The sequence below is a fragment of the Mytilus galloprovincialis genome, chromosome 14, assembly GCF_965363235.1.
Source record: "Mytilus galloprovincialis chromosome 14, xbMytGall1.hap1.1, whole genome shotgun sequence".
In the NCBI taxonomy this organism is placed as follows: domain Eukaryota; kingdom Metazoa; phylum Mollusca; class Bivalvia; order Mytilida; family Mytilidae; genus Mytilus; species Mytilus galloprovincialis.
Genome location: NC_134851.1, coordinates 31,284,836 through 31,429,014, shown reverse-complemented (window position 1 = coordinate 31,429,014; position 144,179 = coordinate 31,284,836). Strand labels below are relative to the sequence as shown.

Here is a 144,179-nt window from a genome sequence, read left to right as displayed (position 1 = left end):
TCCTGACTTAGGACAGATACAAAATAAAGCAGCGGGGTTAAATGTTTAAATATGCACCAACCTTCATCCTTACCTGAAACACTAGTGTAACATCACAACATCGAACAAAAGACTATAAAATATCAATTGTAATGGCTTAACTCAATCAAGATTTATTTTACAAAAACAAGTGCACATATACTGAGCGAGCCTATTATCTTGAAAACTGTAATACATACACGAAATCTTCATATAGCAAAATTAGCCAGAACGATAAGGTCTACAAAAGGTCAAATCATTAAAATCGTCAGTTGGATCTTATTTTTCTGCGTAATTGTCTAATATTTCACTAGCAAAAGGGACAAAAAAAGATCAATGAAATTGTTGGCCCTTGTAGACGTTTTTCAACTGACTTTTATAGTGCGTTCTTATGTTGTACTGCTACACCATGTCCCAGGTTAGGGGGTACCCCGCTTACATGTTTAACCCCGCCACATCCTATATGAATCGGTGAATGTCCCAATTCCGGAGCCTGTATTTCATTGGTTTTCCGGTTTGTTGATGTGTTACATATTTGTTTTTCGTTCATTTTTTGTACATAAATTAGACCGTTATTTTTCTCATTTGAATAGTTTTACATTTGTTATTTTACTCATTGTTGAACGCCGTATGCTGACATATAGTTGTCAATTTCTGTGTCATTTTTGGGTCTTGTGGAGTGGTCTCAGGGGTAGTAAAATCACACTTTCTTAATTCTTTTATCTTTCTGATGAACTATTATGTGGATCAAGAAAACCGCATAGGACACACCGATATTATAAAATTCTATCTCATTTACAATAGATCAGTTATATTACTGATTTGCATTATATTTTGCAAACAACTACGGTATTGTTAAGCTTGAACTTAAAGAGGAAAAATGCATTTTACGGAATATATAATTTTATCATTTCTTTTTTCAAAATGGAAGAACATATTGTTATGAAAATAACGTCACAAACGTATTTAGAATTGTCTTCATATTACCAAAGCTCCAATAGAAAGATTTTTCTGGCGAAATATGTGCTGCTACTTCATAAAGTTCCGTTTGATTAAGGTGGTACCCAACACATTCACTAAAATTAGTTTGGCTCGTTTAATTTTTATAAAATTTTGACAAAGTATGAACTCTGACCCTTTGACAAAAATATAAAAATTCCAAAAGGTTTGAACCGACCAATTTATCAGAAAAATTACATTGGTTATATAGCAGTTTGACAAACACTAATTTTGATCATTGAGAAACATAATATTCCCTTTACAACACAACGTAATTAAAACGTTTAGCTGATTTTAAAGAGTTATCTCCCTGTAGTGTTAAGTACCACCTTAAGATACTATAATCACTTCCTCATCGATTGCGTGCTTGATGTAAAACCCAACTTGTCATCGTGTTGGTATCGAAACCCGTCAAGAAATTAAGTTTTATGGTTTAACAAAGCGACTATGTTACATGTATTTTACCAAGAACATCAATTTGACTGATGTATATCCATAAAACAAAGTCGTTGATCTTACTTCAATAAAACGAAAATTTATCTGGCAATAAGATACCATTAAAAAATGATGGATTGAGAGCTCTCTTTTTTTTGAAAGAGTATAATATCTATAAATATCATTTTTTTAATATTTGAAATGCATTTTATACAAATGCTAAATTTTTCAAGCGGTCTCATTTTAGAATATCTTTGCAAGTATGAAGGACACATGATTTACTAAACGAATTGTTAGTTGTCTCAAATGAATAATTTTGTTTGAAATTTTTCATGTCGGGACATGTATAGTCAACCACACTAAGTTTTGTTTCTCATTGTTGAATGTCGTACCGTTGTCTATAATTGCTAATATCCACTTCATTTGAACCCATTGACAATTATACATCATCTCCTTATTTTTATTTTGATGGAATTTTATCTGAAATTTGAAATTGACGGTTTATTAATTTTGAAATTATAAAGAAACTAACTTAAAGGTTTTAACTCCTTCAGGCAAAGTTGGTCTATGAATGGATTTAGCTGAATTTTTAGGTCCAAAATCAAAGCTTCTCAACAGTATCAAATCCTTCCTTGGCTTTCAAATATTTGGCTCTGAGCGTTCCTGATGAGCGCTTTGAACGCATGCAATTTATAACACGTTGTTTTAATTTTTTTTGACTGTTGACTTACAGTGATATTATGAATACTTTAACTTTCAAGCCGTTTGCATTGCCAATACCATACATTTTGTACATTTGACATGAACTTTATAAAAAAAAAAGCAATCTAATAAAAATATAGATCTCTGAATTTGATATGCGCGACGTGAGTTAGGATTGATCTTAATTTTAACCAGATTGATTCATAAAGATAATTATTTGAACTTGACCTGTAGACCTGTAAGAAAACAAGTTTAAAATTTATGAACAGAAATAAATAAAGTTGTAATGAATTCCTTTCTCATAATGTGAAATGAACTTATAGTCGGATGTCAAAAGGAAATTGATAAATACATGATAAAAATTACTTAAGATTTCAATGTTGATACTAACACAAAAGTTGTTATTAAATAATTATACTGGTAGTCGGTGGGCGGGGTACATGTATAAGAACCGTCAATGAAATTTCCATTTGTTTATTATATTTGTTTGCAGTTTGGTATACAATTTAATAAACAATATATGAAATTGTCGGCAAAGATGAAATTTCTCTGGAAGAGTTTTAGAAACTGACAAAAAGCGAGGTTTGCCAAGCGTTTCTCCTCTTTTGTAGAGAGTACAAATATAGTTTATATTACCGACAATATACATACATGTACCAACTTCCAGGCAAGGACCGAAGCTCATAAACTCGGAACGTAGGACTTCGAGAATGTCCGGAGAGCCGCGACAGCATTGCTTCGGAAGTTGTATACAAACATGTTTATTGTTGCTATCTGTCAATCTGCATCCGGCAATAAAAGCTTCAGTTTATGAAATTGAAATACTATTAGCTGTTTGAAGAAATCGACATAACCTAAACTCGGACAGCGAAGACAACCCCCAGATGAATAATTGTCACACAAAAAATAGATATATTCACATTACATCTTGGTCAACACTGAAACAGGGGAACTGGAGACTTCATTAGTAGAAGTACTAAAAAAAAATTAACATGATTTGTTTACCTGTTATTTGTATAATAATTGGCCGATTGCAGGATAATGTAAATAAAACAACTTAAAATAAAAAGAAAATATATGTATGTAAAGAAATCGATCACTAAGAGGGCCGCAAAATGAACTGTCATGCACTCAAAATAATATTCACATTACATCTTGTTCAACAACGAAACGGGATAAGATGGAGGCTATATTTCTACAAGTAAAAATAACGAAAAATATATTTGTGTACATGTTATTTTGTAAATCAGTTTGCTGTTTGCAGGTTAAAGTTGATAAAGTAATTCCAAAATGGAAAATATATTCATGTAAAAGAACCTTTAGCATGTAATATGGATAACAGTCTTGTTGAAGATGTTGTAGACAAATATTTTTTTTTGGTCATATGGATATTCATCGTTGAATTGTATTTAGTCACTAGTGAAAAATAGGCAAAGGTAACATTTTGTACCAAGGAGCATTCAAACCCGATGAGTTGAAAAAAAACTGAAAAACTGAAATAAACATGGCAAAAACAAAAATTTCTACTAGTTCAATGTAAATGGCCGTCACACTAAACTCAAAAACATATAAATAAACTAAATGGTAAGGTTAGTCACCACAAGTTTACTGTTAAATGGATGCCAATTGGTATAGACTAACAAAACTTAGAAAGGCCAGAGTCTCCTTACTAAGCTTGGGATAAGCGCAAATATACGGCGCGGATCTCAACCCTCCCCTAAATCTCTAGCCAAAGTAGAATAAACAAATACACAGCAATACGTACAATAAAACTCAGTTAAAAAGAGGTCCAAGCTCGATGTCAGAAGAGGTAACAAAAGAAACTAAGCAAAATTAAATGGATACATACATAAACAAAGGACTACTAGCAGTTACTGACATGCCAGCTCTAGACCTTGATTTAAGTGAGTGATAAACTGTAATATACCAAAACGTTTGATATATCTATACATCTAAAAATGAGAAACTAGTCGATTGTCACTTGTATAATAGGACCTGTTTCCTTTCCGTAGATTTATTGTACTATTTCGTAACCGTAGCAATATCCAATACGAGTAGCTTATTAATAATAAATAACATTTTGGTCTGCAAATATGAAACAAAACTATGGAAATTAAAATTTTCGCCAGTTTGATTTGACGGTCATAGCTCTACGTGAGTTTTGTGGAATTTTTCATCCTTCATCCTTTGTCGCAACACAAACCCCACCAAAAAATAGGGCATAAAACTTTGCTCAGTGTTCGGAGCACAAAAATCATGCTCAAAACATGAAATCCAGCAATTTCATTGGTTGATTTTCGAGTACGAGTACAAAAAACTGACTCGAAAGTTTTATGACCGCAAGGCCTGGTGCTCCGGAATGGTAAGCAAATCATGCTCCAAATGTGCCACCCGTCGTGTTGCTCATGCTATTACAAAAACCCGGTAAATAGTCTAATTCGGTAGGTCACCTTCGTGAAAAGGGAAAGGGATTGTAGATACGACATAAGGAACATATTCGATATCATCTGTGAAACGGTTATTCCATAACGGTCAATCAACTCGTGATGGCGTCTGTAAAATTTACGAAGGGGTGATTTCAACTTCACAATTTGGTACTCTTGGTTTTATAGCTTCCTAGTGAGCAGCAATCCTCTATCAAGGAAATCATGATTTTACACGTTTAAAGCTGGTATAGCTCCAATGTAAATGAAAGGTCTTTGAATTCACAAATACTTCAATCGTCCAATATTAATGTAGCATTGTAAATAGGCAAAGTTTATCATGAAACGTTTGCAATTCATACAATCAAAACACTCTAGTATCTTTCGTGAATACGATTAGGACTCGTTTGTTATAGGCGGCATTCCAGATGCGTCAAATATAGTTCCAACGCTTCGTGAAAATGTTACAATCAAATCGGACTTTTGAATATTAGTGTGCGATTGAAAATATATTTTCATTACGTTATATTCATCTCCAATATTTAAAAAAGTCTCTTTACTACTACTTGTCCTTCAAAAAAGATGAAAAGTATAAAATACGAAACCACAATTATTTTATGACGCAATAATTTCAAGTAAGCGGTTAAAAATATTTTTCTAGTCGGAAGTGACATCGCTTTTATATACAATGTACAATGTAAAATATGATTCAAATTACCGAGAATTAGGTATTTATTAAGTCTTACTTTTATTTTTCCAAGTAACCATAAAGAAAGCTATGTCAATATGGTAAGTACTTTTATTACTCTAACTATGAATACAGTCTAACACTTTCTGTTAAACCTATAAATTGAACTGAAGCTTAGTTGTATTATTTGCAGTAAAAATAATTCTATTTTTTCCCCCCATTTTTTATAGGTATATACTTTTCATCGATCATCTAACGATCTTTTCAGATGTTAAGACGTACCTATATACTTTCATTGGATCATTGGGGAAAAAAAGAAAAAAAAAATGAAATTATCTCTTTAAAATCTATTTTCCTTTGATTTTATCATGTAATTAGGTTTAGGCATATTTATTCAGATAATTTTGTAGCATAAAACAAACTAACTTTGTTACATGTTTTTCAATTTAACTTCAATTTAAGTGTTTTCATTAAATGTATTTTCTTCAATTATGATCATTTGAAAACATGCAAACCTAATTTCTTCTTAATTTTTCTGCTTGTAGATACGAAATACATACTGCTGGATTACTGTATTGGTTTGCTGTTTAATTGTTGCAAGCAGAAAAGTTCCAATTCGAGACTGTGCATCTTGTAACGCTAGGTATAACAGACGGTGTACTGAACAGCCTAGTCCATCTACTAATATTATAATTAAGTCGGCATGGGCACATCGCTGTGCTGAGATCTGGGATGAATGTGAAATTCACTGTGCTTTAACGACTCACGGGCGTGACTGATGATGAAAAACCCGCCAAAATTCGGAGGTGATCTCAGAAAGATTCCCAGACATTTTTATTTGAAAGTACCACTAACACTTTAAAGAATCTACACATCCTAACACGTTTAAAGTCTGTTATAGATCCAATGTACATGAAAGACACAACTATTTCAATCGTTCAATGTATCATTTGAAATAGGCAAAGATTATAATCATGAAACGTTTGCTATTCGTAAAATCAAAACACTTTAGTTTTTTACATAAAACTTGAACTTGTTGGTGAGGCAGAATTTATATCTCTTCTGCAGTGCGTCAAATAAAGTTCCAATTCTTCGTGAAAGTATATATGAACAAATTGGATTGATAAGTATTAGTAAAAAGTAAAATCACAAAAATGCTGAACTCCGAGGAAAACTCGAAACGGAAAGTCCATATTCAAATGGCAAAATCAAAAGCTCGAACTACGAATATCATAATTAAGTCGGCATGGGCCCATCGTTGTGCTGAGATCTGGGATGAGTGTGAAATTCACTGTGCTTTAATGACTCACGCATGATGTAAAATAAATTCTTGGAAATTATAAATATGCAGGAAAGACATTTATAAATTAATGCTTAAATGTTGTCGTATAAGAAAACATTATTGGAAGGAATTTGTACAAGCAGGAAAGAGTTTAAAAAAATTAGTATCGTTGATGTATAACAAAAAACTCTTGGAGTATGAGCATACACAGGAAAATGAATAAAAGAAGATCTTGGAACATTTTAACATACATTTGAAATCAGGACAGATATTAAAAATTCAACAATTCAACTTCGACGAATAATAATTCACTCTTGGAATTTGTACATAAGCAGGACAGATAATAAAACAAGTGGAGGTATAATTACATACTAGGAATATATAAATATAATATACGAAGTAGGACAGAGATTAATTGGTACCGATTAATTTGATCTACTATTGAAAAATATTTAGTGTCAACACAATATCATACTATTTTGATAATATACTGAATATATTAGCACCTGAGATCAACCCCAGTCTTTAGTGTTCTATTTTGCGTCTTACGTTTTATTATTTTTCTGTTTGTCTTTTTCTTGTTAAGCTATGGCGTTGTCAGTTTATTGTCGATCTATGAGTTTGAATATCCCGCTGGTATCTGTTGTCCCTCTTTTCAATCAATTCAAAAACTTACGTGTCAGCGCTGGCGTAATTATATCTATAATCGGACGTTAGAATTAAAATTGGTTTGATTTGACTTTAAAGAAACTACTAAGCTATAAAGCCTTGGCATAAAAGATACTATATGATCATTATACATAAAGAGACACAATACATATAGATTTTTATGATTTAAGGCATCTTGGATTTTAAAATATATTATATAATTCATGTATGTACATATTTTCTCTGTGCTAACTGTTTTTGCCTTTTTTGTGTGTGTACTTTATTCCTGTGCCATAAGGTTGTCATTTTAGTGGTATTTTATGATCCCAATATAAGCTGGAGGATTGGCTAGCCTGAAAACAAGGTTGAACGCTGCATTTTATCTTAACAAGTCCTGTACCAAGTCAGGATTATGGCAGTTGTATTCTTGTAGTTCGTTTCTATATATGTTGGCGTTTGTTTTTTATTGCAGTTCCGTTGTTGTTTTCTTATAATTGATGTGTTTCCAACAGTTCAAGTTTGTATTCTGGATTCGTGTTTGCTTACTAGTAATCTTTGTATGACTATTGAACAGTGATACATTACTGTTGCCTTTATTTAACATTACCACACATTACCCTTACAACATAATTGTTCATTTGTATAGTATAATTCATGATTATTTAATGCATAACTGTTATTTCTACTTCTTTTTATCATTGTTTTTATCATTTGTTTTTAAATGATTATTGTTTCATTGCATCATTTGTTGCTTCGATTGGTAGATATTTATATAAATAGTTGTAAATAGTTGTTTTGATTCGAGTCTGGTATCATGGATGAGTTTTGACTTTGAAAAGTTGTGTCAACGTTGAGCATTTGCTATTGTGCTTATAATATTCTAGGTTGCAAAATGTGATAATTCAGTTTCTCTAATTCTATGGAAATGTATCCCTTTTCGGACCCATTGTATAAAAAAAATTAATCAACGTGTAGTTGACGGTGATCTCAAAAGATCATTGGATGATTTTAAGGGTCGTGACCTTTTTAGCTAACTAGATGAACCGCCGAGGCTCGGACTTCAAATTTTATAATTTAACTATCTCGATTGGATAAATCTGATAATCCACTCGTACCAATGTAAGAATCTATATGTATCAATATATTTTTACAACATATTAGGTCAAATATATCTGAATGAAACTAGAATCTACCACAATTTTTTCAGTCGCTAACTATTAAAACTAGCGGTTTAAGACAAGTTCTAGACGGATGTGACATCGAACCTGACAAATACTGTGGTTGAAATTATACAACATTTGATGTAAAAATCAGTCATCAATTTATTTTTGAACTGAACTGAAGATTGATAGGTATGCTAAAATGGTAAGTACAATTGTACTATATATTTCAGATCCAAATTATTTAGCACACGTCTTACACTAGTTAGGAGTCTTGCAATTGGTATTCATTGGTTTGATGTGTTTGAGTTTTTGATTTTACCATTTGATTAGGGACTTTCCGTTTTGAATTGTGCTCGGAGTCTGTATTTTTGAGACATAACTTCTTATAGATTAACTTTTTTATATGCGCAGACAGTTTTGCGGCAAATTTTTATCCAGAAAAAAAAACAAGCATTCGTTGTTTAATGGTCCGTTTTAAAAATGCTTTAATTATTCCTAAATTTAGTAATAATCAAAACAAAAACAATACTTTTACTAACAATAATAAATATTTGAGTATATGCTTATGTAATCCTTAATTGATTTTTATTATTCAATCTTAAAGGAGGTTTGCAATTAAAGTGCATTTTATCTTCAGTTTGGATTTAGGTGCTTTTTGGGGCAGAATTTGTCATATAAAAAAGTTAATCTATAAGAAATTAAATAACAAGAATTGCATAACGTGTTTTTCAATAAACAATTGACATTGTCATCGGAACCAAGTGTGCTCCTCTGCTTGTCAACTTGTTCCTTTATTCATATGGGGCTTACTTCATGCAGCATAAGGAGGAATGAAAAGAGGCTTTCATTTTTCTTTATCTGAACTTTGCACTGTATAGAAGATGTCCTTTCACTAAATAATTCAACGTAATGTGATTTTGTTGTACACATCTGTCCAATGAAATGTATACATGTTTAAAGGATACATTAGATACAAATTAAGCGGCCTCATGTCTTAACTTTCATCCAGAAATTGACAATGTGGGTCGTTTAAGAACCAAACTTTACGACACGACATGATTTCTGTTTCCGAAATACGTTGACCGGTTGTGGAATATCTACTTCACAGATGAATATATTCCAATCGTTGTAACCACAATCTTGCATTTTGGTGGGGGTCGTATTGAACCGTCTGTAGTTTTCTACGTTGTTTTTTTGTATACTGTTGGTTGTCATTTCGTCTTTCCCTTTAATTCCAGTAGAGTTCTCAGCTTTTTTAAAAATTTTAAGTTTGAATGTCCGTTTTGACTCCCTGAGATAGCTTTTGTAATTTTGTTGGTTCCATTACAGCTAATCGGTCTAATTATCTATTTTTTTTTAATTTTAGAAGACTATTACCATGTTAGTTGCTGTTATTAGCCTCTCTATGATGGTTTCAGGAAGAACAATCTCAATTCGACATCGTAGGGAATGTGACTCGTGCAATATGCGCTTTAATAGAAACTGTATCAATAGACCATGTCCATACGCATCTTTCAATGACCGGTCTTCCATCTTCAGAGCGATTTGTGTCACAGACTGCGCAAGTCGATGGAGCCAGTGTGATGTACATTGTAAACGTTGGACAAAATAATATCTTGTTTTCTAATTATTGTGAGCATCATTGAATGCACCACACTTTCAGACTACTGTAATGTGCATTATAAAAGGCGAAAAAAAATTGCATTTTATCTCCAAATTTTTGTGTCGAACAACTGATCACAAGAATTATCAAACACTGTGATGTGCCTGGTAAATATTTGACAACACACATTTTAGTTTCATATTGTTTCTCTATATGTGTTATTACTACTTGTGTATACCCGTATATGAAAACAAATTCAGAGGTTTGAGGAGATGTGTGAAATCATTCAGTTTTCATTTCTGTCAACAGGGACTGTCAACACCTAGAACAACGTTACTTTTACGACATGAGAACATTCTTCATATCTATTATTTCATATTTGCCACTATACCCAACGTTTATCTTTTCTATTGGTTGAATGTACGTGAAAATGCGTTTCATATCGATTTTGGCAAAAACAGTTAACAAAAAATGCAAAAATGCTGATAACAGTTAACAATACCTTGGAAAAGGCCAAAACAGGTTAACATAAAAAGGTATGCCCCCCCCTCATTTAATGTCAGACGTGACAGGTGATGTTATCTGTGTGATGTAACATGGTTTATCATAAGTTGAAACCAAATAAACACGCCTTATTTTAATCGACGCATGTGAAGCATTGAAAAGTCAGATAAGTCACCCGAGGAATCACTAATTACCAGTGACCGTACCTCGTTTCATACTTGAAAAACAAAAGCATTTTATTCAAGACTACAAAGCACAAAATATGAATCGCAAAATTATTAAGACCAACAAATCAGATAAACATATTCAAAACTTTTCAAAATCACATATTCTTCGTGGTATGCATTTGAAAGGTCGATTACATATGTATGCAATAATGAATTGCACTGCATGGGACCTTATGACCATGAATATGAATCATTTTCGGTCTATCTACAATTCAAATAAGTTGCTGAAGATGTCGAAAAAGTAAAATGTATTTCTCGTTTCCAAAGTTTCCCGACGACGGAATTTGACATAGGCTTGATAAAAACGATTGCAAGATTTGTGTATTTTGCAACTTTAAACTGTACAAAAGGCTAATGACTTTTGATTTCCATAGGTCCTTGTTCTAAATAAGCCAAAAACCGATCGCCGTAAAATTCAAAACGGAAAAGCCAATAGCAAAACCATCAGCCTAATTCATCTGGTTTTAAAGCTAGCTAAACCTCACACTTGTATGACAGTCGCATAAAATTCCATTATGTTGACATTGAGCTGTGAACAAAACAACAGGACACAACAGGTAGAAATGTCCAAAAAATTGGGATACACCAGTCAACATGGTGTTATAAACATAATCTCTATAAAAGCAAACATTTATGTAACATTAAAACATTAGGAGTCATAAAGACAAACACAGCAAAAAAGAAAGATAAGAAAACAAAAAATACCATTACACAACGAAGGGATATATAAGTACAGGACCACACTATATGTAACAAAGAAACACAACAAAAAAGGATATAGACAAAGCACATTAGCAAAAAATGAAGAACGACCATAAGGATTTTCGCTCACTTTTTGTCAGATATTTGGATTCCTCTAGTTTTATGTAATGTAGTGCCAATACTAATCTTACTCATTATTACTTTTCTTGATATGTTTAAAAACTCTTTTTAATCTTGCTTTTTATCGTAGTTTTTGAGGGGGAAATGTACCAATGATAATTGTATGAAGAAATCAAGAGAAATTATTTAATTTTCCCGCCAAATTTACAGTGCCTTATATTTCAAAAAGGGGACACAGACCTTTCATTTTACCAGGTTTTTCAGTACTGTTATATATTTATTTACTATCAATTACACATTAAAAGGCTATTTTTAACCAGAGTAGCGAACATACTTAAGTAAGGTGTTACATGCACTTTCATATGTTATATAATTAATGCTTATCACGTAGTATGATCGTGGAAAATGCAGTTACCCTATTGTTAGTTTCCGTGCAGCTTTACTAGTATGTAAGGCTACAATAATACCACTTAAATCGTAAACAGAATTGCGTGGGCGAGGGTCTGGATAGGTGGACAATCACTGTTTGTTTTTTTTTACTATTTTGTTTTCTTTTGCCCGTTACTCTCTATACTTCATAATTTAGAATACCATTATTCTCTGTTCTTTTTGTTTTTGTTGCTTAGTTTTCTTTGATTTTTGAAATTTGTGCCATTTATTCTGCACCTTTTGTCTTTTATCCTCTATATTGTACAAAAAAATACACCTTTTAGACTCTCATGGGTGTAACAACTTTTTGGATAAAACTAAAAAATGTTTTTCAAGTCAAGTCGATAAGCAAAACATAGATATTACCTGGTATAACTCTGCAAATTGCACCATTTAATAAAGGATGTGATCATCATTAACAAAATGGTACAAACGTTAAGATAAATAAGGGGGACAAAAAAGAACCCTGAAGAGATAAATAGTTGTTTGAATGATACATAAACGGCATGTACTTATTTAATATAGAACTCGAAATAGAGAATGATGAAGTCCTCATGCGGTGATAAGTAATAAAAGAGAGGCGAAAGACACCAAAGGGACAGCCAAAGTCGAAAACAAACTGACAACGCAGACGATCTTACAATATTATATACATCCCTAATAGCAAAACGAGTGCCAAAGACCTATACAAGACAACTTTTATAATAAAAACGAAAATTAAATTCTACTAGAACAACAAATAATTGAAAGATAACTATGACACAAATAACAAAAGTTTGTGTATTAGCCTGACAAAATTTTTTTTGTGTATAGGATTAGGCATCGTTGATTTTGAAACTAATTATTTAGCAATTAAATAAAACAAAAAATCTTTATATTCTCACACGAGGAACAAAAAAAACCGCTTGACAAATAAAAGATAATCTTAACGGACAATAGCTGTGAAAAGAAAGAGCAAAGCCAACGGTTTCGAGTGCAAGATGCAAAGCTTGACAGACACATGCTTTCAAAGAAAGAACAGCCTTAACGGAAAAGGAATATGAAAACAAAGAACAAATCCCAACGAAAAAATATTGACGAATTTAGGATAGGAATAACGATTGATATTTTGTTCTGCAAAATGATAGCAGTACCAACACCCAGCTAATATTGTCAAAAATATAATAGTTGAAATAATCGATATTGAATTTTCTACCCAGAAATGATGGACAGAATAAATGCAGTGTATTGAATATAAAAAAGTAAAAGATATTTTTTATATAATATTTCATACGTCTTATGCTCTTTTTCTTAAACTGAACATCTGAAAGCTACAAAAGAGAGCAACCATTTATCTTCAAGGGGTGGGATTATGTTTTTTGTCAGTTTATCTCGCGTAAGTTTTCAAAATTTAACACTATAACGTATGGGAAAATTTCGATCACAAAAATATTGTCTTTATAATGGGAATCAGAATGTATTTTCAGAAAAAAAAAAGTAGCCCCCTTTTGTGAAGTTATATGGTCGTTCCCTAACATATAAATACACATATATGTTAGAAACTGAACTATAGCTGCATTTTTTTTCTGCCGAAGATCAAGTCTTACTTTACCCATCAAATAATGAAACGTAGTATCAAGATATAGGTTAATATGTTAAAAGAACTAAAGACAACGACACACCTCTTAACTACTTAGTATGTGATCTACGATATATAATAATAGAATGTAAACACGGAAATGACTGATCCGGTGGCCACTTAGAAGATAAACAGATATACCTATCTTCTTCCGGACATTTCCTGTAGTATATCATTATAGTAAACAATAAGTGACCTCCATAAACTCTCTGGTATGTAGTTCAGTGTCAGCCGTAATGAAATAAAAGTGATCGAAGTCACTCATGGGAAGATTGGAAGAGTAGTTTAAATAATTTCGTATTAAGGTACGGTGAGGACAAAACAGAACTTAACCGCATGTCTTTAGAAGGACATAAAGACCTTTTCGAGTCCATACAATGAGCTAAATGTGAATCAAATTAAATGAAAGGGGGTCGATCAATCATGTTAATTTGCACAACAATTTCACTTAAGTTGAAGTTATATCTTAACCAAATGATGTTCCCTATTACATGTTTCACCTTTAACATTTTATTTTTTCTGGAATATAGTTCAATGTCATCCGTAATAAGATAGATAAAAAAAAAAACAAGAATGTGTCCATTATACACGGTTCTCACGCATAAATATGTCTGGGTAATGAAAACCCTCAACATTACGAAATAATACTGTAAGCAATATATATATATATATATTGGATTATTCATTTTTAAAGGACACGGAGTCATGCGACTTTTATCGTACCTCCCGTATAGAAAACTATATGCAGCCTTTTTGGTATTTTAAACAATAAGTGGCCTTCATAAACTCTCTAAAATGTATATCAGTGTCAGCCGTAATAAAGTTTAAGAAGACAATGTCCATGGTACATGGATGCCTCAATCACACAATCATTTGTATGTCCAGTGAGCGTGAAATTTGCGTTTTAAACTCTAGTTTGACATTAGAATTAGAAAGATCATATCAAAGGAAAAATGTGTACACATAGTTTCATGTTGATTGGACTTCAGCTTCATCAAAACTTACCTTGACCAAAAACTGTAACCAAAAACTTTAAACTGACGCGGGCCTGACGGACGGACGAACGGACGGATGAAAGAAAGGACGCACAGACAAAAATAAACATAATCCCCCTAGGTGGGTCATAAGAATTGAAAACAACACCTTAGAAATTGCAAGCGTCGTTCAATGAAACTGTTTTTGTTTAGATTTACATACACCAGGAAGCTGAATATTTGAAAGCAAATGATATTTTAGAATTGAATCACTTAGCCAAATGAAGACTTAACATAATAGTAAACCCTATAAAAGGTAAACTTTTCCCAAGTTTCTTCCTAAATGATAAATTTATTAACGGACAAATTAAATGCTTTGTGATAATTTTTTTCTATTGGGGAGAGTGTACTTAAAGGCAAATGATCAGTATGAAAAAACTCATCAAACATATAGAACAGGCTTATAATGTCACTCAGTCAGACGAGCAACATGGAAAACAAACCAAATATGAAGTTGAAAGTTATCATGCATAATGGTAATTTGGCCCGGGGAATGAAAAACATGAACGTTAAGAATGACACAGAGTAATGTGACTTTTATCCTACCTTACCTATAGAACACCATATGCAGCCTTTTGCTATCCAAAGGTCATTCATTGATTGAAGTTATACAAGCGAAACGTTTAGCTAGCTATGAAACCAGGTTTAATTCGCCTATTCTACACAAGATAATACCTGTACCAGGTCAGGAATATGACAGTTGTTATTCGTTCGTTTAATGTGTTTAGTATTTGATTTTGCCATTTGAATAGGGACTTTCCGTTTTGACTTTTACATTTAGTATTTTTGTTATATACTTTTTACCATCTGGATAAACCTTTATCCAAAAGATGTATATATTTTTTACATTTTAATATACATTTTATTCTGATAACTTAACAAAATCAAGAAGCGTGAATAGTAATATACCAGACAAGCAAATGATAGTTAAAAGTAAAACATCAAAAATACCGTGTACTCAAAGGAAAATTAAAAGTTCCATATCAAAAAGTAAAATCAAAAGCTCAAAAAAATCAAACGAATGGAAAACAACTGTCATATGCATATGACTTTGTCACTAAACGTTGAGCAGCCATCATTATATATATTAAGATTATAACAGTGTTTTGAATGGTATACATTTGTACCTACTATGTCTGTTTGTTTTGCTCACACATTATTGTTGATATAAAGGAATTGTATGCGACAGTCATACAATGAGAGGTTTAGCTAGCTTTGAAACCAGGGTAGTACACTATTTTCTACATAATGAAATGCCTTTTCTATAGTTAGCTCAAACACATCAAACAGAAAACAACTGTCATGTTTTTGACTCAGTACAGGCATCTACATACATATTTATTTGCTTTTGAAATTTCACTATCGACCAATAGAAAAAGGTGTAGAATATGAAAATTCTAAATATCAGTATTTTTATTATAATGATAAAATATAACTATTGACTACGCAGAGTCTTCAATATTCTATCCTCATCATTGAGTCGCTATGTTTGTTAAATTCTCTAAATACTACCAACGATCAGTAAACACTGACGACTAGAACGTATCAAAAAATTGCAAATTTTGAATAGGATTTTTTACTCGGTCACTTTGGATGTTATTAGGATTCACGCACACACTTTCGTCTCGGGTTATATCCAAAAATAAAAACTGCGGGAAACAAAACAAATGGACATCTCATAATTCGTCGTGTTCAGGTTGTATAAACTCTTCAAATGTTATAAAATCGTCTTCATTCTTGTCATAATTCGGAAATATTTGTTTGGCAATTTCCAGATTAGCAGATCCTGGTTTAGTTGCTTGTTTTACGAGGTGAGTCACTAGCTGAAAAAAAGGATTAAATATTAAAATAAGACTATTCATAGTTTTGCTTGGAGTGGGATGCCGTCTATGAGATGGTGTTGAAGCTTGGTTACTAGCTTTTGTATCTGTAGTCGACTGTTATTGTACCACAATATACGTAAATATACGAACTTTTAAGATCAGGTTAGATCTTTCGATACCAATATATATTGGATTTTAGTAAATGGATTGGACTCTTCTTAATCACGGTTCATTAAAGTACAAGTCGCCAGTCCAATTTAATAAACATAAAGAAATTGGTAAAGTCTTAATGATGTGTTACACTATTCACAATTTGAGGCGCATTTGCGTTATTGACCCATTTGAATACCAGCTCACAGGGATTCAGACCTCTTATTAGAGATTTATGTAAAGTCTCGGATCCGACTGTTGACTCCGATTCTGACAGCTAAAATTACAGGGGTCGTCTAAAAATAAATTTACAAAAAAAATAAACATATCCTGTTCAAATCTTTTGCGCAGGAGTTTAAAAGGTCGGATGCACTAGTGAAAAGGCACACGCACGGGTTTCAATATCGTGCGCATCAGATTGAACCTCCGGCAAACGAACACATTTTATATTTACATTGCATTAATAGGGCTCCGCACTTTCGTGACCTTATATGCAGATATACTTGATGAAACTATACGACAGTGCAAAGATATCCACAAATCAAGAATATTATTTGATGGTAAACTTATCTTTGATATACAATCCATTCTGTCATTTCAAGCTTTTCTTTAAAAAGCTTTAGACGAATGTCAATTTTTTCAAACAATGTTTAGATAAAATAATTGTGGCAAAGATATTTAATATGTTTTCTTTATTCAAATTACAAAAAAAAAAATCTTACCAGAAACACGGTCTTCTCAGTTTACAATTTATGTCGGTAAAACGTGGAACTAAAGTTAACTTCGTTGAACGAAAAAAAATTGCACTCGATTGTCATTCCCGATTTCTTAAAGTCATAAAAAAGAAGCTCGCATATATACAATATATTTATTTTCAAATATAGATTTACCTAAAAAAAAAATAAATGTTAAAATGACAAATTTGCATATATGCTTGCATATTCGAAGGTTAATTTCTATAAATCTGTTGTAGATAACAATGGATCCTGCTAGAAAACAAATGTTTCTTGAGATTTATCCAGTTTTTAATCTTAACCCTCCTGATTCCGAGTTTGTACAACAATTTAATAACTTTAGATTATTCTTACAATTATTCGACCTACCCTGGACCCTTTAATGAATCTCCGTCGTTGTAAATGAAGTATTTACTCAATTTTCTGAGCACAGATATTATTTTTATCTTGCAACCGGTGAAACCCCTGAAACAATGCTAAATGTTCTGCAGCTTGTCAAGGACTCATTTACACAATATACTTGTAGACCCCACAAACTATCACAGAAGAATCGGGTCATGTTGTACATTATGTGGCTTCGGTCATATTCATCATACCATGTTCTCGCGTTGATTTTTAATGTAAGTGTAGCCACAGGTCAAGCAGAAATTAAAGCTTCCTAGCCAATATTTCAAAGAGCATTGGAGTCGTTGGTGCAGTGGCCGGCTTTGAACAAATGGAGAGGAAAACGAGGTATTTGGTCTAAACTCCCTGCTGCCGTAGGTACAATCGACGGCACTTCTGTAGAGATATACAGGCCACAAATTGAGCCGCAAGAACTATATTATTCCGGTCATCGTCACTACCACGCCATACATACTCAAGTGATAGATGACAACGAGGGAAGCATTTGCTATGTTGAAAGAGGATTTTTAGGCAACCAAAATGATGCGCAGCAGTATAGGATGATAAGACAAATCAGTGGCGTAGCTGGGTCATTTTTATGTGTACGCCCGAACCTTGGCGAGGGATATGAGGGATGCCACCCGCTCAATGTTAAAGCACCTGCTGGTAGTGGGTTCAAAAGGGACTAAGCCCCCGAAAGCTATCGAGAATGAGATACCATAATGATTCCTGTCAGTAAAAAATCATTGATAGCAACATACTTTTGAATCTGAATGGTTAATTTGTTTTGGTTAAATTTTGTAATATGTTAACTTATTCATCGTGTTAAACTGGAAGCTAGCCTTATGGCCATTGGTTTTAGAGAAAACGTCCAAACCAATATTACTTTTAAATAAGTTTAAAGGGTGCCGTGAGTGAGCATTCAATCGACAAAAGCACCTTTTAATGAACACTAAAAAAAATATTCTAAGAGGTGCAATATAAAAAAGTTCTGGAACACCTAGGATTTCTTCCCACAAAAAGTGAATCAATTTATCATTCCTTTAAAGGGATTTAAAAAAAATCCAAAATTTTCTTTTTATATTTTTTTCTTGATCTGGAATATTTCACGACAATCTATGAAGGTTTATAAATTGAGCATGTAAAACAATTAATTGCGTAAAGAAGAGTCCGGCTATCTGTCTATCAGAAAAGAACAGAAAAATGAACGAAAACAAATGATTTCAGAATTTTAGCTTTAGACATTAGTCATAGAAAAAGCTTCTTCGGCATTTTCATAAAATTCGATGAAGGTTCGACAAGTAGTTAATGTAATTGAGAAATAACAAAATGTAAGCCCAAACTGCGACTACTTATTAATTACAGAAAGTAACACATTTTGTCCTTAAAATGCTGGAAAATTAAAGGTATACTTGCATTATTATTATTGCTCTGAATACTCTTTTGATCATAAACAGTTTCTGTCCAACTCTCGTAAAATTTCACGGAGAGTCATTCAAAAGACTTTATCACGGAAGCGTATTAGCGCCACACATTTTTTTTTTCTTCCTATGTTTGCGTTACAACGCAAACTTTTGCGTTATAACGCAAACCTTTGCGAAATAACGCAAACCTTTTGCGTTGTAACGCAAACCTTTGCGTTACAACGCAAACCTTTGCGTTATAACGCAAATATCTTGATTTCAATTATTCATTAAGTTTTGTATATATTATGTCCGTCTGTCATTCATTTCGGATGTGATTTACTAGTAGATAAAAAAGAAACATACATACAAGGCCAAATCATTATAATAAATATGCATAGGAATAATGGAATAATTGAAGTGCAATTATACATAAATTAAGACTGATTTGTGCATCAGAAAAGTATATAATTTAACAAGAAAATAGATATAGTTTAGTATATAGTCATATTAAAATTGAAAGATCAAAAATAATGTCATACAATTGTGAAACCTCCAAGTCAAATAGACATAATGATCTTTCTGCTTTAAAATGAATTATTAATAAGGAAACATTTTTTTTTAAATCTCAGAATATGATCAAGATTCTTTGATAGAAGTCATTGAATTTTCATTTCAATATAATGAAGTATTTTTAAGATGCTTGGGTAGCAATTTAAATAGAGAGAACATAATTTTGTTAATAAAACATCTTCATTCTATACATTTATTGCCAAAGGGTAGCTTGTTTGAATCTAACCTACTTTACACAGTTCTCAAACGAGAGCTTATTTTGGAAGTATATTTATATTCGGTTATAGCTATATTAGCAGGGTTGATTTTTTTCTTAGGTATAACCTCAATTTACTCAATTTTCTTTGTAATATATATACTAGTAGTTACTGTAACTTGGATATCGTTTTTGGGGACCTTTATAGTTTGTTGTTCAGTGTGAGCCAATGCTCCGTGTTGAAGACCGTAATTCGGCATATGATGGTTTACTTTTACGAATAGTGACTTAGATGGAGAGTTTTCTTATTGGCACTCATACCACATCTTCTTATATTATTCTGCTCATTATTAGTCATTGATAATTATTCAAGCAGTTTACTTTGCAATTACTACAAAGGTGATAAATTTTATTATATACAGCCTCCTCCATTAATAACTACTGTTTCCTTTGAATCTTAAATAAGAAATAAGATAAAACAAATGTTTGCTGTATAACGCAAAGGTTGCGTTATAACGCAAACATAGGAAGAAAAATAAAAAAAAAAATAATAATGTGTTGCGCTAATACGCTTCCGTACTTTATCCACATTCGGAACCTAAATATTGACGCCGCTTTGTCTCGCTTTTGGGACATAAATCACAAGCTCGACAAAAATACAAACAGCATATCGAATCTGAGCAGATAGTGAATTGCTTTAACTATAAGAAAAGTACGTAGAATTCATAGTAGATTCAGACTTTTACAAAAGATTCGAACAAATATATTAAATGCTCTATTTGAGTAAATTTAGTTCCTTTTTATTCAAAATTACAATCCATTGAAAAAAGAAGCACAAGGCTGATGTGCTTTTGACCAGTTTTTCTTATTCTATGTCGATTATTTGTTTTATTTTCAAAATTCAAGTGTACGCCCGGGCGTTTTGACGTAAACGTAGCTACGCGCATGCAAATTGAAACCAATGCACCGCTAAATTTTCCAGAAGAATTAATGTGCATGTGCTGTTGGGAGATAAAATCTATCTTAATCGGCATCCCGTAATTACGCCATTTACGCAACAACAAATTACTAGAAAACCAGATCACCAGAAACGGAAGAGTAGAACATTTAACAGAGATATTGCAGACTATAGAATTCTTGTTGAACATGCCATGGGTGACCTTACAAATTATAAAGTGATGGGTACTTTGTGGAGTCAAAGACAAAAACTCAGACTGATTGTGGAGACTTGTGCATGATTTGTTAACAGAAGACAAACCTTATTTGAATAATTAAATCTTTGTGTAAAATCTTGTTAAATTGTTACTTGCAAATTTTTCTTGAAAAACTAATTATTTAGGTTTTTTTTCTATTTTGAGATGACCCCCCTCATTTTACCTATCAGAGTCGGTGTCCACAGTCGGATCCTAGACTTTCAGTAAATCTCTAGTACTAGGATTGGATAAATATTATCACACACGAAAACAGTAATGAAGACAACATTTAGAATGGAAACAGCACTTACAATAAAAAAATATCTTAAAACTAAAACCCGTACTATGAATTCAAACAGTACAAGAAATTGAAACAGTACTTGAATTTAAAACAGTACTAAGAATTAAAGAATTAAAACAGTACTAAGAATTGAAACAGTACTAAAATTAAAACAGTACTAAGGATTAAAACATAACTAGGAACTGAATCCGTGATAGGTATTAAAGCAAATTGAACACTAAGAATTAAAGCAGTACTAAAATGCATTTAAATCAGTACTTGGTATTAAAGCAGTACTTTGTATTAAAGCAGTAATTGGTATTAAAGCAGAACTTTGCATTCAAGCACTATCTGATATTAAAGTAGTACTTGGAATTAAAGCAGTACTTGGTATTCAAGCAGTACTTGGAATTAAAGCAGTATTAAGAATTAAAGGAGTACTTGGTTTTAAAGCATTACTCGGTATTAAAGCAGAACTTGAAATTAAAACAGTAATTGGTATTAAAGCAATACTAAGAATTAAAGCAGTATTTGGAATTAAAACAGTACTTGGTATTAAAGCAATACTAAGAATTAAAGCAGAAGTTTGAATAAAAAAATTTAAACAGCACTAAACATTAAAACATAACGAGGAATAAAAGCAGTACTAGAAACTAAAGCAATACTAAGAATTAAAACAGTACTTGAAATTAAAGCAGTCCTTAGAATTAAAAGCAGTTGTACTAGAATTGGAATTGAAGCAGTACTTGGAATTAAAACAGTACTAGGAATTAAAGAAGTACTATGAATTAAAACAGTACTAAATATTAGAGCAGTACTTAATATTAAAACTTGGAATAAAAACAACGCGTATAATGAAGAAAACACTTAGAACTTAAACCTGTACTTAGAATGAAAACAGAATAAGAATAGCACTTATATTGAAGACAACATTTAGAATGAAAACAGCACTTAGAATGGAAACAGTATGCATAGAATTAAAACGGTATCCGTACTCATGATTGAATTACATGTATTACTTAAAACTATAGCAGTACTAATAATTAAAGCAGTACTTAGATTGAAGCAGTACTTGGAATGAAACAGTGCTTGGAATAAAAACAACGCTTAGAATGAAGACAACACTTAGATAAAAAAAAAAAACAGCACTTAAAACTAAAACCAGTACTTAGAAGGACAACATAACTAGGAACTTCGTATCAAAGCAGTACTTGGATTTAAAGCAATACTGAGAATTGAAGCTGTAGTGTACTTATGATTGAAGCAGTACTGGGATTTAAAGCAATACTAAGGATTGAAGCAGTACTTAAATAAAAGCAGCGTGCCAATAACTGAAACAGCACTTCAAATAAATTTAAAAAGAAAATGCAACATATGACTTAATGAATTTACTTTATTTTCTACCATACGATTGTCTGTTGGTTCTTTATCGTTCAGTGGCAAATATTTCATGATATTTAGGAAGATCGGCCATTGGAATAATGGATGATAGATGCCAATCAAATTTTCAGTTCAATGACTGTCAAAATTTATTACAATTTTAACCCAAAATTTTAATACGATAAATTAAATTTAATGACATTATTCAGCCTTGCTTGTTTGAGGGTATGTGTACATGTACAGAATAAAGGCTTGATCTTTATACAAATATTTTTTCTTGAAAACCTACCTCATCAAAGCTGACCATTTCGTCCCCATCAGCATCCATCTTCTTAAAGATATCACCAAGTTCCTTCTTATTGGGATAACCGTCTTCAGGACTGACACATATAATACAACCTAGCGCTAACACCAAGACCAAATATGGTGTCATTACAAATAAAAATAGTGTGATTGGTTATTGATAGAATATTCCAATATTTGAAATTTTTAATTGTAACGAAATATTGCATACCTACGAGATAAAACAAATGCACTTGTCTGGTACGCCTACATTTGAAATTGTCTAAAGATAAGATATATCGTTCCAGAAATGGACATTAGTTTGTAGTATGTACGTGATAAACTTAGATAGCATGGATAAATCTATATTCCAAATCCGTTCCAAAACAAGCTAACGAATCTACTCATTTCTGACTATCTTTTACAACTGTAATATCACTGTTTAATGTTATGGGATAGTTAATAGCTCACAATAAAGTTGAGAATGGAAATGGGGAATGTGTCAGAGAGACAACCCGACCATAGTAAAAACAACAGCAGAAGGTCACCAACAGGTATAACCTCGTCTTGGATAGTGTTAGGTACAAAACTCCCTCGTATTGACACGAGACAAAGTTATGAGCAGTATACTCATTATATATATTCATCATGCAAGCGGGATTAGATTTCATATCCTAAAATAGACTACTTAAAATGTCTTAAATAAAACTACAAGATCCTGGGATTCATTCTTTTTTTTCGTGATAGCTATGTGAACAGTGTAACAGTTACTATCACATACAAAGTGCAATATTACATGTAAGCAACAACAGAAATAATATTTTGACAGATAGTCATGATAGTTGATAATTAACGTTAAGATTTTTTTCTGATACATGTATCTCAAATTTGTTATGCATTATATATTAACTATTTATACATATACTGTACAGAATTGTACCAGGTGTATTATATATTACAAATTGTCTAGAATTCACTTGTCACCTTTTACAGAATGGTGCATATAAACAAATGTTTTAACTATTCAAATCTTTATAGTCCAGATTACTAAACATTTGACACTTTTGAAATTACAATTCATCATGGGGTAGAAATTCTTGTAGTGTTACAAATCCATCTTTATTCTTATCATAATAGTCAAATATAGACTGCGCCATTCCTTCGTGGTCAGCTTCCGGTAACTCTTTCTTGGTTTCAATATGTTTCACAATCTGAAATATAGACCATTGGCATCAAAAATATTATATAATGATCAGTCCATCAAGTTTAAACATAAAGCACATCATAATGATCCCTAATGTATACGGTGATGTTCTTTACCTAGCTCGTACATTAAGATACAATCCGGGTAAACTTACTGTCCTTTAAATAAATGTATGCTTAAAGGTTACCAATTCAACACTGTTATAAGATCTTTGAATATCATTTTTATCGGTATCAATATAATTTGGTTAACTACAAGTTAGGAACAAACTAAATAAAGTTTGGAATTGTACAAGGTCATCTTTAAAATTTACTTTCGTCATTTATGTGCCTCTTATACATATAACTTGTTATGCGTTATAGGTTTAAATCATTGTTGAAGGCCGTACAGTGACTTATTGTTGTTAACCTCTGTGGCATTAGGTCTCTGGTAAAGTATTGTCTCATTCACAATGTATACACTGTAAATGAACTTGATTATACTGATGAGACGTTTTGCAGATTTGTCATTTTTACGTTTGGATTACATCAATATTTCTTTAATTAATTTTGGGTTTTGACGTAACAAAAAATAGCAAGAGTAATGAATATAGGGCATGATAAATAGAATTATTTTATTCAAAAACGTTATGTCCACCTATAATTACTATAGCAGTGGCGGATCCAGAACTTTTTGTAAGGGGGAACCGCTCTAGTCACGTTTCAGTGAATTTTTCCAACGAAAGGGGGGTGGGACGCCCCCCCCCCTCGGATCTACCTATGTATAGGAAATAGTTATTGGTATTAGAAGTTTCTTGCAAGGATCAGGAGAAATAAGCACTTCTAAAAAACCAAATTCAACTACAATGTCCCATATATGCACTATGTTCACAGTGGGTAGAAAAAGAAACAAAATCAAATATATATATAACTTCCAATACAAGCTCGGGCGCATTTATTTCTAAGATTTAAATAAAGCGATGCAAAAGCTTTTTACTTACTTCTTCTAAAGTCGCCTTTCCGTCACCATCGGCATCAATTTCCATAAAACCATTTCTAATTTCTGATATTTTGACCTTTTCCTCACCGGTCACCACAGTGCATAATATTGTCAAAACTAAGACAGTGAATATCAATGCCATTTAAAATACTAGTAAAATCAAGTCAACAAATCAAAGAATTATAAAAAAAATACTTTGACAAAATTAATTGTCTTAAAAAAAAATCCTCAATGCAAATCGGAACCAATCTATATACACGTGGAAGAATTACTGTAACACTTCAAATATTCTTATCATATTCGAGGTCGATAATGTAATACGTCTATTATTCTTCAAAAGGTCAAAACTTATCAATGAAATTTATTAATCAGATATGCAGATGGAACAATTTCCCTTTTACTACTTCTGATTAAATTGTACTAAAAATTATGAGACTCCGAAACAAAATTAGACCTATTGCCGTCTGTGATATGTAAGCCGTTGTTTTGAGGTTTGATATCATCCACTTCCAGCCCTCGTTTTAATAAATGTTATAGGTACTCAAAAACTTTTAAAATTTCTGATATCGATAAAGAAATTGGTTACATATGTCAACGAAACGGCAAGTCTTGAACTGTATTGAATAAATTTATATGCGACGATCACATACATGCAACCATGCAGGACCAAAATCACAATAAAGGTATTGCTATGATAAAAAAAAAAAACGTTGACGAGCCTGATTTTGGACCGCACATGCACATGTACATATGTATGGGGGGTTCAATTAGATTTTGAGCAGTCAACCTTCTCCCTTTCTATTTTCGATCAGATAAATAAACTAGATACTCAGAAAGCTCCTATTCTCTAAAATGCTGCTGGTGTAATCAACAACTAAGAGTTATAATACGAATAAGATCTTATTTGAACGCAAGTTGATATAATTTAATTATGAATACACAAAAAACAAGATGAAAAGAACATTGCTTTAAGGCCAAGCTGTCAGTGGCGGATATATAATCTGTAAAGAGCGCATGTCTTTCGAGTTCTTTTTTGAATACACGCACTCATTCTTTAAATGCTTTTCCAGCTTTACGATGTGTCCACATTACAATTCATCATGTGGTAAAAATTCTGACAAAACTATGTGACCATCTTTGTTTTTGTCGTAAAAGGTAAAAATAGATTCTGCCATGTTTTTGTGATCCGACTCTGGTATTTGTTTCTTCTTCTCCATGTAAGATATAGTCTGAAATTAAAGATAGGTCTGCTGTATTTAATAGTCGGAAATTAAAGACAGTCTGTTGTATATACAGACCGTGAAATTGATTTTAAAAGACAGTTCTGCTGTATTTAATAGTCTGAAATTAAAGAGAGTCTGCTGTGTTATAACAGTCTGAAATTAAAGACATTTTCGCTTCTTAAATTAAAGACAGTTCTGCTTTATTTCATACAAATAAAGACAAACAACAGTTCCAAAACATTACAGAGATGTTTAAATAATAAGCAACATAATGTTTGAGAGTTTACTTTCCGAATTATAAGTCATAAATGAACGAACCTGACGGAGCATATTCAATAAAGGCGCTTAAAAAGTGAACATTATAAAAAAAAGAAGATGCGGTATGGTTGCACATGAGACAACTACATGTAATAAAAAGACCAATTGACAACAACTGACATGACAACAGGTCAACGTACAGCCTCCAATAATGATGCATCATTCATTAATTACTTTCCTACCAACGCCGGCTATCGTTACTGCAAATACTTTAGGTAAACAGATCAAAATCTGCCATGTATGCGTGCAAAATCTAATGTGTTGCAATCTCTATGGTAATCTGAAGGGCAGAAAAAACCCGGATGTATACGAGTCAAACATTGTTTTGAATAGGAATCGGCATCGGCCACACTGATCCTATTGTATTGCCGTAGTGATAGCCCGTAAAAGAAAGCCGAAAGATACCCAAGTAATATTCAAACCCGTAGGCCGAAAAAAAAATGAAATGAAAAAACGACCAAAAGACAAAAAATCGTATTATATAAAACACATGGAAAATTAAGTACTGTTGATCCTTCCAGCTGGCGCTCGAAAAATTCATTACATACATGACATAGACATACTTTTAGATTATGGTTGGTCATCTCAACAAAATTAATTTCCTCGCTTGAAAAATCAGTCAGTAAGATCAAAGGAAAATTTCGTAAAATAACGATAAATTAAAGTATAACACTTACTTCTTGTAGAACCACCTTCCCATCGCCATTAGAATCCATTTCTTTAAACGCACTTGTGATTTCTTTCATTGGAACTTTTTCTGAACAATATACTATAGAACATAATGTTACCAAAACCACAACTGCCTCCTTTATCATTTTTGTTACAATCAACGCCAAAATAATTCAAAAAATTTAAATAATAACGATGATAATCAAACAAAATCTTGTAAATGGTATTATAACTATAGGTAGACAAATTCTACGACAGGAAGTTCCCAACTGATAACATGGATAATGTGTGGGAATATACATATGGGTCAAGTTAAACGAGAAGGTATTCTTATCTGAATGTCCGTAAGACAAATGAATGTAAGAAGTTGTTGTAAATACAATTCATTTAAAATTAAATGTGTACATGATGTAGGCTCACTAAGGCTCGGACCACATTCATCTTTGGAAAAAGGGGACAAAATTAACAAATTGATTTATCCTAAATTTCTTGAAAACATTAATTTGATTCAGAAGTAAAGTGGAGATAAAATGTTTTTTTTCATTGCTTAACATTGCGTTTCGATTCAAAATATCGTGTTGCCTTACGTTCTTGGAAAGAAAACAATGTTCGAAAAATGCTTTCCCAGAGTAAAGAAAGGGGGGAGGTCAAACTAAATGCTCCCATTCAAATGCATTGATCGTCCAAAAAAAGGGGGGTTCCAACCCCCGGACCCCCCATCCCTGGATCTGCCAATGCAAGGCATTTAGAAGGAGGAGCTATACTGGTCTTTTACGAGAAAGGAACGTGAATTGTCTTCCTGTTGACTTTTACTTTGTGAACTAGCACGCTAAAAATTTACTTGCATTCATATAAGAAAAAATAGCATTTTTAGTTTCCTAAAACAAGTCAATAAATAGTATGGTGCAGAATGCAATCGAATAATTAATTAAATGGCCATTCAACTGTCTTTGATATTTGGACACCTCAAAATTATAGATTGTCCAAATAGGTGTTATTTAATGGAAATGCGTATATACTATATAAATATGACATACTTGGGATAACTGAAATATCAAAAAAATAAATGACAATGTGTATGTACATAATTTTGTCCTGTTCAGTACGTCTATGGTTTAAAAAAAATAAGCAAGTTCTCTCCGATGAATGTTGTTGTATTCCATGAAATGTCAACATTCGTCACAATGAATCTCGTTTTCAAAAGAGAATACCGCTACTCCACATAAGAAACGGAATTCTCGATTCGCACTTCCCATAGACTGGCATCGAAGAAATGCATACATGTAATAATTGCTACTGGCTGCTAAACAGAAATCCATGATTTTCACCTCTTACGTAAATTTATATGTATTCATTGTTTTAAACTTTTAAAAATAATTTTGTTTTGAATATGTCTACGGACGACGACGAACACATTTTTAAAAAGCTGTAGGACTAAAAATAATTTAAGACCGTGTCCAACTTTTAGATTTCAACATCCCATTATTAGTAACAGTTTATGGACAAACAACGTACATGTACGAACAAATGATAAATATACCTCTTCCTTTTGACACATCTTAGCCAGTGGTGGATCTAGAAATTTTGATAAGTGGGGGCCCACTGACTGTCTAAGAGGGGACCCGCTTCAGTGATTCCCTATATGATCAACCAAATTTTTCCCAGAAAAGGGGGGGGGGGCGGGGCGCCTGCCCCCTCCTAAATCCGCCTCTGTTAGCCGATTTTTGGTGTTAATTTTCTGGGGTTATACTGTTCATTTTCAGCAGTTCTGACTAAATGAATATTAAACATTCCATCCCAGTTTATCTAAGATATTTTTTAATTCTTAATTAATTGCATCTTCTGTCTACAAACGCTAAAACTGCTGAAGTTGTTTAAATGTTTCAACAAAGGGGCCAATGAAATTTCCAGATAAAGAGGGAATTTCTTTGAAACTTTATATATTTTAAATATCAAAATTATAATAAAGACAACTCTATGAGATACAAGTAGACAGTTAACATGATAAAACAAAAATATACATTTTATGAAAAATGAAGTCTTTAGCAAAAAGATAGTTAATTTGAGGAAAAGATACTTTTCTGTTGTCGTAATGATGCAGATCTGTGTGCAAAATTGCTATCATAATTGTTAAAAGCTGTACGTTGACCATTAGTTGTTAATATCCGTGTCATTTTGTCTCTTGTGAAGAGTTGTCTAATTGGCAATCATACAGCATCTTTTTTGTAATCATAAATCAGTCATTTTTTACTTGTTTTACATGTACTGCTAGACTAGCTAGGTACTAGTATATGGGGTTGTTTTTTTAACGTTTTTTTTTAAGTCCAGCTTAATTCATCGTTCTCATCAAGTAAGGATTTATCTCTGTTCAAACTTACTACGTGTATAAATTTGGTTGATAAAATTAGACAGCAACTCATTTGTCTATTCAAAGAAGGCCAAGGGAAATAACTCCAAACAAAATTATGTCATATTGAAACCAATCCAATTAATAGAGGTATTCCTGTAACAGGGTGGACAACCACAATACTTATGTTGGTAATTGTTTTGAATCATAAATGAATTTATGCTCACTCAGCCTTCGGTTTTGTGAGTCTTTGTTTACTCCTTGTTTTTTACCTGTTATTGTCTTTAAGAGGCCTTCCAGTGGGGATTTAAAAAGAATAAAAGAGTAAAGTTCATTCATGTGCATGAGAAGAAAAAGAATAAGTATTTAACATTAAAATCAACACACAAGGTTTAGTCCTCTGCTAGTTATTCGTATTAGTTTGTATGTGTATAGAACCTTGGCAACCCCACAGTGTAAATGTGAGCCAAAATTTGTTCCTGTGAAAAAAGTTCCAGTGGAACTAATATCACAGGAAATATGTTCTGGGAGAACTTTTTTCATAGATAATTTCAATATAATTTGTTCCGTCTCTATGAAATAAGTTCCATACTTTACCTGGTGAAATAAGTACCGGGTTGGTGAAATTTGTTCCTTACCTAGTGAAATAGGTTCCAGGTTTACGAGATTTGTTCCTTACCTGGTGAAATAAGTTCTGGGTTTATGAAATTTGTTCCTCACCTGGTAAAATAAGTTCCTAGTCTGTGAAATATGTTCCACTGGTTAAACAGGTTATCATATATACTGAACATTTGTCATCAATGAGTTTAAAGTTATCATTCAAGTGCATTAATATACATGTATTGATAACATAACAAATGAAAAATGTAAATCATCTAATAAGAATCTTTTGGACTATAGCAAATGTTTAATTATAAACGTAAACCAGATGCTCCGCAGGGCGTAGCTTTATACGACCGCAGAGGTTGAACCCTGAACGGTTGGGGCAAGTATGGACACAACATTCAAGCTGGATTCAGCTCTAAATTTGGATTGTGATTAAATAGTTGACACAGCATAGGTTTCTGACACAGAATGAATGTGTTCTAATGAACTTAAAATTTTTGTTTTCTCTTAGAGCAATTCACTATGCTGTTGAATATTAATCCTCTCAAAAAAATGTTTGAAGAAATTTTCTTTTTTATTTATGAAATTTCAAATGAGAAAAATTGAACCCAATTTTTTTAATCACATCCCCCTTTCCCTTATTCTAAAACTAATCTCAATTAAAATTTCTAATGGAGTTTGCAACAATAACTACTCATTTAAATACATCATAAAATATTAAGATGTAAAAAAACTGCTTGTTATCACTGAATGGTAAAGATTGTTATAATTTATCAGTTGGTAGTAAAAGTGAATATACATTGTATATTGTATAAAACAATGATTTAAGTTGATTCTGGACAAAGAAAGATAACTCCAATTAAAAAAAAATCTTGCTATTGCACAATATTTTGCAATTAGATATTTCTTGCTTACTATTCTGGACAAAGAAAGATAACTCTAATTAAAAAAAAAATTTGCTATTTCACAATATTGTGCAATTAGATATTTCTTGCCATTGCGCAATACTGTGCAATTGAAAAGACTTGCTATTGCACAATACTTAATATAATAATTTTAGATCCTGATTTGGACCAACTTGAAAACTGGGCCCATAATAAAAAATCTAAGTACATTTTTGGATTCAGCATATCAAAGAACCCCAAGATTTCAATTTTTGTTAAAATCAGACTAAGTTTAATTTTGGACCCTTTGGACTTTAGTGTAGACCAATTTGAAAACAGGACCAAAAATGAAGAATCTACATACACAGTTAGATTTGGTATATCAAAGAACCCCATTTAGTCAATTTTTGATGAAATCAAACAAAGTTAAATTTTAGACCCCGATTTGGACCAACTTGAAAACTGGGCCAATAATCAAGAATCTAAGTACATTTTTAGATTCAGCATATCAAAGAACCTAACTGATTCATTTTTTGTCAAAATCAAACTAAGTTTAATTTTGGACCCTTTGGACCTTAATGTAGACCAATTTGAAAACGGGACCAAAAGTTAAGAATCTACATACACAGTCATGACAGTTAGATTCGGCATATCAAAGAACCCCAATTATTCAATTTTGATGAAATCAAACAAAGTTTAATTTTGGACCCTTTGGGCCCCTTATTCTGTTGGGACCAACACTCCCAAAATCAATACCAACCTTCCTTTTATGGTCATAAACCTTGTGTTTAAATTTCATAGATTTCTATTTACTTAAACTAAAGTTATTGTGCGAAAACCAAGAATAATGCTTATTTGGGCCCTTTTTTGGCCCCTAATTCCTAAACTGTTGAAACCAAAACTCCCAAAATCAATCCCAACCGTTCTTTTGTGGTCATTAACCTTGTGTCAAAATTTCATAGATTTCTATTAACTTAAACTAAAGTTATAGTGCGAAAACCAAGAAAATGCTTATTTGGGCCCTTTTTGGCCCCTAATTCCTAAAATGTTGGGACCAAAACTCCCAAAATCAATACCAACCTTCCTTTTGTGGTCATAAACCTTGTGTTAAAATTTCATAGATTTCCATTCACTTTTACTAAAGTTAGAGTGCGAAAACTAAAAGTATTCGGACGACGACGACGACGACGACGACGACGACGACGCCAACGTGATAGCAATATACGACGAAAATTTTTTCAAATTTTGCGGTCGTATAAAAATATCAAAATGACGGTCCCACTTTGAGCCAGAAAGAGAAGGATAAGAAAAATCTTTCAGAAAAAAATAAAGTCAAAGATGAACATGAACATATGAACTAATTTGAAAAGGACAAAATAACTGATTACCGGTAATGATTCCAAAAAAACAAGAAGAAACAAAAGACACACTCTTTTGAAACTGTTCCATGCCAAGTACGTGTATGACTAGAAACAGGGCCATAACAGTTAACAGGAACCAAGGAGGAATACCACATATAACACAGATACAAATTATGATAAATTACCATCACTTTATCCTGTAGAACTTTACAGTCATGCCTTCAATTGCACATGTATCCCATGCCAGCACACTCAGTACAGCATTTAGCTTGCTTTATAATTTAAATGTAACAAGAAAATGTTTCGCTGTGCAATATGTTGCAAAGGTACTTATTTCAGTGAAAATAGGTTTGAGAAGAACTTATTCATTGATTTCTTTGAAATATGTACATATTGGTCTTAAACTAATATCGCAGGAACTATTTAAAACTTTTAATATTAACTGGAACAAAATCCATGGAGCTATGATATTTGTTCCAGAACTTATTTCATATTTGGTCAAAAAATTAGTTCTGGAACAAATGTTACAGTGCTGGAACATATTTTCTGTGATATCAGTTTTGGCGGAACATATTTCCTATGAAATTTGTTCCAGCGGAACAAATGTCACGCCGGAACATATTTTTTGTTACATAAATGTCTATAACAAGTATTATGTTTATACGAAAATACACATTTACAGAGTAAAATTCTATTAATCTATCAGTACCATGTACATTATGTGTCAAGCTAAAATATCCATTTAAACAGATTTGTACCAGAACTAGAATGTCCATTATTAATTATTTTTTCTGAATGATACAGCACCAACAATCACAGTTCTCATTGATCACATTTCAATGTAAATATTTTTGGCCTGAATCTGATTTGGCTGTTGTGATATCAGAAAATAAATGGAGACCATGCCTTCTGACTTTCACAGAAATAACAGTTACCACCTGTGGCAAAAATTCACAGACTAAAAATTTAAATAAAGGGTGAACAAGTTCAATGTCATGTCAGAGAATCTGTGCAAGTTTGGATGAATTTAAGATCATTTTATAAGTACTAGCAGAAGCAGATTAAGTAGAAATAGCTAACTGGTTGTTTGGATGGGTAACTCCCAAAAATGACATAATCTTATTAAGATTAAATATGCCTGGTACCTTCAATAGCTACTAGAACACACCCACGAAATCGGGGGCATTCAGATTTAAAGTATCAGTATGTAAAGTGTTGTTGGAAGAATTTTGTTAAATACAGAATGACTGGAGAATTTCAGCAAAAGTATCATAAGTCATAGGTTATTGGGGACAGGAAAATGTTTTTTTTACCCTCCACCTTTATTTCCAAAGTTCACAATTTTTGGTTTTCTATCAATTTCAATATGAACATACATTTAGTATGTTATGAACATTTATTTAAGTAAGGAGCCTGTAATTCAGTGGTTGTCGTTTTTTTATGTGTTACATATTTGTTTTTCGTTCATTTTTTGTACATAAATAAGGGCGCTAGTTTTCTCGTTTGTATTGTTTTACATTGTCATTTCGGGGCCTTTTGAAGCTGAGTATGCAGTATGGGCTTTGCTCTTTGTTGAAGGCCGTACGGTAACCTATAATTGTTAATTTCTGTGTCATTTTGGTCTCTTGTGGAGAGTTGTCTCAACACGGCAATCATACCACATCTTCTTTTTTTTTTGTAATCAATGAATTTTGTAAAAGATTTAATGACTGGAGAATTTCAGAAAAAGTATCAAAAGTTAACATGAATAATTTTAGCGCTTATCTGTATATTATGAACATTCATTACTATATAAATAAAGCGTATTTACTTTCTATTCTAAGTTTACTAATCAATCCATGGTGATCATTGATGTAGTATACAGACCCTCTCTATCTAATAAACTCTGTGACTGCCGTGGATAGTAAACTTGAAAATGATAGCAAATAAAATTCTGAATATACACTTTATTCGTAGTATATGTATGTTCAAAGTATACAGAAAAACGCAAACCGGAAGTCTAATCTGACTTAAAATTTCGTACAATGACGGGACAATACGCGGATGCCTTTTTTCTCGTTTTTCTCCTAAAATAACTCAATCTGAATAATCATATGAATGGATGACAAATGCGACTATGCACTGTACCTATAGGACACAGAGGCGTGTTGATTAATTTATTGTGGAAAGAAGAGAAGCGACACCAAAAATGAGTATAGATATACAAGTAATCAACAAAAGAATTTTTTATTTTATTTATTAACAACTTCCTGAACTCAAAAATCTAGATGGATTTTTCATAAATTAAAAATGTTCTCACAAGATAAAAAACATTTAAACTAAATATTGTTTCATGTCATAACAGTTTTTCTCTCATTTATCAATAGTTTTCTGCAATCCTAAAAGTTGTCCAATGGTACCGAAAATTCCCTGGGTCTTCCTTGTTCCGTTTTTCTCATCTAAGATCTTCCTAAGTCGGTGCTCATCCTTAATTTTTTCAACTATTGGTGATAAATAATCAACATCCTAAAATTAAAAATATAAATCAAGAACAATTTATTTTTTAAAAGATCAGAAATAATTTTCGAACTTGATTATTTAAGCTACATATACAATCTACATGTAAATGTAATTTTTCAATGTATAGTATTTTGCTTGTGTCTTTTGATGCATGGTTGTATTTTTAGACCTATATGCTACTCTAATGATCAAATAATATTGATATTTTGAGTTAGTTTAAATTATATATATTATATATACATCTGTCAGTTTCACATTCATTCTTTAAATAAAATATACAAAAAAGTATCAATAAATCTTAAGAGACAGTCAGGGCTTTCAACAGAAGGCGGTAGGCGGCGATTTTCGTCGTCTACTTGAAGGAAATCCGCCGCCTACTTTGCTCAAAATTGTAAAATTAAAAAATCAATAAAAATGACTGAAGGGGAAATTTACGCTGTTGACACAACCAGGGGATTTCCGATAAAATGTGGTTGATATTTATAAACTTTCCCTATCTACGTGAAGTGACCCGAGTGGTCACGAACGCCTAGGCTGGGATCGCTATCAACAAGGAGAGTAAGGCGAAAACTACTGAAAGTAGAAACCAGCAGAAGGCACCCGAACACCGTCCGTAAACAGACTCCTGATTGGTCGATTTACAACCGGTTTTCTTAAACGACCTACGATTGGTGTAATTAATAGGCGTGTACGAAAATGAGTAAACGAAAACAAAGTGACATCAGTCAATGGATTAGAAAAATACAAAAACAAGGTGCTTTATAAATATTGAATGGAAATACAACTTATTCAAAGGAGAACACTGTATATTTTCACAATGTTAAAATAAAATAAAAAACAAACAAACTCCAATATAAACAACGTACAGCCACTGACCCACGTGTTCGCAAGGACACCGATCCCACGTTTGTTTTAGATTCAAATCCTATTACATAGAGTGAACTACATGGACATATTCCTTTATAACTATGTTGGCTTTGTATTAGAAATTAAATAAATTGGTGTCGCAATCTTCTTTTCTTTGTATCTGTAAAGCATCAGTCAAATTTGGGGCCACTTTAGGGTCTTCTGACTTCAATGCACAATACAATCGTACCCACACTCAATGCCCATGTCAAGGATCATATAATTTATTATCCTGTTAAGGATTTGTCTGCCTCTGTTGTATCTACTGAACTGAATGTTAACTGCCGTAGCAATACTCAGGATGATAGCAACTTTGACTTTTAGAAAACAACAATGTTAAGCCAATTAAAAATACAAGATTTTAATCAATATCAATTATATTTTTCTTTAATTAAGCAGATGCATCATCTGACATAATCATTATCACCATGGGCCTTGCTCATTGTTGAAGGCTGTACAGTGACCTATAGTTGTTAATGTCTGTGTCATTTTGGTCTCTTGTGGATAGTTGTCTCATTGGCAATCATGCCACATCTTCTTTTTTTATATGTTTACCTTGACTTGTCTGTGAATGTTCATAAATGATCATAGACTAGTTCAAATTACAAATTTACATAAAGTCTTGGGATAATTTATAATTTACCTTCCATGTAAAAAGTATTTAGGGTACATCAAATTTTACTCATTATATATAATTTACTAGAGTTGAATTCATACAGTTTTGGTAATATTAGGCAGTAAAACATAAGATGAAGAATTGATACTTTTCAGTTTTTCACCCTTTATACCTGAAATGAAAATCAATACAAATCAACTCAAGAAGTTCAAGCATAATATCAAGTATAATAAAATTTTATTAATGAATAAATATGATCTTTCCCTATATTATCACCATGTCATTGCTATTCTCAAACAACTTCAAATACAAGCTTTAAGTTGAAGTCTGGATCAAATGCATATATAAATGTAATCTGTATTTACAGAAAATCCAACCATGCTACAAATTTTAATCAAACATTTACATTATCTTCATTAAAAAAATGATGTTTTGAGAGGACTGAAACAGGGTCCAGGAGACTCCCAGAATGCAGGATTTTGCACCATTTTAAAAAAAAATTCCGGGGCCCTTGAGTGGGCCCCAGACCCCCGGCCGTAGGTTCGACGAGCAAGTTCGTCGCCGCGGCCGGCTTCGCCGTCCGCATTAATGGGACTCCTATTTTTTGGTTTTATCCTCCTACTTCTAAACTTATTGAAAGCCCTGGACAGTTGTGATATTTTTTCTTAGTTGGAAATTCAAAGGTTATGTTTCATTTTCCAAATATATATGGATTTCTAAGGTGAAGACACAAATTAAATATGAATTTTAATTTCTAATAGAAATAAATGTATTCCTTTAGTTCAACTCACTGTCTAGAGCTTGAACTTACAATAGTAACAGTGTAAGGCCTTCAAAAATTGCTCTCAGTAGGCTTTTAAATAGACAGTATTTTTTTTTATAGCAGACAAATGAAATTTTTAAATTTGTTTTCTACAGATTTTTTTTATTCGTGAAGAGTAAAAGAGGCAAAAAATGCAATGCAAAAAATGTATAGCAATGTTGTCAAGAGCAATTCAAAAAGAATGAAAGATAATTCTTTTTAACTTTATTCACATGAAAGTAAAAATTATCGATCAGAAATTACTACAAAAGGGAGATAACTCTACACAAAAATTATTATTTCCCTAAAATATGAATAAATAAAATAATCTTGACCTTAATGTTACAGAAAAAATATATAAGAATGAAAGAAGATATGTATTACGAATTCACTATTTATTAAAATATCTAGCTAGAAAAACAGAGCAATAAAGCCTTCTACAATACAAAAGAATTATTTAAGAATAATCAAAAGATTAGGGAGCTACCATTTAACATAAAGGGTGAAGAGGTATGGTGTTTTGTCGGAGTCAGAAATTTCAGATGATTTAATTTTTAGAACCTATCAATGAAATATTTTTTCCCCCAAAGTTTTAACAACAAAGGTATGGCATGTATGGCATGTATGCATGGTATGGTGAGAATCTGGATTCAGAATATTTTGTCATCTGCTTGATATTTTTTTTCTCCATCAAATTTGGGATCGGAATAATTATTCTTACGCTTGAAATAAATGGTAGTTCCTTCACCATATTATATGTGAAAATTGAGAGTTTTGTATCAAATTGAACTTTGTGTTTATATAATTACTTTACATTGTTTCATACCTCGTCATAGTTTGTCCATTCTTCCTTGGGTAATATTTCCTTGCTGTGACTGAGAATAAGGGCTCTGCTCATTCTGAATTCCCTGGCTACTTTAACATCATTAGGGAGTCTTTCTACAGCTTCTTTCACATACTTATCTACATATAAACAGTCGTCTCTCATCAAACCTGTAAAAAATAGATTCACATACAAACAGTTATCTTTATATCATTATGCTTATGACTTGATCAAATACAATGATAAACATCCAAAAGACAATCCTTCAACAGTATCTCTGCACAGGAACAAGTTGATATTGCACATATTTAAGAACCAGTGGTGAAAATGAAATGCGTTAATTTTGCTAGGGTAGATTTTTATTTCATCCCTATTTTGGTTCTGTTTCTATACGAGAACATTTCAGAGAGTAGACAAGAAGGATAAGGATTCAAAGTTATGTATTGATTTAATATGAACTGTATCGAAATTTATCATTCACCAGTGTAAAACAGTATATTGTTATAGATTGTACCATTAGAATGATTAGGTAGGTGTATCATTACAGTCTTAGTATGTACATGCATAAATGTACAATGTATATGTAAAACAAGAATGTGTCGGATGTGTCCCCAGTACACGGATGCCCCATCCGCACTATCATTTTCTATGTTCAGTGGACCGTGAAAATGGGGTAAAATCTCTAATTTGGCATTAAAATTAGAAAGATCATATCATAAAGAACATTTGTACTAAGTTTCAAGTTGATTGGACTTTAACTTCATCAAAACCACCTTGACCAAAAACTTTAACCTCAAGCGGGACGAAAAGACGGACGACATACTAACTAACAGACGCACAGACCAGAAAACATAATGCCCATAAATGGGACATAAAAAAGAAGACGTAGTATAATTGCCAATGCGACACCTCTCAATAAGAAACCAATATGACACAGAAATTAACAACTATAGGTCACTGTATGGCCTTCTACAATGAGCAAAGCCCATACCGCATAGTTACATTGTAGCTATAAAAGACCCTGAATGACAATGTAAAACAATTCATACGAGAAAACTAAAGGCCTTATTTATGTATGAACTCTTATATAGCCGATTATGTTTTGCTCATTTCATGATAACTTTAGGCCATACAGTGACCTATGGTTGTTAATTTCTGTATCATTTGGTTATTTGTAAAGAGTTGTTTCATTTGCAATCATATCACATCTTCTATTATAATTTATAACAGAGTTTCTTAAATGGCTATTTTGTCTAGACAAGTTTTTTTTCCATTGAGTTTGATATTAAACAACATTCATGACATCAGCACCAGATACACATGGTATACTATAAGATCTGATGTCCTATAACATGTTATATAATTTTTAATGAGCTTGCCCGCACTATTGCATATGATCACTCTACCCAGACACATTGCTAATAATTTTCATGCATTTAGCGCTGCAGCTGTGCCATGTGTGCAGCACATGCAGCAATTGCAAATACAAATTTTGTTGAGTCTTTGTTTTGATACTTTTAGCAAGTTTCATTTTTGTTAATGTTTATCTTTTTTGTTTTATTTTATCTTTATATTTATAATGATTATTAAAACAATGAACATGTACATAAAACTAATTTAATCTGAGGTTCAGCTAAGCTATCATGGCTTCCATAATATTCTTTAATATAAACATCTTATAAATATACATTATGTACATATACATTACAACATGTACATGTACAAGTTCAAATTACCTAGTGTTGGGAAATAAGATTTGTAGTAAGCCCATCTACTGAGTCCGACCAACCATTGTGGACCTAAAAATATAATAACATATAATGAAATTTACATCTAAATAAATATAATATATAGTATACACACATACAACAATGTACTTGTTTCATCAGTCTTCTTGAAACATTGAAATTTGTGCCTGACATGTTGTATAAAGGCAACTGAAAAATTTAACCTGGCCAAAAATTTAACAATTTTGTTTGCTGTCTCATATGGAAAGTTGACTTATAAATCAAAACTGACAGTTAATACAGACTATATCGGGTTTTAACATGTAAAATGTTACTTATAATTAATATTAATACCCCTACAATGATCTTAGACTTGATTGCACTGACCAGTTTTTCAAATATTAATGGATAAAGAGGGGTAACTCCAGCGTAAAACATTTTCTGACATTTTGTAGAGTTTTAATTTCTGTCTTACATTTTCATATGTATTATAAGCAATAATGCTCTGACTGGTTTTCTGTCTGTTATGCAAGAATAATGTTGTCATAAATTAAATTGGTGATATAATTCAATCCTATTAGTCTATTACCCCCTTTTAAATGACGAGAATAGACATGATGGATTGGTGTAAAATGTAAAATCCTGACTGCCATCACAGTTTAGAAAAAAATACTTTTTAGAAGAGGAAATTAGACTTTAAATGTGTTTAAAAACCTTTGAGCATATGCATGTAGGTGTTGCAAACATTAATAAAGGACCATTTTAATAAATTGTTAGTCCTCTTTAATAATAATAAATTTATTTGTCATGAATGTTTCAGTTAAAGAAGATTTTCACCAATTGTGGCATCATGGTCATTAGTGGCATCATGTACATGTACATTTTAAATACATGAAATACACAAAATAAGGAGAAATTTAACATTGTTTAACATGTTTAATAAAAACCGGATTTTGGGGATAATTTGGCAAGACTAATTTTTTCCCCCATTAACAGCAACATAACCCCTCGCCCCAAAATTATTTTTGAGGAATATTCTGAAAATACTAATTTATATAACTTCCAAAAAAATAAAAATGTAACAACCAAACAAAATAGGTCGAAGGATAATGAAATCTATAACTCCTTTTTGAACATTTGTATTTCGGTCTCTATAAGTAGTCTTACATTTTTCTTCATTATTCTTTTACCAATACATACAACTAATCTTTACTAAATTACATCTTTAAAAAGCACATTGTTTGGTGGGTTTTTTTTATGGGGGAGTGGGGAGGTATTGCTGGCTCTACTCCTTGGGTGTTTAGTGGGCCAGATAAGGTTCTTCTGTCAATGTTGGTCACTATCCTGTATACCTTATTGCTATTTGGAAGCTGTGAGACTAATTCAATCACTTTGTCCTTTGTGACTTCAGACACTGAGTTTCTAATGCAATGTCAACTTTTTACTGGAACCTTTAGTTTGTTGTTCCAGTATCAAGGGTGGACAAATAGAGTGAATTGGTATTTTATATAGGATAGCAACCGTCATGGATAGGGAAGGCCATTGACAATCAAACATCATTTGACCAGCTAAACTTAAAACTGCGAGATGTGTAAGTTTAGGGTGCAAAAATGTATTGGGTCAGGCCCAGGGGTGTGGAAATGCTATGCCCGACTCGCCCAACTCGTACATTTTAACACCCAAAAAGTAATTATTTTTGTCTTGGTTGCCCGTGGACAAGTAAAATAATAAACAAGACAAAGTTCAAATCCAACAAAAATATAGGATTAATTTCAAAACGTAATTAATGTTTAATTTATGTAAAAGAAACCAATAATCAGCGAGTAAAAACATATATTTAAGTAAAAACATCAATGTTCATGACGATAAATATTACATAACTCCGGAAATAGATCGATTACCAAAATGAATAAAAATAAGTATGCAAACCTGAGTCGCGTAATATTGCATTGGCTTTGTCCTTTGACCCGGGATCGTCGATCATGTTTTATACACTATTCACCGGAAGTGTCATTTCTTAAGATTTTGACTCGAAATTCAAATTGATAAATACTTAATAAAACATCGGGCAAGCAAAAAAAAAAAAGAATAACGAGTCAAGTCGAAAGCATGAAATGCAAACAGAGAAGGTCAAGATGTATATAAAAAAATACGGAAGGGAGGATATCAGACATCGTGGATATCAGATTACCCCTTGGAAAGAAATTCACATAATAAGTTTTGTTTTTGTCTTAATATTTATAGATCAAAGGCAACCTTATTTGTTGTCTAAGTGGTAAATAATTTAGAAGTGTTCAACTATCAAGAAAAAATCAAGTGTGTCAGTTGATAGAAATAATTAGTTAATCTATTATTTAGTTCCATTTCTTAACTCACTGTCCTCTAAATTTAGTATATGTAGTGTACCTACTGGCTACAATTTTTATGGAAAAAAAATGCTGCAAACTTGTCCATTAAATGTCATTTCATTTAGTTGGTTTGCTTTTGATTTTCTGTCCCATTGATGTAATTTAACATTATATAAACCCATTTCCAACATTCCTAAATTTTTACACATATAAACCAATAGACAACTTTCGAGTTCGATGCATTTCCGTCAAAAACTCTGGTTTTAGTGAACGTCATTTGTGCGTTTAGGGGCGTCGTCACTTCCGTTTCAATGTTGAGCGAGTGGTTGGAAAACTATAATTCTAACATGACGTCCTTCAAACGCTTTGAGTACACACCCGTGGTAAAATATGAATATATTGCCAGTGCTGTTCCGATTGTACTCCCACGTCATATGCTTTTTTATGAATGAGATACCCGACGTCATAGAACAATGACGTTAGAATGTAAGCATTTTACGGGAAAATACACGCTTGTGAATCCGAAAATCATCACAAGGAAACATACACAAATGATGTTAAAATGTGGCAAAAGCCCTTTATTGTACATCATATAAGACATATAAATAAATTATCATTCAAATTCATCCAAAACTGTCTAAATACATTATTTTAAATAGTTTAAGCATGTCACTAATGCAGTTTGCTCCGTTCTTTTACGCTAGTTTATTAGTGCGTTTATTTATGGGAACGGCAAATATTTGCCTACACCTAGAGCGCTTCGATCCAAAAGAATTGCCGTATGTGTCCTATCAGAATCGAAATAATTCATGGGGGCTTGAATATATCTAGATTTTACCACGGGTTGTCCCTTTATGCCGATATTTTACCCCTCGCTATCGCTCAGGGGTAAAATATTTGTCATAAAGGGCCAACCCGTGGTAAAATCACGATATATTCAAGCCCCCATGAATTATTTCTTAATTCTATATTGTACGAATTATTCAGCAAATTAAATTCTCAAAATTGACAATCAGCATTGATGTCATTAGGGAATTGTCATTAAGTAACTACAGAACAACCATTATTTCTAGTTTATCCTGCACAATGACGATCACTAAGACGCTTGATGAACGTAAATAGTGCAGGGATACAGGCGATCCCCTCTATCTGGTAAATGACGTCATAAAGGCGCGCATAATTGACGAGTTTTTGCTGGTGACGGATGAACTCGAAAGTGGTCTATTGATTTCACTGATTTGTTAGGGATGCAAAACAGTGCTAAGAATCATATATTAGCTAACAATGAAATACTACAATATTTATTGGGACCATCAGGGCAAGTAACTTTTTTTCCGGACAAGTAAAATTTACAGTTTTACTTGTCCAGGGACAAGTGCTCACAACAATTATTTCCACACCCCTGAGGCCTCTACAATAACTTTTTTTTTCAACTTGTCCTGTAGGACAAGTACATACCAAAATTTACTTGTCCCAATGAAATTGCTACTTGTCCAAAAAAATTCTATTAAAAATAACCTTTTTACATTTTTAGTTGATCATGTTGATTAAAGGAGCAAAACGAAACTATATAACATAATTTGATTTATTTCTTTTGAAATACTTTTCAAAAATATGAGTCAATTACAACTGCGAAAATCCTTGCTAACACTTGCATAACCCGGTTTTCTATAAAAACAAGGGAAATTTTGCTCTTTGAATATTTGTTTACTTTGTCAGATCATCAATGATCATACAGTGTTCACAGTTTTTTATCTGACGGCAAACATTTTTGGACAGGTCATTCTTCACTGAAATTTTAATAATGGCTTAACTAGTTTCTAATTCAAACAAAAGTTATAAAACATATATATGTAAGATGCGGACAGGCCATTTGACCTTGGTTTGTTCTAGTATTTATCACTCAGTTAGATCACCAGTTTCCATGTTATTCATTTGTTATGAATTCCGAGTACTAGTACCTACTTGTTGCTAAGGCTTCTTTTCTGGCTTCGATCTTGGCCGCTGTACAATAATTACGGGAAGACCCGATCCCAACCTGGCAGAGCTTTCTCAACGCCATTGCTGTGTCTACTGGAGCTGTTATTGTGTAAAAGGGCGAACAGGCAAAATAACCAGGAAACCAGCATTCGTCATGAAGGTCTATCTAAATACCATATCAATATTACGTAAATTGAAAAGCGCAACGTACTAAACCGAACAAGTCAAATCGGCACCTGTGGTCAATTCGGTTTCTATAGAAAGAGTCAAATCGACACATGATTAAGTCGGCATATCATTTTATTTAGTTTAAACAATATTTATTTAGATGAATTTAAACATTGAATTAAACGATATGATACAAATGAAATAAAATATTAATGATTCAGAAACGGCCAGCAAAGTTTGATGTTACAAATCTGTCTCATTTTACTCAAATAATACACTTGATCAAAACATTGATGTACATGTATATACTGACATGCTATGTAATGAATATATGCGTATGAAAAAGGTGGAAAATACATTAGAGAGAAAAAAAAATATACATGAATTTTTGAAAAAATCATTTTCTTTAGAGTGCTCACTCGCCAAAAAGGTTCGAGGCTGATATTTTACAACATTTTACAATATCAATGTGTAGAATACCCGATAATCTATACTTATCGAGATGACCTACAAGGACTGCCGCGACGGTCACACAACCCATATTTTTTTTACATCTGCATGGTAGCTAATGCCCCTTTAGTTCACATGCAAAACGATACTGTTCAAACATGTCAAATGACCCTTGAATTCTTCATTGTCGATATCTAATTTTCTGAAATAATGTTTTTTCTTGTTTTTACTGTTTTTTACGCTCTGAGTGACTGTCACAAACCTGTCATTTAGCGGGTGCAAAAAAAAAAATACAAACAACCAAATAACTGCAATCGGGCGAGCGCAAAGTAAAAAAAAAACTGCATTCAAGCCGGAGCGCAAAGTAAAGAAAATCACAAACTTGTCTTTGTACACGCGTACGCATTTGAATAGAGTTGAAAATATACACACTTATATCGATGTGTATAAAGAAGACGCAATCGATCATGCACCTCATAATATCTCAGATAATTTTAATATCAACTGACGGACTTGACAATAGAAGCTCGTTCTCTTCTAAATCACATGCAAAAGTACTGTTCAAATGACCACTTACATCTTTATCATTGTTTGATTTTCCGAATTATTATTTGTTCATCTTGTTTCTGTCTTTTAAAGCTCTGATTGACACAAACCTGTCATCTATCGGGCGCAATGTTGAGGTTGAAAAAAAGCAATTACTAAATAAGCGATCGAGCGCAAAGTAAAGAAAACCACACCGCTGTCCTTATACACGCATTTGCATTGAATTAATATTACACATTTATCTATGTACGTGTTAAAAGAAGATAAAAATCGATCACTAGCTGATTCAATAAATGATATCTCAGATAATTATAATATCGACTGAAGGACTTGACAATACAATTCGTCCTCATCTAAACCATTTGTTTGACAACACATGTTACACCCATCGTACACGTTCAATCCTCCAAGTCAATAAGGGGTACAAAAGAGGATTTATTTCATTTTACTTCATTTTTTATATAAATATTTTCACATTTTGTTACATGTATTGTTCTAAAAACTAGCTAAATGCATATTTATCGCTTTTTCATTTTGATTTTTTTTTAATACATATTTCGATTGGATAATAAATATCTAATCTTTCATTACACGCCGTGTCCCTTTCTATGTCCGCTGCAATGTGAAAAAAGTCAGTTGATTAATACATATAATTTTACACAAAGTGACAAAAAACGTATTTTAAAATATAATAAAATGAAGGCGAACTTAGTATTCTTTTTATTTTTGTTTAACTTGGAAATAAGACACGTTTTTACGGATTTTTACTCTTCAATAGCAACATTGACACAACTTTCTCAGAACGAACTAAAATTAGTGTCAGCCTTACGGAGATTTATAGTAGCACAAGAAAAACAGGAAGAGGATGTCGATAAATTTCTGAAACAGTAAGTTCTTTTTTTTATACTAGAGGTGGATTGAAAAAAGGGGGGGGTAGGGGGAATTACTGAAGCAGGACTGAAGCGGACAGTCAGTGCCCCCACCCCCTCTCTTATGGAAATTTCTGGATCCGCCACTGTATACGGTGCATATTTAACTAAATAAGGTATATACCACAAATCAATAACTTTAACTGTGAACAAACAAACATTTAACATATCTAATTTTTGCGATTAAGCCAAATGTATGCTTGCTTAATTACTTATGAGTTTGAATGTCTCTTTGGTATTTTTCGCATCTCCTTTACAAGATAGCGTATTTTATTGCTTTTGAAATGTACTACTTGTAAATGTTCTATAAATCCATTTGCTGCATCTAAAATAAGATACCACAATCACATAACTTACGTTTGTTTTGGAAACATATGATACAGTGACATGGGATGCAAAATTGTGACATGCACGACTATGTAATTATACTTCTATCATTTGCCTCCACTGTCTTTGAAAAAACCCAAACCAAAATAAATGATGCCAATGTCGAGGTACTTGCATGTGTACATGGCCCTATTGTTTTTTTTTCGGATGACAATCCATGTAGGCAAGAGTATAAGATGCTGTTAGATTAACTGTCTTGCATCATGATCATTGTTCAGGGTGTTTATTTGGTTATAATAAAAGAAAAGGAAATATGCAGAGACGACCGATTTTGGCAAGTGCGCTCTGTTGACTTAAATCCATGCCACGAATGTTGTAAGCACGCTAGTAATCGTAAGAGAGATCTGTAAATGACATGTGAAAATTTTCTATAGTAAAACTATGAGACGAAATTGTTTCAAATGTGTCATTGGTGATTAAACTTTTGCAACTATCTTTCCGATCCATTATACCCACTGATTATACCTTTCTGGTCTGTGTTTTTGTTAGATATTTCTCTCTTTGTATCGATCTTGTGAGTTAAGCACATTTCAACTGAATTTTTAAAGTTTTTTTTCTATGAGGGATGAACACTCACAAACATGTTTAGCACCACCCTATTCTTTAGGTGCCTGTCTCAAGTCAGAGACCTGTAGATCAGTGCATGGTTGGCAATGGTTCATACCTGTCATATTTGTTTTTTTTTTGTAAATTGTTTTGTTATAAACATGATAAATGAGTCCGTTAGTTTTCATGTAGGGGTCTGTTATCTAATTATCAACTATACGGTATGGGGTTTTCTCATTGTTAAAGGTAATGCGAATGCCTACAAATATTACTTATACATCTACTTCATGTGAACTTCGGTACCTAGGATAGTTGTCTCATAGGCAATCTGTTTTATATCAAAAGATTTTTTTTTATAAATTTCTCCTTCTGAACTTTCATTATATATTTTTCGTCCTGAACATGCATGAAATATTTGCCACTGGATTTTCAGCAACCAGCAGTCAATCAATCAATACTATTAGAGTCAGGAAACAATCTCTTCCGTTCGTCACCCTGGAATAACTTTCGCTCAAAAATCGTTGTTAAATTTATGTATTCAAACGAGCACTTATAACTAAACCGCAATCATTATGCTACAGTGTATGGTCAAGTCATCCTTAGAATCACACATCACGGATTTTTAATAATATCTTACTTCTATACTTATGGGATAATTGTGTTATAGCGACACCAAGCTTTTTTTTATTTATTTAGATACACAATTCCCCTACAAACCCTTCTTTTTAGACTTTCCAGTTACTAGCATTGAAACATACAGCAGATGACTGTACGTCCGTCCGTCCGTTTGTTATGATTTCAAGTTCAAACCTCAAAATGATCCCAGTTTATCTTGAGTTATTTGTATCGATACTACAGCAGTTGTTCACCCTAATTGTAATTACTTTTATTTCTACATTTAGGCCAGGGTTCTTTAGACAATGGTTCATTTAACATTGTTGTAATAAAATTTCAAAGTACTTTTGATTATTTTTTTTTTAGATTTTTAAGATCAACAGAAGGTACTGTGAGTGAAAAAGTAATAGACAACCCCATAGATGCGTTCCATCTACTGAGAAGATGGGTTGAGGACTGGCAGAAATGTTTCGATATTGTGATTTGTCCGGATTGTGATGTGAATGGACCACACATAGGTAAATATTGATCAAGATAATTCACAACCAAATAAACTCATAATAAATACTAGGATGAAATTTTGTATTTTCACCAGACGGGCGTTTCGTCTACAAAACTTTCGACTCATCGCTCGAAAAAAAAAAAGAGTTAAGAGAGCCATGCAAATAAAGTACGAAGTTGCGGAGCTTTGAGAACCAAACATTCCTAAAAGTTTTGCCAAATACAGCTTAGGCAATCTATTCTTCAGGTAGAAAAGCCTTAGTGTTTAAAAAATCAAAGTTTGTAAACAGTTCATTTATAATTATTACCATATCAATGATAATTCATGTCAACACACAAGTGCTGACTTCTGGACTGGTGATATCCTCTGTGAAATAAACACTCCACCAGCAGTGAACGGCTTGCCATATATTGTGACTAATTTCTTTGTTTTGATATTCTGACCAGAGGGATTTTAATATGGCATTTATGACTACAATCTTATTGTTATTCTGAAAATCAAATTAATTGTAGAGAAAAATAAAACCACTTTCTAATTTATATGATTCTAGACCTAACAATGGATGTGGCCTATAGTTTTCTTTCATGTACGTATACTTTGTTGTGCAAAATGAGTTTCTGAAATTATGTCTGGTGAAGATCCAATCATGGAATGGGATACTCTATTTGGTTCTGGACCGATATATATATATATATATATATAGATGCAACTAATTTCTTTGCGTTGATATTCTGATCAGACTACCATTTCAGTGTTACTCTGCTTGTAGAGAGAAATGCAACCACTTTGAAATTCAGTCTAATGTATATGATTCTAGACCAGAAATGGATGTGACCTATCTCTATGAATTGTTTGTTTCGTAGGGTCAGTATAAAAAAATATCGACAAATCAGATCGATTGAACCTTTATCATGTTTATTTATGTAAATAATATAGTATAATTTCTTATCTAACTTTTGGTCTTTTTGGCTTAATGTTGTTACTTTCTTTTAAAATAATTTTTCACTAGATGTTCTTAGTTATCAGTTTCAATTTCTGTTTTTTTTTCTTTCAGATTTTAATTTAACCCGAGGAATAGTCGAGAAGCGTATTGGTGGATGGCCACAGAAAACCGACTTAGATGCAGCTATCTCTGCCATATTCCGTCTTTGGAATTTTTATCAATTTGATTTACATAAGTTTCTCCATGGGAAGATATTTGAGGTAAACAAAGATGCAACTATTAAGCAATTGAAAGCTACGTTAATCTATTGTTGATCAGGTTTGATCTTTTAAGGAAGCTGGCTTGTCATGTTTGGATTTTTTGTCAGATTTTCGAAATCCTCTGGTTTTATCCATTTGAATGCCTTGAAATATTTTGCCCGGTGACCCCCATTTTTCTTTTTGTAAATCTTTTGCATGTATAAAGATAAGCTATCTGTAAAAGTCTTATAACATTTTAATTACTTTTTAACAGTTTTTGAGATCTTAATTTGTCAATGATAAAGCTATGAAAAGTCAAGAGAGAATATTTTCCCGCCAAAATGTCAATGGCTAATATCTCGAAAACAAGCACGGTGACCTATTTATTTTATTAGCTCTTTGGATTCATTTTTTAATCCCCTATCAATATAAGCTAGTGTTTTGAAAAGTTAATTACTTTGAAACTGAGAAGCGAGCTCCCTTAAATTTGAGTCCAACATTTTGAACTTGATGGTTGGATTAGTCTTCAGCATGAACAGCGTTTTTCAGCGTTTACGTCAAGAACACAATGACATCCCTAAAAAGTCCTCGTAAAATGTTTAAAATCAATTTTATATACATGTACCCTCTTCCCCCTTTTTTGCCAAGAAATATGAAACAAGTATAAATATTTGTTTGTCCTAATTGTCTAAAACACGATACCAAAAGGTTTTAGACAAGGATGCTTGCCGAGTGTTTAAAATAACTTAAGTATAACTGTCGGGAGTGGATAAATGTCAGCATCTCACGAAATATGATTGAAGCATATACCGGCGTTTCTCAAATGAGATTAAGGAAAAATGTAATCACATTTTATCTTTCTTGTTCATTGATTTGTTAAAATATTGTTTCTTTTCTATGAAAAAGCAAGAACAATTGCCATCATGAATAATAGAATTTCTTGTAATGACGAATTGAAAATATAATGCGACAAACCACATCTTGACTGAAAAAATAGCTGTCCACGTCAGGAAGAAAATATACAAACTGTTAAGGCCAAAAATTAGAGAGATTACAATACTTTGCAGTTATTTTAAAGTAAAACAGTATTCGTATGTTGAATGAAGAACGATACTATGTATATATACCGGTAAATCGTGTCCTTTTTTATTTTCAGTTTGAGACAGCACCATTTACTCCAGCCGATGTTATTTACATTGCAAACAAAGCAGAAGAATTCAATAATATGTACAACTCCATCCAATTCTTAGAAACCTTATTAGACGAACTAAAAAAAAGAAAGTTTCCGAACAGTCACGTGACTCCAACGACATTATCGAGGATAATTGCTGCAGCTTATAACAGAGTAAGCTTTGTGTATTATTAAGTCACAATTTGTTACGTCACAAATTGTATACTAATGTACGTAGCGGTTATAGGGTACATGTTCAATTTGGTCTGAACTCTCAAAGACAAAACAGGCCACAAGTTACGATTCCCAATTACATGCAAAAATTAACAAATATTCTAATATGACGTGCTTCTTTCGCTTTGTGATCAAACCCATGCTCTAAATCCAATAAAATTTGTTTGCACATGCGTATATTGACTTCTTCAGAAAAATGAATTTTATCAAATTATCATGCACTTAATATATTTTCTTAACTTTAAAACACGTTCAAACTCTAAAATGGTGCACATGATGTTATTAAATCATTTATTGTGACCGTATGCTTCTTTACAAACAAAAAAGGGAGGTTCATGGAAGAGCCTACACAAACGCTTTTACACTTATATGCTTGTTTTTGGCCCCTTTTTGGTCCTTTATTCATAGACTGTTTGTCCCATAACCCTTAAAATAAATCCCAACCTTCTACTTATCGTATTAAACATTGTGGTACAATTTCCAGTGGCGTAGCCAGGGTTGAAATGATGTGGATGTCTCGAAAAAAAATTTGGACCTTTTTATGCAGAAAATTATTTTTTATTTAAGCGCGTGTACTCCTTCAGAATTCCGACACTAGTAAGATTTTTGTTTAAATTCAAAATCCCTACCAATACATATATTTATATTTTTAACAAAATTTTATTGTTTCCTCGAAACTACCATCATTCAATTCATAAATTTTTTATGTAAAGTTTCTCACCCAATCTTATATTTGACATATAGGAACTGAAATGATTCCTCTTTCCAGGAATTTGAGTCTACAACCTTGGGTTTTTGATTTTTTTTATTACTGAGCTAAACGTTTTGCAGGAGACATAGAAATACCGGGCGTCCGATCGTCCGGTCTTGTTAGCACTCTTATGTGTACAATTCTTGTCAGATTAAGTGAAACTCATATCATATGCAATGTCTTTGACAATTTGGAAAATAAGTCATGATCAAATATTTTTAACCAGTTATGACCATTTAAATATAAATTGTAATGGAAATCCCATTTCATTTGCTGTGAAGCTTTTATTTCTTAAGATATTGAAAAGAAAAAAGAAAATGAAAAAAGTGCTTTTTTAGTTATTCCCTTGTTCCTTGTCCTTTAAAAGATAAAATATGACATGAAATGTGTTTGGCGGGGAACATTGGATTTTTGTTCTTTACTGATTGAAATTAAAATTAGTATTATTTGAACCTAGATAGAAACGGGAATTCATTAGCCTAGGACTTATCACAATCTATTACAAATTGATTTTTTCATCACGTCGTTAACCATGTCGCAATAAACGATTTCAGGATATGGTGTTTTAGTTGTTAGTTGCTATAGACAAATGAGAAGCCATCACTCCACTAAGTTCAATTTCAGATGAAACATGTCCACGGATCTGCGTATCAGTCATCTCCGCTTGCCTAAGCCAATGACGTAGATTTTTTTTACGACCAAAAGTTAACTTGAAACACTATTCTGAGATTCAACTATCTTGTTTACATAAAAGAAATTATCCTTAATGAAAGACCAGGCATACTGCTTCGAAAATGACTGCTCATATCCTCAGCCTTGTTATATTTGAATACTTCCGAGTTAAACTGCTGCTACTTTTTTCTTTTGTCAAAATGATGTGGATGCTTGAGCATCTGAGCATACATGCAAGCTACGCCACTGATTTCAGAGCAATTAAAATACTTACACAACTTATTGTCCTGAAACTAGATAAATGCGTATCGGACATAGAAATTACCTTAATTGTCCTATTCAGAATCGAAATAATGGATGCAAGCTATACTAAATTGTAGTTTTAACATGGGTAGGCATTGTATTCGTGTTATTTTAGCCCTCACTATCGCTTTAGCAAAATAATCACGAATATAATGCCTACCCATGTTAAAACTACGATAAAGTATAGCTTGCATCAATTATTTCTTAAGTCTTTCCATTGATTTATTCATTAATCTGATAAAAAGCACTGTGTTTTGAATTCAACAGGGGAGTAGCACCATCCTTAATAGCCTGTGAAGATTACTGATGCATACTATTACTATTATAGATTATCGTTGATCATCTCAACGAGATTGATTTTCTTGCTTGAGCCGGGACGGCAATCGAGTTTAGATGACCAATGATAATCTGTTTATCGCTATTTTACCTATGACAACGTTGTCAATTTCATGTCAATTTCGTTAGCAACGCCACGTGCCTGCTTAGTTTCAAGCGATAATTTTCCATCTCAAGCGAGAAGCGTGATATGAAAAATGATCACAAAAAAAGATCAAAGGAAAAATGCACAAAATAGCGATAATACTTAATATACGATGTTTTTGTTGTAGTATGATATGCCTGGGAAATCAGTAGAAATCTTAAAGGAATGTACAAAAGCAGGTAGGCATGAAAAATATTTTTCTCATGAATAAACGTTGTGATATAGCATGGCTCGTGATTAATACCTACAAGCAGTTAAAAAATGCTATTGATAACATTATTGATAATCATTTAGTACAGATAAGTCCATACAGTTGGTTCCCAAAGTAAGTTTGAAGAAAATACTGTTGTCTGTATTCTATTGGGTTCTTTTTATGAGGATCGAGTCTTTGATATTACACTAGAACTAATACCCAGTACTAGTAGCCAGTATGGTATAATGATATGATACTACAATGAAATACTATAGACATGTCGATTGACATTTGATCACATACTTATATTAAATTGCCTTTTTATATTAAGTTAACATGGCAGGAGGTTTCCTCTCATAACACAAAGCGAGAAACTTCTACTTTATAGAAAATGAGAACCTGAATAGGATTTGAAATAAAAACTGAAGAAAAGTCATACAATAAAAAAAAGAATAAAAATAATGGGGTGCTTCAATATAGAAAATAGTCCGTCGGACGGGGACGATAAATGACTGACCCGTGTTAAGAGAGAGCCACATCTCTTGCACGTTAAAGACACCCATGTAGATTTCGATAAAAAGCAGGCTAATGCCGCTACAAGGCAGCACTCGCATACGCAAAGTGGAAAGGGATTAATATAAGTTGCAAAACTTGTTTCCCAATCCACTATAAATAAATATGTTTAAACAAAAAATAGAGAATAATGAGCAAAATGTATAAAAAATACAGAAAATGGCTTGAAAATTTAATAATCCCAACCGAAACCCTCAGAAATTAAGAGGTCTAATTTGTTTCAAATATTTTTCTTTAACACAGAACCCGGAAATAAAAGACTACACAATGATTATGACTATTTCAAAACGAGGGCAGCAAGTATATCCAAACTAGAGAATGTGACGGCCTTTGATAAAGCAGAAGCAGAAGACAATATGACGAGAGATTATGAGAATTTGTGTAGAGGTAGTTTAAAGGTGAGGACACACACACACATATGATAACTGGAAATGAAAAGCAATGGAATGCTCGAATTGATCGGTATATTATGATCAGCATTTCTGTCAGTCTTTTTCATCAAACTTTACGCTTTATTACTACTATCGAAAGTTAATTCCGTAAACTGGACCCCTGTTGTGTTCTCTTGTCGCTACAATATCGGTGCGAAAATTCCGATGGAATGGCTGATCGGTTTAGTTTATTACTCTGCGCAATGTTACCAGTTTCGATCGATTTTTAAAGACATGACTTTGTGTACTTATCGCAAGGAATAATGAAGACTTATTTATATCATCGTTATTTTGATGTCAGAGTCCATAGACCTACTCTACGTGAATACAAATTTATATACCAGTGTTCTGTAATTGATGGTAATATGATTTACCATACTTCTATTATTCAAATGAACCTGATGCCCATTTTGATTTTAATTGTGTCAACATGAACATGACGTTTAAGTTTATCAACTTAATTTGTACCTATTGAGTATAGATTTTTGGCCCGTATATTTAGCTTACCTGGCAGTGAATGCTTGTACCTACCATGCTTGACATTTCCGTCCTTTCACGAAAGAAGTTTTCAGTTTGACTCATGATAATTGTAACTCTATCTTATTTGATTTTATTTTATTTCAGAGTCCTAAAGAGCTGTCAAGACTGTTTTGTTATTATAAAGCAACTGATGATCCATTTTATTTTGTAAAAACAGAGCTAGCAAATTTACAGCCACGAATATTTCTATTTCATGATATAATATCTGATGATGAAATAGGATTTTTACGAAACATAAGTGAAAAACAAGTAAGTACATGTACAGATCAGAACATGTCAGAACAAATTTTCAGTTACTGCAAGTAATCTCACATGTTGCCCATAGACACATTAAACTCATCCACATTCTGCATGACCTACTTCGGTAATATTTGAAATATGCAATTGCACCACAGTGATCTCAATAATTAATATTCATTCAGTTACCTCTTTGAATTTTTATTCAGATTTTGGTGTGTGTTTGATTGTGTCTTTACTTGTTTTTACCTTATATTCTAGTTATCTAAGGGTTGACTTCAGATTAGGGTGAAGGTTGGTGCCTTTTTAAACGTTTAACTCGTTGTATTTGTTTGCACATGTCATAAGTCAGAAACCTGTTGTTCAGCGGTTGTGGATGGTTGATATTGGTCATGAGTGTTTCCTGTTTCTTGTTTCCCGTTTAAAAAAAAAAAATCAGATTAGACCGTTGTTTTTAATGTTTGAATAGTTTTACGTTAGTCATTTTGGAGCATTATATAGCTTGCTGTTCGGTGTGAGTCAAGGCTCCGTGTTGAAGGCCGTATTTTGACCTATAATGGTTTAGTCTTTTTAATAATTTAGAATTGGAAGGAAATTTGTCTTATTGACACGCATACTACATCTTCTTATATCTGATTAAACATTTATTGTTATATTGAACTAAGATTTTGTGACAACAGGTAAAACATTATTGTTTAGATGTTTTTTATCCAAGAGATTTTGTTAATTTTGTAATGTTTTGTAATAGTGGAAGTAAGGCTTATGTAATGAACAATCATAAAAAAAAAACACCATAGTCATAAAATACTAATGTATGAGTGTCTTCATAAGCCGGCTTTTTAAGGGATATACAATTTCTTTTTTTTTCAACTTTTTATACAATTTTCTCTTTCGTTATATCTTAGCATCTATTCAGCTATACTATTCTCTATTCTTCACTTTTTGGACTTTTTTTCATTCTGTTTTTGTTTTCAGTTGTATTGGCCTAATATTCTCTTTTCGTTTACTATACACCCCATCCAGAATCTCATAAAGTATACTCATATTAGAGTTACATTTGATCTCAGAGTGAGTGTCCAATTACGCTGTATTTATATCATTTTAGTTATCACGATCTACAACAATGACAAAGCAGGGGATGATCGGTTCAGAGGACAGAATAAGTCATACGTAAGTAATATAGAAATACATATTTACACGTGACGATCTTTGGCTAAATCTTCAGTGATTGTTCTTAAATCAAGCTGTTCTTCCTAACAAGATGTGGTTGTTTCTGTTATTTCGGTTATGTCCTTTTTGGTTCTTGTATAAAACGTTTACGTTTAATCTTAATTGTACAGTAGATGGATATACACCTTATCGCTAATCCCGGCTGACCCGGCCGCTTGAAGTTTTGACGCATACAACAATCACTTTTCCATTGTGGCGTCAGATATTTTGTTTAAAGACGTCAACATTTTACGAGAACCTGTGTGATATCCAGTAATGGCGAACAAATAGCGATAAGGTGTATTCTTCTTAGATTAGAAAATACACACAGTGAAGAGACAACAACGCAACCAAAGATAAGAAAACTCAACAAGGCTACCATGTGGTCTTAAATGCATCGACAAATTTCGACACCGAAAGGTTGGGCTTCAGCAGGCCCTTCAACAATAATGTTCTTATGTCGTTTTGGACATTTAACTTCTTACGTATTTGATTGTTGATTAAAAGTTTTGGATTGGAGCGTTCCTGAAGGTAAATAGAGGAACTCGCTTCGGATGTACTAAATTTGAAGAAAAACAATTGCATTTTTATTTTACATCTAGGAATTGATCATTTGAGTCGGAAAAAACCTAAATTTTAAGAAAAAAATTATTTTTTTTCAATTTTGGATTTCCGACTGTTGTTTGTCTTTTCATCGTTTTCGTTTTCATTTTCGAACAAATTTTTTTGATTGTTTACTTGTTTTTGTCCTTTTTTTACCCCCACTTCACCTCCGGAAAAAAATGGTGGACAGAACACTGTCACAAAATCATGAAATAGAGATCATTAATTTTTTGGTAAAATGAAAAAATGAAATACAGAACATGTAAGCTACTCAACATTTCATTACCTTTACTAGTATTAAAGCATTTCAGACATGACATTTCCTCCTGATTTTATGAGCCAACATTTTTAGCTTCAGTGGTGTCAAAAATAATAAAACGAATGATCCCGAACGTGTTGGTACTACCATAAGGTCAAAGAGATTGAATCCACTTATAGATCGATACATTGATTTCTTTTAGCTCTATTTTTTTATCCAAACAGTGCCTGGCTGAGTGATCTAGACTTTTTGGAATTAAAGAAATTGACTTTCCGAATAAAACTTATAACAGGACTGGAGACAGAGTTCAGGACACGTTATAGTAATACTGAACAATATCAGGTATATACTTTCTTTAAAAAAAAGTAAAATCGGACTGCTGAATTGAGCATCAAATTATTTTTTGAAAAAGGTATATTTCTTCCATATATTTTTCTCCTGCTTGTTCACTTTTAAATACTCTGCCAAGGCCAGTATGATTTTTCCAATCACATTAGCGTCCGTTTTCTGTAGTAGATGCCGTACATCTGCAGATGAATTATTACCAATGTTAATTCAACTGATCGGGCGGAGCTTACGTTTTAATTTGCATATGGACAGTCTATTAGAAGATGTGTGTGATAAGGATGCATTCCGTTATAACTATTATTGATGTCTAGTCACCTATCAGTATCACCAAACGGATATACAAATGAACTGAGTGTATGGTATGGGACGAATAACTGGACACTTCATTTATGAGTTTATCCCAAAACACCTGTCTATAGATGATGGACTGGTCTATGATGACCGAACTGGTTAAACCCCGCCCAGTCAAGTTGAATAAATGAAGTAATGACATATACGATATTTAATGCTTCAAGGATCTATACCCTTAAATGCCAACTGTCTTTTGTGTTTTTGGAAAAAAACCAGAGAAGATAAAAAGGAAACATTAAATTTAAAGATCAACAAAAAAGAGATTTCAATCATGAATTCTATTCTAGTTTACAATGTTGCAGAGTGTACAATGTACATAGACTGTCTATATATATATATATATACAGGTGAGCGATTGATTGATTGATTGTTGGTTGCTTAACGTCCAGTGTACAGGTGAGCGACACAGGCCCTCTAGTGCGTGTAAATTTTTCTGCTGTTGAATTGTTTTTTATCTAAATTGTTTTATTTATATATAGGAATACATAAAACCTTAACTTTACGACCAATTTTATAGTTTAAGCTTTGGTTTGTCGACTCTTGTTTGTCTTTACGCCGTTCCTTATTTAGTATCAAACAATGGTCTTTGGCTGTCCCCTTGTCCCTTTACACTTTTGAGCACATAAAGTTAAACCATATGTCATATTATCAATAATTCAAACAGTCATGACTGTTGTTATACACCTTGTTCTTGAAAAAATCACAAGAATAAACGCAGATTAGCTATTTCTCCAAGATAACGAAACATGATAACTTTTTTATATAAGAGAATTAACAATACACAAAGACTATCCACCATTGGTAACTTGGTTTAATAGTATAGATTGTGGAAACAAGAAATTGTTCTCACTTTCGCAATTTCTGCATTAAACACTTGTTAAAGATATATTCTGCACTATATACGAAATGTTTTAAAACGTGTGTGTAACAGCTACTTTTAGGAATTATTCTATTTCTAGATTCTTAATTATGGCGTCGGAGGAATGTATAAACCACATGTTGACCCGCTGGTGAGTTTATAATTTACACAGAATAAAAACTTAATATGAATCATTTGAAATTGACCTTCACATTATTCTTTTTTAATTCTTCACCAAGAAGAGCCATAGGTAAATGCTCGTAGGCCTTTAAAACCATTAGACCCGATCAAATGTTTCTGTAAGTAGCGAAGTAGCAATATTTAGTGTTTTAAATAGGTTTTTGGGTTTCCAAATGATTTAGGCACGTGTATCACTAATTTATGCATTTCTTGTCGAAATCCTCTGGTACAGAAAAATGATAACAACGTTAATGTAATTGGTTTGTGAACAACGACATATGAGTAGTAAAAGTATTTATACATATATTTTTTACCAATAGAAAACGACCGCGGGCGGTGGGGGTTGATAGCTACTGATTAACAAAACAAAACGTTCACATATTTGCTTGATCGATAAGCATTTATTAACCAGGGTGGTTTATTGCCAATATAATTTAAACAGTCATGACTGTTGTTATGTATACCTTGTTATTGAACACATCACAAGACTAAACGTCGATTAGCTATTTTTCAAGATAACGAAGCATGTTAACTTTAATGTCGTGGCTGTGAGTGTTCAGATCGTGTCAATGGATGAAACACTGCATTCAACAGTTGAATCCGCCTTTATATTTTAGGAGGACCAACATGTCTAACATGTGTGCAGGTTTGTTTCAAATCAGGTTTAATGTTCGTCTCACAATTGTATATTGGAAACGTCTAACATACTTTGTGCCTGGTATCCAATGATAATCAAACCGATAACAAAAACATCACACATGAAATAATGTAACAAATGAAGTAGAACAAAACACTAGAACAAGTTATTTATCTTTTTTATTGTTGTAAAGTATCAAGAGCACCTGAGCCCCGCCTTTGTTTTTTTTTTTGGTGTTCATATTGAACTTTTTTAGTTTTCTATGTCTTGTTTTGTGTAATTTTGTTTGTCTTGGTATTTTTTTCGATTTTTACTATGATGTTGTCTTCCGCTTCTTTATGCTGACAGAAATTATATATTACACTTGAGTTTCACTTGAGATTTACTACTTGTATAGATTAAAAAGATATATCAAAAAGATAGGCAACATATATCAACATATATCAAAGGGACTTTAATACTTATAAGTCACCAATACCAATAAACATGCCATGGCAAACAAGAGTTAACAACAGAATTACACAAAACACAATATAGAAAACGAACTCCATCATAACCACAGTGGATCTCAGGCGCTCAGGAAGAGTAACAGATACGGCTCCATATGAATATTCTGATTTTTGTTACAGTCGGAACGTTCCATGTTCCCAGCAGAATGCAGAGGCTCTGGAGATAGAATAGCCACAATAATGTTTTATGTGAGTAATAAAATGAAATAAACACTAATTCATGCATATAATTTGAATTAAGGTGGTACCTAACACTTTCACTAAAATTAATTTGGCTGGTTTAATTTTCATAAAATTTTGACAAAGTTTTTACTTTGACCATTTAACAAAAATATAAAAAATATAAAAATATCAAAAATTTTGAACCAACCATTTTATCATAAAAATTACACTGGTTATATAGCAGTTTGACAAATACCAATTTTGATCATTGAGAAACTTTATGTTCCCTTTACAACACAACGTTATTAAAACGTTTAGCTGACTTTACAGAGTTATCTCCCTGTAGTGTTAGGTACCACCTTAAAAACGGTTAGTTTAATATGAATGGATTCCAAAATACAAAATATGTGGTTACTGTTCAGTCTATAGGCAGATATTCCAACTGCAGACACTATACTTGCATTTTTATTACATTTTTTTTTCTATTTTCAATATTAGTCAACAACAATCAATGCCTGTAACATTTACTTTGATATATCAAGTATACAAGCAAAACAATCAATCACTATTCTTTCCAAACCATGACTAATCAGTTCTTCACTGATAACAATACACAGGCTGATCCATACAAGATTTACCGAGAAGATAATTAACGAGTAAACGAACGGAGGTACATGACTTAACAATGTTTAAATCAAACATTTCAGATGATAAGATTCAATTTAAAAATGACCGTCTTGGTTTACAATACATTTGCTTCTCAGATTTGGATATGGCAAACATATATTTCCTATAAAACACGTTTTGATTCAAATTTTTGAGAGTAAAATAGTTACAAATAAATGGAATATTCAGGGTACGATAACAGTCTGACAGTTAATCCATCGTGTCTCTTATTTTTCAAAGATTGATTCAGAGTGCTTATGTATATGTTAAATGTACCATATTGGTTTGCATTGATTATAGTCAAATAATTGAGGTGCTCTATTTACGTAACATCAGCTAATCGGAGCAAACAAATATTGGTATATATCAGTGGACAAAAACGGTCGTGCATACAATTCTGCCTGATTTAAAGATGATTTCAATTCAAAATTAACACGATAAGTTTAAAGGTTAACTGCAGAAAAGCGCGTCGCACGCATGGAATTTATAACATGTAGTTTTCATTATTCTGGTAACCTGAAATTGTTTGGGCTTTTCTCATTGTTGAAGACCGAACGGTGACCTATAGTTGTTAATTTTGTGTCATTTTGGTTTCTTGTAGAGAGTCTCATTGGCAATCATACCACATCTTCTTTTTTATATGAAATTCGATGATAATTGTAATATGAAAAATGATGGTTAATTGCTGTAACTGCCGAAAACAAATCTTGCATAACAAACACAAACAAATAAGTATTCAATGTTTCATTTACTGAATATTTCATGAACAAGTATAGATTCACTGTTTACTGTTGTATTCTACAGCTATCACATGTGATGTATGGTGGAGCGACAGTGTTTCCCAACATAAAGACAAGAATTCCTGTTCAGAAGGTAAGTTTTTGTCAAAATGTCTGTTTTGTTCACACATCGTTGTAATTATAATGGAATTTGATGCGACTGTCATACAAGTGAGAGGTTTAGCTCTATAAAACCAGGTTCAATCTACCATTTTCTTCATTTAAAAAGGCCTGTACCAAGTCAGGAATATGACAGTTGTTGTTCATTCGTTTGATGTGTTTTATCATTTGATTTTGCCATTTGATTAGGAACTTCGGTTTCAATTTTCCTCGGAGTTCAGTATTTTTGTGATTTTACGTCCTCATAGCAGGCTTCATAATTACAGCAGCAAACGTTCAATTATATCTTAAGTTTAAAAGAGATAATTTCTAAGATCACCAGTCGGATTTGATTGGTTCGTTTTGTTCAGTCTTGTATCATTTTACACATTAGATATAAGGTAAATGGAAACTCAGAAAAAGTAAAACCTTAAGAGTTCAATTTGGTAAATAGGTAAACATAGATATAAGAAAATGTAGTATGAGTGACAATGAGACAACTCTCTATCCAAGTCACAATTTATAAAAGTAAACCATTATAGGTCAATGTACGGCCTTCAACACGAAGCCTTGGCTCACACCGAACAGCAAGCTATAAAGGGCCCCATAAATTTTAGTGTAAAACCATTCGAATGGAGAAACAAACGGTCTAATCTATATAAAAAAAACAAGAAACGAGAAACACTTATGAACCACATAAACAAACGACAACAGCAGAACATTAGATTCCTGATTTAGAACAGGTGTAAACAAATGGAATGGGTCTTAACGTTTTACCAGGCTCCAACCTTCGCCCAAACCTAAAGTAAAAGCTCAGATAATTTGAATATAATGTTAAACAAGTGAAGACACAATGAAATGAGGAGTTTTATGTGGTGCAATTGCTAAGAACACAATTATCCCCCAGAGTACAATCGTGTTGACGTAAGCTAGCACTTGTTACAATGCGGCCTTCGAAAATGAGGTTAAAACGTACCAAACCTTCCCACCTTATCTGAAACAATAGTATAACATCACAACATAGAAAGTTACACTATAGATTTAAAATGGTTTACTCCAATCAAAAGACGTTGTAGCACAAGTGATATCACAGAAATAAGAACATATGGGATGAATAATTAATTTAAAGTATTATACATCTCTTCATATGCATTAAGGTCGGACAAACACATCATAGGAATATTCAAACTTAATTGAAGTAAACAATAACATATGATAAAAGGACCAGAAAACAAACAGCAGCTCACAAAACACAACATACAAAGATAGCGACTGGTATGCTATATTTCTGCGTAGTTGGAAAACAAAATGAAACTATCATACTAACAGTACAGTCAAACACAAGTGAATCTTCTACATATATTATAATTGATTGTTGCTTAGGCTTTGCTTTTAAAGAATCGTTCACTAATCATTATGTTTTCAATTAAAGCAGATATCAAACCATTAGCTGGAATTTTTTTTGTAAGTCATGATCACCAATTGACCGCTTTTGTTTTGTTTTTTACACTCTAAGTCTCACCATTCGTGTATTGTATATAACCTGAAGTGTATGTCGTTACCAAAGGTACCAGGATTATAATTTAGTACGCCAGACGCGCGTTTCGTCTACTTAAGACTCATCAGTGACGCTCATATCAAAATATTTATAAAGCCAAAGTTGAAGAGCATTGAGGATCCAAAAGTCCGAAAAGTTGTGTCAAATATGGCTAAGGTTATCTATGCCTGGGATAAGAAAATCCTTAGTTTTTCGTAAAATTCAAAGTTTTGTAAAAAGGAAATTTAAAAAAAAATGACTATATTATTGATATTCATGTCAACACCGAAATGTTGACTACTGGGCTGGTGATACCCTCTGGGACGAAACGTCCACCAGCAGTGGCATCGACCCAGTGGTGTAAGTCGTTATCAAAGGTATCAGGATTGTAATTTAGTACGCCAGACGCGCGTTTCGTCTACTTAAGACTCATCAGTGACGCTCATATCAAAATATTTATAAAGCCAAACAAATTAATAGATATTAACTCAACTAAATCCACTGAATTAAACATCTTAAAATCGATCAGAAATAGAGAATACAAAACATAAATATTATGATTTTTTTTCCGGATAAAAAAAATTAATCCAAAAGGGATACCTGTCCATGACAAACCAGTGCATGCACAGGACAAAGCACACTAAAAACAGAACAAATCGGCTTTAATGCTGTTCTTCATCTCAAAATCACATTGAAGCATTCAACACGGAGCAAATATAAAACTCTCAATTGACTGCAATAGTTATCAAAGGTACCAGGATTGTAATTTAGTACACCAGACGCGCGTTTCGTCTTCATAAGACTCATCAGTGACGCTCATATCAAAATATTTATAAAGCCAAACAAGTACAAAGTTGAAGAGCATTGAGGATCCAAAATTCCAAGAAGTTGTGCCAAATACGTCTAAGGTAATCTTGCCTGGGATAAGAAAATCCTTAGTTTTTCGAAAAATTTAAAGTTTTGTAAACAGGAAATTTATAAAAATGACCACGTTATTGATATTCATGTCAACACCGAAATGTTGACTAATGGGCTGGTGATACCCTCTGGGACGAAACGTCCACCAGCAGTGCAAGTCTGAACAAAATCTAAACAAACTGATCGCATGCTGGAGACTAAAATGTCAAAATGTGACCAGAAAAAATTATATGGGACTAGTCTATTTGGATGACAATTCTTTCTTTCAGTCCATGCATGCTGTTGTTTGTATTTGAGAGTAAATAATGCAATGTAGCAATCAGTTTCAGTCAACGAAATAGTATATACCTCCTTCAGGTTGTGGTCCAAATACGTCTTGTGTGCAGTGAAAACAGCATAAGACGTTGTTATTTGTTAATATAATGCAAAATTGAAATAAAGTGTATATGTTGTGTACAAGTTATCATTTTGTACAAATTATAATTTGTACAAAAAGAATGTACAAATTATAATTTGTATTTAGACTTTGTACAAATTGTAATTTGTACAAATAGTGCCTGTACACATTATAATACAAAATAAGCCTTAATTTCATTTATAACTTGTACAATATTTTACATAGAATAAGTTTCAAATCAAATGATAAAAAATATTTTAGTTTTTAATTACCAATCAATATGAAACACACTGATAACTCTATTTACAGTACTATACAATTATATACAATGCTCTTATTCGTTGGAGCAGGTGAGCGAACCATGACACCTTGAATTACACAATACATTCTGCTTTTTGCATTTACACTTTGAATTGTTACAACCGCCTTTACATTTGCAAGAGAGATAACCCTGTCCACCAGTTTTCCTTAGGGAAAGTTGTAAATTCTGGAATTGTTGTAACGGACAAAGAAGAATCACTAATTGATTCTAGTTGGTTTCTGCTTAAGACTCCTGATAAATTACCAGCTATTGTCCCTACACGATAGCCAAAATTTACTACTTCCACAACAACACTGTATATTCCTCGGATCGGTCAGTGCTCGGTCATACTGTGGTATTGGGATAATAGCATTGTCTCAAACAGATAACTCACTTATTTTCTGTTTTGTATTTCATGGACATCTGCTTGGATTTGTTGGCCAGAGAATGCACGTTTTCTTGCACGAATGATTGGTGTTTCGACTTCCTCTGATACAACTTCAATAGTTGTTTCAGTTTCACTATCAGTCACATAATCGTAAGGTTCTCTTTCTGATTCTACTGATTCAGCATCTGTGTTTTCATTCGTGCCATCGATCTCAATTTCCCTGTTCTCCTCTGAAACCTCTTTGAACACTTTCTCAAAATCTTCCTCAGTTTCAGAATTTTACAAACGTTTCTTGGGCAAAGAAGATGAAGATAAACCTATCTTTGGGTCAGAACCAAACAGAGCACGATAAGGCGATTGATCAATTACTCTGTGATATGATATACCTTTCTGAAATTGTACGAAGCGCAAACCTTCAGACCACTGTTGTGTGTCATTGTCATTCATCCATGATATGAGCATTTTATAATGTCTGTATTTGCTCTTTCTACAGACCCTTGACTTTGGGGATGTCTTTGTCGCCCATGAACTATTACTAATTCTGACAATAACGATCTCAGTTCAGTGATTTTATGTGCAATGAACTCTCTCCCATTATCGCTTTGGAGGATATTGGGTGCACCAAAGAGACGAAAAATGTCAAGTAATGGATAAGCAACTTCAGCAGCTCTCTTTGATTTCAGAGCTCTAAGCATGCTAAATTTGGTAAGATGGTCTTGATATGTGAATGACCAGTGAAAAGGAGTTCAATTTATAACCTCAAGGCAATATGAATGAATCAATATGACTTTCGAAATAGCATTGAAAACTTTTTATAATGAGTATCAACACATTTTTATTACAATAACCATATGATAAATTATTGTACAAGTTATACGTGAAATTAAGCCTGATTTTGTACAAATTGTAATTTGTACAAGCACTTTTTGTACAAATTATAATTTGTACAAAGTCAAAATACAAATTATAATTTGTACAATTTTTTTGTACAAATTATAATTTGTACAAAATGATAACTTGTACACAACATATACATGTCATTAGTGTTTTTGTTCCTGTCTGTTTTAAAGGTGAATCGAGTTGCTTTTATATTATATTTGAGTTGTAAGTGCTTTCGCTTTTATTTATGTTGCTCATACAGATTTTATAATTATCTGTCCTTTGTCGTGGAAAACGTGCTCAAAATTCAAAAATTCTTATTCGGTTAAGTTTCTCAGTCGGACAACTTAAATGACCTATATTCTGGTGAAGTTGAAATCATCCCTGCTTGTCTTTTTCATTTTTAGCCATGGCGTTGTCAGTTTATTTTCGATTTATGAGTTTGACTGTCCTTCTGGTATCTTTTGTCCCTCTTTTCTAGTCGTATATATATTAGGTCATGTCCTAGGACTAGACCAGATTCGAGTACCAATCGCTATTGAGTAATACTAACTGACTTGATATGACTTATAAAAAAGAAGGACATGGTAGATAACGTTCTTTCAACCCTTTTTAAAGCACCTATGATTTCCACTGTTGGTATTGCTCAGTCTTAATTTTCGTTGTTGTGTTTTGCAAACAATTTTTGTCGTGTCATCGTTTGTCGATTTTTATATGGCGTTGTTAGTTATTCAACTTATGAGTTTGAATATCTCATCGGTATCTCTATTTTATCTAATAGTAATCAAATCATATTAATCTTCTCAGGGTAGTGCAGCTTTTTGGTATAACTTGGAATTGAATGGGGATATAGACCAACGCATGTTGCATGCTGGATGTCCTGTTCTTGTTGGTTCTAAATGGGGTAAGTATGCAAAATATTATGCGAAGATTGTGTAAAATAATTCAATTATTGTAGAATGTTCATGATTAAAAAACCTAGCATTTTTTGTGGTATATTTGTCTTATTTGAAAATATCATGTGAAATTGTTCATCTTTTTTTATTATTATAAAACATGGTACAAATAATGTTCCACATAATTAATTACAAGCAAAAAGCAATTTCGAAAAGAAGGTTTCGTGTACTTGTTTTCTAGCTACTTGTAAAATTCAGTTGAAAAATGGATCTTGAGCGCAATATGTCAAAGTTTAACGCCAGAAAAGATAACATTAACACAACCAACGTTATAACCTCCCCTGAATCGTATAGCGTTTTTGTCAGACATGAATATTGGTATTTTCTTGTTTAACAAATCAACAAAAAAACTAAATCTGAACCAGGAAAGAGATACAAAATAGAAAATGTCTTTTTATATGTGTTATATTAAAATTTTGTCTTTGGCAGTGAATGTTGTTATAGTAAAATTGTGAATTGCCAAAGACAAAATTTTAGTATAACATATGTATTGTTTCAGAAACTCATTTCGGGAAAAACCTCTATGACGAACACATAAACCTATTCATTTGAAACCATTGTTTTATAAATGAAATCGTGAATTACACTAGTACTTCATGATCAGCTGCACCTAAATAGTATATCAAATTCATCGGAGGTAAAGATTACCTGAGGAAGTTGGACCTAAATATCATAAACATTTCTTAATTGAACAAAACAAAAGGAAATATGTTATATACTATAGTATTCATATGTACTGACACTGAGTAAATGAAAACGTGAAGAACTATATGACTTACGGCACCTTGAAAGTATCGATACGTGCATCTAATGTAAAATTTGCCTGAGGTTGTTGTACCTAGATTTCCTACACATTTCCGAATTTAACAACGCAAAATTAAGAAACAGAAATACATTTATACGATAGTTATCATGTTAGTGCTATATATTCACTGACACTGAGTTGATCAAGCATGACGTTCTAGGTGACCAACTACACCCAAATTTTCCGAATGTAAAGTTTGCCTGAAGGAGTTACAACCCTTTATTTTATAATTATTTTCTTTATTTAACCTACACTATATTTCGAAATAAAAAGATACATACTATAGTATTTATCTTAGTGTCATAAGCATTAGCATTAGCATTGAGTGATGATGCCCTACATTTACAGAACGAAATGTCCACTATCAACTATTGACCCAGTGATGGAATATTGATAATGCAAACGTACTTGCAATTATATTTTGTTCTATGTCATTCAGAGTGGATTAAACTGAGATTTTATTTCTTATAACAAATCTAACAAATTTCAGTGAGTAACAAGTGGATACGAGAACGCGGACAGATGTTTAAAAGACCATGCGGATTGAAAAAGAAATCAAAAGAAAGAAGACTTTGAAATTTGTATTAATTTTAGCTACTTGTTTATGCTTTATATGATTTATTAAAAAAAGAAATATCAGTTATCATTATTCACAACTATTTGCTACTGAAACATGTAATTTTATCATTAAAGAAATATAACATTGATTATGTATTACAATGTATGTTATAGATGTCTATAACCATGATGCTATTTTTATGTGAGTACCTAGTACATGTAGACCATACGAATTTCTAGTTATGTCTATTTATGTTGGAGACACCTTATTTTGCACAAACCATAAAGTGACACAATTTTCATCGGTCGAATCATAATGAAACTGCTCATATATCGTTTTGAATTCCTTTATTTATGAAATATTGATTTAATTAATGAAATATGTTCAAAACTCATAAAACGATTGATCGTAAGTACAGTGAATTGTATTGACTTATGACCAATCTCAGTCGTATTTTTTTAATGTGAAACCGACTAAAAGAGACTCGAGGGTACATAATTTTCAGCAAGATTTTAAACTTTTTTTTTCATTACAAATTTGATTTATTACACTATTAGTTGTCACTTTATGTTATGGTTAAAAAAATTAACAAAAAAACATCGACTCGTTTTGGACCCAGATGACTTTTAGAATGTTTTATCATTAAAAAAACTTCAAATTGTTTCCCTTTGGTGCAAAAATGCCATTTTTTGCATTTAAATTGAAATATCTTTTTTTTTTAACTCAACAGCGACCTATAATTTTTTACTTAAAAAAGCTGTACTTAAACTAAACAGTTATAAAATTTAAGGGATTTCTGTAGTTTAGTTCTTTTTTGTTTTGTTTGGTATTACCTCTTTTTCTCCCATTAGTTCAACAGAAAAAAGTACCTAAACGAAAATGCATGCTTCTTTCGAAGGCAGATTGTGAGTTTAAAAGAACAGTGACCCATTTTTTAAATTTTTTTTCGATTAAGTATATGATTAAGATCCTTTATAGAAAAAAATAACAGCGAAATCTTATATTAAAAAAAAGGATTTATACCCTCGAGCCACTTAATAAATCTTCTTAACGGTTTGCGTATTATTCTGAAAATATGTGCATTGCCCACTTCCAGAAAACGTACTTTTGTTGTTGAATGTATAAATTTGAACTCATAAAACGTCTCTTAATGTCGTTTAATCAAAAGTTTAGTTGACTGCAGCGAATATTGAAATCCTTTCCATGTCGACCATGTGATCCCGATGCCATAAGTGGAGTAATAGCCTCCTAAATATTCTCCATTCAAATTAGCCCTATAACATGAGTTGTACCACCATGCTCCCTTAAACTTAGATGCACAGTTGAATATTATATGTCTGTCATTATCTCTATCGATGGTGGTAAACATCATGCCGTTATGGTTTTGGTTGCCAGGATACATTAGGCTATCTCCTATAAAGAAGAAACAATTACTAGAATTAACATGTGAAGGGCTTAAAAGAGGGACGAAATATATCAGAGCGACAGTCAAACTCATAGATCGAAAACAAAGTGACAACGCCAATGCTAAAAATAAAAAGACAAACAGATAAATAATAGTACAGAAGACACAACATAGAACACTGTAGATTAAGCAACATGAACCCCATCGAAAACTGGGGGTGATCTCAGGTTCTCTGGAAGGGTAAGCCGATCCTGCTCCACATGTGGCACCAGTCGTGTGGTGTATCACGGTGAAGGAGAAACATGAAGAATGTTACGACATTAGTGCAGTTATTCGCTTTTGAAATTCCAAAAGTTGATAAGACTATAACGATCATTACGAGATTTTTGTTCCTTCTGGTACAAGTTATATTTTCTGAATAAAATTAAGAATAAAGATTGGGAACATGTCATAGAGACAACAAGACGTTCAATGTGCAGACAACATCTGAAGGCCTCCAATTGGTCTTCAACGCAGCAAGAACATATCTTACCCGATGCTGGTCCTCCGCTACTCCCTAGATACAGTTGTGCTCTAGTTTAGTAAAATTGGACGTCACATTAAACTCCGAAACATATAAATGAAGTAAAATTTAATAAAAAAATAATAATACAAAAATAACAAAGGCAAGAAGTTTCTTACCTGAAACAGGCGCAAAAAAAAGCAGCAGGGTTAAACATGTTTTGTAAGATCTTAACCCTTCACGTGGTCTAGCTATCACTTTTGCTTGACGATTTAAAAAAAAATGCTAATTAAAGAAAAGAAATTCCAAAATATCCTTATTTTTTAAAGATTATTTATCCCAAATGAGTTTTATATAAAGGTGCTAGTAGAAAGTTGGAATCATTGTTTATTTACCTTGGAATTCGGTATTTTTGTTTTGTTTTTTCAACTTTATCTCTCTGAAAGTCTTTTTTGTTTATATACATGTACAAAAACATGACTTCTTAAAAATGCACCACTTTCATTTAACAATATGATTATTAAACGGAAGCACAAGTACACAACATGAATTTGCCGTTTTTAAATGTAATACGTTCTGGGTAATATTTTCAAAAACGTACACCAAAAATCGTCGATTGGCTGACAACGTCAAACACAATTAAAAGTCAACCAATAACGCGATGTAGTTTTCATTTTAGGGTACGGATAATGAGTTTACTTATGGTCAGTTAGACTTTGAAACAGTGAATTAATATCATACATTAAAACAATTGCTTGAAGTTACCTAAAGTTAGCTCTAAATATTTGATTTGCTAAAATAAAGTTAAATAACAAAAGTACCAAGCTCCGAGGAAAATTCAAAAAGGGAAGTCCGCAATCAAAAGACAAAATCAAAAGCTTTTCACCCTAGCTTTACGGTCCACTAAACATAGAAAATGAAAGTGCGAGTAGGGCATCTGTGTACTATGGACACATTCTTGTTTGTTTAATAATTGTCCCACCGCTAGTTGCAATGATAACATAGCATTAATGAGGTCTGTAATAGGGATATCTTGCAAGTTAACGGTAACTTTTGGCGAATGACGATAAAAATTAACAGTTTCTTCAAAACGATATAAAAATCGATTGATTTTGACGAATTACGTTATTTTGTTCTCAAAAATTACGGTAACGATAATTATATTAGACATCTGAGGAATAACGACATGGATATTTTGACGAATTACGGTAAAATTATAACCAGTTTGACGCTAACGGTAACCGAAAATGAGAGTTTGACCGACTGACGATAAAGGGCATACCTAATCTCATCAATGCGTATAAGTATCATTCCAGAAAAGATTAGGTGGAAATTCTCACCTGCTTTTCCGCTATATCCTTCGACATTCAAAATATAATTATTGACAGCATCTCCGCATATGAAATAACCTCAAAATTGCCCGGGGCAAAAAAGAGTTTATTGGTTATTATGCTCCGATTCTAAATGACGTCACGTCACGTGACGTCATTGCATCCTTAACGACAACTGATAACACTTTAGAGATAAAATGTTTAAGATTTTACCTGTTATTTTTCATTTTAATTGTTATAATTGAACTTGGTTTCTCTCTTCTAAAGAACTTAAATATGTGATAAAAAGATTATAACATGTCTTTTCCGTATTGGCACTGCTAAAGCCTCGGGCCGTTATCGGAGTCTCGAGATGATACCAGGGCCAATATGGAAAATGTCATGTTATTATCTATACCTACTACCGTCATTAATGCGTATTAGTATCATTACAGAAAAGATTAGGTGGACATTCTCACCTGCATTTCCGCTATATCCTTCGACATTCAAAATATAATTATTGACAGCATCTCCGCTTATGTAATAACCTAAAAATTGCCCGGGCTAAAAAAGATTTTATTTGTTATTATGCCCCAATTCCAAATAACATCACGTGACGTCATTAAATCCTTCACGACAATTAATAACACTTTTGAGATGTAATGTTTAAAATTTTAACTTTTATGTTTCTTTTTAATTGTTATAATTGTACGTTTTTTCTCTCTTTTCTAAAGAACTTAAATATGTGATAAAAAGATTATAACATGTCTTTTCCATATTGGACATGCTTAAGCCTCGGGCCGGTATGAGGGTCTCGGGATGATACCAGGGCCAATATGGAAAATTGCATGTTATTATCTATACTTAATACTCTCATTAATGCGTATTAGTATCATTCCAGACAATGATTAGGTGGAAATTCTCACCTGCATCTCCGCTATAACCTTCAATATTCAAAATGTAATTGCTGACAGCATCTCCGATACTAAATTTGCTGTACTCTGCGTATCGTGAATTCCCATCAAAATCATCAAGGTGAACGTAAAGCTTGTATCTTGCAGTAGATGTAAGGAGATGGATAAACTTATTTCCTGTTCAAAAGTAAAAACTCAATTATTCCAATCCTAAAAGATATAAATTTGAAATAATGCTATGAGAATGCAAGGTTGCACAATATGAATATTCCCGGCTACTTTTTCATCATAGCGGAATCGCCTCGAGATAAGATGTTATGACGGCTTAATCACTATTTTTCTAGGCAATTGCATGTGTTTCATGACATACAAGATATATTCCAAACCTAGCTTTTGAAACCAAAAGATTTTTGTTAAAGTTAGGAAAATAGCAGTGAAGCTTAATGATAAGGATTTTGCTACTCGGTTTCAAATGAACAAGCTTTTTAAACAACTGTCACAGTTACATGTATAAAAAGAATGTTTACAGATAAAGGAACTTATTGCAGAAAACAATAACTGTTTAAGAAAGATTACTTTTCAGTTTCAAAATAACAAGCTTTCCCTAGCACTAGTATATATTTATAGGGAATAAATAAAGGATTTAAAAGAGCACAAGATAAGTCAATGTGCTAGTTTTCGAGATATTAGCCATTGCAAATTTAGCGGGATAATGTTCTCTCTTGACTTTTCATAGCAACACATTGACGAGTTTAAGTTCTTAAAAGCTATTAAAAAATAACAAAGATTTTATAAGACTTTTAAAAGATGAATTATAACATGTATAATTAAACATGTAAACAATTTATAGAAAGAAAAATGAAGGCCAATGGGCAAAAAGTTTTAAGGCATTAATTCTTTATAGAATGGCACTTGTGTTTTAATTCATAAAATTATTGTTTTATTCAATGTATATATTATGATGATTATATTATATGTATTGCAAGTGGTGAGACTCTAATAAAATATTGAATCTGAATCTTCAAATGGATAAAACATGAGGTTTTCGAAAATCAGACAAAAAGTCCAAAATATGACAGGCGAACATCCTTAAGTACTTGTTTTCGAGATATAAGCCATTAAGAAATTGCCGGCAAGTGATTTTCTTCAAATTTTTCATACAGCTAAAATTTTTACCTTTTTACCTTAAAAAACGAGAGAAAAACTATAACGGAATGTGTGTATATTTAATTCAAGCATACTAGCGCATTGGTAAAAGAAAGCTTAATTTAACAAAGACAAAATTTAACTAGAGGCTCTAAAGAGCCTGTGTCGCTCACCTTGGTCTATGTGAATATTAAACAATGGACACAGATGGATTCATGACAAAATTGTGTTTTGGTGATGGTGATGTGTTTGTAGATCTTACTTTACTAAACATTCTTGCTGCTTACAATTATCTCTATCTATAACAGTACTTTCTGTGGAAAATGTTATTGAAAATCTTCAAATTTTAAGAAAATTGTTAAAAATTGACTATGAAGGGCAATAACTCCTTAGGGGGTCAATTGATTATTTTGGTCATACTGACTTATTTTTAGTTCTTACTTTGCTGTACAGTATTGCTGTTTACAGTTTATCTCTATCTATAATAATATTCAAGATAATAACAAAAAAACAGCAAAATTTCCTCAAAATTACCAATTCAGGGGCAGCAACCTAACAACCGATTATCCGATTCATCTGAAAATTCCAGGGCAGACAGATCGTGACCTGATCAAAAATTTTACTTCCTGTCAGATTTGCTCTTAATGCTGTGGTTTTTGAGTTATAAGCCAAAAACTGCATTTTACCACAATGTTCTATTTTTAGCCATGGCGGCCATCTTGGTTTGTTGGACGAGTTACCGGACACATTTTTTTAACTAAATACCCCAATGATAATTATGGCTAAGTTTGGTTAAATTTGGCCCCGTAGTTTCAGAGGAGAAGATTTTTCTAAAAGATTACTAAGATTTACGAAAAATGGTTAAAAATTGACTATAAAGGGCAATAACTCCTAAAGTGGTCAACTGACCATTTTGGTCTTGACTTATTTGTAGATCTTACTTTGCTGAACATTATTGCTGTTTACAGTTTATCTCTAACTATAATAATATTCAAGATAATAACCAAAAACAGCAAAATTTCCTTAAAATTACCATTTCAGGGCAGCAACCCAACAACGGAATGTCCAATTCATCTGAAAATTTCAGGGCAGATAGATATTGACCTGATGTACAATTTTACCCTCATGTCAGATTTGCTCTAATTGCTTTGGTTTTTGAGTTATAAGCCAAAAACTGCATTTTACCCCTATGTTCTATTTTTAGCCATGGCGGCCATCTTTGTTGGTTGGGCGGGTCACCGGACACATTTTTTTAACTAGATACCCAAATGATGATTATGGCCAAGTTTGGTTAAATTTGGCCCAGTAGTTTCAGAGGAGAAGATTTTTCTAAAAGATTACTAAGATTTACGAAAAATGGTTAAAAATTGACTATAAAGGGCAATAACTCCTAAAGTGGTCAACTGACCATTTTGGTCTTGTTGACTTATTTGTAGATCTTACTTTGCTGAACATTATTGCTGTTTACAGTTTATCTCTATCTATAATAATATTCAAGATAATAACCAAAAACAGCAAAATTTCCTTAAAATTACCATTTCAGGGGCAGCAACCCAACAACGGAATGTCCGATTGATCTGAAAATTTCAGGGCAGATAGATCTTGACCTGAAGAACAATATTACCCCATGTCAGATTGCTCTAAATGCTTTGGTTTCAGAGTTATAAGCCAAAATCTTCATTTTACCCCTATGTTCTATTTTTAGCCATGGCGGCCATCTTGGTTGGTTGGCCGGGTCACCAAACACATTTTTTAAACTAGATACCCTAATGATGATTGTGGTCAAGTTTGGTTAAATTTGGCCCAGTAGTTTCAGAGGAGAAGATTTTTGTAAAAGTTAACGACGCCGGACGATGACAGACGACGGACGACGGACGACGGACGCCAAGTGATGAGAAAAGCTCACTCGGCCCTTTGGGCCAGGTGAGCTAAAAACGAAATGAAGCTTTCTCCATCAATTTCTATGTTGAAATTCCATAAACCAATTTGAGTATTTTAACGAAGTTTGTCTACAGATGAAAGGCAGACGGACAATGACGTACCATATTCGTCCTTTATTCGATTTTTTTTGAAAATATGGAAAAAGAAACTAGAGGCTCTAAAGAGCCTGTGTCGCTCACCTTGGTCTATGTGAATATTAAAGGAAGCAGATGGATTCATGACAAAATTGTGTTTTGGTGATGGTGATGTGTTTGTACATCTTACTTTACTGAACATTCTTGCTGCTTAAAATTATCTCTATCTATAATGAACTTGGCCCATTAGTTTCAGTTGAAAATGTTAGTAAAAATTTACAAATTTTATGAAAATTGTTAAAAATTGACTATAAAGAACAATAACTCCTAAGGGGGTCAATTGACCATTTCGGTCATGTTGACTTATTTGTAAATCTTACTTTGGTGAACATTATTGCTGTTTACAGTTTATCTCTATCTATAATAATATTCAAGATAATAACCAAAAAGAGCAAAATTTCCTTAAAATTACTAATTCAGGGCCAGCAACCCAACAACGGGTTGTCCGATTCATCTAAAAATTTCAGAGCAGATAAATGTTGACCTGATTAACAATTTTACCCCATGTGAGATTTGCTCTAAATGCTTTGGGTTTTGAGTTATAAGCCAAAAACTGCATTTTACACCATGTTCTATTTTTAGCCATGGCGGCCATCTTGGTTAGATGGCCGGGTCACCGGACACATTTTTCAAACTACTAACCCAAAAGATCATTGTGGCCAAGTTTGGATTAATTTGGCCCAGTAGTTTCAGAGGAGAAGATTTTTGTAAAATATTACTAAGATTTATGAAAAATGGTTAAAAATTGACTATAAAGGGCAATAACTCCTAAAGGGGTCAATTGACCATTTCAGTCATGTTGACTTATTTGTAAATCTTACTTTGCTGAACATTATTGCTGTTTATAGTTTATCTCTATCTATAATAATATTCAAGATAATAACAAAAAAACAGCAAAATTTCTTCAAAATTACCAATTCAGGGGCAGCAACCCAACAACGGGTTGTCCGATTCATCTAAAAATTTCAGAGCAGATAAATTTTGACCTGATAAACAATTTTTTCACATGTCAGATTTGCTCTAAATGCTTTGGGTTTTGAGTTATAAGCCAAAAACTGCATTTTACACCATGTTCTATTTTTAGCCATGGCGGCCATCTTGGTTGGATGGCCGGGTCACTGGACACATTTTTCAAACTACTAACCCAAAAGATCATTGTGGCCAAGTTTGGATTATTTTGGCCCAGTAGTTTCAGAGGAGAAGATTTTTGTAAAATATTACTAAGATTTACGAAAAATGGTTAAAAATTGACTATTAAGGGCAATAACTCCTAAAGGGGTCAACTGACCATTTCAGTCATGTTGACTTATTTGTAAATCTTACTTTGCTGAACATTATTGCTGTTTATAGTTTATCTCTATCTATAATAATATTCAAGATAATAACCAAAAACAGCAAAATTTCCTTAAAATTACTAATTCAGGGGCAGCAACCCAACAACGGGTTATCCGATTCATCTGAAAATTTCAGGGCAGATAGATCTTCACCTGTTTAACAATTCTACCCCTGTCAGATTTGCTCTAAATGCTTTGGTTTTTGAGTTATAAGCCAAAAACTGCATTTTACCCCTATGTTCTATTTTTAGCCATGGCGGCCATCTTGGATGGTTGGCCGGGTCACCGGACACATTTTTTAAACTACTAACCCAAAAGATCATTGTGGCCAAGTTTGGATTAATTTGGCCCAGTAGTTTCAGAGGAGAAGATTTTTGTAAAATATTACTAAGATTTATGAAAAATGGTTAAAAATTGACTATAAAGGGCAATAACTCCTAAAGGGGTCAATTGACCATTTCGGTCATGTTGACTTATTTGTAAGTCTTACTTTGGTGAACATTATTGCTGTTTATAGTTTATCTCTATCTATAATAATATTCAAGATAATAACCAAAAAGAGCAAAATTTCCTTAAAATTACTAATTCAGGGGCAGCAACCCAACAACGGGTTATCCGATTCATCTGAAAATTTCAGGGCAGATAGATCTTCACCTGTTTAACAATTCTACCCCGTCAGATTTGCTCTAAATGCTTTGGTTTTTGAGTTATAAGCCAAAAACTGCATTTTACCCCTATGTTCTATTTTTAGCCATGGCGGCCATCTTGAATGGTTGGCCGGATCACCAGACACATTTTTTAAACTAGATACCCCAATGATGATTGTTGCCAAGTTTGGTTTAATTTGGCCCAGTAGTTTCAGAGGAGAAGATTTTTGTAAAAGTTAACGACGACGACGGACGACGGACGACGGACGCCGGACGTCAAGTGATGAGAAAAGCTCACTTGGCCTTTTAGGCCAGGTGAGCTAAAAAAGGAAATACCTAGCCAAAATTCTGATTTCAAATTTCCGAATCCATCCTCGTAATCGGACCATCCTCTGAAAAAATTGACAGTGCCGTTTATTCTCCTTTGGAAAACCTATAAGCAAAAATAAAACAAACCCAAGCAATTAATTACATGTATCAATGACTTTTTTCAATTCTTCAATGCGTATATTGAGTATTGTCTATTTAATTTAAAACTGATTTTTTAACAAATCAAAACAGATAACTCGAAAGTAAATGAATGATCGGACTTTCGGACTTTCGGATGATCGGAGAAAGATAACTCGAGGATTAGCGGAAATAATCCGTGTGAAACTTTAGATTCATAACGAAGTGGTAGGTAAAGGTGGATAACTTAAAACAAAAGAAACTTTTGTTATCGAATTGATAATTACAGGACACTATATACCTCTGCGATGATTCTATAATATTTTGGGATGAATAAATTATGCATTATGTATTATGCATTATGTAAACTTCTTGTGTTGTAAATGATATTAAGGTGTGTGATTATATTTTTGAGTTATAATCATAAATATCGATCCTATGGGGAAAGCGAAATGTTATAGTGTCATTTCAATTGTACTACTGTTATTGAAAAAAATATTGTAGAAGAATATTTGAAAATCCTTATATTTCAAGTGCACGCTCGCTGCGTTATGCTGAATCTACAAACTTGTGTGTTTTAATGTCAATCTTGAAAGTGAGAACACTATACAACACAAAAACTGTCTTTTGATGAGGTAAACATGCGGTTTTAAAGAGTCGAAAAACTTATATTCACTAAATCCGATGATTAAAACACATATTTATCGAAACAAAACTGATTGTTTTAGATTTTGTTCTGAGAGATAACAATGATATTGGTATCAAACATTTACCTAATAATAATAATAATAATTAAAAACCAATTGTTCAGAGAACAATTGAAGGTCTTTCCACCAGTTAATATTTATTTTGATATTAAAATATTAAAAATCAGTCTTAAATGTCAGTTCATATGGCTTTATGATGTATAGATATGAATTTAAAGCAAAGGTCAAAATCTAGAACGTCAAATTAACCTATGACCTTGACCTCAATTTCAAGGTCACAAACTGAGGATCTCAAATCAAAAGACCCTAGGTCTCTTATATGTATGGTTAATAAGTTATATCACTTTACACCTAATTTTAGATATGATAGGGCAAAAACTCCCGTTCATTGTCGACGCACCCTTTCAACTAAAATTATTAAGTTACGACATGTCACAACTAACAATTTAGTCAAAATAATTTGTCGATATCTTATACGGTTTCTGGAAATGAGTGGAAATAAGCCTAATTCAAAAATTAGAATATGACCTTGACCTTTGACCTTGACCTAATTTTCATTTGTTTGAACCAAGGACCTCAAATCAAAAGATCCTGGTCTCTATCACTTATGGTGTTCCAGTTTAAAATACATTTCAAAATTTCAAATACAAAAGGGGAAATAACTCCCATATGGAGCGTTGATATTGCTTCGGTGAAAATTGAACAAATCATGCGAAGGATATAACGAGCAATTTTATAAAATAAATTTGTCGTAATCTTTTACGGTTGCGAAGGAGTCGTGGACACAAGGAAAACAGTGTTTGGGGAGATAACTCCTACAAAGAAAAGTATTCGGTTACGCAGGGTAAATTTCAAAAGCGCATAAACTGTTCGATATCATATACCAAATATCTAAGCAACATATTGCGAAACAAATATTTATCGCAAGAACAAAATTAGGCGGAAAAAATAATCAGAAGAAAAACAATAGGTCTTTCCACAGAAAAGTGGAAAGACCTAATAATAATAATAATAATAATAATAATAATAATTATGATAATGATAATAATGATAGCATGTTATATTGTTACACCTTTACTTTACTTACCGTCCATCCAAATCCTGCTGTTTCCATGTCGCAGTAAACATCGAATTTTGTATCTTTTGGATAAATTGTGTAAATTCCTGATATACTTCCTTGTGGAAAGTCGCTACAATCACGTGGAACAAATTCTGTAAAACATATATTCATTTCTGTTTATCTTTGTTGATTTCATAAATGATTTATTTTTATTTTGAAAAGCAAGAAAATTATACTAAACTGCTTTTTGTCATGGGGTTTTGATAGATAACGTTATAAATCTGGTTTTTGAAAAAGCATTTTGTAATTACCAGACTGAGTAAATTAGTTACAACATGTGCTAGACATTTGTTTATCTGGTTTTTAACAAATTAGAAAAAAAGCAGTGGAAAAAAGTAAAACCACGAAAATACTGAACTCCGAGGAAAATCAAAACGGAAATTCTCTAATCTAATATTATAGTTAAATAATAATACACATCAAACGAATGGATAACAACGTTCATACTCCTGTCCTGGTACAGGCATTTTCTCATGTAGGACATGGTGGATTATAGCCAGCTAAACCTCTCACTTACAAGTATCACAGTCGCATCAAATATCATTAAATTGAAAACGATGTGTGAACTAAACAAACAGACATAAAAGGTAAAAATGTCACATATACAGCAATCAACATTGTTTTGTGATCTTTTAAAATATCTAAAATAAACCCAGCTATTTTAATAAGAAACACAATATGGCATTAATTTGCCATAGTAAAATAACACAATGAAGAGATGTACAAGTACAGAGGCGATTATGTAAAGAAGAGATATACAAAGACATATAGACAACTTACCGTTATCAGAACATGTGAACATCTTATTCCATTTCCCCTTCTCATTACATACTATGAAGGGACGTCCTTTCATGTAATATCCTGCATTACATTTAAATTGATTTCCAGCTTTCAGATTTCTATATAAGCCAAACGTTTCAATACAAACAGAGTTATCTGTTATCGGGACAGGATCTTTACAATCTGAAAATAGACATAAACATTTTGGAGTATTATATAATGTTCAAATACCGTATAGCAGATTATTTTCGCGGCTGTAAGATTGTGCGATATAGGGGCAACAAAGTATACAAAATATTTTGGCGGTTTTTTTTGGAGGATACTGAAGTAGTTGCAGTTGCATGCCATCTTATTTATTAATTATTTGTTGATACAGTTAATCAATACAATATCGGTACGTAGTTATTTGTCAAAGGTAAATAAAACTTCATGCAAATGTTATTGTTTATAGTTATGAAATTGACCGGACCTTGGATGTACAAATTAGATTATAAAATTATTATAAAATTATTATAAATGACTTATAATTTGACACTTATTCATATGAACAAAATAACTGACAGTGTATCTGACACTCTTATATTATTATTTATTTTATAATATTTTATAACGTAACCAATAAACTAATTAACACTTGACAGTGAATAATGTGTAAATTATCGCAAACCATTATTTATTTGTGGAACAAAAATAAAATAGATAGTTTATCAAACGCTTTAGCTAGAAAAAAGTATTGAACGTGTGCATAATTTTTTTGCGGTGTTTATAATAGCGATTTACCATGACCCGACAAAATAAGCAAAAATAAACACCCAGCATAAATAACTCGCTATACGGTACATCTGTTTAAAATTTAGTCATCAGTATCCAAATATTTCTTTCGAATCAACGCGCATACATTTTTTTTTAGGTCAGATGTATAGATCAGTGTTATGCAAAATGGATATCCTTTAAAGCAGGATCTGCTCACACTTCTGGAGCACATGAGATCACCCCAGTGTTTGGTGAGGTTCGTGTTGCTGAGTCTTTATTTTTATATGCTTGTGTTGTATACTATTATTTGTCTGTTTGTCTTTTTCATTTTTAACAATGGCGTTGTTAGATTATTTCCGATCTATGAGTTTAACTGTCCTTCTGGTTTTATTCGCCTCTCCTTTAGATCAATATTCGAACTAAAACTTTCAAGGAAAATGGAGATCGAAATTCGTATAAACAATAGACGTGGACTAATATGTTGTGGCTATTTGCACTTACAAGCAGGTGTACAATTATTTCCACCAGTTCTTAGTTTTGAACATTTTTCTCCGGCAGAACAAGTATGGTCTGCACAGGATCCGGCTAGAGACTACAAAAATAAACAAATGTACAGATACAATAGTTATAAAAAGAGTTAAATTTAACATAGCAAATTTGATTTTTTTCTGAAGATTGTATGAAGGTCTTAGGCTAGTCATACGTGTATTTATATAAATTACAGTTATTTTTCTATTCATTTTGCAAGTTATGTAATTATTATTTAATAATCTAATCTCCTTTCCCTCTACGTAACTAAATCTTTATAGGTTGACGGATTATCAACAATGAACATTCGAAGTATTTATTTTATATCAAGAATGCTTAATTTTATTCTTCAACCCTATTCTAACCGATACAGTGCCAAACTGATTGTGTTTGTATTTTTATGTGTATATTGATATGATATTGATAAATTATTCATATAAACTACAATAATGTTTTATCTTATATTATCTAATTTTGGAATATTAATCAATGCGTTTAGAAAACTATGAATCATGCCTGCTACATTTACATCAATTTTTCCATAAATCCATGTTAATATTTGAAAATTTAAAGAATTTGCGACAGGTTTAGGACACCTTAACTAAGATCACCCGAAGACAGCTTTGAGTCGAGGTGTTCTAGGATAGTCATATGAAGATAACAAGACATTTCCTAAGATATATAACTATGACGGATCTTAGGATAGCTTCGTGAAACTGGACCCTAGGACTATTTGTTTTGTTTAGGGATATATGTATTATTCAAGCAATTTTGATTGTTTTCTCGTTCAAAAATTGAGTTTTGAATTAAGTAATGGATACAGCTAACATAAATAGCTTGCTAATTGTATAGAGATGACAACGAATTATCATTCGAATAAGTTCCTATTTGTTATATCTTCGCATAATTGATCAATCAAAAAGGATATACAATATCAAATCATTGCCAATTAAATAAAAACTTAAATCACCTTAGACCATGATGATCGTTTAGTATAGATACTCCCTGCTTCGGTCTGCAGATTTTCCCCAGCAGTAGGTAGACCAAGTACATCACATGTTTTCCAATTCTTTCTATAATTTATAGCGACGCACAAGGCTGTCAAAAAACATTCCTTAACACATTCTATCAAACTAAGTTGCTGTAATCGACGGAGTATATTAGATAGCTGACTTCTGTCATACTGTATATGGCTAATACCATCTATATTGTTGGGATAGCGGCATTCGATGTCATCTTGTTCACAAAATTCTTCCAATAAACATCTATATTGATGGTACAAAGTTACGAAAATTATGAAAGTCAAACCTTTTATAAAAACTTCCATCACATGTTTAATGACAGTCAAATCATCTGTGGATGTGTTTTCCGAAAATGAGTAAACATTAGTATGAATAGTAAATAGCATGTGAAATTTACAAATGCTTGCTTGGAAACGTTTGTTAACTATCCACACCATTTAACTGTTTGTTTATCGTCGAGCACAACCACTTGATTATACATAATTGATAGGAGAATATTTCATGGATTTGTTCTAATATGCAAGATACATTAGTTCGCTTTTGTCAGAAGCAAAATCAAATAAATGTAACTGGTTCCGCCACTTGATCAGGGGTATATATTGGGAAATTGGGGTGAAGAAAAGGAGAGGAGGTTTTAGGGGCATATGATTTGTTTTTGTTTCTTGAATTACGAATCAATCTGTTTAAAAATTTGCCTTAAATAGTTCAAGTTGTCCTTTGAAAAGTTTGTGTTCAAGTAGAAAAATGAAAATCTTTAACGATCAATAGCATTCATAAACATTTGATCATTTTAGCTATATTATTTGCTACTGACCTCCTACGGATTCATAGAAGGTTAGTAAAATCCAAAGGGGATGAAGCCGTAGTAGGATTTTGTTCGGTGTGTTTTGTAGAAAAATAAACAAAGAAACCCAACGACATCAATAGATGACGTCACCATAAACAGAATAGGTGACGTCATGAACCCTATGAAATTTACTTACCCCCTACGGATCCACAGGGGGTCACCACGTGACCGCGTTAAACCAATCAGAGTGTGATAATTTACCCGAGGTGCGATAAAATCATCCAACATCTTTTGCATAGACATGCTGGTATTGCTTATTGTATATCATTAACAATTCATGTAATGCTTTGGACAAAGATAATTGATTTCCTTACCTGGTATAAATCAATGATAAACAATACAATAGTCAATGATGCGGTACAAACGGAAATTGTAACGTTTTAAGAACTGAATAATTTATTCTGTTTTCGCAACGTAATATGAATATACAGTTCGGATAACGAATTTTTATTTTGATTGTATATATTTCGAAAAAAATAGCTTAATAAAATTGAGAATGGAAATTTTGGACCCTCAATGCTCTTCAACTTTGTACTTATTTGGCATTATAGATATTTTGATATGAGCGTCACTGATGAGTCTTATGTAGACGAAACGCGCGTCTGGCGTACTAAATTATAATTCTGGAACCTTTAATAACTAATTTCAAATTGACAACAACTCAACCATAGAGCAGACAATATAATAAGAGCAATGAGTACTTGTATGTTATCAAACAACCATATTTCAATCATAATGCATATACAAATCTCAGTTCTCTTTAATACATGTGTACTTATATTGTTTTTTGTACATTGGCTAGAGGTATGAGAGGAGTGTTGGGATCTTAGCTACGCCTCAGTTTTGCGCCGCTCCCAAGTCAGAAGCCTCTGGCCTTTGTTAGTCTTGTATGATATTTAATTTTAGTTTCTCTAATATATTTCGAATATAATATGGCGTCCATTATCACTGAACGAGTATACATTTTTGTTACGAGTTCAGCTTAAGCACGCCTCTGGGTGCGATAATTTCTCGCTGCATTGAAGACCCATTGGTGGCCTTCGGCTGTTATTGCCTTTTTGGCAGGTTGATGTCTATTTGATACATTCCTAATTTCCATTCTCAATTTTATCATATGAATAAGGAATCAGAAATTTTTCAACAATGTACGGTCACAAAAGCCTTCAAAAATGATTAAAATAGAATTGAAATAAAATATGGAAATGAAAATAGGAGATCGGAATTCACGTTTTATATGGCGAAACAAAAGGCTTTCAAATCTGCATGCGAAAAAAATAAAATCTATCGTTGTTAAACATGTTGAAGAAAAGAATGTATAAAAGAGCCTAAAGATAAAATGTTTGTGGTATTCGATTTTTTAATCATTTTGCTTTAAACATGTTGAATTATATATCATGCTATGTGATAACGAATATTCCTGACAAATTATTTACTTAAATGAAATAACTTCAATTCTAAACTGAATAGAGTAAAACGAAATGTTGTTTTAGTATTTGGAATACATATTGCAGTTTTATTAAATCAATAATAGATCAAATTACGGCCTTGTTAAACACCGAAAAGCCAGCTATAAAAACCAAAATATTACGAGTGTAAAACATTCAAACAGGAAGACCAACGATCTATGTTATATAAAAACGAGAATCGAGACTGAACCATCAAAACACACAACAACACCGAACAACAGGCTCCTGTTGTTGGACAAGCACAAACAACTATCCGAACTATTTATTCGTTTTCAATTGTATTAAGAGAGAAGTGAGTAGCCCATAACACAATGAACATGCATGATTATTCACAATCACAGTCAATACTATTATATATATGGATGAATCCAGTTGTCCCTTTTCACCTACAATGTTTTTTATCACTATTTTAGTTTTTCTGATTTAGTTATATAATATACGAAAGATTTGTAAGTGATCTTAAAATACCTTATAAAGTTGAATTATTGCAACATATATAGATATATATCATTTTCCCGTGACATCAGTCAACCCTTGCCGATCCCTTGACGTTCTTATAAATAGGCAACCATTACCTGATTACTTTTGAATACTCTTGAAGCAGACTATAATTCTAGGTTTTAATGTATATGAGGTTTGATGAGTTAATCCTTTTCAGCTGATTGTTATAGTTATCGTTCGTATGGTGTACTGTTACATCACTGTCCCAGGTTAGGAGGGTGTTGGGATTCCGCAAACATGTTTCTCCCCGCCACATTCTGTATGTATGTCCCTGTTCCAAGTCAGGAGCATGTAATTAAGTGTTTGGCGTTTGTTGATGTGTTACATATTTGTTTTATGTTCCTTTTTTTGTAAATAAATTAGGCCGTTAGTTTTCTCGTTTAAATTGTTTTACATTTGTTATTTCGTTGCCTTTTATAGCTGGGAATTTTCTCATTGTTGAAGGCCGTATGGTGACATATAGGCATCAATTTCTGTGACATTTGGTCTCTTGTGGAGAGTTGTCTCATCGGCAACCATACCACTCCTACCTTTTTCTATATTTGAATACTTTATTTGATAATTTGGTAATTTGAAGCTCTTATTGTTCATTTTTTTAGCATGTACGTTTAATCATGGATAAATATACTTATTGCTATACAAACCCTTGGTTTAACTATTGGATTGTCATTAGAATACCTATTCCATCGACAAAGAAATCAGACAATTTATAATACAACTTAACATTAGCCTTCTAGGGTCAAGAGTGGCTTTGGTGGCTGAGTGGTCTGAGTATTTAAACGTGTGTGTCACTAGATATAGCCTGTCAACACGAGGTAATGATTTAGACAGGCACGTGTGAGGTGCATTGAACTTCAATTTTAATTCAATAGAATTGTCAGTTTAACTACCGTTGGTGGTTCTCTCTGGGTACTCTGGCCTCCTCCACCAATAAAAAGAAACTTACCGCCATGAAATCGAACAGTAATAATATAAGTGGCTTTTGCAGTTATTATACAAACATTCATAAATAAAGATAATATGTATGAGATATAAGTTAATGTTATTTCAACTGATCGGGCGGAGCTTTTGTTTTAATTTGCATAAGGACAGTCTATTTGAAGATGGGTGTGATAAGGATGATTGCCGTTATAATTATTGAATTATAATCACATATCAGTGTCACCAAACGCATATACAAAAGAACTGCGGGTATGATAAGGGACGAATAACTGGACATTTCATTGATGACTTTATCCCAAAACTCGTGACTAAAGATGAGCTGGTCTTAATAAGCAAACTTCTCAAAACCCGCCCAGTCGAGTGAAATAAATCTAGTGATAACTTCATTAGAAGAATAGAATTACAAAAAGGAAATTTAAACATACAGATAATATAAGGGATGAATGGCAATACATTTCTCGGACCAAAACGAAAAATAATAAACTGAAAAATAGTAGTTCAAATAACTTCTCATAAAAGTACTCGTTTTGTACGTACATGTATAACCCATGGAACACCTCATTTGTTCCAAGGCTCTGACGAATTCTTTTTATTATGGAGTATTAGATGCAGTAATATGGATTCAACGAATACAAATGATCTTTAAAGATTCTGTGTTCCCCTGCTGTCTTGTTTATCGGCTCTGTTGCCAGGAAAATTACTTTAACCTCGTTTTGATAATTATACATATTAATGAGATCTCAGTTAGAATAAAGTATACACAATAAAACATGGCAAAGCCAAAAAGAACTTCTTATATCTATATTTAATGTTTAACAAGTAACGAAACAGATGTCGAATAACAATGCACACATATAAACACAAAATTAGCATATCAACATTTTAAACCTTTTCCGTGTACTGTGATTTCATTTATTTACGTCGGTACCATTTTTCCTGGTTGGGTAAAAAAAATAAATTTCTTGGACATTTAATTTCATGGTTTTGCCAATGTCTGCATACAACCTTATAGAAAATGTGTAATTCGTCGAACATTAAAATGCGTGGTTCATCCATACCCTCAACATCCACGAAAATGAGTACACAACGAATAATAATGAATCCCCAGAATTTATGTTTTGATTATCAGCTACGGATTATAAGATTTGTAAAGACAAAACATTAGTGTTATTATGCTATAACTGTGTATTTTCTACATTGTGGAAATGCTGGATTAGTTCACAAGGTCTTTTAAAGAGTTGTCCATTTTCTCGAATCCATTTATTGCTCACTGTAGGAAAAAATAGAATAAATACTGTTGAATGATCATTAATATATCAAAACCAACAAACATACATACGAAGTATTACAGATACAGAGTTGTAAGACATAACGGTTAAGAATTTCACTTATATTATTAGGCCCTATTAACAGTAGAAAACACATCATCGAGCGACTCGAAGACGTTGTTGATAAATCTTCCACATCAACATTACAAACGATACATATGGCAGTTGATATCTAATAGTTCGTTTCTATGTATGTTGCATTCGCCTTTGTTTTTGTTGCCCTTCAGTGTTTTTGTTCTTCGTTGTTTCCTCTTATAATTGATGTGTTTTCCTCTTATAATTGATGTGTTTCCCTCCGTATTTGTTTGATTTGTTTTCTCTCAATTGATTAATGACTTTTGAACAGTGGTATACTTCGATTACCTTTATATACAAACCCTTAACTTTCAAAATACGCATGTACAGATCTGGTCTTTGTCAATAATTTAGGGCTTTTTATTACATTCTTATACAATTATTACTATATCATCATACTTGAAATATCATCAGTGTTGTCAATTTTTTCTAATTGTATTTCCCATGATATGGTATATTCTTATTTTTTTCTGTTGTAATAGTTTAGTTTTGGATGTAACGCTTCTTCTGATTGGGTGACGGTGTTTTGTTTATCAGCTCATAAACATAATTTTGTCATGTGACCGTGACGTTATCAACGTTTTTTCATAGTTTACTCCGGTTTAAAATGGAATTTAAAATTAAATTATAAGACATACATGTAACTATAATATTATTTTCTGTCTATTCGAAATAACATAAAAAATGTGGTGCACACTTTAAAATAACACTCTACTGGGAAATATTCAGTGTGCACTTCATTTTTTATGTTATTTCTTCATAGACAGAATAATAATGCAGGCATTTATTTAATAATAAACTAACCCCATTTTGATCCAACAAGTACAGGACATCCTGCATGCCACATTCTAGTGTCTACATCACCGTTAGGATGTATATTATACCAAAACGCAGCGGACCCCTGAAGGTAAAAATATTGCTCCACAGTAGATTATAGCTGAAGAAAATACATAAACATTAAATTCGTGACTTGGTTGCGGAAAATCAACTGTTAACAATTAAAAAAAATATCATATTCCGCAACGCCAATTTAGTGGTACTTATCATCAAAAGGATTGTTCATTAGATACAAATGTTTTACCAACCAATGTGAATGACGAGTTCACGCGTATATGAAAAAGGAATAAGAAAATCAAGACACAAATTTAAAAGAAACAAAACTAAGCATTGTGCATTGACAATACACGGTTACAGTAACGTTTTTATAATTTCAAATTCAAAACGGATGCTTTTTCATTTGTATATTCTTCTTTTAGAAGGATATAACAACTATTTATCTAACTTATCTTTATGTTCTGAAATTATTTCATTGGCCATTGTAATTCCTGCTTGCAAATTTTTGAAGGTGTATCATATCCACAAGACCGAGGGATCCCAAACAATTTTATAACAGAAAGAATCCCAGAACGTTGTCAAACCCTGTAAGTTATGTAAAGACAAAAGATCTCAATTGTAATCAAATCAATATTACCTTTTTAACCTCTACCCTGGCATTTACTTTAGGAAACACAGTTGCCCCGCCATACATTACATCAGAAAGCTATGGAGAACAAAATAAAAACAGTGTATTGTAGTTGTGCCATTCAGATCAAAATGTTATGTTGTGTGGAATAGTTTTTTCTGTTGTCTGCTATATTGATGTATTGTTTTCATATTGATATTTTGGAAAGGAAATATAATATTCAATATATGACAAGTAGGTAAATGATTTTGTGGCGTTGATTGATTATTAGTCCAAACGTTTTCTTTGTGTATATAAAGTACAAAAGTTTTTATATCGTTCTGATTTGACCTTCAAACTGTTCGAATGCCACTGATAGCGTTCCAAAATTGTAGCCTGAAATATAAGGCGAGTTTAATTACTTCCATACTCACATAAAACATAACTGTTGCTATTCTGTCCCCAGATTCAATTGTATCAGCTCCTGATGATTTGCCAGCAGCTTCATACTGAATAAAAATGAAGTATTGAGGGCCCTCATGGGGTTTTTGATTATGTGATTACTTGGCCGTTTTTTTAATGATTATTTGATTATTAAGCCAAATATTTCATGATTATTTGATTACCTAGGACTGTATTTTTAGTTTATGATTATTTGATTACTAAAGATAAGCAAATATTTAATGATTATGTGATTATATTGGCAAAAAAATGGTGATTATGTGATTACTAGGACCCCCCAATGAGGGGCCTCAGTATTTAATGTACAGTGATGAAAAACTCACAAATAAGGTAAGAATACTACATACATGGCAAATAATCATTCTTACAAAAGGCAAACATAATAAGTAAGAAACAAAGGGAAAATATCATCACTTTGACCAACAGGAAACTTGACAAAAGGACAAACAATGACCTAAAAACCTTATATTGAAAACAAAGCAATGAACAACAGGAATACTGATGAAACCTTAGATATTACCTTATAAACACTCGGTCAAAAGTTAACCAGGATGATAAACAGTTATTTTTATGATGATTAAATATAGTAATAATAAATGTTACAACAATGGGACGTAATATGAGTGTCAATGGGAAAACTATTAACTAACAAAATATCAAAGGACAATATGTGAACAAATACCGATCAAAATACAGCATTCTGCATTGAGCATTAAAGTTTAATAATGTACAGTAAGCTTAAAAATTAAAAAAAAAAATAAACCGATCACTTTCACGGAATAAATTCATTGGCTATATAGCAGTTTGACAACACTAATTTTGATCATTGAGAAGCTTAATATTTCCTTATCAGTAGAACATGATTAAAACGTTTAGCTGTCTTTACAGAGTTATCTCCCTGTAGTGTTATGTACCACCTTAGTCCTTTCATACTTGAAGGTAAACACAAATCAAAACATTTCCAAGTAAGGTTTTAAAATTACAAAGTTCAGCTGTATATCAATAACTATGATCATGTATTCAGTAGGTCAATATAGGCAATAGTAGTACACCGCTGTTCAATAGTCATAGGTAGCAATACACAGTTAGAAAAAAAACCTTAAAATTGACACTCATAATTTTTAAGCACCCTCTTTTCCCTCCTGTCTAACAAATAAGGCTGAATATTTGTGTTATGCATGTATATATTTATAGAAAGAGAATCTTCCATAGATTTGATTTCTAATAGTCATAATGATGAAATATAATCCCTTTCGGGTGTAACCATGGCAACAATCTGCATTTCTTTGATACAAAATATAGCAAAAAAGGGGGGTGAACATGTCACAAAAGTCTCCAAAATTTGGTCCAAAGGAAAATTTCAATCAATTACAGTGATACCTTTCCTGAAACCATAGGTTTATATCTATCAATTGGTCCAACAAAAAATCATATTCATTTCTGCTCGTTTTTCAATAAAACTGAATTGAAAAGATCGAGCGCAAAATCTTTGTTGATAAACACTACAATAATTTATGGACCTATGGGCGGTACGGATAGGAAAATACGGACTGTCAAACATATAAATGGCTATATTATTCTTCAATGATCTAAAAATCAATTTTATTGTACAAAAACTTTCATATTCAAAAAATTCACCATGGCCATAATGCGAAACTTAACTTCTAACTGTGTATTGCTACCATACATCGATTTAACTGAAACAAGTCCAGATCACAAACCAAGACTGAGGGAAACACGTCAACTATAAGTGGAAAATATTAAGTAAGTTTTAATCAAATGATGATTATTGTACGACAGCAGAAAGAAGAATGTGCTCAAGCAGATGACAATAAAAATAATTTGAATCTAGATCTTCCCCATACCTTATAATGTTAAATATTGAAGAAAAGAATTTGTTAACAGCGTCGAAAATTAAGAAAACTAAAAATGAAATTCTGGTTCAGATTAAAAGTCAAATGAAGTTAAATGGTTGCTTCCTTATTAATAATGACCATTCCCTACCATTGCATCCAGATGGGGTCTGTACATTCCACCAACTCCATAGTTGAGTACCTTTTAAGCATACAATTTCAGCAATTAATAATATATTAGGTTTAAAAGAAAAAACAGTTATACTTACTTAAAAAAATTAACAATGACTAATCGCGAATGATTCATTGAGAAATTTAAGTCATTTTGTTCTCAATTTTAAATGAGTTTATTATAACTCCACGTTACAGCACATCGGTTAAGCAGTAGCTGCTAACCATAAAAGAGCACACAAGCTCATTTTTTTTATTTAAAGGATTTCGCTACGCCGTTTAAAGACTGTTATAAATTGATGTTATATAAATTAAGGGACTAATAATGTGAAAAAAAGACTCTGTGTACTTGTTCCCGAGATTTAAGACATTGAAAATTTGGCGGAAAATAGTCCTCTCTAGTCTTTTCATACAATTAACATTTCTTTTTTTTAACATTATAAACAAATAACAAGGATTTTATTAAGACTTTCAAATATGGCTTTTTAAACTATATGTAATAAAATTATGAAAAAGACAAAAATGTAGAGGTTTGCGGGGATACATTTTGAATGACACACATGGAGAAACCTGATGATTTCGAATGCGATAATACATGGAAGTTTGTAGATTATATAAGGCTGCATTGAACTTTTGTTCATTATACCTGTTGATCAATATAATGTATTGGATATAAATTTTGGTGGATTTTGTTGGTACAGGTGAACCACGATATCATAAGCTCAACGGAAAAACGTAATGTATGATAGTCTTGTATGCAGACTTCGGCAAAACCACGACATTAATTATCCACGAACATGCAAGTTTTCCTTACTCCACTAAAATTGGTACCCACGAAAATAAACGGATCCACAGCAATTCGAATTATTTCATTGTGTTTTTTTTTCTTTACATAATTGTTTTTACATACACACCTGATACATTTCTGTGTTGCTGAATCTTTCCTTATATTCAGTTTCAAGTCCCGTTATCAATTTCACACGTGATGTTATTTTTTCTAGTTTCGGATATTGAATGTCGGATAACCATGCACTAAATTGAAACAAACATAACCAATAAATAGGCGCTTAATTGAACAGAATCACACTAAATAGAAGACAACAAAACAATAATTGTCCTAAGAATGATGTTTTATTTTTACGTGTTTAAGCATGTTTTACTCCGAAACAGTCACGACTTACACTTCATTCATAAGCTATCATCGAATAGCAGATGAGACGCTATCACAGTTTCAGAGCTGGACAAGAGTTCTCACCTGAATTCATGTTTCTTACTCATGACGTAAGAGTTTGTCAGAAGTCAATAATTAAGTGGTTGTTGTAAGTTGCTGTATGTCATAAAATTTAGTTGGTGTTTTTTCACCAATCAAGTCGTTGTTTATTCTTGTTAGAAAAAAGGACCTTATCTTTTTCATGTGTAGGCATATTATACAACAATGTTTATCTCTTTGGTATAGTCTGCTTCTATAAATAATTTACTCTAACGTTGATACCCAGACATGAGGAATGGAATTCAAACATAATCGCTATTCATAGGCGATAACTACTGTAATGAGTCAAACATGTTATTTTTCTCTTGATGATTATTTTGTTTTTTGTAATATGATATGTTTAAGTCTGTGTATTAAATCTTAGAAATGATACCAAAAAACGAATACTAAAATCAGACTTGTTTTTTGGGACCACTGAAGGGAGATAAAAAAAAGGGGGGGATCTCATAAGACAGGTGGTCTTTTAATACAAATCCAATCCATATGAAATGTACTACTGTAACAGAGGGACCTAAAATCTTTTGTCTTATAATACAGGTATCTCTTGAGCAGGTTTGACTGTGTAAGTAAGAAGTTGACATTTTATATGGCATATTTGATTGAACTCACAATAGGTAGATATTGATCTACATTCCGTCAGATTTTCTGTTTTCTGTAAATGGAATACGGTTGGTAAAGTCTGATTCTAATGGGCTAGGTACGTAGGTCCACAAGGAGAAGATTTTTTAAAGTAAAAACGGATTATTGATTGATCGGTATTTACTTCTTTCAGTACAATTGACTATTTCGTGGTTGTCATTTTTTTAAGGGAACCAACGACCATTAGCAGTAAAACAGATAATCCTTGTCAATCAAAGATTTGAATCAAAAACAACTGCCACCTGCTGATTTCGAACTTGCAACCTTAGTGTTAAACAGGCGAGTGATGCAGTAGTACCACTCGTTGCCCCGAGAGAACCCAACGACCAGTAAAACCCTTGAAAATCCTTGTCATTCAAAGATTGAAGCCAAACGCAATTGCCACAAAGCGGTTTCGAACTCGCAACCTAAGTTTTGACAGGCTAATGATACAGTAGTACCACTCGGCTTAAATGTTAACAAATAAATATTTCTAAATTTGATAAATATTTGAGATTGTTTTGCTGAGTTGTTTTGATGTTTGATATTTATTTATAGTTTTTATGTTAGCAGCTAAACTCACGTCCTACTTATTCTGTTTTCAGCTTCGGCCATGGTTCCTTTCTGGGTGTCTTGAAGAACTGTGGACCTTGTCAACTAAAAATGAGAATAATAAAACAATAACCTAGTGCTCTTGATTGATCGCTGTTCGGTAGTTATTGTTTGTAGATGTGGTTAATAAGTGTTTCACGTTTCTTGTTTTTTATAAAAATTAGATCGTTGGTTTTCCTGTTTTAATGGTTTTACACTTAGTCTAGTTATTTTGGGGGCCCGTTAAAGCTTGCTGTTCAGTGTGAGTCAAGAATCCGTGTTGAAGACCGTACTTTGACCTATAACGGTTTACTTTTATAAATTCTGACTTAAATGGAAAGTTTCTCATTGGCACTCACACCCCATCTTCTTATATCTTTATAATTGATCACTGTCTATCTAATAGGCTCTTTCACGGTTAGTTTATTTTTAAATATGTTTTAAAACATAGGGGAAAACATCATTTAAGCAGTTATTATAGGGGGTTAATACATATAGGAAGATGTGGTTTGAGTGCCAATGAGACAACTCTCCATCCAAATAACAATTTGTAAAAGTAAATCATTAATATAGGTCAATGTACGGCCTTCAACATGGAGCCTTAGCTCACACCGAACAACAAGCTATAAAGGGTCCCACAGTTACTAGTGTAAAACCATTCAAACTGGAAAACCAACAGTCTAGTCAATATAAAAAACGAGAAACACGTATAAAGTACAAAAACAAACGACAACTACTGTACATCAAATTCCTAACTTAGGACAGGTGCAAACATTTGCAGCGATATTAAACGTTTTAATGGTACCAAACCTTCTCCCTTTTTCTGAAACAATAGTATAATGACATCACAACATAGAAAAAACACACGGTAAGATATCAATTGGAAGGCTTAATTCGATCAAAAAACGTAAATTAATAAATGATCTGTGATACCTGAATGTAAATACATAGTTAATAAAATATTAGGGACAAACATTTAAGGCCAAAAAAGCAAACAAACAAGTCCAAACAAATCCATGGGAAGACACCACCGCGAAATATTTAACCCTTAGAAAATAATCACTTTGGAAAAAAAACGGTTTTCATAATATATACAGGTAAGTGAAAAAATAACTTTGTCGTTTTAGGTATACTACTTCTGTCTATATAAAAATCTTCCAATAAGTATAGATTATCGGGTTGTCTACACATTGATATCGTAAAATATCAGCCGCGAGCCACAATGTGAACCTTTTTGGCGAGTGAGCGTAGCGAACGAGATAAAAAGTTTCACATTGTGTCGAGCGGCTGACATTTTACGATATCTATACGAAGAAAACCCGATTATCTTTTTATCGTTCTAATACTGGTCGTTTCTTTCTCCCTTAGACAGTTTTACGCTTGACAAAAGCAAGCTTGATAACGTCTCCTCTCGCATTGTGACGTCGCTGACAACTTCTCCTCTCACATTGTGACGTCATTGATAATGCCTGGTCTCGTTTTGAAGTCTTGATACGAGAATTACGGAGCAACAGAGCAGGGTGATATAGGCAGAGGGAAGGACGATAAATAGGAATACATAGAAAGGTTTGTTATCCCCGTATCTGTTGTGACGTTTTAGAACGTAATGTATATGTATTACTGGTAAACTCAAGCCTTGTAAAAACTTCACACACACACACATATATATATATATTGTATATACATAATGTACACAGCCATGTATCACCATCATTGCTGGTGTACGATGGATAAATCTGTTGTAAAGTTGTCACTGACTCAGACGTACTTATATATATAATATATAAATGAAGAAAAGATATACTGTGTGTTGAACTAAATTAAATTCATAAAATATTAGCATGATTTATCAACTTTTACTCACCATTTCGCTACTTGTATTCCGTAAAAAGTCGATTTCATTTTCAGATATAACGTCGTGAAATAAATAAATATATGGCTTTATATTCGCTAATTCAGCTTTAACGAGGAATATTGGAATAGCAGTTGTCTTGTAGAAGCAAAACAGCTTGGATAAAGCTTTTTGACTCTGAAAACGAAAAAAAAAAAAGCAATTAAATTTTAAAGTTTGGTTGTGAAATCTATTTTTTACTTTCTGAAAGTGATTGATCCTTAGAAACCATTCAAAAAGACGGAATTGTAGGCGTACAGTATAGCCTTAGTAACATTTTTGGACTTAACTTAAGCTTTCTGTGGCAGCCATTTAAACACCGAAAAGCAGAAACAATCTGTAGCACACATTGCAAACAAGTAATTGATCACTATTTATGAAATTTTTTTCCTCAGAAAAAAGATACAGATTTTGGAAATATCAATGTTAATGCTGATGTTTAATTAAAAGTTATAAAGGTCGTATCTAAGAAACGAAGAACGTACTACTAATAATCAGTAAACAGATGCAAGCAATTTACCTTCAAATTCTTTCTACACAAAGCTTTATATTTCCTTATCATATCCTCCTCGTAAAAGATCCTCGTGGATGGCATCAGCATAATAATATTTGTATTGGGTTTTTCTAAAACAGTCACATTTTCGACTATGCTATTTGCTCTAGATTCGAAGTATTTTAAATCATTTTGGAGTCTTTTATTTTCTGGTTCTAGAAGAAAAATATACAAATGACAATAAATGAAATGTAAAACATAATTACATCATCCCCATTAATAAAGCTTTCTCAAACATTTCAATATCGTTTGCATAATTTTCCCGATTAAAATCATAACAATATACCGAACTCAAAAGTAAATTCAAAATAGGTCAAGTTCATAAAACACTGACAAAATAGGTCAAGTTCATAAAACACTGACAAAATAGGTCAAGTTCATAACAAACTGACAAAATAGGTCAAGTTCATAACAAACTGACAAAATAAGTCAAGTTCATAACAAACTAACAAAATCAAACATTCGACTATATCAAACAACGAAACGAATGAGAAACAACAGTACATGTAATATATGGTCTCGATGGAGCATAAAATCCCATTGGAATCGGATCCAGATTTTACTTCAACACAGATCGGAAGCATTCGTAACTACTCGGCCATTCTCGGTAAGTCTATTGTAGGCGTAGCAAGAATGGCCGATAAGTTAGAATTGCGATCCAAAAATTTCATTAATTGCTCCTCGGGATTAGAATCCTTCTACAATGTCGGATCAGGATACCCTTATCATTAAAACATTTGCCCTTTAGAAGTTAGTCGATAATAATGAAGCATTGCCTTCCTTATATTATCCCCCTTTTATTTGAAACATTTATCAGACGTGTATTTTTCAACATGTTAAACAGTTAATATAGTCATTCCAACTTCAACAGTCCGCATTGAAGGACTGTTGTTATACTGTCACAATTTATTTGTAAAACTACATGCCATGTTTGTACTAATTCAAAGCCCCTCATAATCAACCAAATTTTTAAACACATTACAGAGATCTGATACCTTTTTTGGTACGTTCTTTCAAAAGTTCTACCGACTTCCATGGCATATTGTTCTGAAAAAAAATATATATTTTGGTAATGAAGTATTACAAGAAAGATAAAATTAAGAATGGAAATGCATGGGGAAAGAATGAATCTGCAAAGATAAGGAGAAAATACTAATTCATTCTCATAGCTTCTCTTGCATTGAAAAGCATCTCATCTTCAAAATTTTACATTGGAACAAGTTGCAGGATAAGACAAGTTTAAATTACAAGACCGATGAATTCGAATTTGGTTCTGTATTAGTTAGATAAGAGTCTGGTGTATGATGTCTAATCACTTGATGTAGCTTATCAACGTATTTATAAGAGTAACACGACAGATGTCACCCGTTGAGCAGGATCTGCTTACCCTTCCGGAGCACCCGAGATCACCCAAGTGTTTGGTTGGGTTCATGTTGCTCAGTCTTTAGTTTTCTTATGTTTTCTCCTTCTTTGGCTATGGCCTTTCAGTTTGTTATCGACTTGTGAGTTGGATTGACCCTTGGGTATCTTTTGCTTCTCTCTATATAGGTACAGAAAAAAGATGAAAAAAAAATTAAAACCTAAGCGCTAAAATGTATATCTTTGCAACAAAAAATCCCGGTCTGAAGATGTTTTAATGACTACAAATTATGTTTGTAATACGATTGTAATTAGATTTTCCGTTTGTATAAAAGAAAATCAAAACTCGCGGTTATACTATCAATGACATATTATCTTTAAAAACATGAAATCACAAGACCAAATCTTTAATGCATTTGTCAAAATTTAACACAATTTTTAATACCAGAAAGATTAACGTAATTATTTTCCGAAATATTTACCCTGTTATAGGCAGAGGCGATAATTCTAACCAATTGTGTTGTACCCACGTGACTATCAGGCAAGGCTCCGTCTTCAATTTCATACAACAAAGCTTCTAGAAATTTTATTGAATTATAACTGTTTTTTGCATCCTCTGCTTTGTTAGCAATGTAAATGACCTCCAATGGGGTCAACGGTTCAGTTTGATACTGTAAAGAAAACAAATGATATATTTATTTTTATCAGTATTGGGTCCTGGTTAAGTCAAACCGTGAATTGCATTGATACGCTATACTTCAAGTTAGAAGGCATGTTACTCTGATTTTTTTGTTGTGGCAATGGACGTTTGAGTTACAGAAAAGACGTTTGAGTCACAAAGTATTGAACATTAGAATGCCGCTATTTTAGGACATTTGAGCGCAAATAAAAATAAGTATAACATTATTAGGACATTTGAGCGTAAGAAAATTAGGATTGATGGAGAAGTGCCTCTTCTGTTCGTATGTTCAGCATTAACCTGTACAACATTTTCAAATCTATTTGTCTCAATATTCATTCTCGTTAACGTAAACATTAACCTGTTAATATTCATTCTCGTGAACGTTTCGTGCGTTTCCTTTCTATATTTATCCTTTGAAACGCTGCTAATGTCTTCAGATTTTTGATTTGCCTCATCCGTGTAATGTAACTCAGAACGGATAATTTTCGAAGGAAGTTGAGCTGTATCATCATCGGCTTTATGTTTGCATTTTTAGTATTTTGTTCGCTCTATAACGGAAACTGTCAAAAATTGGGCTGACTGTCCTAAATAAATGCATGCCGGGAAAATTATATCCATTTTATGTACATGTGGCATTAAGATCTCAAGTCCCCAGAGACTTTTCACTCGATAAAGTACTCAAATTCTAAGCTAAGCAACTAACACATTTGTTACTGCTCCATACTCTGCTTTAGGACACTATGCATATGTCTCCTTTTCACAAAATAATCAAACGACTTAAATCGTGAACAATTTAATACTTGCGATCATTTTTCTTCATCTTTAAAAGCAAAAAAAATACTCTTATTCTGTAATTTCATGTGAAAATGATTTACTTATATAGTCTATATTTTTCTGTAATTAGATGATTTTTTTTAATTCTATGAATCGTTCAATTGGTAATTAATATATTACATTCATTTGCCTGTTTCTTTTAATTTCCATCAGTTATCAGTACAAGTTTATACCTTTAAGTTAGAAATTTTTTGCTAATTCTCTATTCTGTAAAACTCATCCAGACCCTTCATCATTGATTTATGTGTATAAAATACGACAAATAATAACGTCTTAAGACTCAAATAATGTACATTTTAATTTCTTGAAAAAGGTTTTAAGACCTTATTAATAACTGGATCATTTGAAATGGAAGGAAAATCGATAATTGGAAAAAATACTATTTGAGATACATCTTCATGAGGGTCTGGATGGGGGGGGGGGGGGGGGGGGGTCTGTTATTCTGTAAACATTTAATTTTCGCCTTTTTTTCCCTCTAATCTTTATAAAATTAACCCGTTTTTTCTCTAATCTTCAAAAAATGAACCCCTTTTTTCTCTAATCTTCAATTTTTTTACCCGTTATTCTCTAATCTTCATGTTTTTAAGAGCATTATTCTTTAATCATTTAACCCCATCCAAACCCTCCTACATTTGTGATAATATTCCGCATTTCTATAGAAATATTACTAAAACTATTGAACATCACGAAAGATGATAAATTTTATAAATGATTTCAATATATTCAATAAACAACAGATGGGATTTTTCAGTGATCGTTTTGTTGATAAAATACACATAATTTGTTGAATATGGACAGACAACAACGTGGCTTTTATCTAATGAAATAGACTACCTTGAATATCTTCCCGCGTAAAAAATTACGTAAATCGAATTCATACACATCCCAAAGACGGAATATGGCGTCCACTGTAGCATCTAAATCACTCTGCTGTGGCCATCCACCAAGAAGATTCTCAAGAATACTCCGACTTAAATTAAATTCTAGAAAAAAAGTATTAAGGTGCCCTTTACAAATAGTGTCTAAAACCTTGATGTAAAACTATTTATAATGGAGAAGATTCACGATATCTCCATGTTTGCCCTTAAATTTCGTGATTTTAAACATAAGTAATACAAAAAATATATTAGTTGGCAAAATATGAAATATAGTTATATTGATTGAAATAGTACTAATTCAAGGAGTTATAACCAATTATAACAATTATGCTGTCATTGTGTAGTCATAATTGTGCACTGTTATGAAGATAATCATAATTTCCAATTTCAACATAAGTGGATCGCCATATTTTTTTTTTCAGGGATGTGTCTTCGGCTGTTATCTGCTTTTCGGTCGAGTTGTTGTCTCTTTGACACGTTCCCAATTTCCATTCTCAAATGTATGTTTACACAGGTGATATTGAACGGTAATGACATCATCAGTAGTAGAACAGAGGCTAAAGATATCAAAGGGGTATTCAAACTTACAAGTCGAAAATCAAACGGTAACGTCATGGCTAAAATATGAATGTTTGTGTATATTTAATTAAGCTCAAAATCAAAATCTCCTTACCTATTTCTGGTTCATCAATTGTACATTCTGAACACAATGCATTGTCGAAACATTTCTGCCAGTCGTCAACCCATCTTTTCAATAAGTGGAAGGCATCTATCGGGCTGTGTATGGGTTTTGCATTTTTAACAATCTTTTCCGTAGTTATTAGAAATCTTTTTTAAATACAAAATTGGTATATCAATTCAATGACAAGTAAATAATCTTTCACGTTAGTGGGTCGGTCAACACAATCAATTTGAAAAAAATAACAAAATATGAGCAATGGAAAGCCGAATTTTGACCATTTAACTATATTTGCATGAATATGAAAAAGAAGATGCGGTATGATTGTCAATGAGACAACTCTCCTCAAGGAACAAATGACACAGAAATGAACAACTATATAGGGTACCATACGGCCTTCAACAATGAGCAAGGCCAACATAATCTCAGCAGGAAAAAAGGACAATTCTAATGCAACAACGTTTGTAACGTTCATTTTGATAGGATTACGCCACTTTTGTACATGGAATCAATTGACAATTGATGCTATGGGAGGTCCACGCAAGCGCAGAAGGCATATGCCAGATTTTAATTACAGGTTTTAATGTTGTTTTCTGTCAGTTTCATTAGAATGGAGATAACAATATTGTATTTAAGCTCCGACGGCATCAGTTGGGGATTTGATGGTCTTAAATAACCGTTTACTGTCTCCGCTAACGCGTCGCCAGTAAACTAAATTTTCGACAATCAAGTCCCCAATTGATGCCGTCGGAGCTTAAAATACAATACAGTTATATCCTAATTCTGATCAGTTCTAGTCAATTAAGATTGGTTCCAACTAACAAATTAGTGTTGACATGCAGCGATGAACTATTTGGACCATTCGGACAGTCACACCGCCTTCCCAGCGTGATGATAAAACTCATTAATTTATTAAAAACAACTAATTAAGGTCTTTGTACTGGACTTCGTTGCTTAGGTCTATTATTTCACTAAATTAAGCCCTATGCATGTTTCATTTCTTTCAGTATTTTTGTCAATTTTAACTATATATTTTTCTTTAGACAAAAAAAGAGATAAAAACAATATATATTTTAATTTTACGTGACAGTGGTATATATTTTGTAACTAACAGGGCTATTATTGCCATTGAAATGTTAGCACCAATATAAAAACTGAAAAATCATTTTCAAAATGTAATAAATATAAGAATACTAAAATTTAAATGATTTCTTGGTTTGGGATGGTCAATACAAACAATACATACATACGTTAAAAAAGGGGGAAATCAATAGAATTAATCGACCAAAAGGTGTGTTTTTACATTTAAATACATCATAATTCTAACTTATCTATATATTTTGCTTTACCTTAAAGCATTTTGGTTTGCATTTAACTAGTTTTACTGTTAACTTAACTGCATTCATCTACATTTATGTTTATAACATATCTATAATCCCCGAACCACCACCACAATCGAAGTATAATTGCCTCACTCTTTAAGAAATCCGTCAACACTTTGGCCCTCAGTCTCCTGTACTGTTATAAATCTCTGAAGGGCTGTAACAAGTGCTGATTCGTTTTCGGAAAGTTTTGTCAACGTAAATATGGATGAATAAAAGTCCGTTAACACAAATTGTAATTTTATGGTAAACACTGTAACGAAGAAAATTGCGCCAATACGCATCTTAATACTAAACTATATTTAAAGATTAAAAAGAAATACGAAACGTAAAACGAGATACACTAGTGTTAACACATCACTATATGCAGTTCAAATCTGAAAAAAAGAATAATCATAATTTCCAAAATTGATCGTATTTTTGTGTGTACTTCTATTCAATACTATATATTTATGATGTCTGTGTTTATGCAACATATGTGACCAGAGTTATGAAAATAATCTTCAGTATATTACCTCTGTTATATCAATTAATTTGACAAATAACTATATAAATAATCTTTATTTAAAGAGGATGACATCAGAAATCATAACTAATCAATCTGAGGGTCATCAAATCAATATAAAAGTACTTTTATTTAAATATACATACACTAGAACACACCCGCGAAATCGCGGGCATATAAAGCTTGTGAACTGTTGTAGGCTGATTTTTTTGTAAACGATATTATGTATGGAGAATTTCATAAAAGGTTTTCATAAAAGGTATCAAAAGCCCTCTCCCTTTTCCAAAGTCCGATATTTTGTTTCCTTTCTTTTAAATTCAATTATTTTCGTGTTTCTGGCTTCAGACCACAATTATTCTTATCCTTTGCTACAATGCATTTGTTGGTAAAAGTCAAATTAAATTAAAAAAAAATTGCACCGTTTCAAACATGAAATACATGTAACTGCTAATATATAGACCATTATTATTCTAATAAAATAAGCTTCTAGAATAATCCATGATGACGGCACGTAAATTTCAGAGCCGAACGTCGTGAAGGTTGGTCGATCCGAACTGGCATTTTCCCGATTTTAACCCCCCAAATCCCCTCAATTAAAAAAAAACAAACCAACAGCAGCAAAATTTCTTGAAAATGGTCATTACCCCTTTGTGGAATTCATGTGAAAGAAGAAAACGCGACACCCAATTTCAACTCTATTCATTTAGTAATACAGTAAAACCTGACTAACCGAACCCTTGTCGGGACTTGAGATTATGTTCGGTTCCGGCAGGTATTCGGTTTCATCAGATTCACAATTCATAAAACGTGATATGATTGGTCTTCAGAGAAAGTTAGGATCAGACAGGTTTCCAGTTTATTCAGGGTTCGGTTTAATCAGGTTTCACTGTATAGATAAATATATATAGGATTTTGAATGGAAACGGGGAAAGATTGTGCAAAAGAAACAACAACCCGACCAAAAGTATATAAAACAGCCAGAAGATGGCCAACAATGGGTCTTTAACCCCACGAACATTATCCAGCCCAAAGGCTGCTCGTCCCTAAATAATTATACGAGTTTCCGATATAGACACCACACGAAACTTTGAAGTAAACAAATAAGCCAATATCTATTAAAAAATTAACCGCACACACAAGACAAAGACTCGTCCCTAAAATATTATACGATTTTATCGATATAGATACCACACGAAACTTTGAAGTACATATGTAAACAAATGAGCCAAACTATATTTAAAAAAACGCACACACAAGACAAAGGCCACATATTCCTGATTTGGAGAGGCGTAAGAATCCTTCGTATTGAAATATGTGCGCCAAAAAAAAACTTGTTTTACATCGCCATGTACATTATGTTTATGTGGCTGTTCTAATTCAGGAGTTTGTAATTCAGTGGTTGACGTTTGTTGCTGTACTTAAAAATGTATATTATATTTTATTTTCCGTTCCTTGTCACGGCTGGTAATCTACACACGCAGAACAATTGGTTCTGCAATGAAAAACGTGAGAGGATTTTCATGTTGTACTTGAGTGGAGTAATTGTCATCGCTTCAAACGGTATGTACATTTCTAAATTGCAATTTTCTAATTCAACTGATCAAAATATTGAAAATCGGAGAATGCTATGATGTGGTGAATATACTTTAACGAAGAGATACATGTATCATTTACTGTTGTACATGGAGTAAAACTCCTACAAAATTAGTTGCCCCACGAGAATCTGCCGAAAAAAGTGACATTTAAATTTTAAAATTGTTCTAGCATCATTAAAGTCATATGAAACGAGTGAGTTGTGAAAAATAATGTTTATCCAATTCCTGAACCAATGCATGTATATATCATAAACTTAGTCCTCTGTGCACGATTTTTTCATTTTTTACTCAAATATATCGTATAATCGTCAATTTTTTTTTCTCTCTGTCTGTTATGATTTAACAAATATCAGTCTATGGAAGAAGCGTATCGATAAAAACTTTTCTTATATCACATACACTAGTAACCCGAATTTAACTTGATCGGACAAAAACGTGTTAACGCTATTTAAATGAGATTGATCGTTATTTGATAAAGATTGACAAAAATTAAAAATTATATTTAATTCATTTCAATTCATATCAATTCATTTTAACGCCAGTCAAATAGATTTCTCTGCAGTCGATCAATTGAAATCAAGTTAGTGGTTAGTTGCGTCAAACTAATAGGCCACGCCCCTGTTAAGCTATTTCAAACATGCATTAATTCGTTTTAAACATGGATGAGACCCGGACTTTTTACAGGTAAATCACTCAAGCAAAACGACCTCGATGTATCTATCGTTTGGGCAGAATCAATTTGCGCCAATTGCAGTTTTTTGTTTCAAACTTTAAATGCGTACAGTCTTAGTAAAGTCACATGTTTCACAATTTAAACAAGCGAATGAATAATAGGGCGCCCGAATAATACACGTGACATGTTCATATATATAAGGAATTATAATAAAAAACATTAAAATATATATGCACACGCGGTTTAAAAATGCAAAACTTGTGAATCTGTTGAAAATAAAATAGTTAGATATATAACATGATTTTAATTTGCTCAAATGCACTAGATCTTTATCGCATATATACATGCGTTTCAAAAATTGCCAAATTCTATGAAAACTCGTGGCATGTAGGTTACGTGTGGTCCTTTGCAACTATTTACAAAACTTTTTGTATTCCTGTATATTTACCGTTTCTCTTTTTTCTGTTTTACTATAATAATTCTTTATTCCGTAAGAAAATATACAGCTCATAGGATCAAATACATACACAAATTATACAGTTTACTGTATTGTACTCGTATGTAAATGTAGACACGGAAAACTACACAGAAATTATTTATTGTGTACATAATTTAAATCGATGTATTTCATATTTTCGGTATTGACTGTAAAAAGAGCTTAAGTGCAGTATGAGTAAAATACAGAATTAACTCTACCTTTTTTATACTTCTTTATTTTAGAGGTAAGCTGCTGGCCATGTTTCACTTATTCTGTCGCAAATCATTTACTTCAAGATTCAGATTCAGATTCAATATTTTATTAAAGTCTCACCACATACAATTACATATATTTACACAATAAAATATTCATACAGGTACGTAAAACATACATGTATAACAACAAACTTTAAATTCACATTGTATGTGCCAATCTTAAAAGATTTATGAGAGACTGTATAACCAATATTATTTAAAAAACAATAAAATATTGTACATTTTATATATATTATATATTTGCTTATGAATACCATTAAAATACAGCATAATCAATTATATAAAAAACCATTCCTTCTGATTAAAATACTATAGCAGGTTCTGGCGACACTGTCAAAAACTTTATCATTATTGAATAATAAAAAAAAAATTTCATTATCTGATAAAATGTCAAAATCCACATTAAAATTTGAAACTTCATAAAACAATATATGTCTAAGATCTTCATATAGTGGATATTTCAATAAAACATGTAGTTCATCTTCAATACTATCATTACAATAAAAACATGTTCTTTCGTGTATTTCTTTTCTTTCATATCTACCCGTTTCTATTCTAAGGGGAGCAACTCCGCATCTAAACTTAGCAAAAGAACTTCTAAATTTAAGTGGCATTTTATACTTTAAGTAAGGTTCAGTACAATAATCATGTTTAAATAACTTATAAGTTCTTAATTTATTACCTTGAGCATACGCAGATACTCTATTACTCCATTCTATTTTATATTTATCAAACATTATTGTTTCTAATTGTACAATAATACTGTTATTTAATACATTAGTTTCATAGTTACAATAATTATCAAAATTATGATTTAACCAATCAATTAAATTCTGAAAGAAGTTGATTTGTTCTCTGTACGAATACATGAAATATTTCTCACTGAACGTTATGTTTGCAATCGATGATCAAATACAAATCTACAGTATTTATATGAAAGAGACTTAATGATATATTTTTATATTATTATTCTACATATATTTGAAGGATCGAAATAATCAGTTCTACAAATGGATGTTATTTAAAGACTTAAAATTTTACAATTATCAAGTGCATCCATGAAATTTTTATCGACGCACCAAACTTTTCCCTTTCATCGTGCATAGCTCATTTTCCGATTCACTTAAGATTTCTAACGATCTTCTTACTTGTTCATTGCATTCTAAAATTAAAATCCTACACAAATTACAAAAACTTTTATTCTCCGGCTAGACTGCGTAAAAGATCAATATTGCTTTGTTTGTGTATACACAATGTTTTGAAGGCCGATATCCAGTTTGGCTAAAAAATAATTAATTTGCGCCACAAGTTAATTACGCGAATTCTTTTTTTTTTTTTTTGTATCACTTTATCATAAAAACTGCAACATTCATTTGCGCCAATAAAACAATCATTTAATTGTGCAAATATTATAGACTTGTTTTCAAATGTTTCTTCTTAGAGCACTGAGGAGGTCCTTTTCGGTTTTTACATGTAGGTTCAGAATTCGCAAACTGAAAGGGCCTCCTTAGTGCACTTAGACTGACAAAAAAAGTGCACAATGGACCTGATGGAAAGATAGAATTGACACAAACAACATGGCATACGGAAGGAGAAGTACATAATTTCGAATTTTAGTAATTATAAAGTTATTTAACAGTTGAAGTAAGTATTCATATGTTACATGTACGTGTAAATATGTTAATAGTTTGGGCAATAGTTTCGAGGTAAATATGACACAATTAATCAAATTAAGAATGGAAATGGGGAATGTGTCAAGTTCCATTTATTGGCGCAATTAATATTATAAAACAGAAGAGATGAGCGCTATTCAAACGTTTACAATATGACAAATTACACCTAACTGTTTTCACAAATCAGTATTTTTTTCGCCCGGGGATATACACCGGCCAGTAATCTAACTTCAGTAACTTTACAATACCCAGCCGTGTCATTTCCGTATATTGTACATGTAGATATCACGTGTTATACATGTATATTATTAATCGAATATTTTTAAGAATTTGTGATTCGTTAAAACTTGATAACATGTACATTTGTATTTACTCAGATTGCACGCCAATACTGTAAGGTTAAGCTTTTCGTAGGTCAAAAACATCATATTGCACAGGGCATACAGCATGTTACTTCAAATACATTCTAGAAATCCCCAATTTTACATTGTTCATGCAATCGTTGTTGATTAATAATATAACAATTGTAGCCTTTAGTAAAAAATTCACTATAATTTCACTTTTTTTAAATGACAACTTGTAATTACCGGAAGATTTGCAGATATTGACACCTGTGCGTTTGGATTAGCATTAAAATGTTCCTGTATTTTTATAAGAAATACTTTATAACACAATCTTGGACTTGTACAAGTATACATATGCATCTATAAGTCCAAGCATGTGCATACAATAATGAATGTATGTATACGCATGAGTTTCTCGCTACATTGAAGACCTGTTATATAGGGCTTCCTCTTTTGTCTGCTCTATAGTCGGGTTTTTGTCTCTTTTACACATTCCCCATTTCCATTTTCAATTTTTGTAATATACGACGCTATATTGGGGAGCGTCTAAACACCACCTCGGCCGCCTTGGTGCACTGTCAGTCTAACCTCAAGAAACTGCACTAAGCCCATGATGGGATGGTGCTATGAATGTAAAAAAGATACCATCGGACGCTGTTTTTCATGAAGATAATGTATTTGATTTTTTTAGTCATTAGAAATTGTAGTTAAGTCGTAATTTGATTTTTTCCGGTACGTCTAAACACTGCTAAGGACTCCTTAGTGCACTAAGGACTATACAATGCCAGCCCACTAAGGACTAGAAGGAGTGTTGTTATGTGTATTATTTTTACAAATTATGTTAGAGATCGATATTTAATGCATAAATTTCAAATTTTATAGAAAAATAATCATAAATAAACAAGATATTCAACATTATCATATACTTGGACTAAATAACATATAAATTTTACCGTATGATAATAGCATTAAATTGACGTAAATTCCATATTTTTTGAATTGGTGCTTAGCGGGCTGATATGAAAAGTTTATCACATGCTTCGATTGTTATCACATGCCTTTCCGTAACGTTATCACATGGCATTCCGGTAATACTCGGCCAATTCCGGAAAATACACCTCAGTGCTATGTTTTCAGTGAAAAACATTACAAAGTAGTGTACAAAACAATTACTTGAATACTGGAAAGTATATTGTTTAAAATAATAATAAAAAAAAACCAAACAAATTATTTAATAAATGCATTTTTTAAAGTTTTTCTGAAACATAATTTAGAAAGTTTCTTTAAAAAGTTGACTTTTCCAAACGATGATCATTATGTGTATTGTTAAATTATTATTTTATTCGTCCATATTAAAAAAAATAATTTCTCTCTCTGTTGAGGCATACGATAGAAAGATTTCATATTGAATGTATCAAATTTGGGGTCCGACGGCCGTGAACTTTTTACTCTTTAAACTTCGAGAACCACGTAAAAGAATCAATATATGAATCTGTTATTTTTCTCTACTGTTGAAGCATATGATAAAAAGATCATAACATGTCATTTTTCATATCGCATGTATTATCAGCCCTCGGTCAATATCAGCCCTCGAGCCATGCGGCTCTTGGGCTGATATTGAACCTAGGGCTGATAATACATGCGATATGAAAAATGCCATGTAATAATCTGATATTATTTAGGCACATGCCCGTTTTTCTTTGATATGCCGAAAATCAATGAACCGTTTGACACTGGCCAATAACATAACAACTGATTAAACAATCATAATCTTTTTATTTAGTAATAAACAATAGTGTTGAAAAGATTTATGCTTAATATTTATAATTATATGTTATTCTTATCAAAAATGATTAAAAGGACAAATAATTTTGTTTTTGTTTTATTTCTTTTCCAACAAAGTTATTTGCCATAGGTGCACGACTTTGATGTGTGCCAACTAAATGACTGATAAGTTGAAGGGTGGTTAGCTTGCTATGTAAGAGAAACGGAGACAAAAAGAATAGATATATTTATAAGTGTTTAGATTTATTTTGATTTCGACAAAGATGCGTGTATATACAAATGGTTTCAGTAAAAAAAATACGATTGAATTGAGAGAAAAAAATTCATGTGGCGTCCTTGGGTTTATCATAACAACTTAGCTTTCAAACAGTTTGATATCTGTTTACAAAGGCTTCATGCGGTACTTATTTGTGTGTATATGTTCGACTTTTTTTTCTAAAAGTAAAAGAAGTTGAAAAAATCATTTCCAGATTTTTAGTCAGATTTAGTTCATTTTCAAATATATAACAAAGACAATTTTTTTTTAAATGTTCCACAGTTTTTAATGCATTATTCACGAAAAAATTTCAGTTTGTGTTAATTTAGAGCTAAAATTATAATTTTGACAGAGAAAGAGATTGCTTCGTATGAACGCCTTGAAAACATGTCTTTACCCCATGATGTGTAAACAGTGTATATAAAGTGCGAATCCAGCTAGTTCATTTTTACTGTCATATGCGGGTATGTCTATTGTAGAATAAAGGATCATGGGAAAACTGTATTTGTTTACGTTTTAAAAAAACCACGCTTATACCCCAACGCGACCCACTAATCTATACTCTTTTCTGACTCATATTAAGCCCATTATAAATATATTAAAAAAAGGTGTTTTTATCCCTTTTTATCCCGTCTCGTTTCTGTTTGAGCCATAGATAGATAAGATGTCTTATGTGACAATGAGACAACTCTCCATCCGAGTCACAATTTATAAAAGTATACCTTTAACGTCAAAATACGGTCTTCAACATGGACACTTGGCTCACACCGAACCGGGCATTAAAAAGTTATAAAGGGCCCCAGTGTAAAACCTTTTAAACGGGAAAACCAACGATTCAATCTATATCAAGATGTACGTAATTAGTGGTGAAGTGTCATGGAAATGGATAAAAAAAAACAAGGAAGGATATTATGGAAATGGATAAAAAAAACAAGGATAAAGATCCCTATACGATTTATAAGAAATTAAATGGAATACATTTGAAATAAATGTTATTTCTATTGAATTTATTTAGAGTGTTTTAAAACCAAACTTTCCTCCGTAAGTTAAATTTTATCAAATCCGTCTCTTACTTTATCTATAATTGTTTCTGCAAGTCGGCTAAATTAAGGCTTTACAGCTAATTTCCTAATGCATGTAAAGCAAAACTTTGGTTGACTTGCTTGCTAAGTTTGTATATTTTTTTTATACAAACTTTGTAAATAAGATTGACATCTTTAAACCATATGTATCGGCATAGTTTAACCTGTATTTATATAATTATTATATTTGAATTAAATTGGGTGGTATCATAATGATTGTACAAAAAAAACTCAAAGCAAGCACGCTAACTAAAGTCTTGCTTTACATGCTTAAAAAAATACGCTGTAATAGATAAAAAAAGAATATATATAATACAGTGAAAATGCGCCGCATATACAAAAATAATGAATCGCTCTACAGTGAAAATGAAAGAATAGTATCATTATTCGACAGTAAACATGACTCGCATAAAGAAAGCATCTAAGTGGAATTCAGTTCAATATAAAGAAACTGAATGACAAATTCTATTCTACGTTATACAACTTTAATAATTGTGTTGAAATGAATATTTTTTCTGCAACAACATCTTACCTGTTAGTTATAAAACACCTGCACGATCTGTTCGTGAAATGTACTAAATATTCACCTATTTTGGTATATATTTCACAGCTATTTGGATTTAGGCGCGAAAAAAAAAACCCGTTCGCATCTCTTACTTTGTTTTATTAGTATTATGTGTTTCTTAACATATACTTTTTAACTATTTTTCTTCATTTTCTTCAAAAATAAAAAATAAAAAGTCGTCTGTTTATTTATCATTCTACATCAAAAATTTCTGTCATATACCGTGCAAATGATATTTTAGGATCCGCACTTTACATACACTGTGTAAATAATAATTTTTGTAATACAATATAATCTGAATATTTAAAGCATGAAAAAATGAAAATTTTCAGCCGACAGAAATATTTTCAACTATAATTTCTTTAAATCTGTTTTTCTTAAAGAAGAACAAGTATGTCAGAAGATAATCCGATTTGCATTTTTTTTAAATTGTATGCTTAACATATTGTATGAAATAATTTATTAAATAATAACTATGTGGTATGTGCTTTTAAATAAAGCATTTAAGATAATCTCTGCCCAAACAGGTCATATATAGACTAAGTGGGATTGCATGTAGTAAAAATGTATTATCTTATTGGTTTCGTTTTGTCCAGCATTACAGTGCTTAACGTCTTCATATATGAACTTAAATTTTGAAAAGTGCACCACAAGAAACAAACTTAAGTGTTCCAGTTACATAATAAATACTGTCTATTGTTCGAACGCATGTCTGTCGTCGCCTGTCATCACAATAAAACACGCTTGCAAGAAAAATAAACAGTAGAGAGATACGTGTACAAAACACATCATAGGTCATGTGGCCGACCACCTGATAAATAAAATAATTTCCAACGACAAAGAAGGCTACGAAATATAAGATTCAATTTTAGGTTTTACCGGACTTAAGGCAGCCAAGATCAAGATGAGTTTAATGAAAAAGCAACAAATATCTCTGCCGGCTATCCAAACTTCAACACGTACTTTCACAATATTTTTATGTGAATTAAAAGATTTAAAAAAATATATATTTCAGTCACTTATTAATATGAACATGATGATGGTCATCAAATAAATAAAAATCGCAAAAACGTTGCACGGAATATAAAAATCGGAAAAAACGAAGCACGAGAAGTAAAATCGTAAATATTTATTGAAAAAGTAAAATAATATATTTATTAGCCGTTCTAAGAAATCATCTTGTCATTATTAAATGGACATGATGACCCTGCAGTCACTTTTAAGCGTCCGCTAGTTGCAACCAGAGACATCTCTGTTGCAACTGATTTGAAAGAAACATATTATTCATAATAATTAATTTGATAGCAATTTTAAATATTCTGGGAACACGTAATTTAAAACAATTTAGTCCCGTCAAATAGTGCTGTTGGTTTCTGCCGAAAAAAATCTTTCAAAAAGTTGTAACCTTTGGAACTTTTTCAGATAATTTGCAGGGGCGGATGCAGGAATTTTCGAAAGGAGGGGGTGCTAACCCAGGGCACCCAGGGCAAAGGGGGGTGCAAAACATATGTCCCGATACAAATGCATTGATCGGCAAAAATAAAGGGGGGTGCGCACCCCCGGAACCCCCCCCCCTTGGATCCGCCACTGATTTGACCACATGACAAGAAATTATACAATATACATTGGTCACGCACGATAGATTCTGATGTAAGACGCGTACCGTTACAATACCCAGTTAACACGCATCAGCGCACACAGGTTTATCGAATAGGCCAGTTGATTGGAGGAAAGTTACCAAAAACCACGCCTACCTTTAACTATTATCCAATCAAACGCCTTTGACATAAACATAAATAATACATGGGTAATATTACAGAGATTTTGAAAAAAAAGTTGAGACTCTAAATTCTAACTTAAAAGTATAGATTTATGCTCGTAATTTCGCAATTTACATTAAATTTTATTCATACTTTCACCTAGTGAGGAAAAAAATAAAATTTAAAACAATTGCAAATTACAACTATAATGCACAGCAAGGACGTATATTAGTTATCCGTCCTTGTGCACAGTTTGTGATAAATGGGTGACAATGTATTAAACAAAAACCCAAATACCAGTTTCAAGAAGAATTCTTTGCTTTTATTGCAGAATCGCATAAAACATAATGTTGTCGTATTTTCAAAAAGAATTATCAATTTGAAAACTATTTTTCCTTTTTACCTTTCTAAATTCATATATTACGCAGATATAGATGTGGTAGTTGCCGATTGAGTCTAGAAGGTGTCAGGATTTACACAGAGAAGACAGAATATGCCGTCTCTGTGACACAAACAACATTGATGACGAGTACCATTACATTATGAATTGTAAAACATTTAAACTATAGAAAAAGAAGGAAATGTTTAAGGAACTACTGTTAGTCAAACCCTTATATCTTTAAAGCTGTTCAACAGTTAAACTCATCAAATATTGTAATATTAGAAAAACCAGAGACATATATGTGTATATATGTCTCTGGAAAAACTATGTAAAAGTTATAAATGTGAAAGTCAGTCCTCCAAGTTAATTTAATTGTATCGTTTACACATGCATGTACTAATTTTACCTTATAGTTATGTTTATGTATGTTCTTGATAACTAGTAATTGAAGTTTTATGAGAAATAAAGTAGTCGTATTCCTTTAAACCATAAATTACAGTACACGAAAACAGCCTACGGGTAAAGTACAAGTGAATATATCACAAAGATCATCCGTACGCGTCCTTGTAAATGCAAAACTCTGGATTTTCTTTGATAATTACCCGAGAGGTTAGAAAAGACTTCCAAAGGTGTTTGCCAAAAAATTAATTGAAATAAAAGATTTTTGTGTAGACGAGTTACAACATTGCATAAGCATAATTAGGAAATTTGAACAAAAAATGTAAGTGCACATCTTTCTAGTGGCGAAAAACACGCATATCGAGTTACGTAGACGAAAAAGAATAAGTACATTCATAATGATTATGATGTAAATTCACGAAATTATAAGGTTATAATTAGAAAACAATCTAAAACACGATTCGTCATTCCCCATGTGTATAGATTAAAACAGAATTATAATTTTAATTCTTAAATTAAATTCTGAAATTCAAAAGACATGTTTCTGATACTTGACAGTTCAGCGAACACTATTACATGAAATGCATATTGACCGAAAACAAAGGTGAAAGATTCAAATTGTAAAATCAGCCGCTGAACGGTAGAATTTCTATCAATCATTCAACGATATAAAAAGACTTTTGAGTGTAAAAGTATGATAGAAATACTTTTAATTTATTGAAATGCCTGTTAATTGTTCCAGTCATTGGTTACTAGTGATTGTCAGTCCATTTCGATATTTCATAGCACTTTTACAAATTCTGAAAAAAAAAAGAAAAAGAAAAAACTAATATTCCCATGGGAAAAATATATCTTCCCATGAGAAGAAATTTGTCCCGCACAGTGTTCAACTCCCAAAAAAGGGAGTCTAACCAACAAAGAAATACTTTATCATCTGTAGATTGATTTTTATATATGAAACGATGTGTATTGATTTTACTTGGTTCAATGTTCAGTGGCAAGTATTTTATGTATGCACAGGTCCAGAGACAGAAAATCAAATTATTCATTCACTTATGGTCTTCAAAAATAACGATTGCGGGATGACGGACAGGAAGACTTCAAACGTAACAGTGTGAACTAGCTGTCAGAAACTTAAGTACTCTTAGATCCTTTCGTGCTATTGTCGTTTTGTTCTTCTGGTAAACAAGTGATTCTTTCATTGTTGAAGACCCTCTAGCGACTATAAAGATGAACAGGAATAAAACGCTGACCATTGATAATTTGTATTTTTGTTAAGCTCTGACTTTGTGTTCGATTTAAGGTCCCGTGTACTTTTACTCCATATTCCTTTATTTTCTATAAAGGCGTCTGTCTTGACAGTAAGTTGACACGACTTAATACAAGTTAAACCCTTAAATGTAAAACACCAGATGGAAATACTCAAAAAGGAGAGCCAGTTTGGTATTCTGTAATGTTAGAGTTCAATTCTTCATGAAGAAACGACTATATGTTTTCTGTATTCAGCATATAATCATATCTTCTAAACTATATTTTTTCGCACAATGTATGAATATTGGTGGACATGCATCATTGCGAAACCAGACATTTACAAATGAAAATTAACACTTATACTATAGCCATTTAGTAGGAAAGTAAATGCACAAAAGACAAGTAATTCAGAAACATGCATGATCATGCATGGATCACGCAAAATTATGCAGGGGCGACACCGGAGTAATGGGAGTTTTCTTCTTGCAAGACATTCGCCGTGAAAACAATTTGATATGAAGACAAGCCTTTATTTCAACTTTGTTTTAAATTTTCAAACATGAGGCTGTTACGGCCCAGGTCAATGTTCTTAAGCAACACATATTTTCCTTTCATTTTGCTGTTAGCTTTCTGATATAAATTTTTACATATTATAGACTATTATGATTCTTTTTTTTCAATTTCAGTTAAACACTATTTCTGATTTGCTTTTAAATAAATTTTAACATGTTTAAATGTCTTTTTCTTTTTCTTCATCTTTTTGAAACCCTGGTTTTGTATTACCACTGACCAGTTCAGTAAAGAAACAGCTGCTTCATGTTTGCATAAATGTGTTTGTAACCAATCTAACATGCTATTATTTCCTTATTTTTTATTCCGTGTCTATAGATAGTCTTCATCGGGGAGGCAAGATTTATTTTGTCTGTTGGTTGCTTGCATTTGGCTAGCGTAAACTAATCGATTTACCTCACATTTTGAAGTTGGATGGAGACTGTTTTTAAATAAATGCCGTACCTTTGTACTTTGGTTTCCTGTCGGATTTTTCTCAATTTTAAATTGGGAAGTTTTATCATTTGTTTTGCATAATTATTATTTTTGACTTACAAATGAACGATTAATAAATCTAGTCCCATGTGTGCTAGCGAAATGTCTTTAGTGTAATCTCGGAGTGTAATTTTTATTTCAACTTTTACGTTTGCATCAGGAGGACCTAAAACACGAAAACTTTCTTTTTTTTTAAGAATGACATTCTTTACTTCAAACAAAAATCGCTTTTATCTTTTATTTTTTGCAGTAAAAGACCGGTTTCTTTAAAAAAAAACTTTCATACAATCGACTGAACGAAGTATAAGCTTCGGGAAGGTCAAGGATTATAACATATTTTTCGTCATTCTGAAAAATTCAATGGTCGAATTGAAGCTTAATACCTACAAAAAAAATCTCAATGAGCGAAAAGACTTTCATTTTAGTAATCTCTGGTGTATTTATGATGGCTTGGTTTGAAGCGAGAACAGACGAACTATGCTTACTAGTGCTGCATAAAAAAACATGAGGATATGGTTTGTCCTTTATTACAAATTTGACTCCAATAAGGATAATTTTTGTCTCATAGAAAAATCGGTATTTTTTACCGATAATTTATTTTTCGATTTTTATCGGATATAATAGTTATTTGGAAAAATACAAACCGGATAATTATTTATTAAAGTTTCGTATGCATCATAAATCAAGCTCCGGCAACTTTTGACTTGTTCTAATATAAATAGTAATGATTTTCATCGGAGAAAAAGATAGATATTTTTGTCGTGATTGAAAGAATCGTAAAAGTGTTATTTTTCTAAATTCTGTTTGTTTAATCGGACATCGTAGAGTCTGAATTTGATTTCTTTTTGCCGAACTGGACTTCATATTGTGTATTGATTTGAAACATGAACGCGGACCTCGATGAGAACACCTGGATTGAAAGTTTGCAAATGTTCCGACCAATGAAATTCATTTTAATATGTAACGAGAGAACTTCAACGAGAGCACCTAGATGAAATATTTTAACTATACTACAATCAGTTTTAACTTAGAAATTTCCGCTCAAATATATAGGAAATAAAATTATATGAAAGCAACAATGCAGAATGTTTCTTTTCCATTTTTTGTTTTTTTTAACAATGTATATGTTCATTTCAATTTGGTAAGTAGACTTATATTAAATGCCCAAAACGTAAATGTATGTTTTCTTTAAAACATTAAAAAACGTAAAAGTATGCCGACAAATAGCCTGTCAAGGTCGTTAAACTTAAATCAACTTACCCATCTTTATCGTAGACTAAAATTTATCTCATATATACAGAATACATGTTCATTTATTACAAGTACGTCAGGGTGCATGACAGCACAATAATCTTTTTACAGAATCGTAAGAACAATATTTTTGTTTGGTATTTGTTTCTCTTCCACAATTAACGCCCGATTTGGCCATTGACCGGTATTACAATTTAACACAGTTTTAAAAGTTCAGTGGGCTGCTACTTCATTTAGAATTTTCAGCATGCCTTTCTGTTTATCATATTCAACGTCAATATTATCTTCGTCAATTCTATTATTCAACAATATCTTGTTTTTCATTAGAAGCTTTTCCAAATATCAATATACAGCAAGAGAATGCATATATGTTGCTTCCCGGAAATATAAGACACATCGATTTAAATTATGTACACAATAAATAATTTCTGTGTAGTTTTCCGTGTCTACATTTGATTTACGAGTACAATATAGTAAACGGAAAAAAGAGAAACGGTAAATATACAGGAATACATAAAGTTTCGTAAATAGTTGCAAAGGACCACACGTTACTTACGATAGATACATCGAGGTCGTTTTGCTTGAGTGATTTACCTGTAAAAAGCCCGGGTCTCATCAATGTTTAAAACGAATTAATGCATGTTTGAAATAGCTTAACAGGGGCGTGGCCTATTAGTTTGACGCAACTAACCACTAACTTGATTTCAATTGATCGACTGCAGAGAAATCTATTTGACTGGCGTTAAAATGAATTGATATGAATTGAAATGAATTAAATATTATTTTTAATTTTTGTCAATCTTTATCAAATAACGATCAATTTCATTTAAATAGCGTTAACACGTTTTTGTCCGATCAAGTTAAATTCGGGTTACTAGTGATAGCGATATTGTCTAATATCAATTGTAAATATGCAGACATTCCATGCGGAAAATGTTGTTTCCGGCAACGAAAAATTAAGAAAATACTAATTTTAAAACTTATTGTTCAAATATAAACAACAATTGAGTCTAAATATACATGCAGAAGTTAGTTAGAAGCTTAAGTTTATGTCAGTGTAAAATTTGAAGTGCTGTGTTTTTCTTATATACATAAACAATATGTTACTTTTAAAATATCAATGCGATACTTTTAAAATATCATAGCGGTGTTTTTGTTATATCAATATTAGTACCGATTAGTATTAATATTAGACTGTTGTACCCATATTTTGACAATTTTACCTTTTATGTCTGTTTTGTTCACGCATCGTTGTAAATATGACAGAATTTGATGAGACTGTCATACACTTGAGAGGTGAAGTGCTATAAAACCAGGTTAAATCCACCATTTTCAAAATTTGAAAATGCCAGTACCGAGTCAGAAATATGACAGTTGTTATCCATTCGTTTGGTGTGTTTTATCATTTGATTATACCATTTGATAAGGGACTTTCTGATTTGAATTTTCCTCGGAGTTCAGTATTTTTTTTAATTTTACTTCTTAGTAGTATTGTAATGTAAATAAGCAGTTTTAAGACCATTGCTTAAATTCAAATTGTTTTTGGTAACATCTTACAAATTTCTCAATTGGTTTTGGAAGCAAATCTAATCAAATAAGAGTTTAATAAACAATGCCGTAATCAAATAATCAAATAGCTTAATATCAAAATGATTGACCTGTACTTTTGAATCTCCTTTTTTTTTTTTTAAAATTAGACCGTTGGTTTTCCTGTTTGAATGGTTTAACACTAGCAATGTTCTTGTTCCTATATAGCGTGGTGTTCGCTGTGAGCCAAGGCTCCGTGTTTAAGGACCTACTTTGATCTATAATGGTTTACTTTAAACAAATTATTACTTTGATGGAAATTTGTCTCATTCGAACTCATGCACCATCTTCTTATATCTATAAATCTTTAAAATTTCCCCTTATAAATAACTGCTTTCCAGTCCTCCAACTGAACAATCTAAATTTATGAACGTAGAAAAGATATATAGATATAGGAAGATGTGGTGTGAGTGCCAATGAGACAACTCTCCATCCAAATAACAATTAAAAAAAAAGTCAACCATGATTATAGGTCAATGTACGGCCTTCAACACGGAGCCTTGGCTCACACCGAACAACAAGCTATAAAGGGTCCCAAAATTACTAGTGTAAAAACATTCAAACGGGAAAACCAACGGTCTAATCTATATAAAAAAACGAGAAACGAGAAACACGTATATATTACACAAACAAACGACAACTACTGTACATCAGATTCCTGACTTTGGACAGGTGCAAACATTTGCAGCGGGATTAAACGTTTTAATGGATCCAAACCTTCTCCCTATTTCTGAAACAATAGCATAACATCACAACATAGAAAAACACACGATAAAATATCAATTGGCAGACTTAACTCAATCAAAAAACGTAAATTAATACATAATGAACGAATGAACGAATATACACATTTCTAACGTCAAAAGACATTTACATTATTTTATTTGTGTTCTAAACATTTTTTTAGTACTGATTGAAGAAATGAATTTATAACAAGCGATACGGATTGTTATTTTGCACTAAGAAAAGTTCGCATATTTATACGATCGGTTACTAGCCAAAAACGAAAGTCAAATCTCTGTGGCAACAATACATCGGAATACCCTCACGGTCATCGCGATGTAAAAGAGCGTCCACGCGGCGAGCTGATTATGTTCATAGAGATATCGATTTACCAACGGGGAAAAGTCTTTGATATCCAAAAAGAACTGTCTTCCTTCTCAATATCGTTTGCTATGTTAATAATAAATATATTTTCTGTTTGACAAGATTTTTGTTGTATCTGAAGTTGTCCAATTTATAGTCTGAGGCTACTCAGTTGGTATCTTCAAAGAGCGGGACATCAGCATTTGTACATTTTAATTTGTTTGGATTATTGATTTTACCATTTGAATATTCATTGTAATTTGGAGCTGTATTGGATTGGATTGTTTGAATGAATGTTTCTTTTAAGTAAAGATATTTTTTGTCTATTTCGATATTACCAAGGTGGGTAGACTATAGCAGTGTGACCAGTAAATTAGAATCTAATAGGTCGGTAGACGTATTTGCAACCGCTTTTAAATTCCGCCATTGCATCATCACTTAAAATAGAATTATAAAAAAGAAGATGTGGTAAGATTGCCAATGAGACAACTGCCCACAAGATACCAAAATAACGCAGACATTAACAATTATAGGTCGCCGTACGGCCTTCAACAATGAGCAAAGCCCATACCGCATAGTCAGCTATAAAAGGCCCCGATAAGACAATGTAAAACAATTCAAACGAGAAAATAACGGCCTTATTATATAAAAGAAAAATGAACGAAAAACAAATATGTAACACATAACCAAACGACAACCACTGAATTACAGGCTCCTGACTTGGGAAAGGCACATACATAAATAATGTTGCGAGGTTAAGCATGTTAGTTAGTTGGTTAAACCATGTGATTGAAAACAATAGACTGAACAGGTTGTTAACACTTTCAACCATCAATAGGGTCAAGCAACATTTTCGGAATGATAAGTTCATGTAAGCGTTAATTGTGTTACAGTTACGAAATTTTAGTGATGTTGATCCTAAAACATTGAACTGGTCATGATCTAAGTTTGTGAATTATGTTTGCAGTTTTCTTGACATGCATTGTGATCGTATTAATTCTATATTAGAAAACTATAGCAGTTATATTAGAAAAGTATCGCATTCATAAATTTTTGATATTAAAAAATCATCGCTATGATATAAGACAAATATCGCATTGATATTTTAAAATATAGCAGTATCGTTGACTTATAGGTGTATTTAAACGAGAAAAAATGAATTGTTGAATAAATGAAACATAAATGCACGATTTATCATTCGTAGATATACACATTTTATAAATATCATGTAGCAAATGCAGTGGAATGCAATTGAGATGAATTCAATTGTTTGCTGAGCCAAATTCACCTATAAGTCAAAGATACTGCAATATTTTATTATATCAAATTGACGAATAAGGAAAAAACCCGAGAATAGCGATATCACTAACGACCAAAAAATGAAGAGAACGAAAAAGCGTATAATTGCGTGTAAAGTGGTGAAAAGCGTGTACACACCAAGTGACAAAATACTCGCGTGTAAACGGTTGAAAAAGCGTGTATTACACGCGAATATCATGTCACTTGGCATGTATGATATCAATGCGATATTTGTCTTATATCATAGCGATGATTTTTTAATATAAAAAAATTTATGAATGCGATACTTTTCTAATATAACTGCTATAGTTTTCTAATATAAAATGAATACGATGACACGTCACAATGCATGTTAAGAAAACTGCAAACATAATTCACAAACTTAGATCATGACCGGTTTAATGTTTTAGGATCAATATCACTAAAATTTCGTAACTGTAACAAAACTAACGCTGACATGAACTTATCATTTCGAAAATGTTGCTTGACCCTATTGATAGTTGAAAGTGTAAACAACCTGTTCAGTCCATTTTGTTTTCGATCACATGATTTAACCGACTAATTCTATTTATAATAATAAAAATCTTGTCGAACAGAAAATGCATTTATTATTAACATAGAAAAAAGGAAAACAGTTCTTTTTGGATATCAAAGACTTTTCCCGTTAGTAAATCGATATCTCTATGAACATAATCAGCTCGCCGCGTGTACATCGCGATGACCTTGAGTGCATTCCGATGCATTGTTGCCACAGAGATTTGACTTTCGTTTTTGACTAGTAACCGATCGTATGAATACGCGAACATTTCTTAGTGAAAAATAACAATCCGTATCGCTTGTTACAAATTCATTTCTTCAATGAGTACTAAAAAAGTGTTTAGAACACAAATAAATAAGATGTAAATGTCTTTTGAAATGTGTAAATATCTTTTCCATATTTATAAAATTAGATCGTTCAGTGGGAGGACTGGAAAGCAGTTATTTATAAGGGGGAATTTTAAAGATTTATAAATATAAGAAGATGGTGCATGAGTTCGAAAGAGACAACTTTCCATCAAAGTAATAATTTGTTTACTGAAGTAAACCATTATAGATCAAAGTAGGGACTTAAACCCAGAGCCTTGGCTCACAGTGAACACCACGCTATATTGGAACAAAAATATTACCAGTGTTAAACCATTCAAACAGGAAAAACAACGGTCTAATTTGTATAAAAAAGGAGATTCAAAAGTACAGGTCAGATTTTGTTGAATCAATCTGAACGAGGACAGTATGATTCATCTTTGTCACAAGTTAGTTTCATTGTTATCATTAAAGAAAGTCTTCAATGCGTGCGTTGCGAGCATATCGGATATATATTATTTCAGTGCGTTCATCATTAAAGGAGTAGGTCCGGTAAGGACCGATTTTGGCCTGAAATTTCAGGTTCATTTTACGAAATTTTTTTACCGTTTTTTAAACACTTAAGTGTCTGTCTATTTTATTTGAATCAATTAGTTTATGTGAAAGATTTTAACTGATTTAGTCATTAAAAATGATCCGATTCAAGTTCAAATATGAATAATCTACTAAATATGCCGAAAAATGTCACTTGTCCGATGGTTTTTGTCAAAAATAAAAGTGGCCGCATGGATCCGTGTTCATCCTCAACCTTTATATATGTTATGTATTATCATAAAATACAACTTACATTTCAATATTAAGGATGAACACGAATGCGGCCACTTTCGTTTAACACAAAAACCGTATAAAATTTAACTAAAAAGCTGGAATTGTGAAGATTTTAGTAATTTAGCATGACTTAATGGTGCTAGTACCCGATATATGTGCATTGTATTGTCAAAAACAGCCCATATTTATGTAGCAGAAGCATTCTACTGTCCAATGAATAACTAAAAGTTTACATTTTAATAATTTTGTAAAACTGTTATATTTTGGGGCCAAAAAGAGGTCTTACTGGACCTACTCCTTTGTTAAATGTTATATATGTGAACAATCATTTTGATACCTAGCTATTTGATTACGAAATTGATTATTTAAACCTTATTTGATTAATTTTGCTCCCAAAACCAATTGAGAAATTTGTAAGAGGTTACCAAAAACAATTACAATTTAAGCAATGGTCTTTAAGGGGAACTTGATGCCAAATTCATATTCACTGATTTGACTCAAACTCTTATATTTTATTAATAATAATGTAAAACATTTTTCCAAACTATCAAACGTATAAAGTAAACAAATTACAGGACATGGTCTCAATAAGATGTAGCTTCGTTTCGTGTAAATTTTAGCTAAGACCCCATCTAATTAACAATTGACCTTCTATGACCATATAAACGTTGTAAACATAAACATAGATATGAATAGATTTAGTCAACTCGTGCAATTGTATTTTTATAGGTACATTGAATTTTGTATTGTAGCTAAAAAGTTTATGCTTAAAGTCGTTTTCACCTTTATAAAAATGATTTTATGTGGATCGAATCAGTTAATCAAATTATTTACCTAGTTTCACTTTCAAAGTTGACATTCTTTTCCTTCAAATACCCGTGCACGGACAATGCATGCGTTATTCTATCTCTTTCTACGGAGTTAAATTGGAGTTCACATGAATACGGATTTCATGAGGTCGAATTATTCACTTGCAAGTGAATAAGTCATTATCAATGTTTATTAGCTTAATTTGACAAAATTGAACCATTTTAATTAGCTGATAAAAGCAAATTATTTTGTTCACTATCATTAATGATCATTTTCATTAATGATTGAACAAAAAAATCATACTTTTGACATTTTAAATATCTCGTAGCTAGTGCCCCTATGAAACTGCTTATTAACATACAATACGACTAAGAAGTAAAATCACAAAAATGCTGAACTCAGAGGAAACTTTTAAAACAGAAAGTCCCTTATCAAATGGTAAACTCAAATGATAAAACACACAAAACGAATGCATATAACAACTGTCATATTTCTGACTCGGTACTGGAATTTTCAAATTTTGAAAATGGTGGTTTGAACCTGGTTTTATAGCACTTAATCTCTCACGTGTATGCCAGTCTCATCAAATTCTGTCAGTTTACAACGATGTGTGAACAAAACAGACATAATAGGTAAAATTGTCAAAATATAGGTACGGCAGTCTAATATAATTACTAATAAGTATTAAATAAATATTGATATAACAAAACACCGCTATGATATTTTAAAAGTATCGCATTGATATAAGAACAAATAGCATTTGTATTTATGTATATATAAGAAAAACACAGCACTTCAAATTTTACACAGACATAAACTTTAGCTTTTAACTAACTTTTGAATGTATATTTAGACTCAATTATTGTTTATATTTGAACAATAAGTTTTAAAGTTAGTATTTTCTTAATTTTTCGTTGCCGAATACAAGCACATGGAATGTCTGCATATTTACAATTGATATAAGACAATATCGCTATGTGATATAAGAAAAGTTTTTATCGATACGCTTCTTCCATAGACTGTTGAGGATGAACACGGATGCGGCCACTTTCATTTTTGACAAAAAACATCTGAAAAGTGACATTTTGGGCATATTTGATAGATTTTTCATATTTCAGCTTGAATCGGAGTGTTTTTAATAAGAAACTCAGTTAAATCTTTCGCATAAACTAATTGAATAAAATAAAGTAGACACTTCAGTGTTTAAAAAGTGTCGAAAATCGTTCGACAGATGAACCTGAAATTTCAGGCCAAAATCAACCCTTTCCGGACCTACTCCTTTGTCCTAGAAAAGGGGAGGGATTGGCTCCCTGTCCGATGACCTATAGTTGTAAACTTCTATGGCATGTAGTGTCTGATGGAGAGTTGTCTTATTGGCAATCATGCCATATCTTCTTTTTTTGGCAGAAAAGGGGGGGGGGGGGGGGTTTCATTGAAATACTGATCTTTCAAAAGTACTACCAGCAAGTTTTTAAAATAACTGCAATTTTTCCTATAATTCTGATGTCTTATACAAATGCTTTAATTATTAAAATTTAAAAGGGAGAAAAGTAAATCAATTCTTTTAAAAGACAGGCTTTATATCTTTCGATGATCTCTGCACCACGTGTTACCTTGAGAAAGATAACGAATATTACAGAACAAAAAATCGGCTAATTGACAACAAAAATTTATGATCTAATATCGAATTCAAAAGAAAAATCGATATAGAAGAAAATTTATCTTGTAAAAATGCCATTCGAAAGACATATTTATGAATTAATACTGAATTAAAAAGAAAAATTCATAGATATATAAATTAAGTAAATGTATCGTGTAAAAACGCCATTCAGAGACAAATAAAATTTTACCCGACGTCAATTAGTAGATATTTTATGATTTCTATTTGTCTTTTTATATAACAGACAGTCACGATGCGATAGTAAAACAAAATTTACTGCAAGAGTCAACGTGTACTCCGCGGTTATAATTTAGATCATTCATCTTCGAGTTAATTTCTAGTAAAAGATAATAAATTGTATCCTAATTGGTTATAACCAGGAGAACCACTTTTTCTCAACAATAGCGAAGCTGTGATCTATATCAAAAGACCAGCTGGGGTGGTGTTCTCGAAAGTAAAAATATCCTATTAAGATTCGTCGTAAGTCATAGAGGATGGACTTAGGATCGACTTATAACACTCTCAAGTTGCGTATCGAATTCGAAGCTATGAAATAAACTGTAAAACAATTTGTTTTGAAATGAGAATATTCAATTCGTTGTGCGTCTCTTTTCACTTTCATCTTCACGTAAAAAATGAGAAAAAAAGCATGCACAAAGTGAGCATGGAGATCAGGGGTGGTGTTCTCGAAGCTATCTCATGCAGGATTAGGACGAAAAATGTGATATATCCTAAGTTAAGAGAGATTCGAGAACACGACTTAGGACAAAGACTAGTCATAAGATGGTCTTAGGACACGTCCTAATCCTAAGATAGCTTCGAGAACACCACCCCAGTTTTACATAAAGCCAAAGTATGAAGGTAATACTTAGTACTCAGATCTGAACACCAAACAAACATATTTTGTCTCTAAACATTTAGCATGATGCCTTGATTAAGTCAACCTTTTTAATGGCGCTGGGTGATGATTTTCGTTGTCCGATCGATGTTGTAAAAGGAATGTGGTTCAGGCAATAGTTTTTGTTTGTTACTGAGTTCCTTTAATTTTTCGTTTTTGGTTTAATTTTTACATCATGCTGTAGTCTTTCTCTTGTGTATTGCTTTACACTGGTCAATGTATCTTCCTATAGTGTTTGTTATATGCAGAATGGGCCAAATAAACTCATCATAGATACCAGGACTAAATTTAGTATATACGCCAGACGCGCGTTTCGTCAACAAAAGACTCATCAGTGACGCTCGAATCCAAAATGTTAAAAAGGCCAACTAAAGTACGAAGTTCAAGAGCATTGAGAACCAAAATTCCTAAAAGTTTTGCCAAATACAGCAGTGGCGGATCAAGCCATTTGAAAAGGGGGGGGGGGTCCCAACCCAGGACAAAGGGGGGTTCCAACTATATTTCCCCTATCAAATGCATTGATCGTCCAAAAAAAAAACGGGGGATTCCACCCTCCAGAACCCTCCCTCTGGATCCACCACTGATTCGATTTTATTGTTGATTTACTGAGAAAAATATGCAATACTTGTTCTGGTACACGTGGCAAGTTATGGTGGATATTTGACGGGCCCTCATTTTATGTGTGTTCTTTAAAAAAATTGTGATTCTTTTTCCTTATATCTTTTTGCACATTATTCTCTATTCGTTAAATGTCAGCACCCTGTTATTTTCTAATGTTAAATTGTTTTGTGTATTTTCTCTTTTTTGGGGGGCTTTTTATTCTGCCCTTCTTGTCCATTTTCTTTTTTTTTTTAAACGCTATCATGACTCTCATATATTTGTTGGATTTATTTTATTGTACACTAAGTCTCATCTTATAGAAAATAGAAATTCAACGATGAAATCGTTTGCGATTTAGAAAAATGTAATGCGCATATTTTTTTTAATGTGAATCTTGCATATATGCAAATGCAATTAACCTCAATATTTTTTTCGTTTTTGAAATACTATCGGGAAATCATTTTTAAATGTAACAAGCGCATTCATATTATATCTTTTTAAATTGATCTACTCAAAGTAGTTTTATTGAAGACAAACTGAAGAGAATTGATACTGACATTAATAACTGTCTATCTTTGATTGCTTAATATGTGTAACTGCATGTGGGAAGACTTTATTGCAAAGCTTGAGCACTAACGACATTTTGCTTTAAATGCACTGATGACGAAAATGAGATAAAATTAGTTTGCTTCGAGATATGTTCAAAGAAATATGTCATGCGATATAATGTGTTGTAAACAAATATTGCAAAACAGTCATGACAGTTTAGTAGTATTGGAGGGGTACTTACAAATTATGCTACAATTCTGTTGACATAATAATTCTTAAGTTTAACAAATTTATCAATTATAAACCTTGAATGTCAATCTGTGGTCTGAAAAGGGCGGTTTTTAGGAATTATGATATTTTTCAGTTTTGTTTATTTTCTTAATAGACTGCGAAAAAAAATCCCCGGAGAATGTGCCAAAGAAACAACAACCCGACCAAAGAGCAACAAATACCAGAAAGCCACGAATTGGTCTTCAGCACAATTACGAGAAAATGCCGCACCCGGAGTTGGGCTTCAGCTTTTAAGCATTTTTCTCGATTCTTCCCCCTCTATTCTCTTTTTTTTTTAATTTCAAGGTCTTTTTTCTAAATGAATTTGTTTTTCCATTATTCAATACTTATGCTCATTATATACTATTCTGTAAACCCTACCCTAATCCGCAAACTCAAATTTTCGAGACCGTCCTAAAACGCATACATGTACTTTTAAATACCTTTAACACGTGACGAGAGATATACAAAAAATATACTCGAAAACAGAACATATTCCATTAAAAAATCCAGGACAAAGCTGTAACTTTGAAAACAACGTTGACTGCATTTTATGGAACGCGGGAACCACTTAAAATGAGATAAATTAATTACAGTTTATCGGGGATAATGATAGATTATCGGTCGCCCATTATAGATATACGCCGAAAAATATAATTATCAGTCGTATAAATGCAATTACGAAATTATCGTCGACAATCAAATATTATCTATGATAAATAAATTAACGGTCAATAATCTATAATAGATGAACGCGGGAACCACATTATTGGATATTGCGGACTGGAAAAACCTATTTTACAGACCGGTGTCTGTTTGTCTATTGGCCTTCATTTTTCTCCGACTGCGTTGATGTTGCTGGTACGGAGTATCAGGTCGTGCTGCTAGCATGGCTGTTTGTATTGCCTCTTTGGAATCTGCGTTGATGACGGGCGGGACGGATAGAACAGATTAACCGGGGATTCGTTATATATGCATTTACGCCCCAATTTCAATTACAATTCATAGGTACCCAATCACAATGCATAATCGACCATGCTGAATAATATCGTCCAATCATATCATCGATTCAAATGACAACACATTTAAGCCAATGGATCGTCTAGCTAATTACAAAAAAAAATGTGTCACCATTCAACCGTCAATTGCATGAACTGATAGTGTTGAAAAATTGAATAACTATTTTTAGGGGAAATTAATAAACTTAATATGATGCAAGTGTAAAGTTATTTGTATTTTTTTTGCAACAGAAAAATATCCTATAGGAACAGTATACTAATGATAATATTATAAAGTAAATAAATTATAACTGGCAATCTATAGTAATTTCGTATATATAATTACGGCAATCTGTTGTTACATTTATTCTCTACTTATAAATATTTATTTTAGATTTTATTATATTATTAAAACAGTAATTTTTTGATATAAACAGAGACATATAATACAATATATTACATGTCTCTGATAAATTAAATAAATAAATAAAACATCCTTTATATTTTTAAATGCGTTTTTAATATGAGTTAATTTAAATATGCTGTTTTTTATGTTAAAAACCTATTTTTTTATATTTAAAAATCGCCAGAAATGTAACCGTTGGCCTCAATGGAGGATTTACCGGGGGCACGTGCTTCTCAGTCTAGTTCAACAAAAAACAAATTATAATATAATAGTGTATTACTACTGAATCTAGAGAGGAAATTAATTACAGCTTGCTTTGACTTCTTAACTGGCCGTAAATTAACCCTAGCTTCAACATGTCTGATTTGTGACAAGTTATCGGTAGATGTGTCAATATTAACACTCTTTTCAAAATGATGTAAACTATTTACATGTACATTGATTGGAAAAGTACGAATAATTTTATTAGTTTTTAATACAATATCACATATTAATGTCGATAAACAGGTGGTGATAAATGGGGAAAGATCCGTTTGCGCCAAAAAAAGGTGTCCTTTTGCGCCACAACTTTGTTTTCTCCAATGCTACTTTTGCCGCGCCACCTGTTTAAAAATTATATGGTATCATTTGCGCCAAAAATAAAACATACGATTGCGCCAATTAGAAGAAAAATTACTTCCCTCCACCTTTATTTGGATTTGGAACTAGCAGTTTACACGACAAATGTTTCCTTTTCTGAAACATACTTTCTTCCTACTGCTTCTGCATGTGTACTTCCAATTTAATGTATTTTGTAGCTTGTAACTTCACTTTATTGTCCAAAAAGACAAACATTGAAGAATGAACTGCATAAAACATGTAAAACAGTTCATAATAATTCCTGTTGAATGCTTCTCCATTACAGGTACTTCTTGCGGTAGATAGAGTTTCAGTACTGTGTCATCAATAAATGTGGCTAAAACATAATTAGCAAAAGCTTCTATATTCTTCTCTTTTAGCATATTTTGTATTAAATATTCAGCAAAGTAATAAGTTTTCTTCTCTCTCTGTACATGAACTGTAGATTAATGCATCTTAAGTCATTTCTCTCCAGATGATCATCTTCATGATGAAATATCTCCAAACATAATTATAATACTTTTTAAGGTGGTACCCAACACTTTCAGTAAAATTAAGTTGGCTCGTTAAATTTTCATAAAATTTTGTCAAAGTATTTACTTTGACACTTTAACAAAAATATAAAAATTTTAAAAAATTTGAACCAACCGTTTTGTCAGAAAAAATACACTGGTTATATAGCAATTTGACAAACACCAATTTTGATCATTGAGAAGCTTAATAGAATCATATTCAAAACAGTGTAGCTGTGGCCATTGATTGACAACCTTAAATTATCCCATTGACTGGGGCAGATTATGTGAACGTTTGTATGTAACAACCGCTGCTCACTATGTACTTGTTAAAGGCACTTAAACTGTGGGGTCACAAAAGGTTCTCTACACCTAAATAAAGAAATTAGAAAAACTAATCAGGAATAACACGATGTTTTGATTTATATCAATAATATAAGTTATTCCTGATTAATTTTTCGAACTATTTTAATATTAAAGGCGTTAAGAACCTTTGGTGACCCTACAGTTTAAATTCTATAATAAATAAGTAGTGAGCAGTTGTCGTTACAGACACACGTTCACCTAATCTGCCCCAGTCAATGGGAAAATTTAAGGTTGTCAATCAATGATATCAATTTATTTTCGATTTACGAGTTTGACTGTCCCTCTGGTATCTTTTGTCCCTCTTTTATATATAACTTAAAATAATCCTCTCCAAAAAAGTACAATTTACAAAATTTCAAGATGACAGTATATAGTCATAGCAGTTACTTATGAGATGTCATTATTTTCAAAACTAATCAACACAGCCTGAATGTTTTTAGAACTTTTAAACCTTATTTAGTACGGATAAAAAAAACAAAACAAAAAAACTGTTCTCTATGATATGATCCACGGTCCACTGAACATAGGAAATGCATGATAGTGCGAGTGGGGCATATGTCTACTATGGATACAATACATTCTTGTTTTCTGCTGTTTTAGTTCCTTTATTTTGTATAATGTCAATTTATAACAGTCTTTAGAAGAGCTTGTTATTCCGAAACACAGCAGCGAAAATCCACTTTTTCCCTGCTTTTTTAGTTTCTTTATGTATATATACTAGGCAAAAAAGAAAGTATACATGCTTATAAGATCATTTCAATTTTTTATAACAAAAAAATGATAACACAAATTTAATGGAATAGTTAGCTAACATAATTTTGAAGAGAACAATAACAAGGTTTTTTTTTATTGAAAACAATATTGCACATTTTCGGACAATTTTAACAGGACGAGTACAGAATTCGGGTTATCATGTCAATACCTTGTATGACCACCTCCAATGTAACGTTAGTTACTATAAAACGAATTTATTAGAGTCTTTTGACAAAGCTTGTTATTTTGAAACAGAATAGCGAACATCCAATTAAGACTTCATTTTTCATTTTTTATTTTCGTAGTAATTACGTCAACAAATGAAACGTCTGCTTTTTTGTGGGAGACGGTGTGTGTCTCAAAAACAAACCCCAAAGTTACTGGCTCTATGTTTTCACAGCAAAAAGTTAAACCAGGGGTGGTGTTCTTGAAAGTATCTTAAGATTCGTCCTAAGTCATAGATAAGACCGATTTTAGGATGAACTTAGGATCGACTTAGGACACTCTTAAGTTGCGTCTCAAAGCTATCTCAAACGCATCTTATGTTAGGGACGACATCAAAAGATCAATGTAAGATAAAAAACTTAATTCAAACAGTTTGGGGGTGGGGGGTTGAACTGCTGCAAGATTTGGTTATCCGACATTGATTTTTACATATATCCATATGGGTCAATCAATTTTTCTCAAATTAAGTTAATAGGGGGGTAGGGGGGTCAGTGAAAAAACTATTTGAATTAAGTTTTTTATCCTTCATTGAACTTTTGATGTCGTCCCTTAGGACGTCCTAAACATATCCTATGTGCGAAAGTCTAAATAGTTAAAGTAATTGTTTGATGAAACATTTATTAGAGACGAAACCAATTAATAAAATTGTTTATAAAATTTTGTAATAACTGTTTACACGTATTTAATTAAATGCATGATTTCAAATGTAATAATGAAATAATATTAAATAGGATTTTGATATAAACTGTAAAACAATTTGTTTTGAAATGAGGATATGAAAATCGTAGTGTCATCGTATCATAAAAACGCGAAGTTCAAAGTTGAAAATCATTCACGATTTCTTTATACGAGTTAAAAACCGATGGTGCGTTACTTTTCACGTTCATCTTCACGTAAAAAAATGAAAAAAGGCATGCACAAAGTTAGGATAAAGATATGATGATCTTAATTAATCGTTCTTAACTATGACTTACGACGAGTCTTAGGATACTTTCGAGAACACCACCCATGATGATCTTTAGACACCTAATTAGGTGTCCAAAGTTAGGACGAAAAATATGATATATCCTAAGTTAGGAGCTTCGAGAACACGACTTAGGACAAAGACTAGTCATAAGATGGTCTTAGGACACGTCCCAATCCTAAGATTACTTCGAAACACCATCCCAGAACGTCTTCCGAAGTTCTGATACAGAATACATAGTTTTTATCGAAATTAAATAATACTTAGTCGTCACGTGCGCTTATGACTTAACGAACCTGCGTGCAGTTTGATTAAGAAAAAAAAAAAAAAAAAAAAAAAAAAAAAAAAAAAAAAAAAAAAAAAACACAACAAAAAACAGCTGGACACATTTACTCATAAATAATTATTCCAATTGTTAAAAATTACTTCAGTTTACAAAGTCTTTCCGTTAGCTTATGATTTAAAGAATTAAAGAACCTGCGTGCAGTATAATGTTGAAAAAAATGAAAAAAAAAAAACAACAGCTAGACACATTCACTAAATAATAATTCCAATTGTTGAACATAATTTCATTTTAAAAAATGGTCCGAGTGTATATAATCACGCAACATTAACGGAAACGATCTATACATAGAAATTCGTTATTGTTAACAAAGAAAAATTAAAGACGCTGATTTTTATAAGTTAAATTATCGGAAACAGCTCTGACCCTATTACGCAGAAGTATTAACGAGGGAATTAATGTTATGACAACAAAGGGTTTACTATCTAAAGACTACATTTTATTGCGGATACAAAATGAAATAATTAAGTTAAAAGCATTGTATAAAAACGCATCATTCTAATTACAATGAAATACTAAATATAACATAATTTTCTATAACTAATGTCCGGAAAATGTTAGTTCGCCTTTAAAATAAGAGCTTTAAATGTTCATTATTATTGGAGTGAAGATTATTGGATATATATCGGTCGTAGAATAACATCTTTCCTGTCACTACGCAAACTGTAACTAGTTCGTCAACACTGATTCTGCGCAACTGCGACGAGTATCCAAAATGAGGCTATAACATTTCATTATAGGGAGACGGATTTATAAAAGTTTTTCCAAACTTGTTTCCGAATCACATATTTGAACTTTATGTAACATTGAAATAATTATCTTGACATTTTTCATTAAAAAATACTGTTTAAACTAACATTTCATTAACTATGAAGTGGATATTAATCGTCGTGTTTTGTGTGCTATTATTTGGAATTCATGTATGTGCTATTTTTGCATTAGTTAAGAATGGACGTATATTGAAAACTAGATTTACTCGGCTGGCGTTGTTTCTCATAATAAGCGATGCGTGTATGATGGTTGAATATATTTGGCATGTGGTGGTGGTTAACACTACGGAAATTAATGCAAACGGTCCCCACCAGAATCTGTGTATAGTCTTAAAACACATCGTACCAGCAATGATAGAATTTTCACTCATATTAACATTATTAATGTGTTTGGAACGATTAAATGCCACTTTTATAACGCCAAATCGAATTCTGAAAAGCTTAACAAGCAACATTTCAGTAGGAGTAAGTCTGTTCATTATACATGTGTATATGTTAGTTCGCTGCATTTTGGAGGTAAATAAAGGAAGACATCCGAATGTACCACAAGGATGCAATCCAAAATATTCAACACAGCAAAATTTTCTTTTATATGTTGATGTGCTCTCGGGCGTTTTTGTTTCATTGATTGCCTTTTTCTATTTTATGTTAATGATCAAACTATTGTCGAGACAAAGAAGAGTGGATACAATAGAAAGTTTGTCGGACGTTCAAGTTGAACAAAAGAAGAAAGAAGTGTTGCGCATGCGTCGTTGTATTATAACACTTAGCTGTATTATAGCTGTTACTTCTTGTTCCGTTTTACCGAGAACTTTGTATGGCCTCTACATCAATATTAACAACAATATAAATAATGACATTATCAGGATTACAAATAACTTGCTTTTATTGAACCCGTTGATTGATCCTTTCGTCTATATCTTCAGAATTAAAGAGTTGCGACGTCGTTTAAAATGCAAATGCTATTCAACTGACGTTGTAATGTCCACTGTTGTGAATACGCATGACCCAACCGGAAGTAGGACAACTATCCCCACACAGCAGAAAAACGGCACGCGTCCTCCACCAAAGTCTACTGATGAAACAGAACTCTAGACTTCATTAACTGATTGTACATTACAAATCAAATAATTTAACCATTATCGTACAGGGAATTTTGTGTTGATCAGACTTTTGTTCCATATTGACTATCATGTATTTTCTTTTAAATCTTGTTGGTTGTTGTACCATTATTGTATACCAGAGCATCTCTTGTACATTGAATTTATGTTTTAATATAACGCAAATAGTATAGGGTTATTGCATGAATATTGGGAAATATTGTCCCGAGTAGAATTTTATATTGCACGAGCTTGCGAGTGCAATATATGTTCTACGAGGGACAATATTCCCCAATATTCATGCAATAACTTAAACTAAAATTTAAACGTTGATGACGTCATGAATTTTGAAGATTTTTTGCACTAGTGCAATATTAGAATTTATTGCACGCTAACTTTTGGTTACGTTCTGTGGGAAATATTATATTGCTATACAATAATATGTTTTATTGCAACAATTACAAGGCTAGCGTAAAAACAATTGTTGTCATGGACATTTGAAATTCAAGTACTATATATACCATGGTTATTACGAGTAAACATAATTAAACAAACGAATCCGTATGAGTAAGACACATGGTATATAAAATTTGTAATTTAAATAAAATGATTGACATCTGGAAGACCTTGAACTAATATTGGTAATCGATCACGCTACAATTTTATCAAATGAAATGGAAGTTCGTGTACGTCACTTGTGCGCCTCGTGTATGATTGCCTGCTTATTTCATTTAATAAAGCCCCATAATTTGCCGAAAGTAAAAAAAAAAAATGTCGGGAAAATCCGATGTATTAATTTTGCGCCCCGTGTATGATCGTATGCCCACTCAGGTAATCTAATTATGTTATCAGAAAGTAAACAAAAATGTCGGATTTCAGAGACAAGGATAAATGATTCTTCTAATGACGATAAGAATTTTTTGTTGGTTTTCAAGGTATTGTACAAATTAATCATATTTTGCTGGTTTTCCGTCTCATTGAAAAATGCATATTTATACATTTAAAGATTTCGTACAAGATAAGGTAAGTCAGAGACAAACTGATTTTCCGTTATTTTATTAATTCGATTAGAAGATTATTTATTAAAACACAATTTTAATAAGAAAAAAACACTTAACAGTGGCGGATCCAGGGAGCGTAGATAGTGTACGTCCCCCCTATTTGATCGCAAAAAGAATCGTGTTTTATTACAAATTTTTGTAGCCGATATTTGTTCTTTTTCTAAAGTAAAGTAAACCCCCTTTTTTTAATCAATATTAAATTCCGCAAAGGAAATGGTACTACATTGTAGCATTACATTTCATTTTTTTTCAGAACTGAAAGAAGAAAATTTTATTATTATTTTTCAAAATTAAGGGAACTTGTAACAATCCTATATAGTTTGAAAAAGGTTTCTTTAGATGTGGTACACATGATTTATTGCTTTTTTGTTATAAAATGAAATCAAATAAAGATCTTAACTTTTTACGTTTTTCAGTTTCTTAAATATTTCAGAGGCGGATACCTTTAAAAAAAAAGTGGAGCTTTTTTACCAATGAAATAACATGAACATGAAATACCATACATGTAGCTAAGCTCCGCCTTCTTTCCTTTGGATTCTGTTTGAGTTGCATATTTAATTAGAAAAGTATGGTATAACATCAAATTTCAGATAATATACCATGGTTTTCCCTCAACACACTTTTTAAGCAAATTATTTCATTAAAACACCAAAGGAAAAAATCCAAGTTTTGTTATAATGTTAGATTATTCGAACACTTTGTTTCACAGATACGCGGAAGGACTATATATAAGCTGCAGGTAAGCACGAGGTGTATAAATTCTAAATAGATTAAAGTCGATGTTTGTCTAGTAATAGGTCAACAATGTATAGCATCAATACAAAGGTGGTATACTGCTATTCTATTATAAACCAAATTTAAGCAGAAACATATAAAACAGAATTTGGAAAATCACGAAAGAATTTATTCAGACCAAAACTATCTTTATGCGTGTTCTAATCAAAATCTTTAAAAAAGTGACCATACTTTTTAGTTAATATAGATGTTTTTTTTATTTTGTTATTGTTTTGTTATTATTAATATCATTACCAAGATATTTTTTATTCAATCTTGTTTTTAATTTTTTCTTTTTTTTTTTTTTAAAATGAGTCGGACCGTTATGACAAGACCTGGACCACGATTATACATTATTAACACATGACACGGGTAAAATCTCTTTGTTCTTACTGTGCTATAATCTGGATAATGCACAGCAAAGGTGTGCATTAACTACCTCAGATATACTGCACAATTCAAATCTATTTTTACCTTTAGGGGCGTTATTCTATAAAATTAAAAAAAAATATCACCGAGTGTAGCGAGACTAAAAACAATATTGACGACTTTATGCTAAAACACAATACTTTGTCCAATCCATGGGTGAACGGCTTATTCACCCCACCCCAGAATCCGCCATCTGCGTTTCATCTTAAATTCAAAATAGGAAAAAAAGAAAAGTTTCATATTTAAGTTTGTTTCAAAACAGGAGGGAATAGCTGGATATCAATCAGACTTCATTTAGATGGACGTGTTTTAAAAAATAATACAGTAGAAGCAGAAATTTTTGGTGTTGGGGAGTAAAAGATTGGAAAGAGAAATTTTCTGTTTACCTTACATTTTATATTTAGTGAATCTATCATCTTCCTCGGTTTATCTTTCTCTAAGCATATTATTGAGGGAAAGAAAATTCAAAAGCAATTAATCCAAACTCAATAACATCGGCCTTTCAGTTATGATTTTTTTCATTCATCGATTTGAAAGTACACAATTTGTCAGTCTTAATCGTCAATAATTAAATAAAAATTTGGAATAAATTTAACAGAAACGATAAAAAAATTCTACCATTAAATCGCAATTTTAGAATCGGTCTTGATATAATAAAAAAGTTATTTTAAAACTTACCAAAGACATATTTCCCCCTTTCTTAAACCTAGAAGAAACTTTCCTATGATCCGTGGATTGCGGAAATCGTCCACATTTCTACAACGTTCGCGTAAATTGATGACGTCATGTGTTAAAACAGTTATTGGCCATTCAAATCGGTATACTAAGTATTCGATTTAATTTGCACGGCTCTTGTGACCCTTTAACCCGAACTCCTACGTCGTTCGGGTTGATAAGGGTCACCCAAGCCGTTCAAATTAAATCGTATATACCGACTTGCTTGGTCAATAACTATAACTTATACTGATGTAAAAGTCTGTTAGTTTTCTCGTTTGAATTGTTTTACATGGTCATTTCGGGGCCTTTTATAGCTGAGTATGCGGTATAGGCTTTGTTCATAGTTGAAGTCCGTACGGTGACCTATAGTTGTTAATTTATGTGCCATTTTGTCTCTTGAGTGTTGTCTCATTTAGAATCATACATGTACTACATCTTCTTTTTTAATATACCAATACAGCCTATTGAGAAAATAACTCGGATGAATTGAGGGTATACAAAAAATAAAGGCTCTTCTGATACATCATTGTTTAGGGAGCTACCATTTGATTTTTATTAGGGGGTAGGATGACAAATTTTGTCCTGCCTTTTTTTTTTTAGCTGTAATCTCTGTCCTGCCTTTTTATTTTTCACTCTGTTTGGTCCTGCTTTTTTTTTTTTAGTTTATCCTGACTTTTTTTTACCTAAATTGTCGTCCTGACTTTTTTTTTGGCAATTGTCTCATCCTGCCTTTTTTTTTTACTCAAAACTCCTGTCCTGCCTATTTTTTTCAAATTCCATCCTAGCCCCCCCCCCCCCCCCCCCATAAAAATCAAATGGTAGCTCCCTTAGTATACTACAAAGAACACTTCTCCGATTTGTTTTGTCCTTTTCCGAAATATTCCACATCAGTGTCACTTGGACTGTAACTTCAGACACCAGTGTGTGTGTGTGTGTGTATGATCATGACGTTTAAAAAGTTATTTTTGTTCAGGTTGAAAAAAATCAAAGAGAACTATTTTCTACCTTTTTAAAAGTTTTTACTTTAATATTTCAAAATATATAATAGATCAAACCTGTTTCGTTTGTAAATGTCTACCCACTCAGAAAGATACTTAACACGAGTGGCTATGAACCAAATTGATATTCAAAACAAACTGTTATTCAAACGACTAAAAATAAGATATTTCATTACAAATATATAATATAAATATTAAAATAAAATTTATCATAAACAACATTATATACTTTCATCCCATCTGCTTGAGTGCATATATATTTTAAACTACACGGATATTAATTTATCTGAATTCAATAAAAAAAAAAAATAATAATGATGCACTTTTGACGTTAAACTTTCATTACACAAGTATATTATCTGTAAAATTCGCCAACGCATTTTTAAATACAGTTGTATGTTGTTGTTGACTTAAATCTGGTTTGATTAGCAAAGAATACAAATATTATTTTACAATGTCAATAAAATTGAGAATGGAAATGGGGAATGTGTCAAAGAGACAACAACCCGACCAAATAAAAAACAACAGCAGAGGGTCACCAACAGGTCTTCAATGTAGCGAGAAATTCCCGCACCCGGAGGCGTCCTTCAGCTGGCCCCTAAACAAATATATACTAGTCCAGTGATAATGAACGCCATACTAATTTCCAAATTGTACACAAGAAACTCAAATTAAAATAATACAAAACTAACAAAGGCCAGAGGCTCCTGACTTGGGACAGGCGCAAAAATGCGGCGGGGTTAAACATGTTTGTGAGATCTCAACCCTCCCCCTATATCTCAAGACGGTAAGACCAACAAAATGTAAGCAGAAATGAAATTAAGTATTCAAATTAATTTATTTGGGAATAAAAATATTTGATAGTTTGGTTGCTTCTATCAATATTAAAATAAGCAGAGTTGGTATGATTCCGAATTGAGACAACTGTCCAAATGAGAAAAAATGACGTAGATGGGAGGGAGCAACCATTTAACTCCCTTGAAGTTTAATGGTCGTTCCCTAAACGGTTTCTATAGAGACACATCCAAACTTCTTCACCAAATGTTTGCATGTACGAACAAATCATTTGGTAAAGGTGTTTAAGTGAATCATTATTTAACCACAATCCCGTAAGGGATTTACCATTTGATTTTATGGGGGGCCTAGGATGTCGTGCATTTTTTTTAGCTGTAATCTCTGTCCTGCCTTTTTATTTTTCATTCTAATCGGTCCTGCCTTTTTTTTTTTTTAGTTTATCCTGACTTTTTTTTACCTAAATTGTCGTCCTGACTTTTATTTTTTGCAAGTGTCACATCCTGCCTTTTTTTTTACTGAAAACTCCTGTCCTGCCTATTTTTTTCAATTTTCATCCTAGCCACCCCCCCCCCCCCCCCATAAAAATCAAATGGTAGCTCCCTAATCCTTTACCGTATACTTTGGAGAAAATATACTATGCTGGATAACTTGACAATTTGCCTTGTCTATTTGTAATTTTGAACAATAAAATATGTCTCAAATAAGCTATTCATACATAGATTACGGTCATCGAAATTTAAAACTTCAATATAGACGCTTTCACAATTCTAGCTTTATACACCAACATTGAATTATATTGCTAAATGTGATGATAATAAATTGGCGGGAAAGAAAATAAAATGGTGCTAAAGTAACATTTCACGCGAGAACACACCAGTTGAAACGTCGTCATATGTAATAGAAACATATTCAAAACAGTGTAGCTGTGGCCATTGATTGACAACCTTAAATTATCCCATTGACGGGGGCAGATCAGGTGAACGTGTGTGTGTAACGACAACTGCTCACTACTTACTTATTATAGAATTTAAACTGTGGGGTCACCAAAGGTTTTCAACGCCTTTAATATTAAAATAGTTCGAAAAATTAATCAGGAATAACTTTATGTTTTGATTTATATGTATTAGATACAATACAAAGGTAACAAAGAAACAGTCCGGTAACAACCGTTGCCGGATAGTTTTTCTGCACGAGTAGTCAGGTCAAGGTCCGAGGCGTTAGCCGAGGACCTTGACCTGACTACAAGTGCAGAAAAACTATACGGCAGGTTGTTTCCGGCCTGTTTTTTTGTTACTTTTGTTTTGTATCTGACTTGTACGACGTTTCAAGGAAGAAGTATTACATTTTGAAGCTGAATATTTGAGAAACTTCAAGGGCCTCGAATCAGTAAATGTAAGTTATAGAATAAACACATTTTTTTCATTTTCCTTCAACGGAGTTTTTTTCCAGAAAAAAAAAATCAGGAATCTAATAATTTGATAAAAACAAAAGAACCATTTCAAGTATAAGATTTATGTTATCAAGTTTGAGACTTTTTTAAAATGCAACTTCGTTGAAATGTAATATATTAAGAAATATTTTAGTGGTAAGAAAGCTAACGTTTAATTTTATGGGTGAAACGGAAAGCGGGAGGGGGCCTTAATTGATTTGAAATAAACAGGCTGTGATCTTTACTTTGATGAAAAAATGCAGGATGTGCCATTTCATTTCCCACGTTTGCTGTCAATACATGAATTTAATATTCAGTGGGGGGAGGGGTGCCGGGGGTTGAAATCCCCTTTTTTTGGACCATCAATGCATTTGAATGTGGACAAATAGTGGAAACCCACTTTTTTCCTGGGTTGGGAACCCCTTTCTTAAAATGACTGGATCTGCCCCTGATAGATTTGAATTCAACTTATAATTAAATTCAATAACAATATAAATGTATCAAAAGAATGAATTTTCTACTTTATTATTGAGTGAAATGTTATAAAAAAAGCATTTTGTTCTGTTATTGTATATATTAAGACAAATACTTAAAAAAAATAAAATCATGCTCGGTCTCTGCAAGTGTTGATCGCGATTAATTAAACACGTGTTACTATATGACCAATCGCAGCCAACCGTCCAAAATTGAGGCCTGACATAAGTTGAATGATTTTCTTCAAGAGTTGCTGCTTATTTGGACATGTATTACACGAACACTTCTTTATTTATAGGATCAATCGTGCATTGGTGAGTTGATAGGTATTTTATCTTTTGATGAGATTTGATTCTTATTTACATATTTTCTGTCTTTTTTAATTGAAATATAAGAGTCGGTATCATCATTTCTTCACTTTCAGCATTATCTAAAATTACTATTCATATCCATGCTCCATAAAAAGGGGGAGGGGTATGTACTTTTCTAAATATATCAACTATTTACCCTTACAACACCATCACCCAATATATTATATATATATATATTTTAAATTAGCACTATATATATATATATATATATATGTACGAAAAATCAGGAATCATGCAGATCATTAATTTGTTATCTGCTTGACCATAGTCATTTTTTTCTCATAAAATTTGGGATGAAAATATCTTTTTTATTAGGAGAAAAACATACCCCCCCTTTTTAGAAGTTAAATGTACGAATCTATTAGTATACTAATATGAATAGTACTTTACTGGAAATGTTTTAAAAAAAAATATTGATGATAACGAAAATATTTTATTAAAAAATAGACAGGAAATATGTCGGTGAACCAAAAGGTTCAAATCTAATTGAAAGTTAAAGTGCCCATGAACTCATTGTTCATGCACGAGTGATTCTATTCATAAAAAGTGTCCGTGTAACAACTAAAAAGAGTCCGTGTATCATCTAAAAAGAGTCCGTGTAACACCCGTTAATGTACTGTTTTTCTATAGCTCTGCGGGGGGCAAAGTCGTACAATATTGATATAAATCAAAACATCGTGTTATTCCTGATTAAATTTTCTAATTTCTTTATTTAGATGTTGAGAACCTTTTGTGACCCCACAGTTTAAGTGCCTTTAATAAGTACACAGTGAGCAGCGGTTGTTACAGACAAACGTTCACATAATCTGCCCCAGTCAATGGGATAATTTAAGGTTGTCAATCAATGGCCACAGCTACACTGTTTTGAATATGATTCTACAGCGACCTACAGGTATTATGCGGCGGGGTTAAACATGTTTATGAGATCTCAACCCTCCCCCTATACCTCTAGCCAATGCAGAAAAGTAAACGCATAACAATACGCACATTCACAATTCAGTTCAAGAGAAGTCCGAGTCTGTCGTCAGAAGATGTAACCAAAGAAAAGAAACAAAATGACAATAATACACAAATAACATCTCACTACTAGCATTTAACTGAGATGCCAGCTCCAGACTTCAGTTAAACTGATTGAAAGATTATGTCTTCATCATATGAATATCAGGCACAATCCTTTCCGTGCGGGGTTTAGTATCATACCATTATAACATATATGAGA

At 32.2% G+C, this 144,179-nt stretch overlaps 4 protein-coding genes and 1 long non-coding RNA gene across 5 annotated transcripts; 2 read left to right on the top strand and 3 right to left on the bottom strand.

Annotated features, from left to right (window-relative positions):
• Positions 1-5,245: 5,245 nt before the first annotated feature.
• On the top strand, positions 5,246-10,062 carry LOC143059795 (uncharacterized). The gene is made up of 3 exons (XR_012973608.1): positions 5,246-5,366; positions 5,811-8,560; positions 9,725-10,062. It is a non-coding gene; the product is annotated as an uncharacterized LOC143059795 (long non-coding RNA).
• Positions 10,063-34,802: 24,740 nt separating this feature from the next.
• On the bottom strand, positions 34,803-44,474 carry LOC143059603 (cytochrome b-c1 complex subunit 7-like). The gene is made up of 4 exons (XM_076233120.1): positions 44,270-44,474; positions 39,966-40,028; positions 38,233-38,399; positions 34,803-35,088 (listed from the first exon to the last, which is right to left on the bottom strand). Exons 1-4 carry the CDS (start codon positions 44,364-44,366, stop codon positions 34,936-34,938), a joined length of 480 nt encoding a protein of 159 aa, XP_076089235.1. The 5' UTR covers positions 44,367-44,474; the 3' UTR covers positions 34,803-34,935.
• A 1,569-nt stretch (positions 44,475-46,043) lies between these two features.
• LOC143059833 (prolyl 4-hydroxylase subunit alpha-1-like) lies at positions 46,044-68,744 on the top strand. The gene is made up of 14 exons (XM_076233404.1): positions 46,044-46,335; positions 48,292-48,443; positions 49,482-49,630; positions 50,766-50,954; positions 53,349-53,400; positions 54,231-54,385; positions 55,043-55,207; positions 56,301-56,365; positions 57,491-57,608; positions 58,925-58,975; positions 60,271-60,339; positions 61,783-61,851; positions 67,084-67,180; positions 68,528-68,744. Exons 1-14 carry the CDS (start codon positions 46,145-46,147, stop codon positions 68,611-68,613), a joined length of 1,608 nt encoding a protein of 535 aa, XP_076089519.1. The 5' UTR covers positions 46,044-46,144; the 3' UTR covers positions 68,614-68,744.
• Positions 68,745-68,802: 58 nt separating this feature from the next.
• LOC143059834 (fibrinogen-like protein 1) lies at positions 68,803-83,650 on the bottom strand. Its single transcript, XM_076233405.1, has 7 exons — positions 83,235-83,650; positions 82,238-82,328; positions 80,984-81,166; positions 80,171-80,295; positions 78,266-78,362; positions 72,740-72,904; positions 68,803-70,009 (listed from the first exon to the last, which is right to left on the bottom strand). The coding sequence occupies exons 1-7, from the start codon at positions 83,589-83,591 to the stop codon at positions 69,744-69,746; spliced, it is 1,284 nt and encodes a 427-aa protein (XP_076089520.1). The 5' UTR covers positions 83,592-83,650; the 3' UTR covers positions 68,803-69,743.
• Positions 83,651-87,832: 4,182 nt separating this feature from the next.
• LOC143059832 (prolyl 4-hydroxylase subunit alpha-1-like) lies at positions 87,833-103,526 on the bottom strand. The gene is made up of 14 exons (XM_076233403.1): positions 103,203-103,526; positions 101,722-101,876; positions 101,005-101,153; positions 99,137-99,325; positions 98,291-98,342; positions 97,263-97,450; positions 96,716-96,880; positions 94,844-94,917; positions 93,287-93,404; positions 92,353-92,403; positions 90,321-90,395; positions 89,917-89,985; positions 89,250-89,346; positions 87,833-88,312 (listed from the first exon to the last, which is right to left on the bottom strand). Exons 1-14 carry the CDS (start codon positions 103,391-103,393, stop codon positions 88,218-88,220), a joined length of 1,668 nt encoding a protein of 555 aa, XP_076089518.1. The 5' UTR covers positions 103,394-103,526; the 3' UTR covers positions 87,833-88,217.
• Between the last annotated feature and the right edge of the window lie 40,653 nt (positions 103,527-144,179).

What these genes read in the sequence shown, in the direction of transcription:
- LOC143059603 (XM_076233120.1), bottom strand. Translation starts at nt 44,366, where the DNA reads ATGGCGTTGAGAAAGCTCTGCCAGGTTGGGATCGGGTCTTCCCGTAAT. An exon ending in AAAAGAAGCCTTAGCAACAA is followed by an intron (nt 40,029 to 44,269) that starts GTAGGTACTAGT and finishes TTATATTTTTAG; the next exon opens with GTCCACAATGGTTGGTCGGA. An exon ending in ATCTTATTTCCCAACACTAG is followed by an intron (nt 38,400 to 39,965) that starts GTAATTTGAACT and finishes TATTTTTTACAG; the next exon opens with GTTTGATGAGAGACGACTGT.
- LOC143059834 (XM_076233405.1), bottom strand. Translation starts at nt 83,591, where the DNA reads ATGGAAGTTTTTATAAAAGGTTTGACTTTCATAATTTTCGTAACTTTG. An exon ending in AAATAATTGTACACCTGCTT is followed by an intron (nt 81,167 to 82,237) that starts GTAAGTGCAAAT and finishes GTCTATTTTCAG; the next exon opens with ATTGTAAAGATCCTGTCCCG. An exon ending in AGGTTATAGCGGAGATGCAG is followed by an intron (nt 70,010 to 72,739) that starts GTGAGAATTTCC and finishes TCTTCTTTATAG; the next exon opens with GAGATAGCCTAATGTATCCT.
- LOC143059832 (XM_076233403.1), bottom strand. Translation starts at nt 103,393, where the DNA reads ATGCGTATTGGCGCAATTTTCTTCGTTACAGTGTTTACCATAAAATTA. An exon ending in TCGCCTCTGCCTATAACAGG is followed by an intron (nt 98,343 to 99,136) that starts GTAAATATTTCG and finishes ATTTTTTTTCAG; the next exon opens with AACAATATGCCATGGAAGTC. An exon ending in TAGCAACAGTTATGTTTTAT is followed by an intron (nt 89,986 to 90,320) that starts GTGAGTATGGAA and finishes TGTTCTCCATAG; the next exon opens with CTTTCTGATGTAATGTATGG.
- LOC143059833 (XM_076233404.1), top strand. Translation starts at nt 46,145, where the DNA reads ATGAAGGCGAACTTAGTATTCTTTTTATTTTTGTTTAACTTGGAAATA. An exon ending in GTCGATAAATTTCTGAAACA is followed by an intron (nt 46,336 to 48,291) that starts GTAAGTTCTTTT and finishes TTTTTTTTTTAG; the next exon opens with ATTTTTAAGATCAACAGAAG. An exon ending in TTGCTGCAGCTTATAACAGA is followed by an intron (nt 50,955 to 53,348) that starts GTAAGCTTTGTG and finishes TTTTTGTTGTAG; the next exon opens with TATGATATGCCTGGGAAATC.